The following is a 144,179-nucleotide window of genomic DNA, read 5'->3' as shown; positions in this document are numbered from 1 at the left end:
TGAGTCAAACGCCATAACTGCCAGATTCTTTCAGTGGTGGGCACAGTCAGCAACGGAACCACCCAATGTTTCTTGGGTCTTCTCCTTCGTTTCAAGGGTTGGCTCCGTCTCTCTCCGATGGACAAGGCGAATATGGCTTGTTGGCACCCATCTGATTCCTTCTCCATCTGTGGAGATACAAGCAAACCCTCTCCCCCAAGCAGTTAACCTATCTGGTCCCTTCCATTCACGACTTTCTGGGTCTTTCCACATCACCTGGCAATTATCTAAAGACAGTGGAGCTGCTTGTACTGGGCACTGTGCTTCTGGTGGGTTATAAAACCTGTCTGCCAGAGCCAGTGCATCTTTGTCAAAAATTTAAAAAATAATGGTATAGAGAACTAAATTTAGATGTTCTCTAGGGTTACCCATGGCTTCTTGGTCTCTTGAGGTCACCGTCAAGGGATTGAATCTAGTAATCTCCACACCATCTTTCTCTCTCAACTGCCAAGAGAGAATGTCCCAATTTCCTCCTCCTACTCCCCCCATACACGTCACTTCCCCCTCTTTGTCCCACCCATCAAGTCAGCACAGAACAGCTGGGGAGGGTCAACCTTCAAACAAGTTAATAGAGAACTGTCCACTTGGCAATTAGTCTATCCAAGTGCATTTGCTCAGTTCTAGCCCTTTACAAAGTTAAGTGTTTTCATCAATAACCAGTGAATATGTAACAACAAATACATTACAATTGCATGGTATTGAACACAGCAAAACCAACAGAGTTGAAATTTTAGATTAGATGGCTATTAAAGGTCATGGTATGATTTGGGTCAGTATAGGAAATAGAAAGAATTTAAAGAAAAAGAGTGGTACATTCATTTGTGTCAAAATCAGGGCTGCATGTTTCAAGAAATATTTCCGTGAGATCTAAATGCAGACTATCTTGAGTACATCCCATGCACCCTCGGAAGGCTGCTTTATCTTCCTTCCTGAGTCCAAGTACAACTGAGTATGTTGATTTAAATCTAGGAATGTATGGTTTGGAACTGGTGAACCTAGAGATCACATCTCTTCTAAATCAAATCAGACCAAATCAACAATTCTGCTTTAGAAATCCACTCAGGGCAAGATTCTGTATTAGGCTGTGTGTTCACCCAGCCTGGGAACAAGTGATCTTGGACTTCTAAAACCAGCTAGTCCAACCCCTATATCCTCACAGATGAGGAAACTGAGGTACAGAAAGGTCAATCAGTTTGCTCAAGATCATATAGGTAGGTGTTCAGTGGTGAGATTTTGAATCCAAATCTTTTTACTCCAAAGTTCACATGTTTTGCTTTGTTTTGTTTTATTTTTCTCAACTGTATCACACAGTCTCCTGCAAGTCACTGGCTTTAGTGCCAGAGAAGCCTTAAAAAAACATTTTCTCTGGATGCCCCTAGTCTTCCCAGCTCCCTTTTCCCCTTTCCTGGTCTAACCCAGCTCTCCTTTGTTACCCTCCAGAGCTTTCTTTGGGATCTGGTCTTTCTCAAGCAATAAGTTTTTCTGATTTCTTCCTCTTTCATGGAAGGGTTTTATATGTTAGCTTCTGGAATCCATTTAATTCAACTATGGCTTTTGAATCTGTGTATATGTGCCTTAAAGTCTTTGGATAATGGCCTCTACCACCACCTTTTTAAAAATAATTGAACCAACAGTCACAATAAATCAGTCTTCTTCGAGTATATAAGTCAAATTTCTCCTTTAAGATTTTTTTTCTTGATCTTTCTTGCCTTTTGTTTTAACTATGGGAAAAATGTTAATTTTCTGCACAGGAAATTTTAACAATCTACTTAAACTGAATAGTAAAAATAGTTTCCTAGTGGGAATACATTAAGGAACATTGAAAATAAAAACCGGTTGGTGGCATCAAATATCAGCTGATTGTCCAGCAGATCTTGGATGGAAATGTTCCAGCCAGATGAAGCAATAAGAACATGCCGATAACTTATTACCAGAGTCATCAGGCTGCCAAATGGTCCAAATGACCAGCATTTCCCTTGCAATGCTATTTAATCAGAGGCATGACAGGATAAACAGGAGATTAAGTTAATATTATCCTCCTGCTGCTGTCAACAGACAGATATTATAAATGCTATTTCCTCTTTAGTTATCAACCAGTTTCTTGGAAACACACACACATACACACACATACACACACACACACACACACAACACAAACCTTGATTACTGGGGATTTCTGGTATATAAGACATTTTATTTTCTCATAAGAAATTACGATTGTGGGACTTTAAGGAAAAAAAACTATAAAATACTTCTTTCAATAATTTTTGGGTTTGATTTAAAAAGTTACAAAACAAGAGGTAAGAGTTTCCTGCATGTCCCTTTCCTTCTTCATAGCTTCAAGCTTTGCAGCTGGGTATCTGCATGAAGTGGCCATTTTCAGTATAAAGTAAAAATGATGTTGTTGAAGAAGCATTAAACTTGGGGGTCAAGAAAACTATGTTCAAAACCCAGTCCACATGGGGTATGCTGGTAAATGTTTAACAACTGGCCCTCCAAAAATTCATAATATCCTGCAAAATTCAATCTGCATTAGAAGGAAGGAAAGGGAGAGAATGAATGTTTATATAATGAATGCTGTGAGCCAGGCACTGTTCTGAGCAATTTACAATTTACAAATTTACCAAAAAAAATTATTTAATTTGTTATTTATTTGCACTATTAACATTTTCTCCCATCACTTTCTTAAGTCTAGACTTTAGGCAAAATAATAAATTAGGTCCCAATTTATAGCATTTGCTGACTTTTGAGTGAGTGAGGAAAATTGGACAACTGGCTCTCAAGAGATGATTAGAGATGCTACCAGTTTGGCCCTAAGTGCATCTCTTCTACTAACTAGCTGTGTGGTGTGGAATAAGTCACTCAGGTTTTCTAAACATCAAATTCTCATTTGAAAAGTGAGGAGGTAGTGAAACTGTGAGATAAGGGCAATCCTGAGTCATATGATCTGGTGAAAATCAGACCTTACACTTATTGCTTGTGTGACCTTGGACAATTCTTTTACTTACTCTTGGTCTTGTCAAATGAAAATCAGATAATTTCTAAAATCCCCTCTCATCAAACCCAAATTTTATGGAAAAGTTATGAAGATTGTTAAAACATTTCCCATGCTACTTATCAAACCTACCAATACAAATTAGTATTTCCTCCTACTCCCTCCAGCAAGCAGCAGAATTGAAGTAGCATCTCTGCCTGATACCTGATTATCTTTCAACCATCATGGGCTTTGGCTATTTGTGGGACAAATGTAGAAGAAGTGCCTTAAGACTCTAGAGGGAAGGAACAGTCTCTAGGCAATTCTGGAATCGCTTTGCCTCTGAAGACAGTCAAGAGAGGTCATAAAGTAAAACTTTTGAGTGAATCTGAGCATTACAAGATAAGAAAGAGAGAGCATCCTTGACCCTCAAAGCAGCCTTTCTTCATTCATGTCCACCAGCCAAATGCACCATCAGCTTATGACTGCACCCCTTTTCTGTGGGATGCAAAGCACTCAAGGTGTCCAAGACCAACTATAATTACACAGCCTCAGCTGCTATCTGCCCATCTGTCTGTCTACATTTGTTTTCAGTGTCTTAGGCGCTTGGCTCTAAGTTTATTTTGTGTATTATATTTGGCAAGAGAAGGTGTTTTAATATCCTTAGGTGACTGGTGCTATCTCAATGCCCCTGAGTTCAGTTATTTTGAACAGGATAAAGGATTGCCCCCAGGTTTCTGCATAATCAGAGCATTGAACAGTTCAGGAGTCCCCAGAGGCCATCAGTTTAAATCTCTATTTCTCTTACTCTGAGAAATTGCTCTTTAGAATTACCACATCTGGAACCTTCCCTAACATAACTTCTAACAAAGCCAGAGTTAAAAACAAGTACCACTCCCCCACACGCTTCCCCTTATAACCCCCATTCCAACACAGAACCTGAATTATGGCTGATTTATAAGCCATAACACACATGGTCACATTTTGACTTGTTGTCTTATATCCCTATAGCATTTCTCTGTGCCTTTAACCATCTGCCACACTCCCCATATACAAGTTTGAGACAGAGAGACCCTTAAAGCTATGATGACCTGTAAGTCACTAATCTTGGATTTTTTTTATTAATTTGCAGATTTTCTGTCTATGATATCTACGTGAAAGGGAAGATGAACTCAAAACCAGAACTGGAAATATCTTTAAAACTATTAGACGAGTATAGTATAACTATCTTTCTAGTAGCATCTCGGGGGTTAAAGGGCTTGTTCACCAGAAATCTGGGCACCATGCAATCAGTTGTTTGTATGTGTATATGTGTGGGGGGTACTATGGCACCAAAAATCAAATTTGCAGCTTTGATCTGTATCATTCCACCTTTTTAAGCTTAGACACAAGTAGTAGAATGGCCAGATCTGGGAGTACAAGCCATAGCAACCTTGGGCTGCCAGCCCAGCAAAAAAGTCTTTTTTAAAAATCCACTCCACCTTATCTTCTATCACCCCTTTCTCCCTTCTCTTATCTTTTCCTCTAGTATTTCTTCTGCTCTCTCTTCTATCCTGTCCTTCCCTTTTCTTTTCCCTTTCTCCTACTTCTTATACAGAGTTAGATAAATTTCTATACCCAACTGAGTGATTAAGTTATTCCCTCTTAGAGCCCAAACTGATAAAATCAAGCTTCAGACAATGCTCCTCCCCCTCTTCTTTCCCTCAATTGCCATAGGTCTTTTGCACCTCTTCATGTGAACTAATTATCCCATTATACCTCTTTTTCCAGTACAGACCTTTTTCTACTCCTTAATGTCTTTTTCTTTGATGTCATCACATCAGAATCCATTCACAATTACACCCTCAGTTCATGTGACATACTTCTTTGTCTGCCCCAGTGACAAATAGAGTTCTCAAGAGTTACAGATATTCTTTTCCCATCTAGTGATGTAAACAGTTTAACCTTTAAATAATACATATTTTCCCCAGTTTACCTTTCTATGCTTCTCTTGAGTCCTTGTGTTTATAATTTGAAATTTCTGTTTACTCCTTATTTTTTAATTAGAAATGATTGAAAGTGTCTTACTTCATTGAAGCTCTATCTCCTCCCCCTTAATGATGATGCTGAATTTCTTTTTTTTTTAATTTTTAAAATTAATTTTATAATTATAATTTTTGACTACATATGCATGGGTAAATTTTTTTACAACATTATCCCTTGTAGTCACTTCTGTTCCGAATTTTCCCCTCCTTCCCTCTACCCCCTCCCCTAGATGACAGACAATCTCATACATGTTAAATGTGTTATAGTATATCCTAGGTACAATATATGTGTGCAAACTGAATTTCTTGTTGCACAGTAAGAGTTGGATTCAGAAGATAAAAGTAACCTGGAAAGAAAGACAATAGTGCAAATAGTTTACATTCAATTCCCAGTGTTCCTTCTCTGGGTGTAGCTGATTCTGTCTGATGATGCTGAATTTCAATGGGTAATTAATTATTGGTGGTAACTCCAGGTCTTTTGCTTTCCAGAATATGGTGTTTCAGATCCTCCAATCCTTTATTGTAGAAGCTGCCAGATCCTGGGTAATCCTGACTATTGCTCCTTGATATTTGAATTGTTTTTGTCTGGCAGCTTGCAGTATTTCTTCCTTGAAATTGTAATCCCAGAGTTTCTCAATAATGTTTCTTGAGGTTTTCTTTGTGTGATCTCTTTCCAAAGGTGATCTATGGCTTCTTTCAATGAATATTTCCCTCTCTGTTTCTACAATATTGGGGCAGTTTTCCTTAATGATCTCTTGAAGAATGCTATCTAGGCTCTCTTGTTTGATCATGGTCTTCAGCTAGGCCAATAATTTTTTTATTATAGCTTTTTATTTACAAGATATATGGATGGGTAATTTTACAGCATTGACAATTGCAAAACCTTTTGTTCCAATTTTTCCCCTCCTTTCCCCCACCCCCTCCCCCAGATGGCAGGTTGACTAATACATGTTACATATGTCAAAGTATAAATTAAATACAATATATGTATACATGTCCAAATGGTTAGTTTGCTGTACAAAAGAATCAGACTTTGAAATAGTGTACAATTAGCCTATGAAGGAGATAAAAAATGCAGGTGGACAAAAATAGAGGGAATGGGAATTCTATGTAGTGGTTCATAGTCATCTCCCATAGTTTTTCCACTGGGTGTAGCTAGTTCAGTTCATCACTGCTGTATTGGAACTGATTTGGTTCATCTCATTGTTGGAGAGAGCCTCGTCCATCAGAATTGATCATCATATAGTATTGTTGTTGAAGTATATAATGATCTCCTGGTCCTGCTTATTTCACTCAGCAGCAGTTCATGTAAGTCTCTCCAGTAGGCCAGTAATTTTTACAGTGTCTCCTCTGGATCTATTTTCCAGGTTGGCTGTTTTTCCAATGAGGTATTTTACATTTTTCTTCCATGTTTTCATTCTTTTTAGTTTCTTAGACTGATTTTTGCTATCTCACAGAGTCATTAGTTTCTCTTTGCTTGTTCTAGTTTTTAATGTGATTTTCTTCAATTAGCTTTTATATCTCTTTTTCCATTTATTTCATTCTATTTTTTATGTTGTTTCCTTTAGACAATTTTTTCCTTTCTTTTCCAAGTTGTCTCTCTCATGCATACCTCTCATTTTTTCTCCTACCTCTCTTATTTGCTTTTTAAATTATTTTATAAGAACTTCCAAGAAACCTCTTTGGGCTCAGCAAGGAAGTGTTTATAAATAAGGATGCTAGGATACAATAATCCTGAGCTTTTGAGACTCCACTGGGCCATGGACCTTGAGAATTCCATTAAACTCCTTTCTTCTCTCACTTCCCAGAAACCTACTGGTGGAAGTAGGGGATGATGCCCCTCAGGTGTCGAGGGATATTTTTGTATGTTTGTATGTCTGTTCTTGCTATATTTTTTAACTAAAATATTCATTTGTATAAGTTGATCTATTAAATGGTTAAATGGAGGTCAGAATATTCCCTAAAACTGAAGGAACACAACCAATGGGAGTTTGAGCCAATACCAAAGATATAAACATCATTAAAATCACTTAAAGTTGAGTTAGGTAACATAGTAGATAGCATATTGGGCTTAGAGTCAGGAAGACATGAGTTCACACACTTACTAGCTGGGTGACCCAGGGCAAATCACTTAATCCTGTTTGCCTCAATTCCCTCATCTGTAAAATGAACTGGAGAAGGAAATAGGAAACATTCCAGTGTCTTTCTCAAGAAAACAAGGCTACAAAGAATTAGACATAATTTAAAAATGACTGAACAATAAAAACAAACCTACTTAAGAGAAATAGAGAATGCTGGGGGAGGTTTGATGTATAGTGGATAGAAAGCTGGTCCTGGAATCAGAAAGACCTACATTAAAATCCAGCCTTAAATGTTTATAAGACATGTGACCTTGGGCAAAAACTTAATCTCTTCTTGCCTCAGTTTCCTCATTTATAAAATGGGGATGTCATCTCCCAGGTTGTTCCAAGAATCAAACTAGATAATATTTAAGAAATGCTTCTCATGTAGTCAGTACCATATAGGCGTTAGCTATTACTACTACTATTATTTTTAGTTTATTTTTAGCTATTATTACTACTAGTAGCATTATTCCAGGATCCTAGAATCCTATGAATTCTTTTCCTATTCTGAATCCACATTCCTGTGGTCTTGAGTTTTTGACTTGAGATTTGAGCTTGAGATTTGGCTTCCTCTGAGTTTCTAATTAGGATTATTAAAAACCTATGTGAACAAATTTTACCACTAGATAAAAATGAATAATTTGGAGTTGTGCCTTCAAAGTAGAAAAGTGGAACCCTTTGCATTTTTTTTGCCATCACATATATAAGGGAAAGAGTTAATCAGTATTATTATTTCTGTGTTATAAATGAAGAAATTCAAGGCCACATAGTTTTAGCAACTTGCTAGAGATTACATGCCTAGTAAGTGACTAAACCATAACTTGAACTTTTGATTTCAGATTCATTTCACTATGCTATTTTGCTATTTTTCATTTCAACCTGTTTCTTCAGGCCAATGAGTCAGTCAAGGATAAATGACTATATGTGCCAAGTACTGTACTAAACATGGGATGATTGTAAGGGCACCAACATATGGGTGTTGAGAGGCTATCATTCTGCCTCCCAAATAGCTCTCTATTCCTGATGTTAGACTAGTATGAACATGGAAAGAAAGTTATATTAAAGTCTAATATTACTCTCATCTCTTATCCTTCTCCTTGTGTCTTCAATTTCTATTTACTAGCTCCTTTCTTATGGCCTATAAACATGCTGAAATCTCTAGACACTCCATGAAATTAAAAAATAACAACTTCACTTAACCCTGTTCTCCTCTAAGTTAGCAAATTGTAGCTCTTCTTTGGGTCCAGAAAAAGACTCCTACATTCACTGTCTCAGCTTCTTCACCTCCAAATCATTTCTCAATACTTTGTAGCCTGACTTTTTCCACTTCTACTCTACTGAAACTATTCTCTTAAGGATTATAAATCATATAGTCTCTTCTCATTACTCACTGCTAAAGGATTTTCCACTATTGATCTCTTTCCCTTCCCAGATACTTCATTTTCCCACTTAGCTTAAATGATATTGTGCTCTCCTGATGTTTTTCCTTCTTATCTGATCCTGCTTTTCCTTTTGTCCCATTCTTCTAAACTTGACTCCTTTTCAGAACCATCACCCATCTCTCAAATACTAATGCTGAGTCCCCTAAAGTTCTGTCCTAGGTACTGTTTATGTGTGTGTATGTGTGTGTGTGTGTGTGTGTGTGTGTGTGTGTGTGTGTGTGTAATGAACTAATTTTATTATATTAAATTTTTAAAGTTTTATACAAACAAAATCAATGCAACCAAGATTAGAAGAAAAGCACAAAGCAGAGGATTTTTCCCACAATAGCATTTTTTCATATTCATAATTTTATTTTGTAATTTTCTTCTTTTCTTTTATTTATTCTTTTTTAATTTAATAGAAAATAGAAAGACATAAAAGAAAAATAAAACAAAACAAAACAAAGCAGAACATTGTCATGTGCCCAGCAGAATGTCAGAGAGGATTCAAAATATAACAATGAATTTCCAGTTCAAGAAAGGATATATTATAATAATAAAAGAAATTATATTCATGAGCATCTATCTTTTCTTTACTTCCTTGTAGGTTGTTCTTTTGTTGTCTGCTGTGCACTTTTTTCACTTTGTTCTTTTTTCCCCCTTTTATCCCACCTATCTCCCCCAAGCAGGCTATAGTTAAAACATCGAAAACATTTAATAGCTATACACACATATTCCCCCATATAGATAGATACATATACATTGAGTAACATGCATATATATCTATATATATTTTAACATACACATATTTACCTATATGTAAATATACATCTAAAATGATATTATTATGTTTGACTTATATTGTAAATTTCTCTCTTAATTGAATTTTCACCTTGACTGTGTCTAAGATCAATGACTACTAGCTGTATTTTTTTTCTAATAAATTCAGCTCCTGATCTATGTTGCTGTGTTTATGCACATCTCTTCTTTCCTATCTCTGCTAAGTATTCTACTTTAATTCTGCTTCTTAACTTGCTTTGCTGTTACTAGACTTGCCCCCACCCACAGATCCTTTCTTTATCTTCTCCCCTCTTTGTATCCCCTTTTGCTTCCCCCCCTTAATTCTTTGTAGATTTTGTAGGGTGCTATACCTTTCATAGTATATCTGTAATGTTCTCTATTTTACCTATTCCTGATGTGAGTAGGTTTTTGGAACTATGAATGCTCCTTTTATATTGGCTCTTATATGTTAAATTTTCTGTTAAGTTTCGGTTTGCTTGATAGAAAGTCCTGAAGATCTGCAAGTTCATTGATTGTCTTTTTTTTTTTTTTTCATTGAATGTTATAGATAATTTTGCTGGATATGATATTTTTGGCTGCAGGCCTAGTTCTTTTAATTGCTGGTATATATGATTCCAGGACCTGAGGTCTTTTATTGTGGCTGCTGAAAAGTCCTGTACAATTCTAATTGTGGCTCTAGCATATTTGAATTGTTTTTTGTTGTTTCTTGCAAAATTCTCTCTTTTATCTGGGGTTTTTGAATTTGGCAATAGTATTCCTATGTGTTTTCCACAAAGAATCTCTTTGAAGTAATGATCAGTGGAGTTTTTCAATTTCTACTTTTTCCTCATGGTATATCACTTCAAGACAATTTTTTGGATTATTTCTCGCATTACTGTATCAAAGTTCTTTTTTAGTCACAGCTTTCAGGTAGTGCAATTATTTTGATATTTTCTCTTTTTGATCTATTCTTCAAATATGTTGTTTTTCTAATAAGATGTTTCACATTTTATTCTATTTTTTCATTCTTTATATTCTGTTTTGTTATTTATTGGTCTCTTCTAGCTTCACTGACTTCCCCTTGCCCAATTCTAATTTTCAGTGTTGTTTTCATCTTTAAGAGTCTGTATCTTCTTTTCTAGTTGAATAACTTTTTTTTTTCCATAATCTTGTTTTTCTTGGATGGTTTTTAGTTAGTTTGTTTGTTTTAATTTTTCCTTGATTTAATTTTTAAATTCTTTTTTGAATTCTTCTATAAGTTCTCTTTGGACAGGGAGATATTTCACATTATTCTTTGGAGTAGAAAAAGATCTTTTTATTTCAGTGTCTTCCTCTGAAGATAAACCCTAGTCTTCCCTATTCCCATAGTAAGTTTCTATGGTGAGGTTATTCTTTTCTGATCCATTTTTTTTTTTAATAAGAGGTATTAGTGTAAATACCTGTAATCATGAAGTGGGGAGATGGTGCCTCAAGCTTCTCTTCTCTTCTCTTCCCTCTGACCTGGAACCCCAAATCAAGAGCTCTACCCTTCTGCAAGTTCCTATAGTCAGCAGCATCCCTGGCCCACTAACTGCATTCAAGAATGTGCTGTTTCCACTAAGCAGCACAGTCAGGTCTGAAACTCCTAATCAGCTCCCTCAGTTTTCTGGGACTTAGTTAGACCCCTTGCTCCTCAAGCAGTTCAGGAGGTGAAAGTTTCTGTGGTTCCTCCTGAGGGTACAGCCACACCCAGCTAGCCTCAAGGCTTCCCAAATGGTGTTTCTGCTGAGCTGGCCCAGAGAGATTTGCACTTCACAAGGGTTAATCCCAGCCTGAGGTCTTTCTTGGACTTTCTTGAGCTGTATCAGGAGGACCCCTGTTTTGGCAAAGTCTTCTTGATTTTTTCACCAGTCTATGTTCTCCCTGAGGTGCAAATTTGTTCCATTTGTGGGGGAAATCTAGAAAGTTTGAAATTTATTGATCTACTCTGCCATCTTCCCAGAATCTTCTCCTGGTACTCTTGTCTTTGCTTTACATTTAAATAGATAGTTATAGATAAATTCTGTGGATTTAATTATGATCAATTAATTATTAATAATTGACTATAAATATGGTTAATTATCAATATAGTTATTTAATTATCAACTTAATACAAATAATCTCACAATAGGTGGTTCTATCCTATCTCTTGAACACCAGTGCCAACTGCTGGATATTACCAATATGTCTCATTGACATGTCAAATTTAACACATCCAAAACAAAAATTTCATCTTCCTTCCTCCAAATTTATTTCATAAGTACCAATATTCATCTAATTGCCCAGATTTGTAACTCTAAATTCATGTTAAATTCTTTTCTCTCTCATTTTACCATCTCTAAACCATGACTAAATTTTGTTGATTCTACCTTTGCAGTAGTTCACATATCCATCTCTTCTTTTTCACTCATAACCACTATGCTGGTTTAGGCCTTTATTACCTCTTGCCTAGACTATTGTGTCAACTTCCTGTTCTTCCTTCTTTCAAATCCACCCTTAATATAGTTTATAAAATAATCTTCCTACCACACAAGTCTGTGTTACTTTCTTACTCAAATACCTTTGTTGGTTCCCTTTTGTCTCTAAAATAAAATATATTTAAACAAATTGTTTAAGGGACTTCATAATCCAATTTCAATTTCAACTTCATTTCTTATCATCTCCCTTTACCCACTCTATAAATTCCAGTCAAATTGGACTAATAATTGCTTCCTGAACTCCATACTCCATCTCTTATCTCTATATTTACTTAAACTATTTACCATGCCTGAAAGGCATTTTCTTTTCAGTCAATCTCCTTGAATCCTTTTTTTAACTTCTAAATTCAGTTTAGATGTCTCATCTTAATCCATAAAACTTTTCCTGATTCCCCACAGCTGTCAGTGACTGGTTTCCTCTCTTCAAATTACTTTATAATCATTGATTTATTTGTAGGTTGTGATCTATTATAATTCAATTCATTGCAATTCTGCAAAATTTATCAACCTATTATGTGCATGGCACTGTTTTGAGGGCTGAGAATATAAAAATAAAATGAAATAGTCCCTACCCTGAAAGGCAGGTCTGGTAGTGTGGAGGTCTAGGCACAAAATCTAAACAGAGAAGGAAATGTGAAATACATAGACAAAGTAATTTGCATGGGGAGAGTACTAACCACTATTGGGGAGAAGGAATTGAGGGAGTTATGACAGTAGAAGAAAGAGCAGAAAATAGGAAGCTGGAGTGAAGAAGAGAAGCCCTACTTACTTCACAGACTCATCCAGAGTCAACCTCCATCATATTTTGACAAATCTGGCAAAGTCCTTGGGAAGAAAATAGTCAATAATTGTCCCTGTTCCCAAAATCTCTGGTGTTAAAGGAGCTTGAACTGGAAGAGAAATGTCCTTGACAGCATTCATAACTTAGACTTCCCCTAGATTATCAGAGATATTAAGGGGAATGTATGTACAAAGGAGGTGGGCTGGTCATCATCACACTCACAGCTTGCATTTATATAAAATTTTAAAGTTCTGCAAAGCATGAATGTGTATATATATATATATATATATGCATATATATATACATATATATGTATGTGTATATATATATGCATATATATATATGTATATGTATATATAAGAATCTTATAAACCCTTTCCTTTTCAAATGAGAAGATGATGCTCAGAAAATGGAGTGACTTACTCAGGCCATTCAGTCAGTGAGGAGGCACTTAACCTGAGTAAAAAAAAAAAAAAAAAATGACAGCACTTACCTTCCAGTATACATGTGTGCATAAAAGTATGTATATTTGTATGTGTACATGTAGAGATATACATATGTATATATTCATGTATGTGCACATATAAAAATATAGGTATGCATGTATATGGAAGATCATTTGATCTTCACAACAATACTGGAAGGTAAGCGCTGTCATTTTTTTTTTTTTCATTTTACTCAGGTTAAGTGCCTTTCCCAGCTCACACAGCTAGTAAATGTCTAAAGCAGGTTTTGAATTCATGTCTTCCTAATTTAGATACTGTAGATGTTACACAAGATCACATGAAATTTTAAAAGAACCTAAGAAGAGCTTCTAATACATGGGATAGCTCCTCTGTGGAGGACTTGTGGAATGACACGGACAAGAATCATACAGGAGAAGGTATGATGGGTAGCATCTGTGCTGGTATTGGAAATACATCAACTCATCAAAATAATCAAAGTTAGAATTTTCTACCCCTATTTCTTTCTAGTAGAAACAGAGATATTTATAGCCCAGTATGATCTGGATTAAAAACACATTGACTAACCAATGATTTTGAAGGCAATATGTTGTTTGTTCCCTTTACCTCACATGTGTCAGAGCTCCCTCAACAAGACCATACAGATACAAATTTTGTGTATGTGTTTGTGTGTGTGTGTGTTTTCCAGTCTCATTATAACACTCCTATACTTGTGCTCAGAGATTATTTTTGTAAAAAAAAAATATCCCCTCTTCAGGCCCAACTCACAGACCAGTATAGACCTGTCAGAGAAGCTGGGTGTGTCAACTCCCCAAAGCCCAGAGACAAGGAGGCACCAAAGAGCCTTTTCCTAGTTATGGAAGATTTTACCATTCGTTCCCTGTGAAGAATTCATTCATTCAACAAGTATTCATTGCCATGTACTGTGTGCCCAATACTGTGCTAGATTCTAGGACACAAAGTAGGATATAGAGATACAAATAATAGGGTTGAGGATATTAAATGGCTTTCTCAGGGTCACAGAGAAAGGATTTGAAAACCAGGTCTTCTTGGTTCTGAGGTTAGCTCTTTATTCAAAATACTATACCTCTTCTATAAATAACAATTTACATTTATACAGCACATTAAGGTTGATAGAACATCTTATCTCATTTGATCCTCTTGACTTTGTGGGGTAAGCATTATTTCTATACCCATTTCACCTAAGAGGAAAGGAAGATTTAAGAGATTTGCCCATGGTCACATAGCTAGAAAGTATCTTGAGCAGAACAGTCACTCTACTCACTAAGGATGGCACACTCTACAAAGAGCACAAGAAGCAATTCCTGCTCCCAAGAATCCTACTTTAGAGAAACAAGACATAGAGATTTTAAACATGATGAAATAGGGAGGTATTGAATTTAGTGCCCAAATAGTGACTGGAATGATTGGTGAAGACTTCATGAAAAATGTAGGTCTTGAGTAGGATGGTGAAAGGAAGGTGGGATGTGGATGATAGAAATAAGGAAAAAAAAACCTTAGGGGAAATGAATTCTTCCAATTAACTAAATTATGGTCATCAGAAATAGGATATAACTAAGATATGGCAAGAATCATGGGAATCAGTCTCTTCCTATTAAAGTTCCTCTGTTTTCATCATATTACCATCATTACCAGCAACTTCTCCAAAGTCAGCCAATTGTATAAAATCTGAATTCTGTAGCTGCAACCATGATTATCTGTAGCAGCAACACAGAAGAGATCTTAGAAGATCAAAATAAGACAATAGATTCAGGTCTGCAGGAGACAAACCAAATAAATGTAAAGAAATAGACTGGAGATTTTCAAGCAGACCCCTTTATTGATGATGCTTTGGTATACATTAATTTTGCAGATAAGGATAGAATCAAATGATGTCTAATATCCTGGTTCTGAGAAAGTAAGGTAAACTGAAGAACAATGGATAGAAATTTGAAGAAGGTAAATTTTAGCTCCATTTAAGATAGAACTTTCTAACACTTATAATTGTCCACAAATATAATGCACTACCTTCATGGGGAGAGGGAAGTGGGTTCACCATTAGGGGAGATCATCAGACAATTGCTTCATGATTCACTTGTTAGGGATATTATATAAAGGAATCGCACTTTAAGTAAGAATTGGACACAATGACATCTGAGAGACTTTCTATTTCTGTATGTAATTCAAATAAGTTGTAGGGGGCCTCTGTATGCCAGTATTCAATTTTCCTTATGTCAGTCATAGGTGTGTTAAAGCTTACCTTAGAACAGTTCATAAAAAGGTAATGATGAAGTATCACACAAAAGACAAAGGTACAGTACATCACAAAGCTGGAAGGTGATAGAGGTGGTGTATCACTGAGAGGGAAAAGAAGAGAATGTCAGAAAGCAGAGAAAGGATCTGTGAAGGAAAGAATACCAAACAGCAGGTTCTTTATGATCTTGGCAACATACTCAAGAATATAACAGAAGTCAGAAAAAATAAATTGAGTCCAAAAGAGGATGGAATCACTGGATACCTCAGTTTTCTCATCTGCAAGATGAAGAAAATGAAGTAAATTATCTCTAATGTCCTTTCTATTTCTAAATTTATATTTCTATGGATTATGTACACTTGATGGCCTTTCACAAGGAACTTTTGTTGTTGTTCATTTGTTTTCACGTATTTCTTGATGTAATTATTATTTTAACATCTAATATTTAAAAGTGAAACATCTCTCAATAAACCGTAGCCAGTTATTTGCAAGAGAAGAATTGGGTTGGATTTTCCCAGGATTCTGGATAGGGGATAAAAGCCAGCAAAAAGAGAAATATTCCCTCCAAAATGATCTGTGCCATAGGGCAGCTCACCACAAGGGTCAAATATGTCTGAATCTCAAGAGAGAAGGTGGGAAATGGGAAGAGAAAGGAACATACTCATTCTAAATATAAACATAGGACTTCCACCAGAGGCTCCATTGATGGTTCAGCACAGACAGAAATTATATCAATAAGCTTTTGTTTCTACAATATCACCAAAAAACTATGGTCCCAGATAACTTAGCACAAGCTCCCACATTGCCCACTCCTTGCTCAGGGGAATGAGAATGGGCAGAGAGCATGTTTTTAACTTATTCTCATCTCCTTCCTCATTACTGATCTATTTTGAATAGACTCTGTCTCCAGGATATCACCCAAATAGCCAAGATACAGTAGGTGTTTCCCTCTTGAGGACTACGCATTTTCAGTCTTTTGCCCAAGATAGAAATTTTACTGGGAACAGAGACTGCATTCTGTTCTCATAGCAGATATCACATCTCTCATGTCAGAGAGAATACAAAGAATTTGAAAGTTGGAAGGGACCTCAATTGTCTTCTAATCAAGGAATCCTCATTGTAACACCTGACAAGTTTTTCCTGTTATCAAGCTTAATTTTGCCTCTTGGCTGCATCTACATATTGTTCCTGGTTCTGCCTTTGGTGTCAAATTGAACAAATAACATGTCTTCTTCATAAACTTTGAAATCCCTTCAAATATTGAAGAAAGGTATCACATCCTCTTGAATCTTCTCTTCCACAGCCTCATTCTAAATATAAACATAGGACCTCCACCAAAGGTTCCATTGATGGATCAGCACAGACAAATTACATCAATAGCTTTTGTTTCTCTAAGATCACTAAAAAACTAGATCCCAAATAGCTTGACACAATTTCCTACATTATCCATCCCTTGCTCAGGGGAATGAGAATGAGCAGAAAACTTGTTTTTATCTCCATCATTATTGATCTATTCCCAGTTCTATCAACTGATTCTCATGCTTTTGACATAAGTTTGTTCATCATTCTGGTTAGTCTTTCCTGGACATTCAATGTCTTCTTTAAACTGTAGCATCAGGAACTGACTGTGATACTTTAGGTGAGGCTGGACAAGAGTTGGACACAATGGTACAATGATATCCCTATTCTGGAAAGCCAATTCTCTCTTAAGGAGTCTTATACTGGGGGCAGCTAGATGGCACAGTGGATAGAGCACCAGCCTTGAATTCAGGAGGACTCAAGTTCAAATCTGGTCTCAGACACTTAACACTTTCTAGCTGTGACCCTGGACAAGTCACTTAACCCCAGCCTCAGGGGGGGAAAAAAAAAAAAAGGAGTCATATCATTTTGGTACAGCTAGATGGCACAGTGGATAGAAGGCTAGACTTAGCTTCCTGATATTTATTAGCTGTGTGACTCGAGGCAAGTTACTTAGCTCTGTTTGCCTCAGTTCCTCATCTGTAAAATGAACAGGATAAGGAAATGGCAAATTATGTTAGCATCTTTGCCAAGGAAACCTCAAATGGGGTCACAAAGAGTCAGACACAAGTGAAAAATGACTGAACAACATCCTTCAGCTTTATTGACTACTATGTCCCACTCGGCATTCATATGGAACAGTTTACTCAAACTTTCTCAGACAAACTGCTGTCTTAACGCATCTCCTCATTTTGTACTTCTGAAGCTGATTGTTTTTGTACCATGAGTAAAACACATATCTGCAATGAATTTCCTCTTATTTGTTTCAGTCTAATGCTTTAGATTGTTGAGATGTTTTTTGGATGCTGACTATTTTCCACTGTTAGCTATCCCTTCCAGCTTTATGTCATCTGCAAATCTGATGATTCCAGTATTTATTTTTTTAATCTAAGTCGTTGACAAAAGTGTTAAAAGTTCACAGAGGCAAGCACAGATTTCTGAAGCACTTCATTTGAGAGTTCCTGTCACTCTGACATTGAATCTGAATCTGACCACAAACCAGTTTATAATTCATCACATTGTATTATTAATGACTGCCCATCTCTCTACATCAAAAGGTTTTCTAAAAACCTAGGTGTAAGGGAAGGAGTCAACCTCCTTACCTTAATTAATTTGTCAATCAAACAACAAACATAACTAAAAATTTGTTAATCAAATTACTTATCTTCTAGATCTCTTTATCAAATGTGAATTCCTCTTTAATTGGATCAAGAAGGGATTGAACAAACAAGATAACAAATAAGATAACCATGTCTTGGGGGTCTTTGAATAATCAGAAAATTTCTGCAGTCCTCCAATTCAAAGGGATAGATCAGCCCAGTGGTGAAGAGCTCCATTCAAGCCTCCAAGAAGAAAAACAAAACTGTCTTTCCCCCTCCTCCCCGCCAACTCTCTGTGTCTTTCTCTGCCTCTGTCTCTCGTCTCTGCTTTTTCTTGTCCCCATCCCTTATTTGACTCTGTAATCCAAGGGTAGTTATAAGGTATTTGTTTGGGAGTAGAGAGGCATTTCAAAGGACAGACCAATATTCATCTGCAAAAGGGAGAGGCTCTACCATGGAGAAGAAAGACATATGAAAAAGGACAAGTGCAGAATAAAAGATAAAGAGAGGGGGAAACATGCTGGCTATGGACTCAAGAAAGGAGTTCTAATAACCAGGAGCTAAAAGTTTACTTTTTGTTTACACATATTCTCAAAAGGGTACCTACTATCTTTGTGCCCTAAGTGTAAACCACAATCTTCTACCTTTCTGCTTGGAAGGTGGGGCCATGAATTACAAAATCTCCATTTAAGAATATCTCAGATATTTAATTTCTTAATTTAATCTCAGATCCTTATTTAAGGATATGCATCAGATATCTCATTTCTTATCTTACTGAACTGCTTTGGTATTTCATTGATTTTTAGTACTCCTCCAACAAGCCCTATATCAGGCACACCCTCCTCCCTCCCCTCTTCTTTTTGGTTTCCTTTTGTGTTTTATCTTCTCCCACTAGATAAGAAGTTTTGGAGGGAACAGACTTTCTCTTTGGTAGCTCTAGCAATTAGCACAGTGCTTAGAAGATGTTGATATTACATCATTTTTTCAGTTACGTCATATTCTTTGTGACCCCAATTGGAATTTTCTTTTAAAAATTTTTAATTAAAGCTTTTTATTTTTAAAACACATACGTGGATAATTTTTGATATTCATTCCTACCAAATCTTGTGTTCTAATTTTTCCCTCCCTTCCCCCACTCCATCCTCCAGTAGATAAGTGATCAATATATCTTAAACATGTGCAATTCCTCTATACATAATTCCACAAATACCATGCTGCACAAGAAAAGTCAAATCAAAAAGGAGAAAAAATAAGAAAGAAAACAAAATGCAAGCAAACAACAACAAAAAGAATGAAAATACTATATTGTGGTCCACACTCAGTTTCTACTGTCCTCTCTCTGGATGTAAATGGCTGTCTTCATCACAAGACCATTGGAACTAGTCTGAATCACCTCATTGTTGACGAGAGCCATGTCCATCAGAATTGATCATCATACAATCTTGCTATTGCCATGTATAATGATCTCCTGGTTCTGCTCATTTCACTTAGCATCAGTTCATGTAAGTCTCTCCAGGCCTCTCTAAAATCATTCTGCTGGTCATTTTTTACAGAACAATAATATTCCATAACATTCATATAACATAACTTGTTCAGCCATTCTCCAATTGATGGGCACTCAATTTCCAGTTCCTTGCCACCATAAAAAAAAAAAAAAAAAAAAAAAAAAGCTGCCACGAACATTTTTGCATGTGTGGGTTCCTTTCCTTCCTTTATGATCTCTTTAGGATACAAGCACAATAGCAATACTGCTGGATCAAAGGGTATGCACAGTTTGATAGCCCAGGCATAGTTCCAAATTGCTCTTCTGAATGGTTGAATCAGTTCACAACTCCACCAACAATGTATTAGTGTCCCAGTTTTCCCACATCCCCTCCAACATTTGTCATTAATCTTTTTCTGTCATTTTAGCCAATCTGAGAGGTGCCAATTGGGGATTTTGCAATGATTTGCCATTTCCTTTTCCAGATAATTTGACATTGAGCAAACTGAAGCTAAGTGACTTGCCCAATATCACACAGCTAATGTCTTAAGTCCAAATTTTGAACTCAGTATGATGTTTACCTGATTCCAGGCCCAAGACTTTTTCCATTGCTCCAAAAATGTTTTATGACTATTGTCTATTGTTTATTGACTGTTCTGAACACTGTGGGTATTTGTGGGAGATTTAAGAGAGATGTTTTCTACCAACTACCCTTACTGTACAATTTTTTTAATAAGCTAATTAAAATCTGGATGATATTAAGGATCAGTAGGCCAGTTATGGCTTATAAGTGACAGTACTAAAAAGTCAGCCTCTCAGGGATATCTTCACAACTCCAAGCAGCAGCTGCCTTTATGGATTCATCTGTCAAGATGAGTTCTGGTTAAGGAAGTGCCCTAGAGGAGGTACTACAGAGGTGAACACCATCCATAGAATTCCTTTCATCTACAAATTTGGTAATCTCATCCAAAAAGTGAATTTGAGATTATTCTGACATGATGGTTCTTTTTTTTTTTTTTAATGTCCTTTATTTGAAAAAAAGAAAAACAGAAAAGGAATACAAAACAAAATGAAGCAAATGAAATATATATATATATATATATATATGTATATATATATATATATATATATATATATACATATACATATACATATACATATATATGTAGAAGAAATTATATTCCTGAGTGTCCATTTTTCTTTACTCCTCATTTGTATAATATGATTGCTATTTTTACCTTAACTTCCAAGTTTTCTTTTGAGCTACCTTATTGTTGATATGAAACTTAAATATATATTACACATTTCCCATATTAAAAAATAAATAAACAATTTGTCCATGTTGAGTTCCTTAAAACAGAGCTTTGATATGGGCTCTTATATGTTAAACTTTCTGTAAAGTTTGAATTTGGTTGATAGAAAGTCCTGAAAATCTGCAAGTTTGTTGAAGGTCCATTTGTTCTCATGCAAAATTATAGATAATTTTGTTGAATATGACATTTTTTTGCCATAGGACTATTTCTTTTGATTGTCGGTAAGAATGATTCTGGAACTTGCAATCTTTTATTGTAGCTGCTAATAAGTTTTGTAATTGTAACTTCAGCATATTTGAATTTTTTTTCCCTTGTTCCTTGCAAAATTTTCTCTTTGATCTGGAAGTTTTGAAATTTGGCAATAATATTCCCTGTGTGTTTTCCACAAAGGATCTCTTCAAAGTGGTGATCAGTGGATTATTTTTTCCTATTTCTACTTTATTCTCATGTTCTATCACTCTAGAACAATGTTCTTAGATCATTTCCTGCATTATTGTTTCTCTTTTTGGTCACAACTTTCTAGCAGTTGAGTTATTCTTATATTTTCTCTTCTTAATCTGTTCTCCAGATCTGTTGTTTTTCTTATGTTTCACATTCTGTTCTATTTTTTCATCCTTTGTAATCTGTTTTGTTATTTCTTGATCTCTCCTACCTTCACTTGATCTCTTCCTACCTATTCTCCTACCTTCCTCTTGCCCAATTCTAATTTTCAAAGAATCATTTTCATCTTTGAGACTCTGTACCTTCTTTCCTAATAGGTTAACTTTTTTTTGTATCTTACTTTTCTTGGAGAGTTTAAATTTTTTTTTAATTTTTCCTCAATGTCTTTCATTTGATTTTTAATTTGTTTTTGAGTTCTTATATAAATTCTCTCTGGGAAGGTAGCCACTTTAAGTTACTTTTGGGGGTAGAATCTTTTTTTACTTCAGTGTCCACCTTGAAGATGAATCCCAGTCTTCCCTGTTCCCATAATATGTTTTAATGATGGGGTTTTTCTTCTTTGCTCTGTTCATTTTTTTTTTTTTTAATAAGAGGTATTAGTGTGAGCACCTTTAATTGTAGAGTGGTGGGGATGACACCTCAAGCTTCTCTTCAGCTCTCTACTCTGACCAGGAACCACCAAGAGTCCACCCTCCTGCAAGTGCCCACAACCAGCAGCATGCCTGCCCTACTGCCTCTGCACTCAATGAGTGATGGTTCCTTCTGACTCAGAGTTGCATCTAAGCAGCACAGTTGGGTCTAACATTTCCAATCAGTTGAGGTTCACTTCATTTTCCTGGACTCAAACACAGACTCAACAAATAGTTGGGGAAGTGAAAATCTCTGTGGTTCCTGCTGAGACTCCAGCCATACCCAGCTCATCTGAGGGATCCCCAGTTGATGTTTCTGTGGAGCTATCCTGGAGGTGTTTGCACTTCAAACAGATTAATCCCCAGCCCAAGGTCTTTCTTCAGATCTTCTTGGGGAATATCAGGAAGACCAGTGTTCTGCTCCAAGTCTTCTTGATTTTTCACTAGTCTATGTTTGCCCTGAGGTACAAATTTGTTCTATTTTTAGGGAAAATCTGGAAAGCTTGAAATTTACCAAACTACTCTGCCATCTTCCCAGAATCCTCCCCCTGCATATTGGTTCAAGATATGGTGGCTCTCTACAATCCACACTGCCATTTCTAGATATTCCCCAACACAAACCATCCTTTAAAGAGCCATTCTAAAATTTACCCAAGGATTAAAGTCAAGCTCATTGACCTACAGTTTATAATAACACAGATGTTATTCTTTTTTAAAACAATAAGTCATATTTGTTCTTTTCTAATCTTGTGGCAGCTACTACATTTTACATGATCTTTCTTATCTCTTTAACAGTGGGCCAACAATAATATCTGTTAGTTCTTTCAGGACTCGTAGCATTTAGTACATTTCAGTCTGGTGACTTGAATTCACTAAAAACAACTATGTGATCTCTTAGCTTCACCTTTCTTGTCTTGGATATTTACTTTCTGAAGTGAGGAGATTTGTATCCCCTCGATTCTTGGTGGTGATGAGGTTAGTGGCAATGAGAGAGTTGTTAAAATCCCCTTTTGGCTGGCTGCAGGTTTAAAGTGAAATAATTCACTTATTTTGAATTATTAATTGCAAAAATGAAAATTTATTGTTGGATAGAACCAGTTTGCTAGGAGACTGACTTCTATAGTGGCAAAAGTCCTATTAGGGAAATGGAATCTTGCACTGAGAATGCCTTCTTAGTGGACAGGGTCCTAGCAAATTGCTTAGGCCTCAGCAAGGAATGAGTTTAAGGAAACCTGTTATATGGGCATCTTGGTGGGGGGCTGGGACAGCTTGAGCTGATCAGACCAGGATTTCTCAATTGAATGAGAATTTAAAATTTCAAAAAGATCAATGGGAGTTAATTTGCCCTTGAATAGTATTGCTTCTCTCATCAAGGGAAGATGGGCCCTCTTTCTAGACTCCTTGGAGCCTGGGAGATCCTGATCTCTCAGATCAAAAGAGGGACACAATTTAATTTTAAAGGGAACACAGTTTCAGAGTGATAATTTTAAAGGGAACATAGCTTCAGTAAAGGGAACAGTTTCCCCTCCCACTTCATAAGTACTTTTTATTCTATCCTTTCAAAAACAAAGATAAGTCTCCTTTACAGAAAAAAATTAAGTTCAATAATAACTAATATTTCTACCTTCATTCTGGGGTCAATTATCATCATCCTATTCACTCCATGCATAGGTCCTATCTTTGATACTCCTTAACCTCATAACACAACTAAAAAATAAAAATAAAACCTTTATGTTTTCTTCAGCTGCTTTCACCAATCTTAACTTATTCTGAGTTTTAAATTCCTATCACAATTTTACAGGACCATTCTACACACATATCTATTGTTTGTTACCTACTCTTAATATCCACTACATTTCTTAATTAAATCCAAATTGCTGAATTATCTGTGCATTCATATTTGTCTCTCATGACAAGTAACATTTACATCTTAAATAGAATTCTTTCCTGTTATGAGTTCAGAATATGTTAATGCACAGGATCCTCCTCCAGTCAAAGGTTTCACTCTACAACTTTCAGTCTTAACTTTGAAGCTAAATTTGCCTTCTTACAAGACTTCAAGTTTCTCATATTTGTTGCTTAAGCATCTGGACATTTGTGCTTAGATACTTGAGACTGTAGATTTTCTACTTGCTACTTTTTTGGATTCTGTCTCAAACTTCTGGTTATGTCAATTTCTAGTCTTCATTCTCCATGAAAGTTTCAAGATATACTAGGTTAAAATTCTACTTGCTACTTTTTTGGATTCTGTCTCAAACTTCATGGTTATATCAAGGAACACATGATCATTTTTTTGTTTCAAGATTATGATTTGATAAGAGTATCTCCCAGTATGAAAACTTACTCCATTGACACAGATTAACATCTGTGTCTTAAAGTTTTTGAGAGTTCCCTAGGAATTCTAAGAGGCTAAGTGGCTTCCTTTGATCTCAGTTAGTATATATTTTAGGGCATGAGCCTGAGTCTTCCTGATTTCAAAACTCCAAGTTCACTATTTATTGCAAAATTCTGCCTCTCTAAGCTTTCAGTATATTGTCTGAGTTAAATCAACTCCCTGAATGCATACACTTACTCTTCCCTTCTTCAATAAGAATTAACTTGTGTCTCCATATTTTAATTTATGGTAAAGCCTCATTCATTCAGACTACTTAGGGGAAGGATCAATTTCAATTAGTACTGAAAAATAAAATGTATAAGATCTTGTGTTTTTACTATTTTGATAAGGAAGCGCAATATTTATAAAGCAATATATGGCCCTAAATATTGTCTTTCCAGTGTGTGGATATATGACTATGTTGTTATTATTGTTATTATTTAATTTGGTTGTTGAATAAAGCATGTTAATAGTTATAATTTTTAAAATGAAAAAAAGTTTTGAGCTCCAATTTCTATCCCTCCCTATCCCTATTCCCTCATTCCCTGAGAGGGTCAGCAATTTCTGATGAAAGAAAAAGAAAAAAGAAAGAAAGAAAGAAAGAAAGAAAGAAAGAAAGAAAGAAAGAAAGAAAGAAAGAAAGAAAGAAAGAAAGAAAGAAAGAAAGAAAGAAAGAAAGAAAGAAAGAAAGAAAGAAAGAAAGAAAGAAAGAAAGAAAGAAAGAAAGAAAGAAAGAAAGAAAGAAAGAAAGAAAGAAAGAAAGAAAGAAGAGAAGGAAGAAAGGGGAGGAAGAAAGGGAAGGAAGAAAGGTAGGGAGAGAAGGGAGAAAAAAAGAAAGGGAGGGAGGGAAGGAAGAAAGGATGGAGAGAGGGAAAGAGGAAGAGAAGAAGAGAAGGAAGGAGGGAAGGAGCAAGAGAAGGAGAGAGGAAGAGAGGAAGGAAAACAACTATTCAAATAATACCAATTGTTTCTGTGGAGATGAATAGTATTTTATAGCATGCATCTTTGGGATTACCTTGGATTTTGTATAGCTGAAAATGGCACACTTCATCATATAATATTGCCGTTACTGTGTACAGTGTTGCCTTAGTTCTATTCACTTTACTTTGCATCATGTCTAGTGAGTTTTTCTGAAATCATCCAGCTCATCATTTCTGATAGCACAATAATATTAAATCATAATCATATACCACAGCTTGTTCAACCATTTCTCAATTTATGGACATCTCCTCAATATCCAAGTCTTAATTACCACAAAAAGAACTGTTAAAAATATTTTTATACAAGTAGGCGGTTCTTCTTCTTCCTCCTCCTCTTCCCCCTCCTCCTCCTCCTGCTCCTCTTCCTCCTCTCTCTCCTCTTCCTCCTCCTCCTCTTCTCCCTCCTCCTCCTCCTTTCTCTCCTCCTCCTCCTCATCTCTCCTGAAAATACTTATATGATGGACCTTAAGGACCCTTATAATTTGTAGCTGATACTTTCCATATATAGTACATCTTCTATTAGAAAATGAGTTCGTTGAGGGCAGGGACTGTCTCTGCTTTCCTACTCAGTACCTAGCACTTCATATATATAGTAAGCACCCAACAAATGCTTTCTTAAAATTTATTCATCTAGCCATCCATTCATTCACACACATCCTAAAGTCTCTGAATATAAGTCTCTGAGAGCATTTTGTCCTAAATTTGGAGTCATTTGAAGTACTTTGGCAGAATATTGTTGTACCAATCTTCCAAGTTGCCTTCCCCTTGGAATAAATATAAACCAAGAGGAGCTAGGAACCTTTTAGTTCCCTGTTAAAACTTTTCTCCCTTAGCACACACTATTATAATGTGATAATCAAATCCCTTCTACTTTGTTAAAATATGTAATTTTATTAAAGGACATATGTACATAAAGTAACAAAGTAGACTAAAAAGTATGATCCCAGTGAATTTGCTTCAGTACTAAAATTTTAGGTTGTAAAAGAACTTAAGGATTATTTATGTCAAGAAGGTAAGATAATGATGTTAAAGGTGGTGATAATGGTGATAATGATAACCTCCACAAAGGTTCAATCTACTATTCATGTTGGGAGGGATGAGAATCACAAGCTGAATGAAGAACAATGGGAAGACTGTTACAGTTCATAGTTATATGAAGTTCAGCCAGGAACCATAAAGCACTGATGAATCAGGTTCTTACAATGTCACTCGTTAGGTTACCATTCTGGTACTGTATTGTATTGTATTGTATTGTATTGTATTGTATTGTATTGTCTTTTAGTTCCTTATTAGGGACCAAAGAAATAGATTAGACTTGCATAAAGTTAGACATCAAAACCTGCATGGTAAAGAAGTCAAATTTATATAAAAAATATAAAATTTATATAAAAAAGTAAGAGCTATGACCCAATGGATAAAAGATATAATCTACACCCAAAGGACTATAAATTCATCCATATCCTTTGACCTAACACCACCACCACTAAGCATGAATACAAAAAGAGATTTTCTTAAAAAAGGAAAATGACCTATATGTACAAAAAAATATTCATAGTAACTCTCAGGGCAAAAAAAAAAAAATAATTGGAAATTGAGGGGATTCCTCTCAATTGGAAAATGGCTCAGTGAACTGAGGTATGTGTTTATGGTGGAATATTATTGTTTCATGGGAAATAATGAGCAGGATGCTCTTAGGAAAAATAATCTAAAACTCAAATGAAATGTATTGTATACAAAATAATAGCAATGATCTGGAAAGACAAGCTGTAAATGACCTTTGTATTCTCAGTAGTACAATCATCCATGACTATTCTGAAGGACTTATGATGATAAATCCTACCCAGAGGAGGAAATGATTGTGTCTGAATACAGACTGAGGCATTCTATTTTTCTCTCTCTATCTCTCTTTTTTTTTAAACTTATTTTTTCTTGAAGGATTTTATTTTAATTAGGGTGGTGGATCAATGTTTTCTTTCACAAGGTAACTTTTGTGGAAATGTTTTGTATAATGTCACATGTGGTTTCTTAAGTGTTGTTGGGGATAAAGGAAAGAACCTAGAACTCAAAAAAATTTAAAACAAATGTAAAATTTTTTTGGGTGGTGAATATAAAAGAAATTTTTTTTAAAACCCAGCATGAAAATTAACTTGACATGGAGGGCAGTAGAATGAATTGTGTTCTGGTACCAGGAGATTTAGAATATTCCAATACCTGGAGCAGGTAGATGGCACAGTGAAGAGAGTGGATCCTTCTGGAATCAGGAGGATCTGAGTTCAAATCCATCCTTAGACACTTAATATTTCCAAGCTATGTGACCTTGAGTAAGTCACTTAACTCTAGTTGCCTTACAAAAGAAAAAAAAATTAAAAGAAAAAGAAATCTAATACCCCAATTACAGGAAATACCTCAGTGTAGATGGCACTGACCACAAAAGTAGGCAAATCATATGTATGCATGAAACAAACTGATAATATGAACACTTTCATCATGTGATACTAGTATAGTTTCTTAACATAAAGCTGGAAACAGATCTTATAAGTTATAGAAAAAGCAGTTAGACTTTTGTCAATTATAGTCTCAATTCCAAGAGATTCAACATCATATACAGAATGAATCTGGGCAATCATAAGATACAACACCAGCCCAGATTATATGAAATAAAATGTGAAATTGACAAGACACTGAAATAAGGAGAGGGAAAAGTTGAAGAATTTAAAGTTTTCAAGCATCTTTACCTAATTAAAAATCCAGAAATGTTACCTGAAACCTGGAACCAACATGAATACTACACCCAACTGGGCAACAATGTCCACACCAAGTATGTATACTAGGATATCACCAATATTCCCAGTAAGAAACTCTGCAATAAGATCACAGGATATGCTACTCTACTAATGATGCAGATCCAAAGATTCCCTGTGACAGTATCTCGATCAAATTGCAGGAAGAAGAAAAAGAAAACAGTGATATTCCTGAGGTCTCTGCTTTGGATTAGATCATTGAAGTAGACTGATAACAAAGAAATGTTGAAACTCACGGACTTTGGCAGTTTATCTAGCCTGCTAGTTACCTAGCCCACAGTCAATATGAACTTCAAAACCCCAAAAGGAGATGTTTAAATATTTATTTTGCTCTATTTTCAATAAATGTGAAGATATCCCTCTAAAGCATTAGTGCTAAGATTTCTTGCATCATACTTCTTGCATAGAAATCAGAGAAGAAAGAGAATAGCCAGAAAAGCAATGACTCAAAAAATGATAAGAAATAGCAAATCTAAACCAATTAGCAGAAAAAGCAAAGGAAAATTTAAGACATATAGTATCAAAAAAGACCTAATCTAGAAAACAAAGTCAAAGAGAAATAATCTAAGAATTATAGTACTTCCTAAAATTATAAACAGAAAAAAGTCCAGATGCCAAAATTTAGAAAAGTGTAAGTGATCACTAATCAAAATTCTTAGATTCAATGGGCAAGGTGAAAATAAAAAGAATCTATTGGTCTTCTTTAGAAAGAAATCTAAAATTTAAATCTCATGCTAAGATCATAGCCAAAATCTAGAGCTTTCAAATCAAATATAAATACTTCAAGTAACCAAAAAGAAGACTAAATGCCAAGACTTAGAAGATGTTAGTTTAGATGATAGAATGTAATATTCTCTCTAAAATGTAATGTTTTCTGTTGAGGTTTTCTTGGGAACAGCCTTCATTTCAATTGAGTAATCACCGCATGAGTTAAAGGGGTTAAAGTCCAAATCCTTTATTATCTCTTTCAAAGTCTTCTCATTCACTTGGGGCTCTGCTAGTTTTCTGGAGGCCTTCCAGAGTCTTGGTTTCAGTGGAGAAGTGAAAGAGGAGAGCCTGCCACCAAGGTGGTGTGAGATGGGATGAATCTGTCTGAGTCCAAGGGCTTATACTCCAGCCTTCAGCCTCCAGCCTCCAGCCTTCTGTCTGCTTGTCTCTGAATCTCCCTGGCTGAGGTTTCTAGTCTATAAGCTCCACACTGAGTACAAACCAATCATTATATCACTCGGAAACCATTATTTGTTGTAGGACTAAATCAATGCTAAACTAGATTTAATCATTGTCTCCTCAGTTCCACTTAGTACTTTGTTTCAAGTTCTGGCTGATAACATCTCCTTGTAGGATTAAATCAATCATACTGAACCATGCTAAAGTAGATAACTATTGTCTCTATCAATTCCACTGACTTAGTAACTTGTAAGAATCCTTTATTTCAAGTTCAGAGTTCTGGCCCATAATATTAGGAGACGTTAGATTATATTATAAAAGGTAAGAGAAAATGTGCAAACAAAAATAACTTATACAGCAAAAGTAAGTATAATTCTTAATGGACCTTTACTAGACTAAGTGACTTGCAAATATTCTTGAAAAAAATATCAGAATTTAGTAGATATTTTGAAATGAAACTCTAGGTACCAAGAACACATAAAAATTCACATATTTGTCTGATTGAAAGGAAATATGAAATAAATGACCTCTCTACTGCAATATCTTTAAGGGTGATAAAAAGGTTGAAAGGACAGAGAATCTACAGGTAACTAGTGTTATGTTTCAATCATCTTAGGAGAAGAAAAAAAGTTAAGAGACAGAGCAATGCTGGGGAATAAGCCAGGAAAAAGGAAAAGGAAATTTCTATTATATAATAAAGATAATCAAAATGAAGAATAAAAATAGTCATGGAAGCAAACTTGAGGGAATAGGTAAACCATAAACTTCACTTTTCAGATAAAAGATGATTGAATACAATTCTACACATTTCCTCACAAATTTAAGTATAGAAATATATTAAAATCCAAACAAAAATGGAAAAATGGGGGAATATGAGGGAATACAATATGGATAAGGGAAAAGTAGAAAGCAAAATAAAATCAAATGAAAGGAGGAATATGAAGGGAGGGCTAAAAGGAAAAGATGGAAAGAGTTAAAAACTTGGAAATGAAGGCAGAATAAGGAGGGGGGGAAAATCTCCAAAAGAGAAGAATTAGGTTGTTCCTTAATATCAATTTCCTGCTTTTCTTATTTATAAAGAAGAAGATTGTAGTAAAAAAAAAAAAAAAAAAAAAAAAGACAGGATGGAAGGAAATATATAATTAATAATCAGACCTTTATAATTTCAATGTAAATGGTATGAATTCACCCATAATTAAAGAAGATAGCAGCATGGATTAAAAAACAAAAACAAAATATAATGTTATTTGCAAGAAATAAAGTAGAAATGAAAAAATTCCCATAGAATGAAAATAAGAGACTGGAGCAAAAACTATCATGATTTAGCTAAACTCAAAAAAAGGAGGAATAGCAATCATGATTTCAAATAAGGATATAACAAATTATATGCACATATATATGTATTTGTAGGTATGTATGTATATGTATACATGTCATATACTTTTAAGAAAAATAGATAAGCAGGCAATTAAATTATGTTATAGGCACCACAGATAATGATGCAATAAAATACTTAATATGTAGCTATCTAATGACACAGCTAAAAACTTAAAGGAAAAATTAATCAAACTAGAAACAGAAATAGATAGTAAAACTGTAACAGTGCAGAGCTACAATGTATCTCCTTTCACTCTTAGATGAATCTAACTAAAAAAGGGAGGAGTAAAGAAATTAGAGCTGAATCTCTGCTGATTATTTAGTGGAAATACAAAAAATTTATATACCAGTTATACATGACATTGTTATAATAACTGATTATATGTTGGGATACAAAGATCTCATCAAAAATGGATAAAAGTAGAAATACTAAACCCATCATATGCCAATCACAAAGTATTAATAATTCTATAAAATAAATATTCCTTCAAGAAAGAATTAAAAAGTGATTTGAGTCTAAATAATAAATACCATAAGTCTAAATAATAAATACCACTGAACAAATTATGGAACTAATAGAAAATTTCATGCAAAAATACCAATAATGGGATGATATACCAATATCTAATAAAGGAGTAGGGGGCAGCTAGGTGGCGCAGTGGATAGAGCACCAGCCCTGAATTCAGGAGGGCCCGAGTTCAAATCTGGTCTCAGACACTTAACACTTCCTAGATGTGTGACCCGAGGCAAGTCCCTTAACCCCAGCCTAAAGAAAGAAAAGAAAAGAAAAGAAAAGAGTAGGTAAGTAGTTTCAAGGATGAAATTTATAGCTCTAGACACTTTCATCCTCAAAAGAGAAAAAGAACAAATAAACTAATAGGGGATGCAATTTGAAAATCGAGTAAAAATCAGAAATCCTCAACTAATTAACAAGGTAGAAATTATAAAAATTAAAGAAGAGATTAATAAAATTGAAAGCAAAATACAATTGAATTGGAAAATGAAACTAGGATTCAGTTATTTTTAAATATATATATATATATATATATAATATACACAGCTAACCTGATTTTTTTAAGAGAGAAATCAAATTGGTCACATTGAGAGAAAGAGAAAGAGAAAGAGGGGGAGGGGGAGAGAGAGAGAGGGAGAGAGAGAGAGAGAGAGAGAGAGAGAGAGAGAGAGAGAGAGAGAGAGAGAGAGAGAAGAGAGAGAGAGAGACCTTAAAAGCAATTGGAGAAGATATAATGGAGATTTGTCCAGTTATATGCTAATACAGAAATACAAGACACCCAAATTAGAATAAACAAAAAATTTCTTGAAATATTAGTTTCAATTGTACATTTTTAACCTATATCAGATTGTTCCTATCTTAGGAAGAGAGAGGGAGAAAAATCTGGAACACATGGTTTTGCAAAAGTGAATATTGAAAGCTATCTTTGCATGTATTTGGAAAAATAAAATGTTATTAAAAATAAAAAAAATTAGTTTTGATGTGAAATGATTATGATTATAGAAGCTAACATTTGAATAGCACTTACTATGTGCCAAGTACTCCACTAAACACTTATGTATGCTATCTTATTATATCCTCACAATCATCCTAATTTAAGATATTATTATCCTCATTTTATAAATAATGAAACAGAAGCAGACATACTTGGAGTGCTTTGCTTAGGGTCACACAGCTAATAAATGTTTGAGGCCAGATATGAACTTAGCTCTTTCTTGCATTCTAAGTAGCACTATGCTACTTAGCTCTCTGTCTGTCTCTGTCTCTCTGTCTGTCTGTCTCTGTGTGTGTGTATGTATACATATATGTATTTATATGCATATGTATATTAGTATATGTAATAATTCCATGTAAATCATTCAGTATTCCTGTATATGATCAATAAAACCTTGGAGGAAGATCTGGGAAGAGAAATTACAAAAGGGGAGTGTACCTATCAAGACTGATCCAAGGATTATATAAATCTCATTTTAAACGATAACATATTCTTTGCAAAAATAAAGACAGACAATAATTATTCATGGATAGATCAAACCAATATAACAAAAATAGAAATATTATTTTACTTATTCTACTGTGTGCCAATCAAACTCCCAAAAGAATATTTTATAGAGCTATAGAAAACAATAACAAAATTCATATGGAGGAATAAAAGGTCAAGAATCTCAAGGATAACAATGAACAAAAAATGGTGAGGAAGAATGTTTATCAGTACCAGATTTCAAACTGTATTCCAAAGTAAACATGAGGAGAATTGATCATTGGAACAGATTAGACACACAACATAAAGAAACTAACAAAAACAATAGCATAGTGTTTCATAAACCTCAAAATCCCAAATACTGTGCTATGGACTGACTATTTGATAAAAACTGTTGGGATACTGGATAGCAGTCTATCAGAAATTTGATTTAGACCAATATAATTCACTTTGCTCTAAGATAAACTCCAAATGGATACGTGACCTAGATGTAAATAAAAATTTTTTTTAACAAATTTGAGGATCAAATGAAAGATATATTTGGATATATGGATGGGAAGATTTCATGTTAGAGAAATTCCTACAGGATAAAATGCACAATTTTGATTATATCAAGTTTTAAATGTTTTTGCACAGATTTAATGTTATAAAAATTACAAGAAAAACATGATTGGGGAAAATATTTGCAAAAAGTATTTTTCTGAAAAAGATCTTATATTTAAAATATATAAGAAAATGATTCAAATTTGTAAGACAAAAGTCATTCCTTAACAGTTAATTGGTCAAATCAAAAGATATGAATCAGTAATCTTCTAAGGAAGAAATCAAAGCTATCAACAATTATATTAAAAAGTTCTCCAAAATGTTAATAATTAAAGCATTTTTGATGTTCCATATAGAATTTGCATTCTCTCAATCATACTGGCAAAGATGACAAATGAGAGAGAGGAAATGGGAAAACAAACCCATTAATGTATTGCTGATAGTACTGTGAATTGGTCAATTCATTTTGGACAACAGTTTGAAACTGTACCTGGAAAATTACCAAAGTTTGCATACAGCTATACTGCTTCTAGGCCTTTACCCCAAAGAAATTTTTAAAAGAGGAAAAAGATCTATCTATACAAAAACTTTGAAAGTAATTATTTTCATAATAGTCAAAAATTAAAAATTAAAAGAGTATACTCCTACTGGGGAATGGATAAACAAATTGTGGTATGTGAATGCAATGGAATGTTTTTATGCCATAAAAAACAATGGCATGGACAATTTCAGAGGAAACTTGCAGAATCTTTGTGGACTAATGCAGAGTGTAGTCAATAGAACAAAGGGAAATTTATACAATAACAACATCATAGAGAAAAATCATCTTGAAAGTATTATAACTAACTAACACAATGATAAAAGTCCAAAAGAATGAAGATATGTTCCACACACCTCCTGCCTGTTGATGAATTAAAATTACATAAATAGAAATATGTTGCTAATATGGGAAGTTATTTTCTTTGACTGTGCAATTATTTATGGAGGGTTTTTAAATTTATTTAATGGGAGATAGAAGAGTGATTAATTTCAACACATAATTATAATCACCAATTATTTAAAAGATAGGAAAAAACCCCAAATAGTGACTTAACAGAATAAATCAAAATCATGTAAGAACAGGATGTACGTACATATTATCCCTGTCATCCTGTTTCCTTCTTGAGTTGTCCCACGAGGTTTCAGTTATCCTCAGTTGTTTCAATAAACCCAAATGAGTTTGCATCTCAATACTTTTATTCAAATATAAAAAGCATGTGCTTTATCCACCTGTTCCATAGTCCCCAGAATTTTGAATGTAAAATTAATAATAGGATATCATTTATCTACAATTATTTCTATTCAAACTACATAAAAATATTAATAAAATGAAAGAATAACCTGCTGTTCTAGAACTGGAGAAATTTTATAGACAAAACTAGTATTCATGATTACCTAGATATAGGTACACTGATACACTGATATACAAAATAATTTGAGAATAATATTTTTAACATAAACCTATATGAATAACTCATAAACTCAAATCTATCTGGAATAAAATTTACCAAAGTATAAAACTCTATACTCCTTTTAAAAATCAGGGTTATTACTGCTCTGATAGAGCAGAGTAATTTCATTCTTCATACAGTTTACCTACATTTTAGCAAAGGATTTGATAAACATGCTACTTTTGAGCATGCTGAGACGTATTTATTAGAAGATAATGTTATTAGTTTATATTGACTGACTAGCTGGATTTAACTGAAAAGTTCAATAGTTACCTTGAAAGAATTAGAGTGTCCCAAGGATCTCCTTTGGCTCTCTGCTCCTAATCATTTTTATCAGTGATTTAGATAAAGAGAAGATTATAGTAATATAATAATTGTGTATATAAATATAAGTTTTACATATATAATTATTTTTAGTAATTCTCTAATCAAGGGGCATCACTATGCCCCATCAGTACTTTAGTTGTTGAGATCTCTTTGCAGATAATAAGAATTTGTGTTATAAAAAAGATGAAATTGAAAACTCAGAGAAATATGGGATATTTTTTATTTGCATTAATGTTGATGCATAATAAAGTAAGCAGAAATAATGGAAAGATTATACAAGATTATGAGAATGTAAAAAACAATATTAAGAAGTTTTATGATATTATGAAGACTGGTGAAATCAAAACCAGTCTATTTAGACAGTTCTGTCATTAGATTAATTTGAGTTCTGTTATCAAAGTTTTATTCTTGACCTAACTTATTCCTGTTGAATCTCTAGTCACAGGGTTCTTCTTATCTGAATTGTTTGAAACCTGCTCTCATAGAGTCATAAAAAAGTTGAAATATGCGATACACTTGTACCATAACACTTCTTCCATTTTCTCCTCCATTTGTCCTCACTCAAATGTTTTCCACCATTGTTTTTGACTCTATCTTTGTATTTCTTTCTATCTAAAGTATTTCACTCAAATATGACATTCTACCATATCTACTATGTCATATGATTCTAAGTCACAAGTGGATCAATGAGATGGTAATTTATCTTTTTGTTAAAATTTGTAGTGGTTTTTTCTTTTGTTTATTGCTCATATTAATGTCAAAGACTATGAATATCATTATTTCCTCTTTGTAGGTAATTTCTGCTATAGTCATCTTCTTTAGTCTTTATTATGTATATCAGCTTTATTCCTTTCTTTGGTATATTTTGTCAGTTATATGTGAGCAGTTTTCTTTCTCTTCATTAATTTGTATTACTAGTAGTAATACTAATAGTAGCATCATCAACTAATAGTAGTAGTAGTAATGGTAGTGGTGATAGCAGCAGCACCAGCAGCAACAGCAGTAGTATCTTCATAGTAAAGGTAGTTGTTGACATATGTATAATGCTTTAGATTTTATAATCTCAGACCTTCTTGGGTACGCACTCTACCACTGGCTAGATGGTATACATGATGATATGTCATCAACATTTACTTTTAGAATGTAATATTTTTGCTTTATTTAGCTTAGTATTCCTTGCCGAAATCTCAGTTACCTAATTTATACTGTAGAAAGCTTATCAGATGATCCCAAATCTGGAAGGAACTTTATTCACAATTTAGTCCCTAACTGAATTAGGAATTATCTCTATATATGCCCAAAATGTGAACACAATCTCTCTGATTCTTAGTCTCTAATGGCATGGAATTCCTTACTTACATCAACGCCCTATTCCATTTTCAGGAAAAAGAAATTTATCAAATAAAAAAAGTCAGCTAGAATTTATGTATTGCTAAGTTATGGGGCTACAAAGAAAGTTGAAAAACAATCTGTACTTTTCAAGGAAGTCATGGTCTATGGAAGACAACATATAAACAAGTATATATAAAAATAGAAAGATGGATGGATAGTTGATGGATGGTAGATAGATGTATATATATATATATATATATGTATATATATATATACAAATATGATAAATTGGAGATAAAAGAATTAACATTAAAGAGAATCAAGAAAGATTTTTTGTGGGGGGGAAATGAGACAATCTGAGACTTGAAGCAAGTCAGGAAAACAAGGAGATGAGAGGGGAAGACTTTGAGTCATGGGGGACAAATAGTAGAAATAGAGTCAAGAAATGGAGCCCTTTATACAAAGAATAGCAAGGAATCAGTGTCACTAATTAGAAGAATGAGTCTATGTGTTTGTGTGTGTGTGTGTGTGTGTGTGTGTGTGTGTGTGTGTGTGTGTGCATGGACATATCTATTTGTGGATAAGAGAGAAACAGAGAGAGAAAGGGCAGGAGAGAGAGAGAGGAAAGAATGGAAAAAAGAAAGAAAGGGAAACAGGAAGAGAGAGCAAAGGAGGGAAGAGAGAGAGAGAGAGAGAGAGAGAAAGAAAGAAAGGGGAAGAGACACCAGAGAGATATACAGAGATAGAGAAACAGAGAAAGATAGAGGTAGAAAGGGTGGTAAAAAGGATAGAGGAGAGAAGGTTATAAGATATAAGAAAACTATAAAGGGATCAGGTTAAGAAGGTCTTCATAAGTCAGGGATGTAATATGTTTCCTTATTAGTCCTAATTCTCACCTCTAAGAGCCTCCGTAGAATAATAACCCCCCTACTGTATCATGATCTTCACATATTTAAAGACTGATTTCTTCCTTTTATCTTCATTATAACATCTCATATAGCAAGGGTTTGAGCTACTCCTTTCCCCCTCTCCAACACTACTTTGTTCTGCATACTTTCCTCTGATTTAAGTTGAACTTTATGGCATTCCTAAAACATGGTTACCAAAACTGGACTCACCACTCCAGGTGTGTCTGATGAGGGCAGAGTACTGTAGCAATAGCTCCTATGAGGATCAACTGAAATAAGATATGTAACAGTGAAAGCCTCTTAAATATTTAACCCTATGCTATGTTCCAGTCTCTCTAAATATAACCCCAAATTATATCAGCTCTTTTGGCAAGCATAAAGAACTGCCAATTTTTTTGAGCCCTTTGGTTGCTCTTTTATTCTTTCCCCCTTCCAATAATTTTACTGATACTTATCTTATTTATACTTTATAAATTCTATCCTACCCTGGATAGAATGTAAGCTCTTTGAGGACAAGGACTGTTTTTGCTTTTATCTTTGTATCCCCAACCCCATGACTATAATGCTAGATGAATGTTTGATGGAGATAGTTTTGGTTAATTTGTATTGAGCTTGCATTTTTTACCAATACATCCAGGATGTTTTTAGGATACAGGGTGATTTCTTAAAATTTTATAAGAAAAACATTAGGCTCAACGAAACTATATTTTAATAATTATTTTAATTTAATTTATTTTAATCCATAAAAAATCAAAACACCTTTTCAGTCCCTGTTCTATGTATCCATCGGAGGGAGACTTTTATCCATTCATTCCCATTCCTTGGGTAATGGCAACTTTAACTGATGCCATTTTATAAACAAAGGATTAATTTTTGGGTAACATCAACAGAGGTAAGACCATGAAGCAAGTTAGAACTATGTGCTGGGCACAGCATCAAAAAAATTATTCACTACCAAATAATGGGTGACTATGTTCACATCTTACATATTTCCTCATCAGTTTACTAAGAGGAGAATTTAAAAAGCTCTAGGAATATACTTGTCCAAAGTCACCTAGGCAATGTGAAAAAAACCAACCTCCAAATCCAGGTCTTCTGATTCGAAGTCCTATGCCTTTGTGTATTGCATCATTATATTGCTCTAGACTCTTATTGAAACCAGAAGCTGAGAATCATTTCCTTTTGCTGCCTAAATATCTGTTTCCTCTGTAAGATTTCTGAGGTTCTCTTTCCATGTGCCAGGGTGCAAAAATTACTGAGTTATTTTGAGAGAGCATAAAGGGATTCTAACAGATTCATTTATGAGATTCATTTCTATAAAATTATGAGCTAAATTTGCTGATTTACATATCACAGTTAACAAATATTTTCAAAGCTAGTAAAATATTATAAAGAAATAGCAATGAGTCAGCATTTAATCCCTCCTAACTTAAATCTGAGATCACCCTTGCCAATTTCACTTAAGTCAATATATTTTAAAACACTATGGCTATATAATATTCCTGTTCACTTCACAGCTGTCACTGTGCATAAGCCCAGCAGCTGGAAAAAAAGGCGAGCTTGTCACACCTCAACTTTGAATTTCCTGCCTTTTATTTTTTTGTGTGTGTGTTGCAGCCTTGATGTTGTTTAAACAGCGCTCTGTCTATTTGATTTCCTCCTTCTCTGCACAAAGCCCAAACAATTAAAAAAAAAAAAAAAAAAAAAAAAGCTACTCATCCTTCACAGCTGGTTATAAAAGTGTGTTCTTGAGCGAGAACTGAATCGGCTCACTTATCTGCACACATAAATATGTATTTAGGCATTTTAATTGACTGCTATTTATTCAGTTAAATAGTTTCTGGTACAGAAACCTACAATAGAGGCTAGATGGATGTCCTTTGTCTTTAAAGATGACATTACTGATAGTGATGTCTATATGTGAATGCAGATGGAGCTGAAAGAACTCAGTGTCCCTTCCAAACTCCACATAAGCCTGTCCTGTGCAGTTTTCGTTGTCTAGGACTATTTCTTTGCTTCAGACCTTTGAATCCTATCATTTTAAAACTGTAGAATGAGCGCAGAAGTCAGCTAGCCACACCAATCACCCAAAGTGAGACTTTTCTCTACAACATTGCTGGCAAATGACCATCCAGTCTTTCCTTAAATAATGAGGGACTTATTACTACTGAGGCAGCTAGGTGGTACAGCAGATAAATAAAAGCACTGGATTGGTAAACTAGCCTCAGTTTTCTTATTTGTAAAACAAGGAAACCGATAATATCTATTTTATAGGGTCATTGTGAAGATTAAATGAGATAACACGCAGCAATTTGCAAAGTGCTATATAGCACTTATAAGGGTCAGCTCTCATTATTGTTATGAGTTGTTGATTCCCATTATCAATAGTTCTAACTTAATCCCTTATTTCCCCTCTTTAATTTCCATATATTTTAGTCTTGAGACCTAACTACAATAAATCATATCTTTCTTCCAGATTAAACCCCTTCAAATATTTGAAGGCATCGAAATTATTGTTTCCCTTCTCTTCTCTAAATAAAAGTCTTAGTTCTTATATAATGCTTCATATATGTTCTATTCCAAATTTTTTTATTGCTCCCCTCCAGATTAAGCTCATTTATTAATGTCCCTCTTAAAATGTGGTACCTAGAACTGAACACAAAATCCAATTATAATCAGATTAGCATGGAGTGCAGTAGGACGTCCTTTAATCTAAACATAAGGTTTCTATTAAGATTTACTAAAGTCAATCAATCAATCAATATTTATTAAGTGTTTATTATGAGGAAGAGAGAAAGGATGGAAGGAAGGAAGTATGGAGGGATGGAGGGAAGGAAGGCAGGAGGAAGGCAGGAGGAAGGCAGGAAGGCAGAAAGGCAGGAAAAGTCGATGAGCTCCATTTTTTTTAAATCTGGAAAACAGGGAATGACAAAACCCACTCCACTATAGAGAAAACTACCTAAGACAATGAATATGAATACGAAAAAATAAGGCCATACTCATGATCTCTCTAAGACTTGACGTGTACTGTCTTCTTTGGTCTTCATAAAAATCTAAGAGACAAATACAATTGTGACCCTATTTTACAGATGAAGAAACTGAGACTCAGAGAGTATGGATGATTTGCCCAGGATTATGCAGCTAAGGGTTTAAGGCAGGTTTCGAATCCAGGTCTTTCTGATGCCAAGATCAGCAATCTGCCTGCTATATCACCTATTGCCTATGGTCATCTGTTATCTGATCAACAAATAACCAAGGAAAAGATGGAGCAGTTATATAGTAAGAGTGATATCAGTAAGCTGATATCCCTTCTGCTTGCTAGCTGTACCCCCAAGGTAACTATGAGGAGAGGTAGCTCAAGGAGGACAAACATGGATGGGCAGTAACCTGAATCAAGGCTGGGAATCTTCCAGCATTATATGATGAAATTTCACTGGCTTTGGCTTCAAATGCCCCCTCATACAATCATTGGTGTAATCTTGGATAAATTTATTTGTAACTCTAGATCTGGGCTTCCTCTTTTGTAAAATAAGGAGGTTGGACTTGATGATAGTTTTTTCCAGAGTTAGATCCAGGAGCCCCATATCACTGAGTTCTCCCTCACTCAGGAGAATGCAAGAATAACAAGACTATCAGAAGAAAAACATTTGATCTCTGCCTGAAAAAAAAACTCAATACTCAGAAAAGCTACTGATCAGGGGAGAGGAAAAGAAAGGTGATGGAAAGACAGAAATCAACAATACCTACTTGTTTTCTTTTTTTAATCAAAGCTTTTTATTTTCAAAACATATGCCTAGATAATTTTCAAGATTCACCTTTACAAAAACTTGTGTTCCAAATTTTTTTCCTCCCCTCCCCTCTCATTTAAATAGCAAGTAATCCAACATATATGAAATATGTGCAATTCTTCTATACATATTATCACAAATATTATTCTGCATAAGAAAAATCATAAGAAATAAATGAGAAAGAAAACAAAATGCTAGCAAATAACAACAAAAAAGAATGAACATACTATGTTGTGATCTCCAAAAACAAACAACATATCAACCAACTTAGAGGTAAGAAGATCCTTCCCACCACCAGAATGGTTCATAAATACCACTGGATTGAGCACAAATGGGTGGTCACTGCGTCTATGGAGAGACCCCATGCTGATGAAAATATCAAGCTCTTCTGATATATATGCCAAAGCTGCATTAGCTGTGATTAACATCAGTTCCAAAGCCTGCCACTATTCCTCTGACTACAACCATCAGGTGCCCAATAGTAGCATGGACATGACCCTTTCTGGGGGTCTTGCCAAGCCATTGTAAAGGAACACCCCAGGAAAGGATCAATCACATGTCTGTTGTCTAAGGGTAAGCCGTGTGCAGTGTGAAAGGGTTTGACATTGAGGTGACTGAAGCAGATGAATTGTCCCTTTACAATTGTTCTCTAAGACTTTGGACTATGGCATAGAAATGTTGCAGCCTCCACTGGTGAAGGGAAGCTGCTGTCTCATTGACCCTTACTTTAGGGAGGTCTGCTAACTTGCAGAGGCACCTTGCCAGGCTACAACAAGGAGCATTACAAAGATTGCACTATCTGGCTACAACCAGTGCCCAGTCCAGTATCTTTCCCCCTGCCTTGGTGCCAAATGGAGGGATATGGGGAAAACTGGAACACTAATGCAGTGTTGATGAAGTTGTGAACTGATTCAATCATTCTGGAGAACAATTTGAAACTATAGCCAAAGGACAATATCTACTACTACTACTAGGTCTGTATTCCAAAGAAATCATAAAAGAGAGCAAAGGGCCCATATATGCAAAAATATTTGTAGCAGTTCTTTTTGTGGTAGCAAAAACCTGAAAATTGAGGGGATACTTATCAATTGGGGGGGATAGCTGAACAAGCTATGGTATATGATTGTGATTGAATATTATTATTCTACAAGAAATGATGAGCAAGTCTTTGTAGTGGCAAAGAATTGGAAAATGAGTAGATGTCCAGCAATTGGGGAATGACTGAATAAGTTATGATATATGATTGTGATATAATATTATTGTTCTATAAAAATGATGAACAGGCTGATTTTAGAATGACCTAGAAAGATTTGGATTCACATGAACTGATGCTGAATGAAACAAACAGAACAAACAAAAAAAAGACCATTGTACACAATGACAGCAAAATTGTGCAACAATCACCTGTGACAGACTTGGTTCTTCTCAGTGGTCAGTAATTCAAGGTCATACCAAAAAACTCAGGATGGAAAACATCATCCATATCTAGAGAGAGAACTATAAAATTGAATGTAAATTCAGAACTATGCTCACTTTTTTTCTTTTTTTTTCTGTTTTTTCTCTCTCACGCTTTCCCCTTTTGTTCTGATTTTTTGCTCTCAACATGATAAAGAAATATGTTAAAAAGTATATATATAAACAAAAATGTTTTTATATGTAACTGGGGAAAATAAGAATACTTTTTAAAAGGCAAAGATTTCAGAAAAAAATGGATATACAGGAACTGATGCTGAATGAAGTGAGCAAAACTAGGACAACATTGCACAAAGTAACAGTAACATTGTATCATGATCTACTCTGAAAGATTTAGCTCTTCTCAGCAATATAGTGATCCAAGTCAATCCCAAAGAACTCATGATGGAAAATGATATCCACATCTAGAGAAAGAATCATTTAGTCTGAATTTAGATTGAAGCAGACTATTTCACTTTTTAAAAATTTGTTTATTTTTTATTTCTTGCGATTTTTCACTTTTGTCCTGATTCTTATTTCACAACATGACTAATATAGAAATATCTTTAAAATTATTATACTTGTATAGTCTATATCAGATCGCTTGCTGTCTTAGAGAGTGAAGGGGATGGGAAAAATTTGTACCTCAAAATCTCATAAAGATTGATGTTGAAAATTAAAATAAAATACTATTAAATGGGAAAAAAATTGGCCAGATGATAAATAAAGATATAATTGGCCAAATGGGGGAAAAAAGAATTACAAAAATGACTGCAAAAATTAATTCCTTAAAAATTAGAATTGACCAAGTAGAAACTAATTACTCCACAAGACATCAAAAGAATGAAAAAATAGAAGAATATGCGAGACATTTTGTTCAAAAGTAAAAAATTAAAAAATATTAAGGGAAGATAATTTAAGAATTATCCATCATCAAAGAAAGAGTTTACACATCATTTTTCAAGAAACTGTGAAGGAAACCTACTCTGTTATGCCAGATTTAGAAAGTAAAAAATGAATTGAAAGAATCTACTTATCACCTCCTTAAAGACATTCCAATATGAAAACTCCAAGGAATATTATAGCCAAGTTCCAGAGCTCCCAAGTCAAGGAGAAAATTTTGCAAACATCCAGAAATAGTCACTTTTTTTTTCTTTTTCATAGAGCCACAGTCAAGATCACACACGATTTATCAGTTTCCATATTATGGAATTGGAAGGTCTGAAATATGATATTCTGGAAGACAAAGTTAAGATTACAATGAAGAATCAGCTACCTAGTAAACCTCTAAGTGTAATCCTTTAGAGGAAAATTGATATTCTTTAAATAAAAGAATTTTCAAAGATTCCTGATAAAAAGACCAGAGCTGAAAAAAAATATTTCATTCAAACAGGAGACATAGAAAGGTAAACATGAGAGGGAAATCACAAAAGATTCAATAAGGTTAAGCTGCTTACATGTCTAAATGGCAAGGTGGTATTTTTAGCTCCCAAGAATTTTATCATTATTAGGGAAGTTAGAAGGAATATACATAGAAGAAATAGATGGGATGATGGGATGATTTTTCAAATAATAAAATTAAGAGGTGAGAAAAAGAGACATACTTGGAGAAGGAGAAAGGAGAGATAAAATAGGGGGAAAAATATGTCACATAAAAGAGGCATGAAGAGAAAAACCTTTACAATGGAAAGGAATATTGGAGGTGGTGAAAGAAAGATTGAACCTTACTCTCATTAAAATTGTCTCAAATAGGGAATAATATACACACTCATTTAATTCTAAAAAGAAGTAGGAAGGGAAGGGGATGAAAGAAGGGCTAGTTAATGGAGTGGAAAGTGGATTAAGAAAGGCAGTGGTCAGAAGCAAAACAGATTTTTGAGGAGGAACAGGTTAAAAAAAAAAGGATAAACAGAGGAAAATAGGAAAATGTATGAAGATACATAGTAATCATAACTATAAGTGGGAATGGGATGAACTCACCCATAAAACAGAAGTGACTTGCAAAATGGATTTCTTTTACTATCCTGGAAGGGTCCTCCAGGTACAACCAGAGAAGATCTAAAGAAAAACTGGGTCTGGGTTAATCTGAGTGAAGTGCAAACCTCTCCAGGTTAGCTCCTCAGAAACTTCAAGTGGGGAGCCCTGAGGTTAATTAGGTGTGGCTGGAGACTCAGCACAGAGACAGAAACTTTCACCTCTTGCACTGTTCATGGAGTTGGGTTTAAGTCTGGACAGAATGAGTGAGCCCTGGCTGATTAGGAACAGGAGGCCCAGCTGTGCTGCTGAGACTGTCCTGGGCAAGAAGGAACCAGCACATCTGAGAGTGCAGAAGCAGAGAGGCAGGGACACTGCTGGCTGCAAGCATTTCGCGGATAGTAGAGCTCTTGGTTTGGAAGTCAAGTCAAAAGGGAGAGCTTAAGGCATCATCCCCTACCCCATGATTAAAGGTACTTAACACTAATATTTCTTATTAAAAAAAAAAAAAAAAAACGAATTGGCAAAGAAGAAAGAACCCTATCATAGAAACTTACTATAGGAACAGGGAAAACTGGAATTCATCTTCAGAGGAGAACACTGAAGTAAAAAGAAAAAAAAAATCCTGTTACCTTAAAAAGTCATGTGAAATGTCTCCTTTCCCAGAGAATTTATAGAACTCAAAAAAGAATTTAAAAAATCATATGAGAGGCATTAAGGAAAAACTAAATACAAATAAAAATAACAACTATCCAAGAAAAACAAGAAAATTATGGGAAAAAATTAACCAATTAGAAAAGGAAATACAGGATCTTGAAGATGAAAATAATGCTTTGAAAACAATTGGGCAAGAGGGAATAAAGGGGGGAACATGAATAAAGCAAATAAAGTATACAGCAGAGAACAAAAGAATAATTTCCAAGAAAGTAAAAATGAACCCTTATGAATATAATTTCTTCTTCTACTAATATTATATATATATATATGCATTACATATATACACATATTTTCTTAAACTAGTAATTTGTTATTACATATTTTGAATCCTCCCTGATGCTCAAATTTTTAGCATTGGAATGAATTATTCTTTAATGTTTACTTGTAAATCCTTCAAATTCTGGAGATCTTTTCTTTTAGAGTTGATTAATAGCTTGTTCAATTTCTTTTTCTAAAATAGGACTATTTAAGTAATTTATTTTCTCCTTTTTTAATCTGGGCAACCTATATTTTTGTAAGTATTCATCCATTTCACTTAGATTATCAGATTTATTGGCCTGTAGTTGAATAATATTTGCTCTAATTTTCTCTTCTTTGGTGGAAAGTTTGCTTTTTTATTTTTAATACTAGCAATTTGATTTTCTTCTTTTCTTTTTTTTAAATCATATTAACTGAAAGTTTATCTATTTTATTTTTTCATAAAACCAACTCTTAAAATTCGGAACAGAAGTGAGTACAAGGGATAATATTGTAAAAAAAATTACCCATGCATATGTACTATCAAAAATTATAATTATAAAATTAATTTTAAAAATTAAAAAATAAAATAAAATAAAAAGCTTCGATAAAAAAAGAAAACAACAAAGAAAGTAATGATCAAGGGAATTCCTAGGGTCTATGCTAAAATTCATGAAAGCAAACTGAAATCAACTGAAAAAGTTTACATACTAGCAGATATATGGTAGATTTTATTTTATTTTTAATAGCTTTTAATTTTTTTCCAAATACATTTAAAGATAATTTTCAATATTCACCTTTGTAAAACCTTGAGTTCCAAATTTTTCTCCTTCTCTCCTCCCACCTCCTTCTATAGACAGCAAGCAATAGAATATAGGTTAAACATGTGCAATTCTTCTAGACATATTTCCACATTCATCATGCTGCATAAGAAAAGTCAGATCAAAAGGTGAAAGAAAATAAACATGAGAAAAAAACCCAAGAAAACAACAACAAAAGTGAAAATATTGTGCTTTGATCAAAAAAATAAAAAATAAAGTTAAAACTCTTAGTTTTGTTTATTAGTTCAATATTTTCTTACTTTCAAATTTATTAATCTCCCCTTGTATTTTCTGAACTTTGAATTTGATATTTAAATAGAAGGTTTTAATTTGTCCTTTTTCTAAGTTTTTTAGCTGCATGCCCAATTCACTGACCATGTCTTTTTCTATTTTATTCAAGTAAGCATCTAGAGATTTGAAATTTCCCCTAAAAACTGCTTTGGCTGCATCTCATAAATTTTGATATGTTGTCTCATTTTTGTCATTCTCTTGGATGAAATTATCAATTCTTTCTATGATTTGTTGTTTCATCCTGTCATAAATTAGATTATTTAACTATATAAACTATTGGAAAAAATAGAGAAAGAAGGATTCCTACCAAATTCCTTTTATGACACAGACATGGTGCTGACACCTAAATCAGGCAGGGTGAAAAAAAATAAAAAAAATTATAGACCATTTTCCCTAATGAATATTGATGTAAAAAGCTTAAATAAAATATTAGCAAAGAAGTTACAGAAAGTCATCCCCAGTATAATACATTATGACTGAATAGGATTTATATCAGGAATGTAGGGCTGATTCAATAGTAAGAGAACTATTAGCATAATCAACTATGTTAAGATTAGATAATTTAGTTTCCAATTAATTTTTGTTCTGTTTTTCCTTGGCTCTTTACTATATGTAATTTTTATTGTATCATGATCTGAAAAAGATGTATTTACTATTTCTGCCTTTCTGCATTTGATTTTGAGGTTTTATGCCCTAATACATAGTCAGTTTTTGAGTAGGTTCCATGTATTACCTAGAAAAAAGTATATTTCTTTCTGAACTCATTCAGTTTTCTCCAAAGGTCTATCATAACTAACTTTTCTAAAATTCTCTTTATCTCCATAATTTCTTTCTTATTTATTTTGTGGGTTGATTTATCTAGTTTGGATAGAGCAAGGTTGAGATCCCCTACTAGTATAGTTTTGCTGCCTATTTCTTAACTTCTCTAGGAATTTAGATGTTATATAATTTGGTGCATATATGTTTAGTATTGCTATTAGTTCATTATCTATGGTACCTTTTAGCAAGATATAGTTTCCTTCCTTATCTCTTTTAATTAGTTCTATTTTTGGTTTTGCTTTATCTGGGATAGGAATCCCTACCCCTGCTTTTTTTTTTTTTTTTTTTTTTTTTTAACTTCAACTGAATCATATTAGATTCTGCTTCAGCCTTTTACCTTTACTCTAAATATACCACCCTGTTTTAAATGTGTTTCTTGTAAACAACATATTGTAGGATTCTGGCTTTTAATCCAGTCTGCTATCTGTTTTTGTTTAATGGGAGAGTTCATCCCATTCACATTGACAATTAAAATCACTAATTCTGTATTTCCTACTATCTTATTTTCCTCAAGGTATACTTTTCTCTTTCCTTTCTCTCCTTCCCTCCTCACCAGTGTTTTGCTTCTGTCCTAGTTTCCTTCTCCCCTTTCTTACTTCTTTCCCCTTCTACTTCTGTTGTCCCTTCTATTAGCTTCCCCTTTTCCTTTTCCTTTTCCCCTTCTACTTCTTTATAGAATGAGACAAGTTTCTATATCAAACTAAATATGTCTGATATTCTCCTTTTTTTAGTAAAATCCAATGAAAGATAATATTTTGCTGGATAATTGATCGTTGGCTGCAGTCCACTATAAATGTTAGAAAAAGAACAAATTAAAAACTCCCGATTAAGTACCAAATTTGAAATTCTGAAAATAAAAATTAAAAATTCTGAATATAATGGGAGAGATTAATAAAATTGAAAGTTAGAAATTTTTGTTTATACAATAACAATTTTAATATTAATAGTATTAAATAATTAATAAATATATAATTTTTGTGGAAAAAAAACAACAAAATATATAAACCTTTAGTTAATTTGATTTCAAAAAGAAAAGAAGAAAATCAAATTGTTAGTATCAAAAAAGAGTGAACTTTTTTCCAATGAAGAGGAAATTAGAGCAAAAATTAGGAACTATTTTGCCCAACTGTATGCCAATAAATCTGATAATCTAAGTGAAATGGAGGAATACTTACAAAATTATAGATTTCCCAGATTAATAGAGGAGGAAATAAATTACTTAAATAGTCCTATTTTAGAAAAAAAATGAACAAGCTATCAATCTACTCCCTAAAAAAATCTTTAGGGCCAGATGGATTTACATGTGAATTTTGCCAAACATTTAAAGAACAATTAATTGCAATATTATGCAAACTATTTGGAAAGATAGGGAAAGGAAGAGTCCTACCAAATTCCTTTGATAACACCGATTTGGTGCTGACATCTAAACCAGGTAGGGTGAAAACAAAGAAAGAAAATTGTAGACTAATTTCCTTAATGATTATTGATGCAAAAATCTCAAATAAAACATTAGCAAAGAGATTTTGGCAAAGTATGACCAGAATAATATACCATGGCCAAGTAAGATTTATACCAAGAATACAGGTTGGTTCACTATTAGGAAAACTATTGCCATAATTGACCATATCAATAACAAAACTAATAGAAATTATATGATTATCTCTTGTTTTTCTTTTTCTTTTTTAATTTGAAATACATACATACATATATACATAAAAACATACATAATTTGTTCATGTTTAAACAATTTGTCCATGTTAAACTTTTAAAAACTGATCTTTCATATTGGCTCTTAGGTGTTAAATTTTCTGTTAAGTTCTGGCTTGGTTGATAGAAAGTCTTGAAAATCTGCAAGTTTGTTGAATGTCCATTTTTTCTCATTCAGGATTGTAGATAATTTCGCCAGATATGTTATTTTTGGCCACAGGCCTAGTTCTTTTGATTGTCAGTAAATATGATTCTAGGACCTGCAGTCTTTTATTGTAGCCTTGTACAATTGTAGTCTTTTCCAAGTCTATTTGTACCTTTGGCATATTTGAATTGTTTTTTTCCTGTTTCTTGCAAAATTTTCTCTTTGGCCTAGGGGTAGCAAATTTGGCAATACTATTCCTGTATGTTTTCCACAAAGGATCAGTGGATTTTTTTTTCTTTTTCTACTTTACCCTCATGTTCTATCACTCCAGAACAATTTTCTTATATTATTTTCTGCATTTTTGTGTTAGGATTCTCTTTTTGGTCAGAACTTTCTGGCAGTCCAATTAGTCTTATATTTTCTCTTCTTGATCTGTTCTCCAGTTATGTAATTTTTCTTATGTTTCACATTCTGTTCTAGTTTCTCATTGTTTATAATCTGTTTTGTTATTTCTAGGTCTTTCCTAGCTTCACTGGTGTCCTCTTGCCCAATTCTAATTTTTCAAAGCATTATTTTCATCTTTGAAACTCTGTACCTCTTTTACTAGTTGATTAACTTTTTTTTTCAGAAGTTTCTTGTTTTTCTTGAATGGTTTTTATTTTTTTCTTTTGTTTGTCCTCAATGTCTCTCATTTGATTTTTGAATTATTTTTTGAGTTCTATAAATTTTTTCTGGGCAGGGAGTCATTTCATTTTACTCTTTGGGGTAGAGGCGTTTTTGTTGTTGTTGTTGTTGTTTGTTTGTTTTGTTTTGTTTTGTTTTTACTAAAGTATCCTCATCTTAAGATGAATACCAGTCTTCCCTGGAAGGAAATAATACATTTTAAAAGTGGGGTTCTTTCTTCTTTACCAGCTAATTTTTTAAAATAAGAGGTATTAGTGTAAACACCTCCAATAATGGAGTTCTCAGATCAGTAAAGAAAGAAAGCATTTGTGGCCAAAGAAGAACTGGAGTTCATTATTGAACATAAAATAGAAAATTGTGATTATATTAAGTTAAAAAGTTTTTGTACAAACAAAACCAATGCAGAAAAGATTAGAAGGGAAGCAATAAACTGAGGGGGAGGGAATTGTATTTAAGGTTTGTGATAAAGGTCTTATTTCTAAAATATATAAAGAATTGACTCAAATTTATAAGAATTCAAGCCATTCTGCAACTGATAAATGGTCAAAGGATATGAACAATTTTCAGATGAAGAAATTAAAACCATTTCTAGTCACATGAAAAGATGCATTAAATCACTATTGATCAAACAAATGCAAATTAAGAAAACTAGGAGGTACCATTATACACCTCTCAGGTTGGCTAAGATGACAGGAAAAGATAATGACAAAGGTTGGAAAGGATGTGAACTCATCCAACCATTCTGGTGAGCAATTTGGAACTATGCCCAATGAGCTATCAAATGTGTATACCCTTTGATCAAGCAGTATTTCTGCTGGACTTATATCGCAAAGAAATCTTAAAAGAGGGAAAGGAACTCACATGTACAAAAATGTTTATGGCAGCTCATTTTGTAGTGGCAAGAAAGTGGAAACTGAGTGGATACTCATCAGTTGGAGAATGGATGAATAAGTTATGCTATATGAGTTATGGAATATTATTTTTCTATAAGATATGATCAGCAGGATGATTTCAGAAAGGTCTTTTTCTTTTTTATTAAAGCTTTTTATTTTTAAATCACATGCATAGATAATTTTTCAACATTGTCCTTTGTAAAACCTTGTGTTCCAAATTTTCCTCTCTTTCCCCCATTCCTCCCCAGATGGCAAGTAATCCAATATGTTAAATGTGTTAAAAATATATGTTAACTCCAATATATACATATTTATACAATTATTTTGCTGCATAAGAAAAATTAGATCAAAAAGGGAAAAAAATGAGGAAGAAAACAAAATGCAAGCAAACAACAACAAAAGAATGAAAATGCTATTTTGTGGTCCATACTCAGTTCCCACAGTACTTTCTCTGGGTGTAGATGGCTCTCTTCATCACAAGATCATTGGAACTGGCCTGAATCATCTCATTGTTGGAAAGAGTCACAACTATCATATAATCTTGTTGATGCCATGTATAATGATCTCCTGGTTCTACTCACTTAACTTAGCATCAGTTCATGTAAGTCTCTCTAAAATCATCCTTCTGATCATTTCTTATAGAACAATAATATTCCATAACATTCATATATCATAACTTATTCAGCCATTCTCCAACTGATGGGCATCCAATCAGTTTCCAGTTTCTTTCCATGACAAAAAGGATTGCCACAAACATTTTTGTACATGTGGGTCCCTTTCCCACCTTTAAGATCTCTTTGGGATATAAGCCCAGTAGAAATACTGCTAGATCAAAGGATATATATAGTTTGATAACTTTTTGACCATAGTTTCAAATTGCTTTCCAGAATGGCTGCATCTGTTCACAACTCCACCAACATTGTATTAGTGTCCCAGTTTTCCTATATGCTCTCCAAAAGTCCTGTCATCTTAGCCAATCTGAGAGGTATGTCATAGTATCTCAGAATTGTCTTAATTTGCATTTCTGATCAATAGTGATTTAGAGCACCTTTTCATATGACTGAAATGATTTTAATTTCTTCATCTGAAAATTGTTTGAATCTGATTTTTCTTGTACAGCATGCTATTTGTGTAAATATGCATAGAACAGTTCCATATGTTTAACATATATTGAATTACTTGCCATCTGGGGAGGGGGTAAAGGGAAGGGAGGGAGAAAAAATTTGGAACATAAGGTTATGCAAGGATAAATATTGAAAATTACCTATGCATATGTTTTGAAAATAAAAAGCTTTAATAAAAAAGAAATATTAGCTTTAGTAATAAGAGAAGAAAAAGAGGAGGTAATAAGGAAACCAAATTATCAATTTTTATAGATGATATGATGGTATACTTAGAGAATTCTAGAGAATTAACCAAAAAAAAACTACTAGAAACAATTCACAACTTTAGCAAAGTTGTAGGATACAAAATAAATCCACAGAAATCATTAGCATTTTTACATTACCAAAAATACTCCAGCAGCAAGTGATAAAAAGAGATATTCCATTTAAAATTTTAAAAGGAAATGACAAATCACTCTAATATCATTACCAAGAAAATCCCAAATGCAGTCACAAAAGAACCAGACATTACTGAAATACCTGGACATAACCAAATGCAAACTACTCAGAAGACCATTATAAATAGTAATAGTGAATAAAATCCTTAGTCAAACAAAGCAGAAAACAGAAATTGTAGAAGTTCTACGGATGTGAATATACCAAAGTATACACAAGACTCTCCTGGGAATTAAGATATTAGTTACAACTGGAGGAGAGAGAACTTAGTAACGTAGAGGAAGTCCACACATACCATTCTCTAAAATTACATGAAGCTGAGGTCAAGAAGATAGGCCCAAAGTGCATAGCACTTTGTCAGCTAATCATCAAGCATGTATTAAGCATCTATCATGTTCCAGGCACTAAGAATATGTAAAAAAGGGGGAAAAACATAGTCCCTGCTTTCAAGGAGTACACAGTCTAATGAAACAGCCAATATGAGAACTACATGCAAGATATATATATATATATATATATATATATATATATATATATATATATATATATATATATATATATATATATATATATAGCATAAATTGGAGATAATTAATAAGGGTGATAGAATTAAGAGGAATCAAGAAAGGCTTTTTAAAGACAGTGGAATTTTATCTGGGAATTATACTAAACTAGGAGATAAAGATGATGAGGGAGAGAATGCCAGGCTTAGTGGACAATAAGTAAAAATGCTGAAAGTGAAGATAGAATAACTTGCATGGGAAACAACATGGAGGGCAAATTTTGTGAATTGCATAGTACATGGAGAGGATTTAAAGTATAAGAAATTTGGAAAAGTAGTCAAGGGCCAGGTTACAAAGGGTTTTGAACATCAGAGGATTTGTTTACATATATATATATATATATATATATATATGTATGTATATATACATGTATGTATGTATGTGTATATATGTATATATGTACATATAACAAATGTTATTTTATATATAATTTTTATGTATTTAAAAGCTATCTAAGAATTAGTATTATTTATGAGGAACTTCTCCATTCCCCCTGGAGATCTAGAATATTCCTTCCACCACCTTTATCCCTTCTGCTCTTATCCCAGAGTACTAAAACTACCCTGGTCTAGTGAATTTTTCCTCCACCTATGAAAGAGCAGTGGAGCAATAATATAGGCTTGCAAAGACACCATCATTGATCCCATTTTCAAGAAGAGAGATAAGAAAGTATATCAATGCCTGCTATGATGCTTCTGCTCAACATTTCTGACATTCAGAATGTATCCTCTTGGACATGTTACTGAATAACTGAATCAATGGTGCACTCCCCCCAATTTATAGAATTTTGACCCCATTACAGTAAATTGAGCTTGAACTTCCCCACTCATAATACAAGGATAATCAGGACCTTTTCAAAATATTCCTTTAAAAATACTTTCTTTACCACCAACCAGCAAACCTTTATGGAGCACCCACAGTGTGCATAAGACTCAAAAAATCTCATAAACTAAATACATTGCCTCTCCACCAACATATTTTGCCAAAAATTGAAGATCACATTGTTGATTTTAATTGATTATTTAATATTTATCAATTGTTAACTAGGTACGAGACATTACATTTGCTGTTATGGAATAATATAGCAATGAGTAAGGTAATATATTGGTCCTGAAATATTTTGCAATCTTATGCGGGAAAGAAAAAATATACAAAAAAGAATAACCAACAAATACTGGACATAAGAGCTAAGTGCTAAAGGAGTGCCACAGGCAATGAGGACCTTAGAGATAATCTCATAGAAGCAAAGAATGTTAACACTACTCTGATTACACCATATCTCAACAATTCAGCATTGTTATTATGTGGAATTTGTATCATTTATATGGGTTCAATCTCAGGGCATCTCTCAAAAAGTCTCTTTCTTTGGCTTATATTCCTACTCAAGGTTTCCTCTGGGAATATCAGAATAAAGTTCATGTCTAGGTCTATAAAAACAACCAAACAAAAACAAAAATAGTAAATGGACTCTTGGTTCCCATGAAAGCATTCAGGTTAACATTACTCTGAATACATGGGTGTGCTAGAGATAGCTCAAACAGGTTCCTGACAACTAATTATTAAATTTTCACTGTGAAGATTTATATCCAGGAAATCAGAATCTGATTTGTTGTTTTGTTCTTTATACTTTAAATGACAGAAAAATGTTAATGTGCATATTAAACTTAGACATGTTCCTCCCTAGAATCAGTTTTTAAACATTTACCAGATCACTCCTATATACAGGGCAGTTGTATTTCACCTATAGATCCACGATCTGGCCAACAAATAATCAATACAACTCTCTTCTGTCTTGTGAGCTTCCCTTTCCCCAAGAACCTCTGGGATTATCATATTTACTACTTTAAGGAATAAGCTATATTAAAGGGAAAACACTTGCATTTGATGGAGACTTAATCCCTTTATCTTTGTATGAATTCTACCTAGAAAAAAAATCCAGTCTTAAATCTATTATCCTACATAATACCCCAGAGAACTATATGGTTTGCACCAGTCCTATTGTATTACTATGTGGTAAAAGTCATACCCTTAAAAGGGAAAAGAGTTAGATTTTGGAGGAAGTCAATCCCATTCTCCAGACCTGCAGAGTTTACATAACTCATAACAGAAATAGAGAGCAAAGCCAAGAGACATTACTATATCTCCACATACTCCTTGGCTCTAGGCCCAACTTGGTCTTAGAACTCTTGCACTTGGCCAAGACCCTTGTTGTACAGAAACACTTTCTCCTCTTTCCAGGAAGATGTACCCAGGATGTTGGAATTAAAGAAGAGACTCATTCATCTCCATGTGATGTTTCCCCATCCACAGGAAACTTGGTTTGAGAATTTTTGCTTCCTTCCCACTGCTTCTCCACTTCTGCCATCTTTTGATCCAAAATATTCCCTTTTTATAGACTATATGGTTTTCTTTCTGGTAACTCCCTTGCTACTTTGACACTGCTTCACTATTATTGTCATCTTTGTGCCAAAGAATCCCCTGGAAAAGACTAATTCAGAAAAGCTGGCTTTCCCCCAAACCCAAGTTTGCTTCTGTTTTCTATCTCTCCTTTATCAATGCCTTCTTCTTTTCTATCTCTCTTTTTTCATCTCTAAATTATTTTCAGATATGACAACTTCCATTTAAAAGCCAAGTCCAAGAGTGAAGCTAAACTTTACATCTGCTATCATTCAATTCAGTATTTCCAAAATTCATGGTTAATTGATCATCCTAAGCATAGTTTATTTTTATAACATTTAAATGTTTTACTTTAACATTTTTCTTTTTAAATTACAAATTTCTCTTTCTCTCCCTGTCCCTCTTCTAACCATTAAGAAGACAAGCAATATGATATCAATTATATGTGAAGTCATGCAAAACATATTTCCATATTAGCCATATTTTCAAACAAAGTGAGAAAATTACACTTTAATTTGCACTCAAGAGTTCATTAGTTCTCTCTCTCTCTCTGGAGGTAGATAGCATTTTTTTCTTAATGAGTCCTTTGGAATTGCCTTGGATCATTGTATTGATCAAAGGAGCCAAATCTGTCACAACTGAGCATCATTACAACATTGTTTATTGTGCACAATGATCTCCTTGTTCTTTTCATTTCGCTCTGTATCACCATATATGTCTTGCCATGTGTTTCTTTTGAAACCACCCCCTCATCATTTCTTATAGCATAAAAGTACATCATCACAATTATATACCACAACTTATTCAGCCATTCCCTAATTAATGAGCATTCCCTTGATTTCCAATTATTTGCCACTACAAAAAAGCATCTATAAATATTTTGTACATATATTTTTCCTTTGATTTCATTGGGATACAGACCTAGTAGTGGTATTGATGGGTCAAAGAATATGCACACTTTTTGTAGCCCTTTGGATATAGTTCAAAATTTTTCTCCAGAAGATTGAACAAGTTCACTATTCTACTAATAATTCATTTGTGTACATATTTCCCCTCACCACCTTCAGCATTTGCCATATAGTGTGAGATGGTACCTCAGAGTTATTTTAATTTGCATTTCTCTATGAGTAGTGATTAAGAACATTTTTTCATATGACTATACATAGATTTGTTTTCTTCTCCTGCAAACTGGCCTTTATATCCTTTGACCACTTGTCAATTAGGGTATAGCTTTTATTTTTATAAATTTAACTCAGTTCTATATTCAGTATATATTTGAGAAATTAAACCTTGATCAGAGAAATTTGCCATTAAAATGTTTTGTCTATGCTATCTTTTATTATAATATAATTTTCCTGATTGTTTCTTTTAATTAGATGTATTTTTCCTTTTACTTTGTGAGATCACAATTGCTACCCCTGCTTTTTTTTACTTTAGCCTAAAATATTAGATTCTGCTCCAGCCTTTCTATTAATTCTGAGTGTCTTTCTGTTTCAAATATGCCTTTTATAAGTAACATATTGTTGAATTCTGTTTTCTAATTCATTCTGCTATTTGCTTCAGTTTTGAGTGAGCTTATGCCCTTCATATTCAATTATGATTAGTAACTGTCTATTTCTCTTCACAAATTAGCTAGATAGTTCAGTGGATAGAGCACTGAGCCTGGAGTTAGAATGACCTGGATTCAAATGTGATCTCAAGCACTTATGAACTGTGTGTCCCTGGGGAAATCATGTAATCCCATTTGCCTCAATTTTCTCATATGTAAAATGAACTGGAAAGGGAAATGTCAAATTACTCCTGTATCTTTACTAAGAAAATTCCAAATGGGGCTGTAATGGGTTGGACATAATTGAAAATTGGCTAAACATTCTCCAATTGATAAATGATCAAAGGATATGAATAGACAATTTTCAGATGATGAAACTGAAACTATTGCCGCTCATATGAAAGAGTGTTCCAAATCACTGTTGATCAGAGAAATGCAAATTAAGACAACTCTGAGATACCACTACACACCTGTCAGATTGGCTGGATGACAGGAAAAAAATAATGATGAATGTTGGAAGGGATGTGGGAAAACTGGAACACTGATGCATTGTTGGTGGAGTTGTGAAAGAATCCAACCATTCTGGAGAGCAATCTGGAATTATGCCCAAAAAGTGCATACCCTTTGATCCAGCAGTGCTACTACTGGGTTTATATCCCAAAGAGATTTTAAAGAAGGGAAAGGGACCTGTAAGTGACAAAATGTTTGTGGCAGCCCTTTTTGTAGTGGCTAGAAACTAGAAAATGAATGCATGCCCATCAATTGGAGAATGGTTGGGTAAATTATGGTATATGAATGTTATGGAATATTATTGCTCTGTAAGAAATGACCAGCAGGAGGAATACAGAGAGGCTTGAAGGGACTTACATGAACTGATGCTGAGTGAATGAGCAGAATCTGGAGATAATTTATATACTTCAACAACAATACTATATGAGGATGTATTCTGATGGAAGTGGATATCTTTGACAAAGAGAAGATCTAATTCAGTTCAATTGATCAATGATGGACAGAATCAGCTACACTCAGAGAAAGAAGACTGGAAAATGAGTGTAAACTGTTTACATTTTTATTTTTCTCCTCAGGTTATTTTTATCTTCTGAATCCAATTCTTCCTGTGCAACAAGAAATTCAGTTCTGCACACATATATTGTGTTAGGATATACTATAACATTTTCAACATATATAAGACTGCCTGTCATCTAGGAGAAGCAGTGGAGGGAAGGAAGGAAAAATCAGAACAGAAGTGAGTGCAAGGGATAATGTTGTAAAAAATTACCCATGCATATGTACTGTCAAAAAAAGTTATAATTATAAAATAAAATAAAAAAGAAAATTGGCTAAACAGCAACAAATTTCCCTTCATTCCATTTTCTTCAGTTTCTGTCCATCCTCAAAAAATTTTGTATCTAACCATTGTTTTTCTCTTAAAATTCACTTTCCCTTTTATCATCCCCACTTTCCCTTATTTTCTTTCCCTCCTATTTCACTATTAGGTGAATTACATTTCTATATAGTACTAAATATGCATATATAGTCTTCCCTCTTTGAACCAATTTTGATGAGAGTGAGATTCAAGAATTTCCTACCATCCTCTACTTATTTCCCCTTCTTGTAAAAGCTCTTCCTTCTGCATATCTTTTATGTGAGAAAAATTTCTCCACTGTAACTCTTTCTACTTCTTCTAGAGGATTCCTCTTTTTACCCTCTTAATTTCATAATTTTATAATTATAACATAATTATATATTATGTTAACATATATATAATTATAATTAATATATAATTATAATTTTATAATATTTCAACATAATTGACTTCTACCCGTGTCCTCTATTCATGTAAACTCCTGTTAACTGTCCTAATAAAGTTCTTATGTGTTACATGTATCTACTTCCTAAATAGGAATGTAAATAGCTTAACTTTATTGAGTTCTTTATAGTTACTCTTTCATGTTTATCTTTTTATGCTTCCCTTGGTTCTTGTAGTTGAATATCAACTTTATTCAGCTCTGGCATTTTCATCAAGAATGCTTAAAACTCCTCTATTTTATTAAATAACCATTTGTTCGATGGAAGAATTATGCTCACCTTAGCTGGGTAGGTGATTTTTAGCAGTAATTTTAACTTCTTTGTCATCCAGAATATCATATTCCAAGCCTTTCAGTTCCGTAATGTGAAACCTGCTAAATCTTTTGTGATCTTGACTGTGGCTCCATGATACTTGGATTGTTTCTGTTGCTTTGTTGTATGTTCTCTGGGAGCTCAGGAATTGTACTATACTGTTCCTGTGAATTTTCATTATGAGATATCTTTCAGAACATGATCAGATTTTTTTGATTCCTATTTGAACTTTTGGATCTAAGATATTAGGACAGTTTTCCTTGACAATTTCTGGAAATAAGGTGCCGAGGTTCTTTCTTTGACTATGGTTTTCAGGTAGTCCATAATTTAAAAATTTTCTTCCATTAATCTATTTTTAAGCTAGTTGTTTTTTCATTAAGATATTTAACATTTTCTTCTAAATTTTTCATTTATTTAATTTATATTTATTTTTTTGAAATCTCATTAGTTCACCTGTCCAATTCTAATTTTTAAGGAATTATTTTCATCAGTGAGCTTTTGTACCTCCTTTTTTCATTTGGCCAATTTTGCTTTTTAAGGAGTGTTTTTCTTTAATGGATTTTTATTCCTCTTTTACTATTTGGCCAATTTTGCTTCTTAAGATGTATGTCAAGCTGTTAATTCTCTCTTCATAATCTTCTGGTATCACTCTCATTTCTTTTTCCAATTTTTCTTTTACTACTAATTACTTTCTTTTCCCAATCTTCTGGCATCACTCTCATTTCTTTTTCCAATTTTTCCTTTATTACTCATTACTTTATTTAATTCATTCAAGAATTCATGTTGAATTTGGGCCCAATTAGAAGTTTTATCTGAAGATGGGTTTTTTTTTAATAGATGTTTTCAGTGTTGTCATCTTCTAAATGTATATCTTAATATTCCCTGCCATCATAGTAACTTTTTATGGCCAAATTATTTTTTTTTGTTGTTGTTTTTTTCTTGGCTTTACATTAAAGTTGGGTTCTGTTCACCTGGGATTGGGAAGGCACTGTTCCAAGCTTTAACCTTTTTCATGCTATTGTTTTCAGAGCTAGTTCTGGGGTGCTTCCAAGTTTTGGTGCTTCCAAGGTGGTATGATTGGAACAGACCTCTACCCTTGTGTCACAAACTTCTGCTAACTCCTTACATTTTCCTAGGCCAGAAAAATTTTCACTCTGATTTTCTTGGCTCAGCTACTTATTTTAAAGTTTTTTGGTAGGGTTTATTGGGAGAGTTCAGCTGGGTGGCTGTCCTTAATCCATTATCTTGGTTCTGCTCACTTAATGTAGTATATAAAAAAAAAAAAAAAAAAAAAAAAAAAAACAGGGTCATCACAAAGTATCTCAAATATCAGCAGAAGTGTTTGTTCTATATAAAAATTTATTTTCAAGCTTTCCAATTTTGACATTGCTACAACTGGTCACATTCCTAACTATTAATTGAGACTCATAAGTGAAGTGAGTTCTTCATGATTACACATTAATTAGTGCAATAATAAAGTTTTCTTCATTTAATTCATTAATTCAAGTCAATGTTAGCTTGAGAGAGATTCTAGCATTGTAGAAGAGATAATGGATTTGAGACAAGAGGCCTGGATTCAAATCTTGTCTAATATATTTAACTAATCCAATACTAAGAAAAGCCCCATAACTTTTCAAAATCTCAGTTTCCTTGTCTATTAAGTGGGGGTGGAAACACACTATTAATTAAAAGGAATTATTGTAAAAAAAAGGGGAGAGAGGTTTTGCAGCTCTTAAATAACCACAGAAATATGAGTTCATATTATTATTAAATGTTTATCATGGACTATAAATTATACTATGTGTTGATGGAGACATAAAAATCTTCCCCATTCTCAACAATATTTTAATATAGTAGAGAGTATGATGTTCCATTCAATTCAATACCATTTTAAAGCTTTTATTATATATAAAGGAGAGGCATCACATTGAATGGTAGATAGAGAATTGATCTCAGGGTCAGGAAGACATGAATTCAACTCTTGCTTCTGGCAGATACTAGATGCATGACCTGGGACTATCCACTTAATCTCTCTGAGGATGAAAAACAAAAATATATAGAGAACTATCCTAGGTACTGAATGAGTTTTATCTTTTCCCTCCATCCCAAATCACCTTTAAGAATTGAAGATAAAGTAAAAACTGGTCCATTGAACTCACTTGGTTTAAACCAGAATTCATTTCTCTTTTAGTCTCAATGTCCTCATGCTTCTACAATTTAACCCAATCATCAATTTATTACATATCTAGTATGTATCAGGCACTGTGCTACATTCTGGGGTTAAAAATATGAAAAAAAAAGAATATATACTTCCTACCCTTAGAGAGCTTATATTCTAATGGGAGAAGACAACAAGCAAAAGGAAGCTAATGGGGGAGGGGAAAGAATGTGGTTAAAGGATATAGAAATGTTTCACTCCCCTATTTAGAAACTGTCACATTCTTCTGTCTAACCATAACTTATTGTTTGATCCTCTCTCTACCTCATTCCTTTTAAATCCATTCTTCATGTTCATTGAGACCTACAATCTTTCATTTGTCATTATTTGCTTAGGTCATTAGTTCTGACTTCATTTTTTTTGCCTTTCCACTTCTAGCCTTTCTGATAGGCTTCCATCAAGCTCAAGGGAAAAATGTAGCTTGAGCCAGGTGAATCAGGTCTAGGAGAAACCACATCTTGATGAGAAGTGCAGCAATGCTAGGCTTATACCAATTCATAATAACACTGCAAGTCAGACAATTGAGAAATTTGCTGACAAAACCTTAATCTTGAACCTTATAATAATCTGCCACCACCAGCAGATCTCACTATTACTCTTCCTAGATTCTTTCTCCTATGATTAGCATATTCCCACCATCTCCCACTCTTTCCATTATACTGGATCCTTTTGTTCCTGTGAAAAAAGAAAAAAAACAATACTCTCTAAACTTAGGTATCTTGGGAAGGTCCAGGCTAGCTCCTCTGAAGGGCTCAGAATAAGTCCTTCTCAGGATAAGCAAAAGTCTGGGCGCCAAATATGTCAAATTCTGATCATCTCTCAGTTGTAATCCTTCTCTGGGAGGAGGTTTCTTTTCTCTGTGAATCTTTTTCTCTGTCCTCTTCACTTGCGAATCCACAGGACGTCTTCTCCTTGATCCAATCCAGAACTGACTTTCCAGACTCTAACTTCTTCTTTTATCCTCCCAGAGAATGGGCGAGGACTAACTCAGGGGCTTGTGGGAAAAATACTTCAACCAATGAACTTGCTCCTCTTAAACATGTAAGCTCCTCCCCAGAAATTCAAAGGGGTAAAACTCCCCTTAAAGGCAAAAACCAAAAGGTGTGGACTAGAGAATTGTTAAGTACCGATTTAGCACTTAGTAAGAACCTAACAGTATCTGTTTCCAGATTCTCAGGCATCCAATTCAATCCTAACAACATCCCATTCAAGATCTATCTTTTCCTTCCATCTCTTGGTAGAAAATAACTGCTGGAAAGTCAGTTCAATAATTAATAGACTTCTTTTCATCTTAAATTTTTTTCCTGTCTTATTTCCATCTTCTGGAACGCAATGAAACCTGGCTCCTTTTTGATGACATTGCATCCCTAACTACCCTTCTTATCACTGATTGTATTTTCACTTCTATCTACAACTTACTGGTCATAGCAGGGGAATCAGAATATTCCTTGTCATTTCTAAAATTTTCTTCCATCATCATTCAGCAACATCTTGATAGTTATCACACAATCCAATACTTCATTCCTAGGCCATTCTCCCTTCTTGCTCAACAAATTAAGTGACTGGCTTACAGTCTTGTTTTTTACCTCAGCTTCTTTCCTCATTCTAGGGAACTTTAACAAATATGTTGACATTCCCTCAAATGGTCTAATTTTCCAGTTTCTTAATGTACTCAAGTACCATGACCTATTCTATATTAAGGAGTAGGCCCAAGAAGTCATGTATTCATTCTTTTCCAGGCTATTTTCTGGCTCTTCTGGAACTTTCTCTGTACTTTCTCAGAAACCATTTCACCCTGGAAGCTCACTTCACCCTTGGACTTCATATACTGCAAGTATCCTCCACTCTGCATCTTCCTGATAATCTGGCTTCTCTCAGATCCTCCATTTTAAGAAAAAAGTCAAAGCCAGATATGTCTTTCATTTCTCCCCATGATGCACTCCTAACTCACCTGGACATTTTCTACAATGCCCTTTCATCAAGTACCTTCATTTTTTTCCTCTCCTCTAATTTTAAACCCCCTTTTGTGTGTTTCTTTCTTTTCTAGAAGATGATTTCCTTGAGAAAGAGTGGAGACTTTTTTCTGTTTGCATTTGTATTCTCAGAATTTAGCACAATGCCTAGTATAGGCTAAGCACTTGATAAATGCTTGTTGTCTTGACTTGACTTGATGTTGCCACTCCCCCTCAGCTAAACAAAGAGATAATCATATCCATGGGACCTTGCCATCATTTACTAGTATCCTACTTCCATCTTGAAAAACTCTAAAATTCACTAATTTGATCTTAATCTTTTATCTTTTCATTTCCCTCTGTGTCTGTCTCTTCCCAAAATCCCTCTTTGACCTCACCATGACCTCCACTCATCACATTCCCCAATAGCATCGTGGGCCACAATCCCAGCCCTAGCTACATTTTCCTCCATTTTCAATCTTGACCTTTGACCAATTCAACTCCATATTATCCTTTTACCCTTGTATCTCTTATTCCATTGTCCTGTTGCCAATAATATCTTGCCAAAAAATAATCAGCCCAGTTCCCTAGCCTGTCAAGATCCATTTGAATCCAATATGTTAGCTCTCTTTATATTTATGTCATCTGCGAATTTGATGAATGTACCATACTAGAGAATTCCTGAATAGAAAGAAGAACTAAATTGGGAATTTGGGAAACCAATCAAATGTCTGGCATGAAGATATGATGCAGTAGGAATCGGGCCATTCAGCTAGCCAAGCATCTGCTTGAACACTCTCTACCAAAGACAGGAGCTAATATCTCATTTCACTTTGATGATAACTTTATCCTTCAAAAGGTAAAACAACCAACAAGGAGAGATTCTCTTCTAGATCCATTTCTCATCAATAGGAAGGAACCAATTGCTGAGATAAAAGTCATGAGACTATTTTGAAAAAATGGCCACTCACTCCTAGACTCTGTGATACATAGATAAAGGAACATTTGGACTAGTTTAAATTGTACCCTAAATTTTTAGGAAAACTCATTTTAAGTGTTCAGAAAAATAATATATAAGATTGTACGAACTAAAATTCTATAGGAAATATATAGAAAATAGAATGATGAGTTCATAAGAATGAAAATACAAGTATAGCTAGTTCCATTTAGGAGTAAGAGGAGCAGTTATCTGAGAAACCTGATCTCAATCAATAAGTATTTAAGTGCCTACATTAAATACCAAGCACTGGACTGGATACTGGAGGCGTAAGTATAAAGAAGAAAATAGTCTCTAATAACAAGAAACATATGTTCTAACAGAAAAGACAGCAAATATGTGTAAAAACCATTCAGAATAGATATCAATTCCAAATATGAATACACATTCCAAATAAATATGAGATTTTATAAAGTAGTTAAAAAACAAAGGAGTGTGGTAGGAAGGCCAATAGCAGTTGGGGTGGGAGATCAGTTATGACTATACAAAAGACTCTGCTTTAGGACTGGTGTCCTAAAGAAAGAGAAAGACTCGAGGTGAAAATGAGGAAAGAGTACATTCCAGGCATCAGACTAATGTAAAGGCAGAGAAATGGGAAAAGTATCAAGCAAAGAGGAAAAGAGTGAAAGTTACTTTGGTTATATCATAGTACATGAAGTGGAATAATATAAAATAAGACCAAAAATATAGATTGGGAAAAAGATGTGATGGATTTTAAAAGCTAAAGAAGAAAATTAAATTTGACCCTAGTGGCATTAGAATTGATTGAGTAGAAGAGTTATATAGTAAGATCTGCATTTATGGTCATATTTTATTTTTTTAAGATGCTGCATTTATGGTCACTATTTTATTTTAATAACTGGAGGAAGAGAGAAAGAGAGGGAGAGGGAAAAGGGGAAGGAGAGGGAAAAAGAGAAGGAGATGGAAAGGAGGAGACGAGGGACAGAGAGAAAGAGACAGAGAAAGAGAGAGAAAGAGAGAGATAGAAAGAGAGAGAGAGAGAGAGAGAGAGAGAGAGAGAGAGAGAGAGAGAGAGAGAGAGAGAGAGTGGGAGGGGGAAAGGGAGAGGGGGGAAAGGGAGGAGAAAGAAAGGAGAGACAGAGAACTGATGTAGTTATCCAACGAAAGCATATAGAAGACGGAAAAATGCCTAGGAAAGAGACTTGATGGACACTCGATGTTAGGAAACATGATGTGGTTAATGATTAATTTCCTCATTTTTAAAATGACTAGAGGAACAATGACAAACCACTTCAATATTTATGCCAACCAAACCCCAAATAAGGTCACAAAAGTGTTAGATACAACTGAACACACACACACACACACACACACACACACACACACACACACACACATTTGTTTAATGAGTCAGTAAAGGAGATTTTATTTTTAAGCTTTTTATTTTCAAAATATATGCATAGTTTTCAACATTCACCTTAGCAAAGCCTGGTGTTCCAAATTTTTTCTCCTTTCCTTCCCCCAATCCCTTCCTTTAGACACCAAGTAATACAATATATGTTAAACATATGCAGTTCTTCTATTTATATTTCCACAATCATCATGCTGCACAAGAAAAATCAGATCAAAAAGGGGAAAATTTTTGAAAAAAGAAAACTAAAAGCAAACAGCAACAAAAAAAGGTGAAAAAAAACTATGTTGTAATTCATACTCAGTCCCCAGTACAGATAGCTCTTTCCATCACAAGTTCATTGGAACTGGCTGTTGAAAAAAAGCCACATCCAACAGAATTGATCATCATATAATCTTCTTGTTGCTGTTTACAATGTTTTCTTGCTTCTACTCACTTCAGTTAGCATAAGTTCATATAAGTCTCTCCAGGTCTTTCTGAAATCAGCCTGCTGATTGTTTCTTATAGAACAATGATATTCCAAAACAATGATATAACATGACGTATTCAGCCATTCTCCAATTAATGGACATCCACTCAGTTTTCAGTGTCTTGCCACTACAAAAAGCACTGCTATAAACATTTTTGCCCATATGGCTCCTTTTTTCCCTTTTTTTATGATCTATTTGGGATACAGGCTCAGTAGAGACACTGCTGAATCAAAGGGTATACACAGTTTGATAGTCCTTTGGGTATAGTTCCACACTGCTCTCCAGAATGGTTGGATAAGTTCACAATTGTAAAGGAAACTTTGTAAGAATGATCATATATATTCTTTCAGTAGTGTCTCCCAGTTGATTCTCAATTGTCCATCTCTTTCCCATTGTATACATTGTATCCCATACCTAGTATGCATACTAGGGTATCCTATACCTGTTCACCTCTGCTTCATAGAATCTCTAGTTTTCTTTGAAGATCTGCTCAAGTACACTTTGTCCAGGAAGTCTTTCCCTCCAGGTGCTAGTAATAAAAGTTATTAACACATTGTATTGATTGGGTTAAAATATATTCTGGCTCTAGTACAAAGTCATGGTTTGCTGAATCATTCTGAGCCATTGACTCAGAGGCAGCTTAAGTGGATTAATAAGAAACAGTTGGAGTAGACACAGCCCCTTGCAGGCTTTCACTAGAAAAGACAGAGGAGGCTCAGCTAGAGAGGTTTCTCAAAAAAAAAAAAAAAAAAAAAAAAAAAAAAGATGATAACCTTGAGTAGAAGCAAGCTACTCTGGGAAACAAATAAGACCTGACGAATTCATTTCAGTGTGTCAAATATTTATTGACTATTTGAAATCTACACAAAATTGAGGAAAACACAGATTCTGCTCTCACAGAGGTTACATTATAGTAGAAGGAAATAAGAAGCTTTTTGATGTTGTGGAGAGACTACACAGCTTAGGAGAGAGTGAACTGGTCCAGGAGTTCTGGATTAAATCCTATCTCTTAACCTTATGGCTTTGGGGAATATTCTGTAAGTCATATCATTTCTCTGAATCTCACTTTTCTCTTTAGTAAAATCATAAGGTTTGATTTGACCAGAAGTTTTCAAAGCATGTCATGATGGTACCCTTTCAGGGGATTTGTGTGGTCAAAATTATTTTCAGAATAATACTAATACCTTTAAATTTCCAATATGGTAAATATCAATAATGTAATTCACACAACAGTGTGGGGTTTTCAATAATTTTTTTAAAAATGCAAATAAGGAAATGATTCATATTACAAAAATATTTATAGCATCTATTTCCATGATGGCCAGTAATTGGAAATTGAGGTGCTATCTATCAATTAGAGAGTGACTGAACAAGTTGTGGTGTATTAATATTGTAGTGAGCTGTCGTCTCTAGAAGCTGCCGGATCGCTCTCTGGGAAGAGATCTGCTGTGTCTACTCAAATCTTTAAGACAGATTCTTCTTCCTGTAGTGAATCGTTGTCTCCAGGCAGTTGTTGTTAACTCTTGTCCTTAGAAGTGACTTCCCTTCCTGCAGAGAGCCCCGTCAGGCCTGATGTAATGCAGAGAGTCTTCTTCTTTCTCTGAGAGTCCTCTCTTTTATTCTCCCAGAGAATGGGCGTGGGATAATGCAAGAGCTTCTGGGAAGAACCACCCCAGCCAATGAGCTTGCCCCTTCTATCAAGTCAACCTGAGTTCTCACCTTGTAATTGTCCAGAAAACCTGAATTCTCACCTTGTCACCATCCAGACAACCTCAGTTCTCACTTAGTAATCCTAACATCTCCCCCTTTCTTTTGATTTAGAACATAGGACAGTCATGACCTTGAAACATAAATCCATCAATATGGGAAGTATTACAGATAATTACATAAATGACCTTGAAACATAAATCCATCAATATGGGAAGTATTACAGATAATTACATAAATTACATAAGCACATAGTAACATAGTAACGTAACACATGCTAGAAGTATATAACATAATCATAAATTGAAAATTTATAAATGTCCATAAGTCCATTGTCCATTAGTCTCATCTTGTGTGAGGAAGTCCAATGATTCCTGCTGGTTTTTAAAGTTCTTTAACAGTCTTCTTATTATCCATGCTCTTTCAATACCAGATGTTTCTTAGATCTTCTCCTTTATTTTGAGGTCTTTCTCTTTTTCTGTCTCTCTCTGATGGACAAGGCGAATATGACTCGTTGGCACCCATCTGATTCCTTCTCCTGCTGAAGAAATACAAGCAAACCCTCTCTCCCAGGCAGTTAACCTATCTAATTTCCTTCTATTTACCACTTTCTAAATCTCTTCTCATCATCTGACAATTACATTGGAGTTGTTTGCACTGGGCACAGCCCTGTTGGTTTAAAAGGCCTGTATTCTCCCCAAGTGTAATCCATTTTTGCAATCTGATTGCCTTTTGACTGACTTATCAGGTAATCCCTTTCTGCCATGTGATTGCTTCTCTGCTGATTGATTAAATCAGAGTCCTGGCCTTCTAAAGGCTCTTTAGGTGTAACATCAGCTGCCATCATGCCCCAAGTCTTTTTTGCCTGGGGCCCTGGATCTGGGCCCCTCATCCCATTTCCCTGAATTATTCTACACTCTGATGCCCAATGGAGTCCTCTGTTGCATTTTGGACATGGGGTTTTAGGTCTTCTCTCACCCTGTCTTCTCACTGTATCTCCATACCTACACTGAGCTCTTAGATGTCCAATTTTTCCACATTGAAAACATCGCCGAGTTTCTCTAGAAGTCCCTTGCCAGGAGGGACCCTGTCTTTCCACATTCATCATTGTCCGGGTGTAAAAAGCATTTGTTCCCACTGTAGCACAGCGTCTTATGATCTCCTCTAAAGGAGCATCTTTGTCTAATCCCCATATAATTCTTTTGCAAATCTCGTTGGCATTTTCCTTAGCCAGATGTCTGGTCATTATTTCTGTAGCTGAATTTTCTCCAATAGTTCTTTTGACAGCAGTTTGCAAACGTCCCACAAAATCTGCAAAAGGTTCATTGGGACCTTGCTGTATTTTAGTGAAAGCCTCTCCACGATCTTTCTGTCCAGGAAGGACACCCCAAGCTTTTATTGCAGCCTTAGCAATTTGTTCATATATTGTCATGGTATAATCAGTCTGTTCTGAATTCTCTCCATACCGACCTTCACCAGCCAAGGGCTCAAAAGTGAATTGTGTGTTAACTCCTATTTCCAAATTGCATCTGACTTGAATTTTACATAATTCATGAAATTCCGAAAGCCATAATAAATTTTCTCCAGGTTCCAGGCATATCCTTGCTATGGATTTCCAATCATTCGGGGTTAGGACTTCATAAGACAAACCATCTAGTAACATTTTAACATAAGCTGATGTAGCCCCATAAAGGGTACAACCTTTTTTCAAATCCTTAATTTTATTCAAATCTAAAGGTGCATATCTTCTCCTTTTTTTACCTACAGAGTCAGTATTTTCAATCACAGGATATGCATGTATAAAATCACTTATATCCTGTCCTTCTCTCTTAGCTTTAACCAATGCTTTTTCTAATCTTGTCATAGGCTTAGGCTTCTTCACAGGCAATTCTGTTTGTGTTTCTGCCTCTTCCTCTCCTCCTTCTTGCTCCACCCCTGAAGGGTTAATTGAGGGAGGAGATGGGAGGTGCTCCTGTTGCTGTTGCTCAGAATTGTACTTAACTTCATTGTTATCTGATTCATCCTTTTCACTTAGTTTAGTTGACACCTCCCCATTTTGCTCCTTCATCTCTTCCTTTAGAATAACATTTTTTAAAGCCATTTGGATTAAATTGTAGGTATGAATTGTGTCTTTGGAAACTGAGTTTGGTCTGGAACCAAAGGGCAAAATGTCACAAAGGCAATTGTAGTGTTCACCTAATTGCTCTCCTACTAATTTCCACTCATCTGGATCCAATTCTTTTTCCAGAGAAAAAGAAGGACATATGACCTTCACAGTTCTTAAAAGTTCAGTAATCTCCTCTAAAATTATAATTAAGCCTTGGCTTTTCATAACCTTGATGATGCTCTCTAAACATTTTCCTTGAACAGAAGGTGTTTGCCCCATTTCACTATAAGAGATTCCTGGTTTAGCTGTTAACAAGTTAAGTTCCTTATTTATCTATTAGCACACTCACTTAATCTTTAACAAAGTTTCCTCTTTACTCACGGTTCTGGGTCAGAGAGACTGAGATCTGGATGGGAGGCTTTTCTACTGGAATCAGGACTGTGTCTGTCCCTGTTCGGGTGCCAAATTGTGAAGGTCTGGTTTAGCTCCTCTTGTCAGGATAAGCAAAAGTCCTTGCCCCACGTTGGGCGCCAAATGTAGTGAGCTGTCGTCTCTAGAAGCTGCCGGATCGCTCTCTGGGAAGAGATCTGCTGTGTCTACTCAAATCTTTAAGACAGATTCTTCTTCCTGTAGTGAATCGTTGTCTCCAGGCAGTTGTTGTTAACTCTTGTCCTTAGAAGTGACTTCCCTTCCTGCAGAGAGCCCCGTCAGGCCTGATGTAATGCAGAGAGTCTTCTTCTTTCTCTGAGAGTCCTCTCTTTTATTCTCCCAGAGAATGGGCGTGGGATAATGCAAGAGCTTCTGGGAAGAACCACCCCAGCCAATGAGCTTGCCCCTTCTATCAAGTCAACCTGAGTTCTCACCTTGTAATTGTCCAGAAAACCTGAATTCTCACCTTGTCACCATCCAGACAACCTCAGTTCTCACTTAGTAATCCTAACAAATATAATGTAGGATTATCATGCTATAAGAAATAATGTAGGGAAAGGTTTAAGAGAAACCTGTGAAGAATTTCATGAACTGATGCAAAGTGAAGTGAGCAAAACGAGAACAATTTTTGTAATAATATTGTAAAGACAAATTTGAAAGTATTAGAAATTGATCAACACAATGACCAGAAGATTCATGAGAAAACATGCTACCTTACCTCCTTACAGAGAGGTGTTGGACTTTGAGAGCAAATTGAAACATCATAACCTTTTTCTTCTTCCTCCTCCTCCCCCTCCTCTTCTAATGTGGGATTTTGTTTTGTTCAATTATATATACTTGTAATAGGCTTTGTTTCCTTGCATTCTCAATAGATGTGGGAAGGAAGAAGGAAGGAAAATAATTTGGGACTAAAAATAAAACTTAATTTAATTTAAAAATGAGTGTAGAAGGATTTGAGGTAAAAAAAAAATTGAGAACCCCTAGATTAAAGGATCACTAATATTCTTTCTAGATCTAAGTCCTATTATTTTCTAAACAATAAAGTAATTATTATATAAAGTGAGATATTCTAAGCATCATTTTAAAAAAAGAATGAAGAAAGGAAAGAAGCAAGGGAAGAAACATTTATATAGTGCCTATTATTTGTTAGGGACTGTGCTGTTTTAATATTTATAAATATTATCTCATTTGATTCTTACAACAACTTTGCAAGGTGAATGCTATTATTGGGATCACACAGTAAAGAAGTTTGGATTGAGGTTGGGTTTGAACTTAGATCTATCCTGACTTAATGTCCTATTCACTGCATACCTAGCTTTTCCAAATAAGTAAATAAGGAATTCAGGGAAACATGGAAAGATGTGTGCCACTTGGTATGAAATGAAATAAAAATAATTAGATGAATACTGCATAAAATAAATATAATAATATAAATGAAAAGATCATTAATAGGAAATCAGCTTCATTACTCACTGCAGAGAGCTAGAAGATTCCAAGGCAGAATACTGTAAATATTGTCAGATTCTGTCACTATATTGGTTAATTTTGTTTAGCTGTTTTTCCTTGTTGTTACAAGGAGTATTAAATTTTATGATAGAAGGATTTATTCCAGAAATAACTGTAAGAAACACCATAAGGCATTAATAAAACATATTTTTAAAGTGTTATTATTATTTGTATTCTCTTACTCTCCACACTCCTCCCAACTGTAAGTTCCCTTGTAAAAATTTCATAAATTTCCTCTAAAATACAAGAAAGTTGATTTCTTGTCATCAAAGGACAAAGATTGGAATGAGGTGTAGACATTTTGATCTTCTAGATACCTAAAATTTGGGGTCCCTGTAAAATGAGTGGTTATAGTTTGAGACCTGCAGGGTGATCAGTGAACAGACATTTAGTCTGAATAGTGGGGAGAAAAATTAATAACAAAGGTCACACTCTTTCCCAAACCTTTTTAACACAAGTCTTTGATCCCATGTGGAAAAAGCATCTGATGGGATAATCTTCGTTATTTTGGGGAGTTCTTATCTGAACAGTTCTTGTCCAACTCTGTGTAGTTCTGTTTTTTATCCATGGAACTGAAGAAAGGTTACAATAGGATGGGACAGAAATTTGGACATTTCAGTCTGGGAAAAATTTCCCCCATAAACCTGACTTGTTACATCTGTCCTGCTGGCAGCCACAGGCTCCACCAATTGTCCAAATAGATCCAAGCCTCTTGCCAGAGATTTGGTCAGAAGAAAAGTTGGCTCCCTAGGATCTCTCATCCTGTCAGAAATAAGCATTCCAACCTTGACAGCCCTAGGGATCTGTGTGGATTGTGGCTGGCCACATCTGCCAAGAACAGAGTGGATGATCTCAGCAGGTGTATAAAGAAGAAATATAATAAGTGCTTAATAAATGCTTGTTGACTAGACAACTGGAAAGACACTGAAATCAGATCCTTCACACTCTACAATATTGTCTACTCAAAAGCATGTTTTTCCCTGGGTCTCTGCCATGAAAGCTATTCTTTTCTGTGAGGAGATGGTATGTCAGGGTTGCAGACATATATTCAGATAAATTGATAAATGTTTCAGTTTGTATCTAGACAATGGGCATCACGGAGGACCAGCCTAATCAGAATCTGCCTCCGCCAATCAACAAGAATTTATAAAATTGTCTTTAAATTAAATTAGTATGTGGCAGACACTGGACTAGGCTGTAGGGATACAGACAAATAAGAAAATCTCTGATTTCAAAAAACTTATGTTTTATAGTAGAAGCCAACATGTTAACAATAGATATTTATAAATAACATACAAGGCAAAGTAGCAGAGAATACTAAAATCTTGGGGGTGAGAATCAGGGAAGATTTCATATATAAAGACCACTCGACCTGAGCCTTGAAGGAAGATTGGGGTGAGGAGAAAATGAAGTCAGAGAGATGCAAAAGAGAGGTGGAATGTTGTATATTAGGAAGAGAAAGAAAGCCAGTTTGGCTAGACCATAATGTACATGAAGGGGGGTAGTGTATAATCAAGATAAAAAACAGATTAATTGTAATAGGCTTTGAATGGTTAACAGAAGAGTTTGTAATTGGAACCCAATGGAGTTAATGGAGCAGGAATGTGCTTTAGGAAAACCATTTTAAAGCTATGTGGAAGATGAATTGAAGAATGAAAAAAAACTTGAGTCAGGGAAACCAGTTAGAAGGCTGTGGTAATAATCCAGGTAAGAAATGATAAAGACAGGGATTGAGGTAATAAACATGTAAGCAGAAAGAAGAGAGTAGATATCAAAGACTCTGGAGGAAAAATAAATTAAACTTGCAGTTAACTCAATTTGTGAGATGAAGGAGATGAAGAATTGAGTTTGATTCCAAAGGTGTCTCCTTATTAGTGGTATATATATAATATAGATATATAGGTATTATATTATTATATAATATTAAGTATTAGTACCATCAACAATAATAGGAAAGCTAGGAAAAGAAGTGAATTTGGGAGATGGAGATTATGATGAGGTTGTTGGAGACATCTTGAGTTTGTGATATCTATAGGACAAGTTTGAAATAGCCAGTAAGCAGTTGAAAAAGCTTTCTATTAAAAGATGAAAGGAAAGGATTGTATTTGTAGGGGGTCTTTTTTTGGTTAGGAGTGATGGGGAAGAGGGAAAGGAAGAGATTATGGCCCTTAGCTCTTGCATCCGCTGTGTCTGTCAGGCAATCCTGCTAGCCTGAGAGGGTTTCCAGAGCTACTTTTCTGTAGGGAGAGAGAGCAGCACTGAACTCTTTACTTTGGCAGATACTTGGCTGAGGTTGGTTAATGACATTCACATGGCTCACACTTCCCTGGGAGAGAGGAGTCAGATTCTCCTCCTCCTGCTCCCTCCCACCCCACCCCATTCCAAAGCTCACGAGACCAGCATCCAAGCTACTGCTTGAATACACTGCATCAGTAAATGGGAAAGGGGTCTTTATAATTCACACTTCCCTTCTTTTACTTAAGGACCCTTTAAGGAACTGGTGTCCAGACCAGAGACTAGCTTGGATCTGTAGGTGGGGAAGCAATCTGTGGAACTTGGTAACATTTTCTCTCTGTTTATTCTTTATGTTCTAATGGAATTCTGTGGTCCAGACTGGGTTTCAGACTCTCTGCACTTAGAGTCAGCTAAAGTACAACGGGGGGAGAGAGAGAAAGTAGTGGGAAAAATTAGATTCTTGATTTGTGTCCAGATGGTACTGGACGAAAATAGACTCAGAGATTCTCACTGCAAACTTGCCTCTGGTATGAAGCTTCCCCCCCGCCACCCCCCCTCCCAGTCCCCATCCCCACCCCTTTCCTTTAAGGTCCTCTTGGTAGGAAAGGGAATGTGGAAGAGAAAATACTGGGAAAGAGGATTTTTCTTTTTCCCAGCCATATGTGAAAATATGTGTACAGGTTTAAGTTTTGAACTTCCATAGAATGCCAGCCAGTGGTGTATGAACTTGACTGTGAGGCTAGTGGACAAATCTCCTTCTAACCACCTTGGACTGAGTCCTCTCCCTGTTGGCTTTCCCAGAGTCAATGTGCTCTGCAGGTGGCACCCTCGACAAGTGTTAAACAGGCTGGGGGAGTCATAGCAACTGCTGGGTGGGTAGCCAGCAGTACAAATCACTCCTTCTGACAGCTTTGGGATGGTCATGGGGGCTACTCATGGTTCAAAGGACCCAAATCCAAAGAGATTGAAAACAGTAAAGATTGTCAAGAACCTGATTATAGAAACTCTGCCTGTAGAGAGCAGTGATCTTTCAGAAATATGCACTTCCCAAAAGCTTAGAGAGTTTAAGCCAACTGCCTTGGATTTCCTGGTGCCTGAGGCAAAAAGAGGCCTAATTGTGTACCACACTGATACCCTGTCTATGATCATTTTTTCCCTCCAAACCAACAGCCCAAGCAATGCATAGGTTCTTATGTTGCAAGGATTATCCAATGATTTATTATTATTATTATTATTAATATTATTATTATTCTCATTTTATAGATGAAGGACAAACCCATAGAGATTAAGTGACATGTCCAAGGTCAACAGAAAGCAAAGTGTAAGAGGCAGCATCTTACCCCACATCCAAGTTTGCTATACCATACGTCCTTTCCTCCCCCCCCAAAAAAAAAAACAATTTACAGCAGATATCAAAGCCTGTTAATGATCTCTGTTCTAAAGAAGGACATTTTAATGTCTTCATCCAAATCAGATAATATATGTGAAATGCTTTGTCAACCTCGAAGTTGACAAAGGTCAGTTACTGTTCTTGTTTTTAATATGTATTTATTAAATCTTTGCCATTTTTTGATAACTCCTCTTCTTGACTGATGATACTCCACTGTTTCTTAGATGTTCCACTCAATATACTAAGATGGGACTTGCATTCATTCCCAAGCATGATTTAAGTTAAACTTGACTGAATAGACAGTACTAATATTAAAAGAAAAAAAGGGAATCATCTCAGCTCTCAGATGTGAAAGAACCCTTGGAGGCCATTTTATCTACCCCACAACTAAACAAGAATCATCTTTTTTCCATTTGCATAATAATGTGTATAATCAATAAATTTATATAGAAAAAACTTTTTGTCCTTTGTTTCTTCCCTCCCTCTAGAGATGGCTACCATTAGACTAAAATATGCACAGGTATAGATTTAGATACATACATACATGTATATGTGTATACATGCATATATTATAGGCATATATGTGTGTATATGTGTACACATACACGCATGTATATGTGTATATACCTATAAGAGCATATGCTTATTTACATACAAATGTGTACACATGTATGCATGTATATATGTATGCATGTAAATATTCATATACATACCTGTACACATCTAGTATGTACCTGTTTGTAGACAAATGCACATGTGTGTATGTGTTGTGTACATATGTGTAGCTATTTGTGTACATATGGTCACATATATGTATATATGGGTATGCATATATGTGTGCATGTTATGTGTGTATATGTGTATAAATATCCATATATACACATACCTATTTGAGTCTAATGGTAGATAATTGGGGCTGTGTGTATATATAAACACACACACACACATATATATATATATGCATATGTTTATATGTATGTATGTATGTATGTGATAAATGTCCATTCAGTTCTGAAAAGAAGTCACTACCTGCTGAGACAATTCATTGATCTCCTGAAAACTAATTATTGGGAAATGTTTCCTTGCATAAATCCCAAATCTCTATAACTTTACAAAATCATGGAACTTCTGCTTTGAAAAAGACCTTAGAGGCCATTGAGTCTAACCCTAACTTGATGACTATCACCACTATGATGTGTCTACCAAGCTAGATAGACTTTGCTTGAAGTCTTTTGGACTTCTGGAAGGCAACCTAGCCCACTCTGAGATGCCTTTAATTGTTAGGAAGTTATCACCAACATAAAGATAATGCCTTAAAGAAAGAGAGAGAGGGAGAGAGAGGGGGAGTGAGAGAGAGAGAGAGAGAGAGAGAGAGAGAGAGAGAGAGAGAGAGAGAGAGAGAGAGAGAGAGAGAGAGAGAAAGAAAGAAAGAAAGAAAGAAAGGAAGGAAGAAAGAAAGAAAGAAAGAAAGAAAGAAAGAAAGAAAGAAGAAAGAAAGAAAGAAAGAAAGAAAGAAAGAAAGAAAGAAAGAAAGAAAGAAAGGAGACAAGGAGGCAGAGAGGGAGGGAGGGAGGGAGGGAGGGAGGAAGGAAGGAAGGAAGGAAGGAAGGAAGGAAGGAAGGAAGGAAGGAAGGAAGGAAGGAAGGAAGGAAGGAAGGAAGGAAGGAAGGAAGACAAATTTCTCATTAAAAAAAAAAAAAAACAGCTTACCTAGAATATAGATCCAGAAGAAATTATATAAAAATTATTGGACTACCTGAAAATCATAAAAAATATTTTGACAGCATCTTTTATGAAATTATCAAAGAAAATTACCCTGATAAATTAAAACCAAAAGATAAATAGTGTAAAAGACTGAAACTCTTAAAAGGTGCGCTCAAATCAGACAATAGAGCACTTAAGGCTAAATACCTATTCAACAATGACTCTATTAGAATATGTTTGGAAAAATGTCTCTTCTCACCATCAGTGCTTAATCAATGTTTGGTGTATACAGATAATTTTAGGCAAGGATTAGAGGGTGGGGTGAAAAAAGCCAGACTTCACTTGGCTGCAGGATGAGGAGGAGAGTAGTTGGTGACTTTGGACTGGAGAATCCAGGAGCTTTGTGCCAGTCATCTGTCTCCTTCACTTCTCTCTTTAAAGACCAAGGACTTTTCCTTATCCTGACTCTGGCTGTTCCTGAGCCTCCAGGGAGTTAACCCAGACTTTACAAAATAGAAATTAAAAGAATCCACTAATAGCCACCTGAAAGAGAATCCAAAATGAAAACTCCCAAGATTATCATAGCCAAATTCTAAAGCTCATAGAACAATTAGAAGCAGCCAAAAAAAATTAAATATCATGGAGTTACAATTAGAGATTACAAGGAATTTGGGTCCTAGGAGACTTGGAATATGATATGCTAGAAGGCAAAGTAATTAGGATTACAACCAATTACTATTCAACAGAACTGAATACAATCTTTCAGAGGGAAAATGGATATTCAACAAAATAGAGGACTTTCAAGTGTTGCTAATTAAAAGATCAGAGCTCAATAAAAAAAAATTACCTCTAAAACCAAGACTTTTTTGCTGAAAGAAGGAGGAAGGAAATTGAGTGGGGGTAAATGATCAAACATAAAATAGGCATAATTAATGGAGGGGAACATGTGAGGAGGTGGCAGACAAAACATATCTTACTCTCATCAAAATTGACTCAAAGAGGAAATAACATACACACTCAGTTGGAAATAAAATACAAATGGATGAGGATAATAAAACAGGGAGAGAGGACTGATAAAAGGGATAGTATATTGGGGAAGGTATTGATTAAAAGTAAAACATTTGTGAAGTGGAAAAGTAAGATAGAGAAAGAGAAATAGAGAGAGGGAAAGAGACAGAGAAGGAGAGATGGGAGAGAGAAAGAAAGAGAAAAAGAGAAAGGGAGAGAGAAAGAGAGACAGAGAAAGAAGAGAAGAGAAAAGAAGAGAAGAGAAACAAGAAAAATAGTTCTTTTTCTTTTATTCAAGTCTTCTTGTACATGAAATGTTTTACATATTTGCAAATGTATAATCTATATCCGATTGCTTACCATCTCAGGGGGGAGAGAGGGGAGTGAGGAATAGAATTTGAAATTCAAAACTTTAAAATGTTAAAAATTGGAGGGGAAAGTATTTTTTGAGAATGTACAGGAACAATAGTAGGAAAAAATTGGAAGATTATTATGACTTTCCAACTTCCTTAGAATTATAAACAACAGACCTGTATGTAATGGCATAAAAAGAAAAGAGAGAGAGAGAGAGAGAGAGAGAGAGAGAGAGAGAGAGAGAGAGAGAGAGAGAGAGAGAGAGAGGCAGAGATTAATAAAGATAACTTTTTAGTTTAGCACTCAGAAGCTGAAAGATCATTTGTATCTACCAAAGCCAAGAGACCCAAGTCTCCTGACTCCCATTGTGTCTACTACTGCACTGTTCTAACATTTGGCCAGAAGTATTTTGGCTACCATTTCCCAAATAAAAAGAGGGTAAATGGACATATGGCTCCTAGGCATCGGTATGCACTCTGACAACAATAGCAGAAATACCTCCTTTAAGATGAAGAAAGATGGTAGGGGGAAAAAAAAAACAATTATATTCACATAAAAGACTGCCAAGGCCGCCATTATAACAAAGGGATAGATTACATAGATAGATGAGAGACATAAATGAACATATACAGTTGGATAAATATAATAATAAATATATAATAAAATATAGCATTATATAAATTGTATTATGTTATCTATACAACATTGTATGAACAATATATAATAATTTTATGATGATAAATATATAATTAGTTAGATAAATAAATAGGAAAAAGAACAAATAAATATGGAAGAAGATAGATTAAGAGAGGTAGATGAATAAATAAATAAATAGATAAATGAATGGATAAATATGGAAGTAGAAAAATGTATAGATAGAAGAATAAATATATAAGTAGATGTACAAAAATAATGAATACATAAAGAAATAAATCAATAAAAATTAATGTATAAATAAAGGTAGATAAATGAATTAAATATGTAAGTAAATAAGTTAAGTATATAGATAAGTAAATATAGATTAATATGGATGATGAGTAAAATAAAGAAATTAAAAGATAAACAAAAGACATTTGTAATATATTGGAAAAGGAACCTGCTACATTCTGGCTTATTGTTTGACATCTCATGTATTCAGACCTAGGATTCTTGACCATCTGGGAAAAATCTAGTCTGTAGCAATTCTTCTGAGTCTCTATGGGACCATTATCCCTCAAATAAACCCCAAGATAAAGGGAAATTTCAATGGAAATAAAACTTTATGAGAATTTAGAGTGAAGTGAAGGCTTTTCATCACTTTTCTATTACCATAATTGATTGAATTAACTACTAGACAGATACTATCTGTTCAAAGCAACTTACAGAATTTTAAATCTGGCATGCACCTGTGCATAAGAGGTGGTAGAGTAGGAGATGAGAAGGAATGGGGGAGAGAGGAACTCAAGAAAAAGTTTGAGGACAAGAAGCAAACTGAAAATCTTTGATGGGGAATATGGGAACATATCAGTCTTCAAGAAGTCTTGCTGACTTAGTGAAGCATAAGAAAGCTATGATCTGAGATTTCAGAAACAATAGCCCTGGGACCATGCCAAGAATGAGATAATGGATGAATGAGCAAATGCTTGCCAAGGAGTAACCCTGATTTATTTCTTTGGATCTCGTGATGTGTACATTGCTTAGTAAACAGGTGGCTACTTAATTCCCAAATGGCAATTTGGAAGGAGAAAATTTCTAAAAAGAAAAGCCCCACCTTTCTCAGCTCAGGATTCCCTAAAGTAATGCATGGGGCTTGGCAAAGGAATTATACTCATCCAAAAGGAATGATTTGAAAGGAAACGCTTTATAGTTGTGCCATATTTAGCACAATATGTGTTCCCTGAACACCATGTGTAAATTGAATGTTTGCAAATTAAATCACATTTCCAGTGCATTAAGGGAGCTCACTGTTTCAGAGAATCCTTCAATGGTTCCTTATAGGATATAAATAAATATGCTCTCAATGATTTATAAATTTGGATTTCTGTATGTAAAACTTTTATTAGAAAACCTAATGAAAACCCCAAGTCTATTTGAGGGAAATTTCATGCTGATATTTAAGTCATGCTCCCCATTAAAATAGGCATACCAATACCTCTTGGCTTCCTACCATCCTAATTTGGTATTCACAGATTTGAAGGTTGTATCTCCTACAGATCAACTACTTTTAGGTTTCACAGTCTGTGAGTCTGTACTTCAAAAACTTTAGCTCAGAAATCCCCACTGATGAGCTCACCTTTTATTCCCAGAAAATGGACATATTTAACTCAAAACAAAGGTTTCAACTAAGATGAAATTGTAAAAATAGCAAATATAAAACATTCTTTCACATAAACCAGGGCATATACTTCAATAAATATATGCTACATTCACACAAGCAGAGTAAATTGGTAGGTAGGTATACAGGTAGGGAATTAATAAAGCCAAGGCAACTCAGAGTTCTCTTACTTCGGGGCACTGACATAATTTTCCTACTCTTGCTGCCAGTGCTATGGAAACATTCTGTGCTAGAAAAGATTTCTGCAGAAAAGTGGAAGATTGGAGAGAAGAGGGCAAGGCACATAGCTGGCTTTAAAATAGAGCTCAACCTTATATTGTAGGCTACCTCCCTCCTTCCAGTCCCTTACAGACAAAAATTACAAGTGACAAAAAGAAATCAACTCTATCTGGGGTTGAAGCCAAGATGGCAGAGTCAAGCCAGGAAGCTGCTTGAGTTCTCCCAGTTTCCCTTGAAAACCAAGTCTTTGAACAGTCTGACAGAATGAAATCACACTCCAGTTCAAAATAGATTGGAAAAACTTCAAGAAAGGTCAGTCTTACTGGGGTAAAAAGGGTGTTCAGCCCAGCTCAGACAGACTCTGAGAAAGCTGGTGAGAGGGTCTTAATTACAGCAATTCATCAAGTGAGATCCTTGGTCCTAGCTCAGTAGAGGAACAGATCAATGGGGCAGCCTTCAGTCCCAGCTCAGAAGGTAAACTGGGAAACAAGGATGTTTCTTTAAAAGAAAGCAGGCAAAGTTATTTCCTGCAAACACAGGGGGCCCCCATGTTCAAAGCCCAGCTCAGAGCTACACAAGAAGCTTGGAACAGTGCTCCCTTTTCCTCAGGAACAGAGCTCAATTATAAAAGTTAAAAAAAAAAAAAGAGGAAATACCAAAAGAAAAAGAAAAGAAAATGAGCAAGAAGATGAGTAAGAAAAGAAAAGAACCTTGCCCACAGAAAGATACTATGATAACAGGGAAGATCAAAACACCAACTCAGACAAGGACAAATATCCACAGAGAAAATCTCAAAGACTGATATGAATTGGTCTCAAGTCCAAAAAGCTTTCTTGGAAATGCTCATCAAAGAATTTTAAAAGCAAATAAGAGAAGTAAGAGAAAAATAAGAAAAGAAATGAGAGGTATGCAAGAGAGAGTTAACAGCTTGTAAAAGGAAGGCAGTTCCTTAAAAAAAAAAAAAGTACAATTGGTCAAATGCAAAAGAAATCCATTGACTAAAAAGATACCTTCAAAAGTAGAATTAACCAAATGGAAAAAGAGATGCAAAAGCTAACTGAAGAAAGTCACACATTAAAAACTACAATAGGGCAAAAGGAAGCTAAGGATACTATGTGTAAGGGCCCTTTAAATGGGCTGCGCCACAGCGCATCATTGAGGCCCGGAAGTAACTGTTTGCAACTGTTCTCTATTTCTCCCTGTAGTTTTAAATCCATTCATCTTATAGGACTGAAAGCCAGAGAGGGCTCTAGAAATTGTTTAGTCTGAAACTAGCATAATCTCAGTTGAAAGGACTTCAATGACTACCTAGTCCAACTTATACCTGAATGGAAACTTATTATAATAAGTAAAAAAGTAGTCATCAGGCATTTGGTTGAAGATCTCCAGTGAAAAAGAACTTATTACCTCCACTAGACTTTTGGAGAATTTTAACAGTTAAGAACAGTTGGGTTGGATGTGATTTTTTGTTTTGTTCTCTGTTTCCTTCTCCCATTTTATAGATGAAGAAATGGTTCCTGCCACCTAAGCCCCATATTGCCAAAGAATGCACAATAATGGCACTTACTATTTCTACTTCTTCATCAATTCACTCCCTTGCATCACCAGCTCCTGAACCCTAAAACTGGCTTTTGTAACTTTTCCAGGTAAGAAAGTTGGAGAGAGGAAATCCAGAGTTCATCATAAATCTGGCCTAACTTTAAACTGAAATTTGTTAACATCTGTAATGCACAAAAAAACTAAACAATATTTACTGGTCTGTCTTTATGTGAGACATTTGGCCAGCAGTCTTGTTTCCTATGAGCCCAATATTGAGGGGAGGGAGAAAATTGGAGGAAGAGAAAGGGGAAAGAGATCTCTTTAGTGCATTTCTACAGACTGCTTTCAAGACAATGAATTCCAAAAGTAAATGGCCTTTCAATGATCTGACAGCAGAGAGACTCCAGAAACCAGCTCTCTCTGAGCCAACAAGCAAAATTTCACTGCAATAAAATCTGTTGCCATCCAATCAAAGCTCAAGCTTACGAGCAGCTCAATGGTACCAATTAGTACTCCAGTTCAGCTAAGTTAAACATATTTTGTGGACAGACTCAGACTCACACTATATGTGCTATGAAAAAAAGGAGTCAAAATTGACATATTTGTGGAGATTGTTGTGATTATGATTTTTGGGAAATGTGCCACTTGAATTGCAGTTAAAAGCCAATATTCACTTGCTATTTAAATGAAAGTTTTCCTTATTTGAAATTTTCTTACTAATAGAAGTAAAGATGCAGATTCTTATTTTGACTACTGGCATGCCTAATAATTAATCAAGCCCATGCCTTTATTTCCAACTATAGAATTTTATTCTATGACAGTGAAAAAAGGTGTAATTCTTACTGGACATTGTCTTCAGCCTAGGGTGCGAGTACATAGGAGGTTGCATGCTTTTTCCTCAGATGGGGCAAGAAGGGTGCATCAAAAATTGTTATTACACTTCACTTCATAGTTCTATACAGCATAAACAACTCTCAGATTCCATTTTATTTTTAATAGTATTTTCTTTTTTCAAATACACATTAAGAGAGTTTTCAAAATATATTTTTGTAAAACTTTACATTTAAAATTTTTCCTCCCTCTCTCCCTCACTCCCACTCCAGGACAGCAAAAAGTCTGATACAGGTTAAATATATGTAATCCTTGTAAACGTTTTTCCATATGTGTCATGTTGTGCAAGAAAATCCAGACCAAAAGGGAAAAATGAATAAAAAAGCAAACAAACAAAAAGGTGAAAATATTATGCTTTTGGTTTCCATAGTTCTCTCTCAGGATGTGATAGGCATTTTCCATCTCAAGTCTATTGGAATTGCCTTGAATTGCTACATTGTTGAGAAGAGTCAAATCCATCACAGTTGATCATCACATAATCTTGTTACTGTGAACTATGTTCTTCACTAAGCATCAGTTCATGTGGCTCTTTCCATGATTTTCTGAAAAATCAGATTCCATTTTCTAAGGCCTATCTTCTCTCCTACACTTCCCAAAGCTTTGGGCTGATTTTTCTTGGAAAAGTCTTTATCCTAGCAGTTCCATTATCCTTTTTGTCAAAAGTGCCTTCTTTATAGAAATAATCCCAGATTGAAGAATTTCCAGTTATATCTCTAACTTTTCTTATGATTGGGTCAATGACTTCATTGGTGTTGTGGATTCCAGTGAAGAAATACCTTCCACCAATTTAGATCAACGTCTGATCTTCAGTTTGTAGATTTAGAGTCAACTAAGACACTGAATGATTCAGTAATTTCCCAGGATCACACAGTTGATTTGTTTCAAAGGTAAGACTTGAAGCCAGGTCTCCCTGAATCAGAGGCCAGACATCCACTACTTCAGACTGTAAGGACTTTTGACTCTGCACTCATCTACAAAACCTTCTTCCAGTTCTCAAAGTAACCTACTATGTGCCAGTCATTGTGTTACACACACAAAAAGTAGTCCTTGATTCCAAAGAGCCTACATTCATCTAAGGGATGCAGCCTATAGACAAGTAAATATAATACAAGAAAATTGAGAAAAGCAGAAGCATTGACTAGCAGGGTGGTCAGGAAAGGAATTGGCACCTGAGTAGAGCTTTGAAAAAAACACAAAGACCGAGAGAAATGAGACCTTGGGGAGTGTATTCTGGGCATGGGGACAACTTGTAAGAATGAATATAAGCAGGAGATGGAGGAATTTAGAAATACAGTTTGGCTTAAACATAAAGTTTGTGAAGGGGAGAATATGAAACTAAACTGGATAGATATGTAGGAGTCATATTGTAGAAGGCCTAAAATAATGTGTTAAGGCATTTGGTTATTCTAGAGTCATTTGGGAGACACTGTATAATCTTGTAAATCCTCACTACACTGAGAGAATAGAAATACTAACTTAAATTTATACAGCCCATTAAAAATTTTAAAGTTTTCCCCAAAAATATTCTCATAAGATAAATAATATAAGGATAATATCTCACCTGGGCTATAACTCTAATTTGAAATAATTCTTGAGTGTTATAGCCCCAAAAGGCAAACTACTACTTTGGATTTCTAGGAATGATACTGTTAGATTGTACTCTAACTGTAGCCACTAGTATGCTTTCCATTTAACAATATCCCACTAGACTCAATTAGTTCTTTAAAAAGGCTTTAGTGTGCACATCCTTTAATTCAGCAGTATTTCTACTGGGCTTATATACCAAAGAGATCCTAAAGAAGGGAAAGGGACCCACACATGCAAAAAATGTTTGTGGCAGCCCTTTTTATAGTGGCCAGAAACAGGAAACTGAGTGGATGCCCATTAATTGGAGAATGGCTGAATAAGTTGTGGTATGTGAATGTTATGGAATATTATTGCTCTGTTAGAAACTATCAGCAGGATAATTTCAGAGAGACTTGGAGAGACTTACATGAACTGATGCTAAGTGAAATGATCATAACCAGGAGATCATTGTACACAGCAACAACAAGATTATATGAAGATAAATTCTGATAGGCATGGCTCTTTTCAACAATGAGATGACTGAGACCAGTTTTAATGATCTTATGATAAAGAGAGCCATCTACACCCAGAGAGTGGACTATGGAAGCTGAGTGTGGATCACAACATAGCATTTTCACGCTTTTTGTTGTTGTTTGCTAGCATTTTGTTTTCTTTCTCATTTCTTTCCTTTTTGATTTGATTTTTCTTGTGCAGCAAGATAGTTGAAAAAATATATATGTGTATATTGGATTTAACATATATTTTACTATGTTTAACATATATTGGATTACTTGCTATCTAGGGGAAAGATAGGGGAAAAGATGGGGAAATGGGAACACAAGGTTTTGCAAGAATTAATGTTGAAAAATTATCCATGCATATCTTTTGAAAATTAAAAAGCTCTAATAAAAATAACAATTTAAAAAAAAACTTCAGTAAGATAACAGTATAAACAATAGCTATAAAACAATCTCCCCAGCAATCTGAGATTCATTCTTCAAAAAATAAACATATAGTATTATGACAATGAATCATAAGTGTGTAGCAATGGCAACTCACAAATCCTTGTACTATGGAGCATGGAAATCCTTTCCTCCATTGTAGTCTCTTCACGCTGAGTTTGTCAATCTCATTGCTAAGTGGTAGATTCCTTGAGGACAGGGACTATGTCTTATTCATTTTTTTAATCCTCTATCATGTTAAGAGCCTACCTGCTTAGCCATCCTTGGCAATATAATTACACTGACTACCCTTCCTTTATCATACAATTATTCTTTCCCCACGCTCTACGATATAGCCAAATTGACTTTTCTCTGATCTTGGAACATGGTACTTAATCTACTATCTCTAGATCCTTTGCACTGACCACCCCTCAAGTCTGCAATAGTCTCCCCTCTTACTTCTGCCTAATAGAATCTGTATCTCTATTTCTTCAAGATAGAGGCCAACTACCATTTTCATTATTAAAACTTTCCTTATCCCCTCTTCTCACTTATTAGTCCCATATCCCAAAATTGCTTTGCATTTTGTGCTATTCCCTTTATATTTATTCTCTATATACATATAGATGTACATGTCATTTCTTTCAATTGAAAGTAAGTGCTCTGAAAGAAGCAATTATTTAATCCTTTATATTTATATTCCCAGAGCCTCACACAGTAGTTGATATCCAATAAGTTCTTAATATGTATATTGTTTGACTCAAGTTACCTTCTAGCTATTTGGAATGGGGGCAATAATTCATTCTTTCCAGATACAATTTCATTCAGATGGTAAGCTTCAATAAATCATCAAAAGGCAACTTTTTGTTGTTAATAGAATTAGGCTCCCTTGATTCAAACTTGACTTGTTCCTTGACATGGGGAAGAACCTGCATTAGTCCATAGATCTAACCTAAAACCTGGACTATAGAAGGCTTCATGTACTTCCAGACCTCAAGGGAACAGAAATGAAAGCATGGAGACTCCAGTTTTTGATCAAACTAAACCAGAAGTCACAGGCAAGATGTAAAGAAATAGGTGTCCAAGGAATTTCTTTCTCAGTAGTCTCTTCTCTCTTCTAGAATATAGGCTGATGATTCTTTTGTGTCATGGTTTCCCTTTGGTGTTAGAAATCAAGGGCACCTCCTCAAAATGCTGTTTTTAAATTCATAAAATATGTAGGAATTGGAAGTAAACAAAGTATATTAAAATGTAGTCATCAAAAAGTTCATAAAATGAATTTACCAATGAGTATAACCAGACCATTGTACATGGGAAGAGCAAGATACACAATGATCAATTTTGATAGACATGACTCTTATTTTTTAATGATTTATTATTTATTTTATTGAAGCTTTTTATTTTCAAAACATATGCAAGAATAAATTTTCAGCACTGACCCTTGAAAAATCTTATGTTCCAATTTTTCCCCTCTTCCCCGATCCCCTTCCCTAGATAGCAAGTAATCCAATATATTTAAACATGGTAAAAACATATATAAATCCAATTTAAGCATACATATTTATATAATTATCTTGCTGCACAAGAAAATTCAAATCAAAAAGGAAAAAAATAAGAAAGAAAATAAAATCCAAGCAAACAAAAACAAAAGAAATGAAAATTCTATGTTGTGATCCACACTTAGTTCTTACAGTACTCTCTATGTGTGTAAATGGCTCTCTTCATCACAAGATCATTGAAACTGGCCTGAAACATCTCATTGTTGAGAAGAGCCATGTCCATCAGAATTGATCATTGTATAATATTGTTATTGCCATGTACAATGATCTTCTGGTTCTGCTCATTTCATTTAGCATCAGTACATGTACGTCTTTCCAGGCCTCTCTAAAACCATCCTGCTGATAATTTCTTAGAGAATTATAATATTCCATTATATTCATATACCATAACTTATTCAGCCATCAGTGGATGGGCATCCACTCAGTTTCCAGTTTATGGCCATTACAAAAAGGACTACCACAAACATTTTTAGACATATGGATCCCTTTCCCTCTTTTATGGTTTCTTTGGAACACAAGCCCAGAAGAAACACTGCTAGATCAAAGGGAAGACACAGTTTGATAATCCTTTGGGCATAATTCCAAATTGCTCTCCAGAATGGATCCATTCACAATCCTACCAATAGGTATTAGTGTCCCAATTTTCCCATATTTGCTCCAACATTCATTATTATCTTTTCCTGTCATCTTAACCAATATGAGAGATGTGTAGTGGTATCTCAGATTTGTCTTAATTTGCATTTCTCTGATCAATATTGATTTAGAGCACCTTTTCATATGACTGCAAATGATTTTAATTTTTTCATCTGAAAATTGTCTGTTCATATCCTTTGACCATTTAAAAATTGGAAAATAGATTGAATTCTATAAATTTGAGTCAATTCTCTATATATTTTAGAAATGAGGCTTTTATCAAAATCTTGGAATGTAAAATGTTTTCCCAGTTTATTGCTTCTCTTCTAATCTTGTCTGCATTAGTTTTGTTTGTACAAAAACTTTTTAAATTAATATAATCAGATTTATCTATTTTGTGTTCATTAATGAGCTTCAATTCTTCTTTGATCACAAATTCTTTCCCTCTCCACAGATCTGAGAGATACACTATCCTATGTTCTTCTACTTTGCTTATTTAATATCACTCTATGTCTAAATCATGAACTCATTTCAATTTTATCTTGGTATAGGGTAGTAGTTATGGGTCAATGCCTAGTTTCTGACATAATGGTTTCCAATTTTTCCAGAAGTTTTTGTCATATAGTGAGTTCTTATCCCAAAAGCTGGGGTCTTTCAGTTCATCAGACACTCGATTACTATAGTCATTGACTATTTTGGCCTGTGAACCTAACCTGTTCCACTGATCGACTACTTTGTTTCTTAGCCAGTACCAAGTGGTTTTGATGACAACTGCTTTATAATATAGTTTTGTCTGCCACAGTTAGGTCACATTAACTGGCATTTTTTTTATTAATTCCCTTGAAATTCTTGACCTTTTGTTCTTCCAGATGAACTTTGTATTAATTTTTTTCTAGAACTACAAAATAATTTCTTGGAAGTTTGATTGGTATGGCACTAAATAAGTAAATTAATTTGGGTAGTATTGTTATTTTATGATATTTTTTGGCCTACACATTGAGCACTTGATATTTTCCAGTTGATTAGATATAACTCTATTTGTGTGGAAAGTGTTTTGTAGTTGTGTTAGTATAATTCCTGACTTTGCCTTGGCAGGTAAAACTTCCAAATATTTTATATTATCGACAGTTATTTTAAATGGAATTTCTTTTCGTGTCTATTGCTGCTGGATTTTGTTGGTAATATATAAAGATGCTGATGATTTATGTGGATATATATTTTGTACAACTTTCCTAAAATTATAAATTATTTCTAGTAGTTTTTTAGTTGATTCTCTTGAGTTCTCTAAGTATACCATCATATCCTCTACAAAGAGTAAAAACTTGTTTTTCTCATTACCTATTCTAATTCCTTTTTTTTTTTTGGCTGAGGTAATTGGGGTTAAGCAACTTGCCCAGAGTCAGACAGCTAGGAAGTGTTAAGTGACAGAGATGAGATTTGAACTCAGGTGCTCCTGACTTCAGGGCTGGTGCTCTAGCCATTATGCCACCTAACTGCTCTAATTCCTTTAATCTTTTTTTATTTTCTTATTGCCAAAGCTAATACCATACTGAATAGTAATGGTGATAGTGGGCAACTTTGTTTCACATCTAATCTTATTGGGAATGGTTCTAGTTTGTCCCCATTACATATGATGTTTGTTGATGGTTTTAAATAAATGCTGCTTATCATTTTAAGAAAAGCTCCATTTATTCCTATACTCTCTAGTAGTTTTAATAGGAATGGGTATTGGATTTTATCAAATGCTTTTTCTACATCTATTGTGATAATCATATGATTGACATAATCATATGTTAGCTATTGATATAATCAATCATGCTAATAGTTTTCCTAATATTGAACCAGCGCTGCATTCTGGTATAAACCCTATGTGGTTGTAATGTATTATCCTGGGGATGACTTTTCTGCAATCCCTTTGCTAATAAGATTTAAGATTTTTTGTGTAAATATTCATTAGGGAAATTGGTCTATAATTTTCTTTCTCTATTTTCACCTTACCTGATTTCGATATCAGCACCATATCTGTGTCATAAAAGGAATTTGCTAGGACTCCTTTCCCTATTTTCTCAAATAGTTTGCATAGTATTGGAACTTTAAATATTTGGTAAAATTCACATGTAAATCCATCTGGCACTGGAGATTTTTTTAGGGAGTTGATTAATAGCTTGTTTTATTTCTTTTTCTAAAATGGGGCTATTTAACAAACAAAACTAATGCAAACAAGATTAGAAGGGAAGTAACAAATTGGGAAAACATTTTTACAGTTAAAGGCTCTGATAAAGGCCTCATCTCCAAAATATACAGAGAATTGACTTTAATTTATAAGAAATCAAGCCATTCTCCAGTTGATAAATGGTCAAAGGGTATGAACAGACAATTTTCAGATGATGAAATTAAAACTATTTCCACTCATATGAAAGAGTGTTCCAAATCACTATTGATCAGAGAAATGCAAATTAAGACAACTCTGAGATATCATTACACACCTGTCAGATTGGCTAAGATGACAGGAACAAATAATGATGAATGTTGGAGGGGATGTGGGAAAACTGGGACACTAATACATTGTTGGTGGAGTTGTGAAAGAATCCAACCATTCTGGAGAGCAATCTGGAATTATGCCCAAAAAGTTATCAAAATGTGCATACCCTTTGACCCAGCCATACTACTACTGGGCTTATATCCCAAGGAAATACTAAAGAAGGGAAAGGGACCTGTATGTGCCAAAATGTTTGTGGCAGCCCTTTTCATAGTGGCTAGAAACTGGAAAATGAATGGATGTCCATCAATTGGAGAATGGTTGGGTAAATTATGGTATATGAATGTTATGGAATATTATTGTTCTGTAAGAAATGACCAACAGGAGGAATACAGAGAGGCTTGGAGAGACTTACATAAACTGATGCTAAGTGAAACGAGCAGAACCAAAAGATCATTATACACTTCAACAATGATACTGTATGAGGATGTATTCTGATGGAAGTGGATATCTTCAACATAGAGAAGAGCTAATTCAATTCCAATTGATCAATGATGGACAGAATCAGCTACATCCAGAAAAGGAACACTGGGAAATGAATATAAACTGTGAGCACTGTTTTGTTTTGTTTTATTTTTCTTCCCAGATTTTTAGCTTCTGAATACAATTCTTCCTTTGCAACAACAACAACAACAAACTTGGGTTCTGCACATATATATTGTACCTAGGATATACTATAAAATATTTAATATGTATGGGAATGCCTGCCATCTAGGGGAGGGGGTGGAGGGAAGGAGGGGAAAAATTTGGGACAGAAGGGAGTACAACGGATAATGTTGTAAAAAAAATTACCTATAAATATGTACTGTCAAAGAAAATGTTATATTTATAAAAATTAATTTAAAAAAATTTTTAAATAAATAAATAAATAAATGGGGCTATTTAAACAATTAATTTCCTCTTGTATTAATCTGGGCAATCTATATTTTTATAGCTATCCCTCCATTTCACTTTGATTATCAAATTTATTGATATATATAGTTGGGCAAAATAACTAGTAATTATTGCTCTAATTTCCTTTTTGTTGGTGGAAAGTTCTCCCTTTTCATTTTTGAGAAAACAATTTGATTTTTTTTTCTTTTTCTCATCAAATTTACTAACAGTTTATCTATTTTGTTGGTTTTTTCATAAAACCAACTCTTAATTTTATTTATTAATTCAATTCTTTTCTTGCTTTCAATGTTATTAATTTCCCCTTGTAGTTTTAGAATTTCAAATTTGGTATTTAAATGAGGATTTTTAATTTGTTCTTTTTCTAGCTTTTTTTTTTTGTTGTTGTTGTTGCAAACCAAATTGAATGATCTTCTTTTTCTCTATTTTATGCAAGCAAGTATCTAGAAATATAAAATTTCCCCCAATAACCACTTTGGCTGCATCCCACAAATTTTGGTATGTTGTCTTATCATTGTCATTCTCTTGGATGAAGTTATTGATTGTGTCTATGATTTGTTGTTTCACCCACTCATTCTTTAGGTTAGATTATTGATTTTTCAATTAATTTTTGGCCTATTTTCCCCTGGCCTTTTATTGCATGTAATTTTTATTTCATCATGATCTGGAAAATGGATTTACTATTTCTGCCTTTCTGCAGAAAGATTTTAAGATCGTTATGCCCCAATATATGATCATTTTTTATACAGGTTCCATGAACCACCAAGAAAAAGTATCCCTTTCTGTCTCCATTCAATTTTCTCCCAAGATCTATCATACCTAACTTTTCTAAAATTCTATTTATCTCCTTAACTTCTTTCTTATTTATTTTGTGGTTAGATTTATCTAGTTCTGAGAGAGCAAGGTTGAGATCCCCCATTATTATAGTTTGGGTGTCTATTATTTCTTGCAATTCTCTTAACTTTTTCTCTAGGAATTTGGATGCTATATCATTTGGTTCATATAAGTTTAGTATTTATATTACTTCATTATCTATGATGTTCTTTAAGAAGTTATAATTCCCTTACTTATCTCTTTTAGTTAGATTTCTTTTTGCTTTTGCTTGACCTGATATCACTTGCTTTTTTATTTCCTCTGAAGCATAGTAGATTCTGCTCCAGCCTTTTACCTCAACTCTGTATGCATCACTCTGCTTTAAATGTGTTTTCTGTAAATAATATAGTGTAAGATTTTGGCTTTTAATTCAGTTTTAATTTTAATTTTATTTTTAATTTAAATAAATTAAATTTAATTAATTAAAAAATAAATAAAATTAATTTAAATTCACTTCTTTTTTATGGGACAGTTCATCCCCTTCACATTCATAGTTAAAATAACTGATTCTATATTTCCCTCAATTTACTTCAAATTATGCTTCTTTCTTTCCTTTCCCTTCTTCCCTCCTCCCTAGTATTTTGCTTCTGAACACCACCTCCCTCAAACAGCCCTCCCCCTTTAGAGCCTCTCTCCCTTTCTTATATCTTTCCCCTACTAGTTCTGTTTTCCCTTGTATTAGCCTATCCCTTTTCTTTCCCCTTCCCCCTCCCACCTCCTATAAGGTGAGAGAAGTTTCTCTGTGGAACCTAATGTCTAATATTCACTCTTTGAGTCAAATCTGATGAGAGTACAATTCACACAATGTTCATCCCCCTCCCTTTTTCCTCTCAATTATAATAGGTTTTCTTTGCCTCTTCATGAGATGTAATTTCCTTCATTTAACCTTCATTTTCTTCTTTTTCCAGTAGAATCCAATTTCTTTTTTATATTATCACAGTAAAATCAAATTATGCCTACACTAAGTTTATCCATAACATAAATATAGTTCTCAAGAGATCTTTCCTTTTTACCTTTTTATGCTTCTCTCGGGTTCTGTATTTGGATATCAATTTTTTTGTTCAGTTCTGGTCTTTTCATCATAAATAAATGAAATTTACCTGTATCATTGAATATGCATTTTCTTCCCTGAAAGATAATGTTCAGTTTAGCAGGGTAATTTATTCTTGCCTGCATTCCAAATCCCTTTCAGAATATCATATTCCAGACCCTTCAATGCTTTAAGGTGGAAGCTGCTAGATCCTGGACAATCTTGATTGTTGCTCCTTGAGATTTTAATTGTTTCTTTCTTGCTACTTGCAATATTTTTCCTTGGTCTGATAATTCTAAAATTTAGCTACAACATTCCTTGGAGTTTTCATTTTTGGGTCTCTTTCAGTAGGTGATCAGTGAATTCTTTCAATGGCTATTTTAACTTCTGATTTTAGGACATTGGTAAAGTTTTCATTGATGATTTCCTGAAAGATAATGTCTAGGCTCATTATAGGTTTCAGAAAGTCCAATAATCCTTAGATTATCTCTCCCAGATCTGTTTTTGCAGGTCAGTTGTTTTTATAATAAGATATTTTACATTTTCTTCTATTTTTTTTCTTTTTGTTTGATTGATTCTCTTGATGTCTCATTGAATCATTTATTTCCATTTGTTCAGTTATAATTTTTAGTGAATTATTTTCTTCAATTACCTTTTTTTGATCCTTTTGTATTTGGCCAATTGAATTTTTAAATGAGTTGTTTTGTTCTGTGGATTTTTTTTTTCCATTTCACAAATTATATTTTTTTCAAAGAGTTGTTTTCTTTTTGTATTTTGTAAAATCTATTTTGTATGAAGTTTTCTTCAGATAATTTCTGTGTTTCCTTTTCAAAACTCTCTTGCAGTTTTCATTTTCTTCCCCCATTTTTCTTTTAACTCTCTTTTAAGATCCTTTTTGAATTCTTCCAAGAGGGCCTTGTGAGAAGGAGACCAATTTGTATCACCCTTTGTGGATTCATCTGGAGATGATCTACTTTTAATGTACTCAGGGTCTGAAATCTGTTCTTCTCTTTCTCTATAAAAACTACCTGTGGTCAGAGTTCTTTTTGTTTTTTTGCTCATTTTTTAAAAAGGTTGAGGTTTGCTTTTAGGGCAAAATGGAGATTGTCCAAACTTCTTCTACAGACAACAATGTCTGCATTCAGTATGCATTGACTAACTTCTAGTGCTGGGTGGGCAGGGTCAGGTGTGATATTCTGGGGTTTAGGGGCTCACTATTTGCCTTTTGTGTTGGATGTCTTACAACTAATCTGCTGATCTACTGGCTTGCAATCAGGACAGAGTAGCCAATCTGCTGTAAATTTCTCCTGTTAATTCCTGGGATGTCACACAGCTTTGGGTCTCTGCATTACCAGTGCTCAGGTGCCTGTGGCTGCCTGCACTGGGTCTACCTCCTTCCATGCCTGATTGAAATAGACTTTTCTAAAGATTTTCCAAATTATCTTCTGCTGGAAACTTGTTACACTCCAAATATTTGTGGATTCTGTCATTTCAAAATCAGTTCAGAGACTTGATTTGCTGTTAATTTGAGGAACATGGAAAGGGCTCAGAAAAAGATGTTTCTCCTCTCCACCATCCTGGCTCCTTGTCTTGACATGGCTCTTTTCAACAATGAGATGATTCATGCCAATTCCAATGATCTTATGATGAAGAGAACTATCTGCACCCAGAGAGAGGACTGTGGGGACTGAGTGTGGATCACAACATAGGAATTTCATTCTTTTTGTTGTTTGTTTGTTTATATTTTGTTTCTTTCTAATTTTTTTCCTTTCTGATCTGATTTTTCTTGTGTAGCATGATAAATGTGGCAATATGTAGAGAAGAATTGCATATGTTTAACATATATTGGATTACTTACTGTCTAGGGGAGGTGGTAGGGGAAAGTAAGGGAAAAAAATTGGAACATAAGGTTTTGCAAGGAGTAATGTTGAAAATTATGAATATGTTTTGAAAATAAAAAGCTTTAATAATAAAAAGCTATATATATATATATATTATATACACACACACACACACACACACACATATATGTATATATGTGTGTGTGTGTGTGTGTGTGTGTGTGTGTGTGTATTAAATATATAAAAATGAGTTCCTCTGGTTAAGAACCCTTCTCCCAGAGTATGGAACAGTGGGGAATAGCAGTAACGTTTATCTTTTCTGAAGGATATTCTCTGTCCCTGAGAATCTATAAGAGTTACAAGAGCAATAAATCAGGAAATATTAAGAACCTACTATGTGTCTCAGATTTCCATAAAAGTAGGGAAGTAGAATTAAATTCATCAAAGGAAATGCCAGAGAGTCTCTTACTCATTGTCTTTTACATCTTCCCCACCCCATCCCAGGATGCATATATCTAAAGGAATGTCATATATCAAATAATTTTTTTAAAAAATTGAAATACTGCTTGTATTTTTAGTCTTTCTAATGTTATTTTATTCCTGAGAGTATTTCTCTCAATATTTTAATCTATTTATGAAACTGAATTGAATTTGTAGCCCTAAGCCTCTTCAACCCAAAGAAAAAGTACAACTTAGATGGAAAAGAGAGATCAGGAAATTGTGGATTTTGCTATAGTTTTTCCAGGCTAATAAACCCACCTGTGAAGTACTGATCTCCTAAATGAAAAAGCATTGCAATTTCCCAGAATTATCCAGCTGCTATTTATTAAGGCTTTCATGTTTGTGCTGTTAAACTAATTTGTACAGTTAAAAAGAGGTGGGTTGTGACAGCTTATTTTTGAAAATTCCCATACTATTACAGTGTTTAAAATCCTCTTTATTATTATTGAGAAGAAATGTGATGTTGTGCAAAAAAATGACAAGCCTGGATTTGTGGAAACAAGAGTCCTGGATTTCAGTCTTGGTTCCAGCATTCATTAGTTGAGTAATAGTGATCTCTCAGTCTCAGTTTCCTCATTAACAAAATGAGGCACTTTATGTCTCATCTACATCAGTTCATCTATCTGGGGGGAGGTAAGGATTCAGATAGATGATAAGTTGGGACCAGAAATAGAAAGAAGAGAGAGGGCTGGATTCCCTTTAATAAAATCTGCTGGAGCTGGATTTGGTGGTACATACCTGAAATCCCTGATGTTGGGGAGACTGAGTCTTGAGTTCTGGAGGGCTAAATTACAGAAGGGTTAAAATTAATTGGTTGTCTATACTAAGTGTAGCACCAATAAGAAGAGGGTGCCACCAGGCTAGTTAAAGAGGTACAAATCTGTCAAGGTGAGAAACAGTACATCAAAGTTTCTATGCTTATCAGCAGTAAGATTGGATCACTAGTGGCTGCTCTATTTCCAGTCTAGGTAAGACAGGGAGGAGGGGAAGGAAGGAAAGGAGGAAGGAAGGGAGAGAGAAAGGAAGGAAGGAAGGAAGGAAGGAAGGAAGGAAGGAAGGAAGGAAGGAAGGAAGGAAGGAAGGAAGGAAGGAAGGAAGGAAGGAAGGAAGGAAGGAAGGAAGAGAGGGAGGGAGAAAAGGAAGGAAGGAAGGAAGGAAGGAAGGAAGGAAGGAAGGAAGGAAGGAAGAGAGGGAGGGAGAAAAGGAAGGAAGGAAGGAAGGAAGGAAGGAAGGAAGGAAGGAAGGAAGGAAGGAAGGAAGGAAGGAAGGAAGGAAGGAAGGAAGGAAGGAAGGAAGAAAGGAAGGAAGGAAGGGAGGAAAGAAGGAAGAGAAATGGAGAGGAGAGGGAGGGAAGAGAGAGAGAGAGAGAGAGAGAGAGAGAGAGAGAGAGAGAGAGAGAGAGAGAGAGAGAGAGAGAGAATACATTGATATTTGTATGACCCCAACTTCTTCCTGAAACAAAGAATCATCTTTTTAACACACATTCTTTTAATAATGCCGTTATACTATGAGTCATGGAATACTATAGCAGCAGATTAACTAAAACTAAGGCTCATCTATCAGTCAATAGTCAGGGGCATGGAAAGTATTAGTAAGCTGTAATATATTATAAAAGAATTGCCTGGGAAAAGTAATTTAAAGATGCCATCAGAAAAAAATCATTACAGAGGAAAAAAGGTGAGGGATAGTCATATAGTGATAGCTGAGGTGGTATTCACATAATATCAATGGAATTCCAAGAAAATCCCTAGGACACGTGTGGGCACCTTTGTTCCATTAATAAGAAGACATAGATAAGAGTCATAGAACATGTGGCAGGAATATGTATTATTGAGGGAACGAATACTCATAGCACTGTAACTAACTATTGCAGTATAAACTACCTACTTCACAGGATTCTTGAGAAAATCTTGTCTTTTAAACCCTACAAAGTACAATATCAGCAGGATTACTCCAGGACTTTTTGCCAGTTAGAAATTCTAGTTTTGCTCACTTGTGGTCCTCTCCTTTTTAAAGCTTGAAATCTTTCTATTTCATTGAATTTTTCCCCTTAAAGTAGTATGTTTAATTTTGCCAGTGATTCTTGGTTGTAGTTCTAGATCCTTTGCCTTGAAGAACTTTAAATGCTAAAAAGAGAAGTTGGTATTTGCTCCTAGGGACCTGCTAAGGAAATTACTGGTCAGACCCACATTTTAAGAAAATCACTTGGGTAGATAAATGAATAATGAATTGAAGTGGGGAGATACTTGAGAAAGAGAAAGTTATTACAAGCCTATTAGAGAGATATCCAGGATGGAAGATCAGACTGGGTTTTGACCTTGTGAATAATTTTAAAAGGCACATTCAAGAAATGTTGTGAAAATAAGAATAACAAGATTTGGCAACAGATTGCCAAGTAAGGAGATGAGTTTGACACCAAGATTAAGAATTTGGGTAACTGGGATACTGGTGCTATCCTTGACTGTAGCAAGAAATTTTGGAAGAGGGTAAAGTTTAGAGGCAAAGATACTAAGTTCTGTTTTGGACAGCTCAAGATATCAATGGGACATCCAATCTGAGATATCCAAGAAGCATTTGTTTATATGGTTTTAGAGTTCAGGAAAGAAAATAAAGCTGGATATGTAGTTCTGGAAGCATCTGCATAGAGATGACATCTCTATGCAGAGATAACAATTGAACCAAGGGTCAAGTAAAATAGTATACAAGGAAAAGAAGGCCCAGAACAAAGCCTTAGGAACACCCAAGCTTAGTAAATGTGACATGGGAAAAGATTCATTGAAAAAGACTGATCATTACAAGCAACACTATTTTTTAAAGGGAGAGGAGATTTTCAAAGTATCTGAATGAAACAATTGGGTAAATAATGAACTGTGTGATTGCTCAAGAAAGGTAATCAAACAGGAATAAATAGCTATTGACCAATTTACTTATTTTGTCATCTCTACAAAATATGATAATGATCAATGTATGTATCAAGGATGCTAGTGAATAAAATATTAAAAGAGGACAGGCAGACTTTCACAAATGACTTCCTTTAGCATATTGCATTTTCATTTCTTTATAGTCAAACAACAAACTAAAAGACAAAGAGCATACAAAATACCATTATGCTGAATGTTTGATTGTTATTATGGAAAGCTGCATTTTCTTTTCAACAATTGATTCATTCTGGGGCTTTTTTTTTTCACTTTAATTTTTAAATATAGTCCTTCCTGATTACCTTCTTTTATAAGCAAAACTTTATAATATTTTTAGTGAGAAAAAAAATCAATCCAATAAAACCAACCAACCTAGCCTTGATAAACAATAGGTGTGGCATTTCACCTCCACTTCTTCTTCAATGAAGGGAAGAAGATTAATTTCCTTAAGTCTTCTTTGAAATCAAATGTGTTCATTCTATTCATTCAAACTTCAGGTTTTTGGAAATGTTGTTATTGTTCTTTCTATTTGTTATATTTTCCTAAATTTTACTTAATTCACTCTTTTTCAATTTATGTTTTCCCAGATTTCTCTATAATTTTCATATTTGTGAGTTCTTATGGTACTATGATATTCTTTTATATATCTCAAACCTATTTAGCTCCTCCCAAACAATAGACATCTACTTTATTTTCAGTGTTTTCCTACCACAACAAGTGTTGCTATGACTATTTTCTTGTGTATGGGATCTTTCATGTTTGTCTTCATTGGAATATATACCTAATTTGTGAAAGATATGAATATTTTAGGTACTTTAATAATTCCAAATTAATAATATATAATTTCAAATTATTTTCCAGATGGTCATTTTTTTTCAAAGCATTTGACTGTGTAGAGAAAAATACCACTTAAAGCCACAGCAAGAAGTTTTCCATAGATGTGCAACTGTTAAAAAAATTATTTGATAGACACAAAGATCTTTGGTCCTGAGTGTCACATGAGGCACTGATACAAATTCACTAAGATGGTCTCATCTTGTCTCATGGAAGATGGCATGATATAGTGGATAGGACATTGGAACTAGAGTTAGGAAGATTCTTCCCACCTTAGACATTTACTCTCTGATCTAGGGAAACTCATTTAATTTCTAGGGCATGTCTCTACATTTCTAAAATTGAAATGGAGAAGAGAAAAATGGACCCAATGACCTCTGTTTTCCAGTTTTAAGACAATAATTACATGAAGTTCTGTTCAGGTTCCCTATGAGACCTTCTAGATACTTTTGTCTTCAGATAATATTAAGCAGATTGCATTAAGTCCTTGGATGCTATGATGTCTCCTCAGTAGGATTCAAAAGCACTCAGAAGAGATTGATCTGACAATTTTTTCCATGAAAAAAAAAATCCCACAAATGAATAAAGAAAGACTATGGCACCTGGAAACTGGGAGGGCATTGTTTTAGTCCATCATGACCAAATATTTCAGATAGATAATGAATCTGGATAAAACCAAAAAGGAAGAGCAAATTCATTCAAATTTAGAAATTTATTTCCCAAATTTTAATGGTGAAGGCAATGCAGGGGTTAAATGTCAGTGGTTATAGAACATATTGAACTCAGTTATCTCTAACATTTTTTCTTTTTTTTAAATTTTCATGTAAAATACAGTAGAATCTTCCCCCCATCATCCAGATACTGTATCACTTGATATTACAATGTAAAAATATAGCAAAAGTTGGGGTCAAGGGACCCAAAGAATTTAAGCCTAACAGCTTCTTAAAACCTGACTTAGAAGTAGAATATGGGCTGTGTGTGTCACTTCATCTTCTTTCCTAAATGCTGATCCCTGAGGATTGAATGTAAGATTTGAATAAGACAAAAACTGGACTAATTTAGGCCTACCTGCATTGGGTGAATTGAGGAGTTAAGGTGGAGATCCCTAAGAGGATCTCCTATGTCTAGTCATCTGAAATCCATCCCACCATTAAAGATTTGTTTCTTTGAATTAAGAATTTCTTTTTCTATACTCATATTCCTAAATAATCTTACAACAGGGCAAGACAACACATAAAAACTCAAATACTTTAGTATTCATTACTTTCTCATAGAATCTGGAAACTGAGAGGCAAAAAAGCTAGGCTCCAAGCCTCTTATTTAATAGATGAGCAAAAAGACCCATAGAAATAACTTAATCAATTAAAAAATCCCAAATATTTTATCAAAATTGATGAAGTGATTTAAACAGCTGTTAAACTGAACATGAGAAAGTTTCTTGATTCAATGCTTTTCCCATTAAACCTCATTCAGCTTCTTTTTTCCCTCATGCTAAGAGGAGTCTATGAAATCTGGGACAAGAGGAAATACTAAACCTTGGAGACAGTGAAAGTGATCTGCATCTTCTTTAAAATTTCACCTTGAGCATTAATGTGTGGGAGTGAGTCAGGAGTCTACTGGCAAATGTTTAACATTTGAAAGGGGGGGAAGTACCCATGACGCATTTTTAAATTTAATAACATTCTTAACACTTTTCAGTTTATTTTCTTAAGTCTAGATAATCAACAAAACAATATATTCAAGCCCTAAATTATAGCATTTGCTCATTTTCAAGGTGTAAATGCTCACACCTAAAATTTAATAATCAGATCTCTTGAGACTGTTCAAGTTGGCTCTTGTACCTCTCTGGAGGGAGTTTAGTCCTGAAAGAAACATAAGCATAAGTTTTTGTGTGTTTTTCAGCCCTTCCAACTTTGGACACCAAAGATTAGTGGGCCAAACAAGAAGACTCATCTGAGTTCCATCCCTGCCCTTTACTAGCTATAGGACCTTGGGCAAGTTTTTAACTTTGAGGGCCTTAGTTTTATTGTTTGTAAAAAGAGGGTTTGGAATAAATGGTCTGTAAGATTCTTTTTAGATTTATGGGCATAAATTAAGGTGTTATCGTTATGGGCCAGAACTCTGAACTTGAAACAAGGGATTCTTACAAGGTGCTAAGTCAGTGGAATTGATAGAGATAATGGTTCAGTATGATTAATTTAATTTTACAACAAATAATGGTTTCCTAGTGATATAATGATTGGTTTATACTCATTGAAGAGCATATAAGATAAGAGCCTTAGCCAGGATTCATTTGGAGAGATTTGGGGGGCAGAGAAGACAGGTGGGAGCTCAAACTCTTGGAACCAAAGAGAGAGATAGGCCTCTAAGAAAGCTAATCAGGCCCCAGGAAAGGAGACAAGATTTTGAGAGACAATAAAGGATTTGGACTTTAACACCTGGCTGTATGTGGTGATTACTGACTGAAACAAAGGCTACTCCCAAAGACCCCCAAGAAAACCAAACAAGAGAACATTACATGTTATCATGATTATTCTCATACATATGACAGTGACAACTGTGGCCCCAATACTTAAAGAGCAGATATTTTACATTTCACCACTTTCAGAGTCCTCTAGTGCCTTTAAGAGAATTTAAGGGTGTCTAGGCCCTCTACCATGGGCTGCAGCTCATGATTAGATGGTTAGAATTCCCTGTACCCCAATTCCATTTAACCACTTAACAGTGAGATTAACTTTTCCAAAGGTATCACAAATACACCTTTTAGTATGTGAGAGAGTGCTGTCCCCTCTTCCCTGTTTCACCTCATACTGACTGACCCCAATGAGGTTTAATTATGTATCTACTGGAAATTACCATCTATACCTAAAAACTGAGAAGGACAAGCATTTCATGAAGCTATGGACCTAAAAGGAAGGGCAGGGAAAGACTATCCTTCCCCCTACTGATTCAACACAACTGGTGCTGTGGATTAACATGGCCTTTACTTTTTCTGGAAGTAGCAAAGGAAAGAAGGAAAAGGAGAAAAATAGCAAGGGTCCCAGTTTTTAAAGATACATCATGTTGTGGTTATGACACCAATGTAAAGAGGCTGTTTTGCCCACCATATAGTTGGAGATGGCAGGATATCTTGTTCCAGATGCAAGATGTTTCCATGTTTTTAGATATCTGAGCTCCCATTGCACTTGGATAAAGAAATAGAGGATGAGAAATGATAACAAGCCCTGAATGCTATGTTTAATATGACGGATCATAGAGTTAGAGCAGGAAAAGACCTCAGAGACTATTTGGTCCAACCTCTCCATTTTACAGATGGGAACATTGAGCCCTAGAGAAGTTATGTAATTTGCTCAAGCTCCTAAAGGTGTCTCATGTCTGACACAAATTTGAACCCAGGTCCCTTACTGTGTGATTTTGGACAAATCATTTAATCATGTTTGCCTCAGTTTCCTTATCTATAAAATGAGGTAGAGAAAGAAATGGCAAAATACTTCATTATCTTTGTCAAAAAAACCCCAAATGGGGTCATGAAAAGTAAGACACGACTGAAAATAAATGACTGAATAATAATAAAGCTCTGATTCTAAGGCCATGGATCTTTCTACTCTACCATACAAAGTAGGTGCTGTATTCATGTCCCTTCAATTCTTTTAAAAAAATTTCCCTTGACTCTTTCTGCTGGCTTCATACCATTCATTTTGCAAGTGTTCTTCCAGTTCCTTCCCATGGGCTGGGTATGGCTAAAAACAGATGCTTCCATAAGCCTCCCATAATCTAACAGATGAACTCTTTTAGCAGTATTAATATTAATAGTTTTATGATGTATTTACATGTCATACTTTTATATTTGCAAAGTGCTTGACCATTATTTTTATTACAGTTTTTTATTATCCATTTAAAATAGCTATTTGAAACAATTAACATGGATATTTTCCTTCTGACCTTTGGAGACTTTGGGCTGCATCCATTTTTAGTGGTTTCTCTTCTAAGGACTTTTGAGGATCTAAGGGAATATTAACCACCTTTTTAGGCAATTAGGAATCTGCAAATTTCCCAGGGGCAAAAGAATTTGCATGTGTGTGGGGGTTGGTAGGGAAGAAGAAAAAAGAGGGAGACAGGCAGAGATTCTGCCAGAATTTGCCACTCTGAGGAAGAATAATAATAATTCAAAGCACCCAAACTCTACAAAATGTATCTCAAAGCTAGTGGCCACTATTTCCTCTGCCAGACACACCAGGCAGCCAGAGAGTTCCCAATGTTTACTGTGCCCCAGTATTTGAGAAATGTGTAGAATAAACTGAAATTGTATAACCATTCCATCTAAAGCTGAAACTAATATCTACATTATAAAAAAAAAGTGCTGAAAAGGATATCAAAGCCTATAAAAATGTTAACAGAGACAGTGTGTTTCCAATTTTGCTTTTTTTGGAATGGAAATGCCCCCATAAAAAAGCATGATCTGTGTACTCCTCTCCTTTGTCACAGAATCTACAAACACTGCCCTAGATAACTTGAGCAAACCTCATTTTCTTCCAACTCCAACTCATCTGGATATTCCCCCAACACACGTACAGAGAGTTTGAAAGATTGCTAAAAGTACCCTTGGAACAATGTAACATTGCGCATTGTTCTTGTATGCTGGCTTGTTTCATCTATTAATGCAATTCTGAATTCCATTAATGATAATGCTACATGTGCTCATTTCAGCCCACTTATCCATTCAACCCACCTCCACAGTGCCCAGTTGTTGTTTATAGAATATAGAGCTGGTAACATTACAACTTATCACTACAACAGAGAGGCAGGGTGGTAGTGACCCAGAGATAAATAAGTCCAGGAATGGATTCCAAGCTCATCCTTGACACTTATCACCTGAGTGACCTTGGGCTGACCATGGTAATTTCTCTGAACCTCAGTTTATTGATCCATAAAATAGGGATGAGAAGCATTATTGTGTAGCAGGTAGAAAACCAGCCTCAGGGTCAAGAAAACTTGAGTTCAAGTATCACCTCTCATATATACTGATTGTGTAACCCTGGGAAATCACTAACTTGAATATCCCAGACAACTGACTCATATTACAAATTATTTAACAGTTTCCAATCAGCATGAGAAGTTTCCTTGTAGGAAGTTTCCTAAACTCATGGAATCAGAGACAAAGACAGAGATGGAGATATGGAAAAAAGAAAGAAAAAGACAGATGAAAGAGAGAAAGAGAATAAAGATAGTAATATCTTTATGTATCTGCCTCTATTATTAAAATCAAATAAGATGTTTTATGTAAAATGTTTTATAAATGTTAAAGCCCTATATAAATATCAGTTATTATTTCTGTCTACCACACTATACTCAATGATCAGGTAATGGTTTCTTTTCCAGCACAATAGTTAATTCAACAAAATTCCATTTCAACAAAAGAATTGTGATAACTTCTTGAAATAAGTTCCTGGGATTTGGATTATGATATTTAGTGGTGAAGGTGAACTCTGAGCCTCCTTACCCCCATTCCAGATCATAGTACCACTGTACTGAAGACACATTGAATCAATGAGTAAGGAGCAGAAAGGATCTCATAAAATTATCTAATCTAACTCTTTCATTTAACAACAGGAAGCTGAGTCCAGGAGAGGTAAAAAATGACTTGCCTAGGATCCCTCAGCAGCAGAGATCACATATGAACCCATATTCTGACTCCTTTTTTCATTATACCATGAGGAAGAATTTTTTGAAATTTGATGTTTTTCTTTTTCTTTTAGGTCTCATGTCATCTCATATAATCATAGATTTAGGGCTACAAGGGGACTTTAGAAATTAGACAGTCCATCTCCCTCATTTATGGATGAGACCCCAAAATGTAAAGTGTCTTGCTCAAGATCACACACGTCACAAGAAACAAAACTAATTTTTAAAGCTAGGATCTCTGACTCCAAACCTGTTACCTTTCTCCTTCCTTTCTCTCCTTTGTGCCTGCTAAGTTCCCCCAGTTTTCTTGAGGATAATCTGGCAATATCTAGCAAAAGCAGGACCTTATCAAGAATCTTATGGTGGAAATTCCTTTAATGTATCAGATAGACCATATAGCTTCTGAGCTCCACTCCCACCCCACCCCCAATTCTCAGATTTTGTGAGCTTAATAAATGCAATGGGAAGATTGTTTAACTTGAATTAGGAGACCTAGACCTGGATTCCATCTCAGATCAGAGTTGTGGGACCATGGGCAAGTCATTTAATGTATTAGAGCATTCCTTTTATCTGTAAAATGAGGAAATAATTTTTGTTCTAATCTATCTCAGAAACCATTAGGAGGCAAAGTGTTTTGCCAACATGTAAGAGCCATAAAAATGTAAGTTATGATTGCTCATGTCCAGGTTTAGCATGGAAATTCTGCAGAAGCCACAGAGGTCCTGAGGACCCAGAGTACTAGCCCTATTGGTCTGTTCTGAACCTCCTCCTATTGTTGTTGGCATCCTAGAGAAGATCTGGGTTTTGCCCACACAAAAGAAGGAGGAACACACAGTGATGAAATCAAATTCAGCACCATTGTGATGCCCTGTTTAATCTTTAACCACTGCTGGTATATCACACACTGGAGCTTCCCAGGAAAGCATTATTTTTTTCTCTCACCACAGTCTGTTTTTCTTTTCTTTTCTTTTTTTTTTTAAATGAACTTGTTGCTCCAAGTGACTTGATGTCTGGCTCTGAGTACAGTGCTTGAGGGCAGATGGCAAAATTAAAATGTGTTTCTGGATTCAGAGGCTAAAGAGTTGTTGCGGTGTCCTAACCAGGGTGGCCTCTCCAGTAAAATTGTGAAGTAGACAAATTTGCCTTCCACGTCTCCAGGCTGGGCCCCTCTCACACCATTCCTGGCAATTCTCTTCTTACAGCTTCCAAGGCACCCATCAAGAGGCCCATTCCTACAGAGCTTTGTGTTCACTTAGCTGTCAACTAATACTTTAAGGAGACATGATTTCATTGGGGTGGGGACTCCCTCTGTCTGCTCCCCACCCCTTCCAGGAAGCCTGTTCCTCAGGGCAATATAAATGTCCTAAGGAATGGACCTCACCTGGGTGAAACAGTGGTCTAAGCCCCATTCTATGATGCTGATGTCAAAGGCAAGAAGGAGTTTGAATTGGGAGGCTCTCTCATGAGATTTCTCTATAACCCGCTCTGTCCCTAGGGCACAGGTGGCCACCTTTTTACTGATCTAGATTATGACTTAGTAGAACCCTTGAGTTGATTCAGATACCTCACCCATCTACAACTTTATGAATTACTATAGTTAAAAAAAATCCTTTCCCTTGGGGCCAACTTTCTGGGTCAATCCAATTCAATTGAACATTCATTTGTTAGGAGTCCCTTCAGTGCCAATCACTGTGCTAGGTGCTGAGATGAGAAGACAAAAATGAAGCAATCTCTTCCCTTAAGGAATTTATATTCTATCTGACAAAATACATACAGGAGTAAATTACTCTCCTAGTTCTGCATGCTTCATTTTGTATGAGTTCATATAAGACTTCCCAGATTTTAATAAAACTATCCTGCTTGTTTTAGTATTCCAACACAATCATATACCACAACTTGTTCAGCCCCAACCCAACTGATGGGCATCCCTCAGTTTCCAATTCTTTATTACCACAAAAAAGCTGCTATAAATATTTTTATGCATGGGCCCTTTACCATTTTCTTTCATTGCATTAGAGCATAACCCTAGTAGTAGTAATGTTAGGTCAAATTATATGCACAGTTTTATAGTCCTTTGGGCATTGTCCCAAATTGCTCTCCAGAATGGTTGGACTAGTTGACAGCTATACCAATAGAGTTGTGTGACTATTTTTCCATATCCCCTTCAGCTTTCATCATTTTCCTTATTTGTCATTTTAACCAATATAATGGATTATAGTTGTTTTAATATGAATTTCCCTAATTATGATTATCTTGAATATTTTCATGATTATTGATAGCTTTGATTTCTTCCTCAGAAACCTTCCCATTCTTATCCTTTGAACATCTATCAATTAAGGATTTACTCTCATTTTTGTAAATTTGACTTAGTTCCCCATATATTTGAGAAATGAGACTTTTATCAATGAAACTTCCTATAACACCCCCTCCAAGTTTCTTGCTTTTCTTATGACTTTGGCTGCATTTGGTTTTATTTGTGCAGAAATATACTAATTTTAAGTAGTCAAAATTATCTGCTTTACTCCCTATGGTCCTTTCTATCTTTTATTTAATCATGAATGTGCCCTTAATTTCCTTATTATATCACTCTTTATGTCTAAATCATGTATTCACTTCAAACTTAGCAGTACAAGGTGTGAAATATTGACTTGTACTTAATTTAAATCAGGTTATTTTCTAGTTTTTCCAGCAATTTTTGTTAAGTAGTGAATTTTTACCCTAATAGCTGTTTATCAAACACAATATTACTATATTTATTTGCTTCTATAAAATATATACTTACTGTATTCCATTGATCAACTACTTTTTTTCTTATCAAATAGCAATTGTTTGATGATTACTTTGTAATAGTTTTAAGATATGATACTGCTAATCCCATTTCCCTTATACTCAAATCTTTATTCTCTGACTCCTGTTTTCATTATATCAAGAGAAATAGTTCTTTGATCTTTGGTGATTTTATTTTCCTAAATCTTTAGCCTTCATAATATCTCATAGGATCATAGATTTAAAGTTGGAAGGGAACCTTAGAGATCATACATTACATCTCCCTCATTTTAGAGATTATAGAAAAACTATGGGCTTGGCTCACCCATGAGCAATTCATATTTCTCCGATTGTTTAAATCTGTCTTTATTTATGTGGAATGTTCTATAATTGTGTTCATATAGTTCCTATGTATCTTGGCAGATAATATTTTATACTTTCTGGAGTGATTTCCAATGAATTTCTCTTTCTAACTATTTCTGCAAGGGTTTTATTGGCAGTATATAAAAATGCTGATATGTGGGTTTATTTTAAATCCTGCAATTTTGCTAATATCAATTGTTTTGTCCAAGCATACATCATAACATTTGCAAAAAGTGATAGCTGTATTTCTTCATTGCTTTTATTTATTCTTTCAATTTCTACTTTTTTTTTCCTTTGGTCTAATTGCTGCTCCTAGCATGTCTAGTACAATATTGGACAATAATCATGATAATATGGATAGCTTTGCACAAGTCAATATTTCACACCTTATACTAAGTTTAAAGTGAATATATGATTTAGACATAAAGAATGATATAATAAGCAAATTAAGGGCACATTCATGATTAAATAAAAGATAGAAAGGACCATAGGGAGTAAAGCAGATAATCATCCCTGATCTTTTTCAAAAGACTTCTAGTTTACCTCATTACAAATAATGTTTGGTATTAGTTTTAGATAATTATTATTTACTATTTTAAGAAAAATTCCATTTATTCCTATGCTTCCTAGTGTCATTAATAGTAATGACCATTGTATTTTGTCAAAAGCTTTTTTCTATGTCTATTGATTTAATTCTATGATTTTAGTGTTTTTGTTACTGATATAGTCAATTGTGCCAATGGATTTCTAAATATTGAATGAGCCCTGAATTCCTGGAATAAATCCAGGTTGGTCATAATATATGATCTTTGTGATAATTTGCTGTAATTTTCTTCAAAGTTTATTTATATTTTAGATCAATATTCATTAAGGGGATTGGTCTTCAGTTTTCTTTCTCTGTTTTCACTTTCTGGTTTAGGTAACAGTACTGATTTGCATCAGAGAAAGAATTTGTAGGACCCCTTTACCTAATTTTTTTCTCAAATAGTTAAAATAGCATTAGAATTAATTGTTCTTATTTATTTGATAGAATCTGTTTGCAAATTTATAGGGTTCTAAAGTTTTTATTTGTTTTATTTTTACCCTCAGGAAGTTCATTTTTGATTTGTTCAATTTCTTTTTTTAAAGATAGGATTATATAAGTATTTGATGTCCTCTTTTGTTAATCTAGGCAAATTACATTTTTGTATATATTTATCCATTTTATTTAGATTGTTACTTTTATTGGCATATAGTTGGATTAATAGCTCCTAGCAATTGTTTTAATTTTCATCCTCATTGCTTGTGTGCCCTTTTCATTTCTGATGCTAGTAATTTGAATTTCTTCTTTCTGTTTAAAATCAGAATAGCCAGTGTTTTGTTTATGTGATTTCCTCCCCATAAAACATGCCCCTAGTTTTATTTATTAGTTCAATACTTGTTTTTCTTTCAATTACATTAATTTCTCCTTTGACTTTTAAGATTTTTTGATGATTAATGAAATATTTTTAATTTATTATTTTTCTAGTTTTTTTAAAGTTGGTTACCCAATTTGTTTATCTACTCTTTTTCTTTTTATTGATATAAATATTTAGAGCTATAAATGTTTCCCCAAATACTGCTTTGGCTACATCTCCAAAATTTTGGTCCATTACCAGATTATTATCATAAATAATCTTTGAGGAAATTATAGTTTGTTTCTATAATTTGTTCTTTGACCCTCTAATTCATTAGAATTAGATTGTTTAGTTTCTAATTAATCTATTTAGTATCTAATTAATCTATCAATCTATCTATGTCTCAAAATTACCTTTTCAATATATTTTTTATGGAATTATGGTATGAAAAGGGTATATTTAATATTTCTACTTTTTTGTATTTGTTTGTGATGTCCTATACATGTTCAATTTTGTGAAGTTGCTCTGCACAAATGAGAAATAGATATACTATTTCTATTTTCATTCAATATTCATCAAAATTTATCATACCTAACTTTTCTCAAATTCTATTTATCTTTTTAAATTCTTTACTGTTTGTTTATAATTAGATTTACCTGGATTTGAGATGATAAAGTGAGATACTATATACTTATAAAATATATATATGTATATATATATTTATAAAAATGTGCTGCTAATTTTAAAAAAGTGGCCAACATTTAAATTTCCTGCAATGTTTAACTTTTCCTTCAAGAATTTGGTTGCTATGCCATTTGGCAATATTCAGAATTTATATTAAATCATTGTCTCCTGTATCTTTTAGCAAAATGTAGTTTCTCTAATTATTTCTCTTAATTAGATCCATTTTTGCTTTTGCCGGCAATCATTTTTACTAACCTTGCTTTTTAAAATTTCAGCTGAAGTATAATAGATTCTATGGCAGTACCTTCTTTTAATTCCATGTGTATATTTCTGTTTCAAGTATGCCTCTTATAAACAACACATTGTTGGGTTTTGGTTGCTAATCCATTCTGCTCTCAGCTTCTGTTTTATGGGTGACTTCATCCCATTCATATTCACAATTATGCTGTATATTTTTCTCTATTCTGTTTTCTTCTCGTTATCCTTCTCTTTCTCCTCTTCAAAAGTCTGTTTTGTTTCTTCCTTAATATGCCCTTCTTCATATCCTCCCTTTCTTTTAGCTCCCTTCCCTTTCTACTTTCTTGTTGGTTAAAGTGAATATCTATACCCCAGTCTGTGTGTACCTATGCAGCTCTATTAGAAGATGATTGTCCCTATTCTTTCTCTCCCTTCCCCATTCTCCTGGTGCAACTCTTCTTTTTTTACCCTTCCATTCTCCATTTGAGATGATCCCTACATAATAGTTTTTGTACATATATATATACACATATATATATATATATATATATATATATATATATATATATATATATATATATATATATATATATATATATATGTATATTCCTTTTATGGGAAGTGGTGAGTAATAATCAACAAGATTGAGAAGATGTGGATAGGTACAGAATGTACTCACATCTGTGAGATCACAGCTGCATTGAAGTATTGATATATTTATTGATACTTCCGCAAAAGTGCACTCAAATGCCTTGCATGGAGGTAATCCATGAAATTCTTGAAGTTTATGCCAGAAAAGTACTATTTCTGGCAGGTCCTACCAAGATCACTCCCCATATTTTCTTTATGAATGATTAACTTAATATGCAAAGGGACTTCCTCCTTCCTCAAATTCTCTTAACTTTCTATGGGAACCAATATAGTACTCAGGCTATCCATTTCTCATGCCTTGCCCTCACTATAAGACATGCATCCCTCCTTTTCGTATCATCATTTCCTAAGTGTTATCTTCTATGCTGCTTTGTGAGCACAAGTCAATGTTTTAACATATTTATGTACATATTTGCTGCTCCATTGGCCTTGTGCCAACCTGCAATAGTGATTCTTCAAAGACCATAGTGTTTCATGACTTATAGCCATATAGCTTTGTCAGAAAAATACTGTATTAAAAAGATGGAGATTTGTGCTGGAAGAAGCTTGAGAAGACACAAATGCTACATAATGTTCCAAATACTATCCATTCTATGTTCCTCCTATTACTGACTAATACAATTCATCTCATTACCCCTTTTACAATGCCTATCCAGAAAAAAAAAAGATGTACTGAATGATGAATGAACTGCCTACCAATCACTGAATGTAATAGTTTGGGTAATAAGCATTAATCATCAATATGTGTTTTTTTTCCCCAGGAATTGGAATGTTCTGGATCTCACTTAAAGAATATCTTTGCAATTCTTGTAAGTGAACTAATAAGTATAACATCATTTACAAACACAACTAGAGAACCTCACAACCTATACTGAGTTCCTGCTCCATTTGCACTCTCTGAAGAGCATCTTCCATGAAAAGAGTGACCATCTTTGGTAAAAATGCATTGATCTATTCTTGAATGATACATTTGTCCTTTCATTGAAAAAAGCAACCTTGATAAGCCAAAAAGTAACAGCATCTGATATTTACTTAAAAAAAGAATTCACAAAATATTGTCATTTCATGTTTATTTTAGCAAAGTTGCAGAATACAAAATAAATCCACATAAATCCTCAGCATTTTTATACATTACCAACACAATCCAACAGCAAGAGATACAAAGAGAAATTCCATTCAAAATAACGGTCGATAGTATAAAATATTTGGGAATATATCTACCAAAGGAGAGTCAGGAATTATATGAGCAAAATTACAAAACACTTTCCACAAAAATAAAGTCAGATTTAAATAATTGGAAAGACATTCAGTGCTCTTGGATAGGCCAAGCAAATATAATTAAGATGACAATACTCCCTAAACTAATCTATTTATTTAGTGCTATACCAATCAGACTTCCAAGAAACTATTTTAATAACCTAGAAAAAATAACAATAGAATTCATATGGAACAACAAAAGATCGAGAATTTCAAGGGAAGTAATGAAAAAAAATTAAGTGAAGGTGGTCTAGCTGTACCTGATCTAGAACTGTATTATAAAGCAACAGTCACCAAAACCATTTGGTATTGGCTAAGAAAGACTAGTTGATCCATGGAATAGGTTAGGTTCACAGGGCAAGATAGTGAATAAAATCTAGTGTTTGATAAACCCAAAGATCCCAAATTTTGGGATAAGAATTCATTATTTGACAAAAACTGCTGGGAACAATGGAAATTAGTATGGCAGAAACTAGGCATGGACCCACATTTAACACCACATACTAAGATAAGATCAAAATGGGTCCATGATTTAGGCATAAAGAACGAAATCATAAATAAATTGGAGGAACATGGGATGGTTTACTTCTCAGACTTGTGGAGGAGGAAGGAGTTTGTGTCCAAGGGAGAACTAGAAACCATTATTGATCACAAAAAAAAAAAAATTTTTGATTACACCAAATTAAAAAGTTTCTGCACGAACAAAACTAATGCAAACAAGATTAGAAGGGAAGTAACAAATTGGGAAAACATTTTTACAGTTAAAGGCTCTGATAAAGGCCTCATCTCCAAAATATACAGAGAATTGACTTTAATTTATAAGAAATCAAGCCATTCTCCAATTGATAAATGGTCAACGGGTATGAATAGACAATTTTCAGATGATGAAATTAAAACTATTTCCACTCATATGAAAGAGTGTTCCAAATCACTATTGATCAGAGAAATGCAAATTAAGACAACTCTGAGATATCCTTACACACCTGTCAGATTGGCTAAGATGACAGGAACAAATAATGATGAATGTTGGAGGGGCTGTGGGAAAACTGGGACACTGATGCATTGTTGGTGGAGTTGTGAAAGAATCCAACCATTCTGGAGAGCAATCTGGAATTATGCCCAAAAAGTTATCAAAATGTGTATACCCTTTGACCCAGCAGTGCTACTCCTGGGCTCATATCCCAAGGAAATACTAAAGAAGGGAAAGGGACCTGTATGTGCCAAAATGTTTGTGGCAGCCCTTTTCATAGTGGCTAGAAGCTGGAAGATGAATGGATGTCCATCAATTGGAGAATGGTTGGATAAATTATGGTATATGAATGTTATGGAATATTATTGTTCTGTAAGAAATGACCAACAGGAGGAATACAGAGAGGCTTGGAGAGACTTACATCAACTGATGCTAAGTGAAACGAGCAGAACCAGAAGATCATTATACACTTCAACAATGATACTGTATGAGGATGCATTCTGATGGAAGTGGATATCTTCAACATAGAGAAGAGCTAATCCAATTCCAATTGATCAATGATGGACAGAATCAGCTACATCCAGAAAAGGAACACTGGGAAATGAGTGTAAACTGTTATTTTTACCTTCTGAATGCAATTCTTCCTGTGCAACAAGAATTTCGGTATATCTATTGTATCTAGAATATATTGTAATATATTTAACATGTATAAGACTGCCTGCCATCTGGGGGAGGGGGTTGGGGGAGGAAGGGAAAAAATCTGAACAGAAGTAAGTGCAAGGGATAATGTTGTAAAAAATTACCCATGCATATGTACTGTCAAAAAAAAGTTATAATTATAAAATAAAATAAAAAAAACAAAACAACAACAACAACCAAAAAAAAAAAAGAATTCACAAAATATTGTCAAATGCATTATCTCATTTCATGTTCTCAAGAAATTTCAGTAAGATAGGGTGCTCAAAGTGAATTGTTATTTAACATATTGTTAGCCATGTGACAAAGACCAATCCAAAATGATCTTCATTCCTGTGTGGTCCCTTCATTCATGGGGATAGAGAGGTAGAAAATGGATGCTAAGAATCAGGTTTGTTTAATTTTGTTTTTACTTCCTTCACAATTCACCTGGGTAATTGGTATTCTAAGTATGAGCCTCATCCAATGACCAACAACTGGATATACTCAATTAAATGAATGACATTAATTTCTATATGCTTATTATGAACAATAAAAAGATAGGATAGTTGATAAATAATTCAAATCTTGAATTAGATACTAACTATATGACCTTAAGAAAGACTCATAATCTTTTTAAGCCTGTTTATTTATCTATAAAATGGGGTAATAATAGCGCTAATATCATAGGATTGTTATGAGGAACAAATGATATAATATATGCATTTTAAATACAAACCTTTAAGTCTTATATAAATCTTATATATTATCATCATAATTATTGCTATTGTTCTTAGCAGAAGACAGAAGAATGTTGCAACTAAGATGCTCAGATTCTCCTTGGAAAAACAAATATAGTAGATGGTAAAGTAGGTTTTATCATACATCAAAAAGCAACAAGCAATGTCATTTGGGGGGGGCTATTTAGTTCTCTTTCATTGCTGTCCTCATGATTCATATTTGTCAAAAGACTAACAACAAAATGAAAATATCTCCCAACATGATTCATAAAGAAATGTGTAAAATAATGAATGTATGGATAATAATTTGGAACTATGCCCACAGAGCTATTAAACTGTGCATACCCTTTGATCCAGCAGGTTCTCTACTGGACCTGCATCTCAAAGAGATTACAAAGGAGGGAAAAGGACCCACATGGGCAAAAATGTTTATAGCAGCCCTTTTCGTAGTGGCAAGGAACTGGAAACTGAATGGATACCCATCAGTTGGGGAATGGCTGAATGAATCATTGTATATGAATGTTATGGAACATTATTATTCTATTATCAGCAGGATAATTTCAGAAATCCTGAAGACACTGGCATGAAGTGATACTAAGTGAAGTAAGTAGAGCCGAGAGAATATTGTACAAAGCAACTAAAAGATTATGCAATGACCAATTCTGATGGACATGGATCTTTTCAACAATGAGGTGATTCAGCCCAATTCCAATGAACTTGTGATGGAGAGAGGCATCTGCACTCAGAGAGAGAACTGTGGGAACTGAGTGTGGATCACAACATAGTATTTTCACTTGTTATTGTTTGTTTGCTTTTTTGTTTTTTGTTTTTGATCTGATTTTTCTTGTGCAGCATTATAATTGTGAAAATATATAGAAGAATTGTATATGTTTAACATATATTGGATTGTTTGCTTTTAAGGAAGATGGTAGGGGGAAGGGAAGGAAAAAATTGGAATACAGATTTTGCAAGGTGAGTGTTAAAAACTGTCTTTGCATATATTTTGAAAAAAAGCTATTATGTTTGAAAGAATGTACATATACAACCAGAAAAATAAAACAATTAAAAATGAAAATAATTTAATCTCATACATTAACTTATATTGAAGAAGATAAAAAGATAGAGAAATTCTTTGAAGAATTCAATGATTTTTGAATCATTCTAAACTTTAATAATCAGCAATACAGAGGATTTCATTTTTGGAAAAAGGATCAAGAACAAGAAATTATAAAGGCCAAAGATGTTTAGTTCAACAGATGTTTCACATAAATATATATCATGAATGCAATCTCCAAGAAGGAAATTGGGAGGTACTAGACATGTTGAGCACCAAACAATATTATAAAAATTGTAACTTATTATATTTTATTATTATTAATATCAAAAATTAAAAACTGAAAGGATAAAGTCTCCAGACATCCACTATAAAACTTTTAGTTTAACCAATGCAAACTCACTGTCATAATGAAGAGATCAAATGTCTAAAAACTGTGTCAGTTAACCACCACTTAATTTGCTTTCCAAATAAAGATATGTGGCAGCCAAGGTCAGATCAGGTTTAGAATAATAACACATTTTTAAAATCTTAAAAAAAATTGGTCAAAGATTATGTCCAAAATTGCATCATAAAATATAGAAAAGTAGTGGAGGATAAAATCAGTTTAAAGAAAGCTTGGCAAGAGACCCAACTAAACAAAATCATCTAGAGCTCATTAAAAGTTAAAACTAGAAGGAACAGAGAAAACAAACAGATAAAGTATGTAAAGATGTGTAAAAGTTTCTTTTTTATGAAAAACCCTTTTCTCCATACAGAATAATGAAGCCACAAATTCTAGGCTCAAATTCTAGTATCAGTCCATGACCAGAAAAGAGGTAGAAAAAATGCTTTAAAAGTACAAAGATGGAAGATAGTGAGTAGACAGGACATTGCCAGAACTCTCCCCAGCTTCACTCAGAATCAATGCTAATCGAGCCTCTGAATGGATTTTGGAGTGACAGACATCACAAACATTTGGAGTATAATAATTTTCTAGCATAAGACATCTTGGAAGGATTTCAGGAAAGGTCTGTCTCACTGGGGAGGGGAAAATGTGGCCCCTGAAGGCACCACATGGGGAGGCCCAGTGTGGTGGGGACTAGGATGGGGAATCTAGCAGCCCTAACCTACTCTGTCTTGATTCAGAAAGCCAATGGATCAGCAGACTAGCTATGAGACCTCCAACACAACAAGAGAAAGCAAATTGTGAGCCCGTGAACCTCAACATAACAGGAAGACTTGTCCAAGCCTACCCATGTAGTGGGGAAGGTTATAGTATCACCAGACCCAGACCAACCCAGTCAGTAAGAGGTTCTTGTCCCCCCTGCAATAGAGCTTGAGACAATCTCTTCTGTGCCCTAGAAGCAGAGCTCAACTTTTTAAAATGATCAAAAAAGCAAAAAGAGCTCTGACTATAGAAAGCTACTCTGGAGACAGGGAAGATCAGAACACAATTCCAGGAGAGGACAGCAAAGGGAAAAATGCCTTTAAATGAAGTATCAAGGGAGGATATGAACTGGTGTCCAGCTCAAAATGCTCTCTTGGAAGAGTTCAAAAAGATCTTAAGAGAAATAGAAAAAAATGTGAAAAAGAAATTAGTATTATGCAGAAGTATGAAAGTTTGGGGAAAAGAGCCAACAGCTTAAAAAAGGAAGCACAGAATTTGATTGAAGAAAACACTCCTTAAAAATAAATTTGGTGAGGCAGTTAAATGGTGCAGTGGATAGAATAATGGTTCTGAATTCAAGAGGACCTGAATTCAAATTCAGCCTCAGACACTTAACACTTCCTAGTTGTGTGACCCTGGGCAAGTCACTTAATACTGATTCTCGAAAGAAAGAAAGAAAGAAAGAAAGAAAGAAAGAAAGAAAGAAAGAAAGAAAGAAAGAAAGAAAGAAAGAAAGAAAGAAAGAAAGAAAGAAAGAAAGAAAGAAAGAAAAAGAAAGAAAGAAAGAAACAACTTAAAAATAGAATTGGTGAGATGGAGAAAAAATGTATTGAAAAAATACAAAGATGGGGAAAGAATCTGTACTAGACAAAGTATATTTGCAGAAAATTTGCATTTATAGTGATATAATTGTGAGAGCACCAAAGAAATAATTCCCAAGGTATTTGAAGAAAAGACACCAAAGGTATGAAAGAGAAATCCTGGAATTTATTTTAAAAAGCAATCCAGATAACACATAATCAATATATAATTTTATAAGAATGATTAATTGTATTCTTAACTGTGGTGTTAGTTTGAAATAGGGTTTTGTGAGCAATGTTCTTATAATAGACTTATTCATTACTATCATTCATTTGACAGAAAGACAATTTATCCCAGTGTGTTTACTATTGTTTTACTATTGACTATCCAAGCATTTGATTGGATAGAGCAAATCAGAGCCTTGAAAAGTTTCTCTCTAACAAGATATCTCCCCTGCCTAAGTCAAGATAATGCAAAATTCTTTGAAAATTTTGACAGTTGTACCAATAATTGTTGAATGATTTTTAACAGGAATAGCCTAAAACTATGACAAATGATAAGTATAGAAATATAGTACAGGCAACTCAGATATTAAGTTGAAAAGTGATGCCCTTAAATATATGGCATTATAATGAATATAATGTTTCCTATAATATATATACTTCATATGTGTATATGTGTGTATGTGTGTAAAGTAGGGTTGTCACAATATTCTTGTATGTTAGTAACACTGTTCTGATACCATCAAGTCTTGAAACCCTGCCAAACTTCCTAGACAAGATCCATTACTACTTAAAAGAGCTTGATCTAATCATCCACAAATGTATTTATCTGTTTGCCTGCCTATCTATTTGTACATGTATCTATCTATCTATCCAGCTATCTATATTTGTATACATATGAAGAGTCTTAGGATTTCTGGGCAAATAAAGAAACAATGATTAACTAGATGGACACCAAGGTCTCTTTCAACTCTTAATTTTGTGATGTATAGATAAATGATAGATAGATGGATAGATAGATAAGCAGATAGAAACTAGATAGATAGATAGATAGATAGATAGATAGATAGATAGATAGATAGATAGATATAAACAGATCCAGCTAGGTAGGTAAATGTATATAAGAGAGAGAAGAGAAGAGAGAGAGAGGGGGGGGGGCAGAAGAAAATGTGGAATGATAATAATCTTGCTTCTGCCACATATTAGATGCATAATCCTACACATATTACTAAATTTCTCAGCAGCCTAGTCCACCCTTTAAAACTCTAAATTTCTTTCTTTCTTTTTTTGTTTGCTAAGACAATTGGGGTTAAGTGACTTGCCCATGATCTCATAGCTAGGAAGTATTGTGTCTGAGACCAGATTTGAACTCAGGTCCTCCTGACTTCAGGCCTGATGCTCTACCCACTATGCCACTTAGCTGCCCCAAGAACCTAACTTTAAGTGATCTTCAATGGTTAAAAAATTTTCCTCAGTGAGACTTACTACTGAAAACTGGTAAATAGAGATAGGGATAGGGATAGATAGAGATAAAGATATAGTGATATAGAAATAAATGGATGAAAAAGGTATTTAATGGTCAAAGAATATGAACAGACAATTTCTACTAGCCATTTCTAGTCATATGAAAAATGCTCTAAAACACTATCCATTAGAGAAATGCAAATTAAACAACTTTGAGGTACTACTCTGTTCCCCTCAGATTAGTTAATTTGACAAGATGATAAACGTTGAAGGGGAAGTGGGAAAACTGGGACATTAATGCATTGTTGGTGGAATTGTGAACTGATCCAACCATTCTGAAGAACAATATGGAAGCATGCCCAATGGAGTATAAAAATATGAATAATCTTTGATATAGTAGTTCTCTACTAGTTCTATATCCCAAAGAGATCATAAAAGAGGGGAAAGGACCCACAAATGCAAAAATTGTAGCAGCCCTTTTTGTAGTGGCAAGAATCTAGAAATTCAGTGGATGCCCCTCAGTTGGGGAATGGCTGAAAAAGTTACAGTATATGAATGTAATGGAATATTACTGTTCGGTAAAAAATGGTGAGCAGGCCGATTTCAGAAAAGCCTGGAAAGACTTACATGAACTGAAACTAAGTGAGATAAGTATTGTGTACAGTAACAACAGGATTATGTGATGACCAATTGTGATGGACTTGGTTCTTTTCAACAATGAGATGATTCAAAGCAGTTCCAATATTCTTGTGATGAAAAAAATTCCATCTACATCCAGAGAGAGAATTATGGAAACTGAATGTGAATCAAAACATAGTATTTTCACCTTTTTGTTGTTGTTTGTTTGCTTGGTTTTTTTTTCCTTTCTTGTATTTTTCCTTTTTGATCTTTTTTTTTTTTTTTTGTGCAGCATGAGGAACATAGAAATAAATTTAGAAGGATTGCACATGTTTAACCTATATCAGTGTTTACTATCTTGGGGAGAGGGGAGGAGAAGGAGAAAAATTTGGAATGCAAGGTCTTACAAAGGTGAATGCTAAAACTATCTTTGCATGTTTTTAGAAAAATAAAATATTATAAAAAGGAAAAATTAAAAAAATAGCATTTAAGCGTTTACTATGTACCAAACACTATGCTAAAACCCAGGGGAGGTAAAACAAAAAAACAAACAAACAAAAAAAAAACCCATTCCAAACCTGTTCTAAAGTAGCTTACATTCCAGCGAGGAGGGATAACACACACACACACACACACACACACACACACACACACACACACACAAACTTTCAGCTGTAGAGCAAATGGAGATTCCCAATGGACCTCAGGTCCACTCAAATCTCAAGATCCACAGATAAAGCTAGTAAGGATTTAGATACAAATTTAATGAGATGGTTTGGTACCTCGGACAGATACTGCAAATGAACAAAGATATGGGTCCAGCTCTAAACAGTAGGAGAAGAGACTGAATTGCCTTTAGGAAATTGTAAACTTGCTTTAAATGATTTCAAACTTTCACTGAAACAAAGATTCATCTTTAAAATAGTGTTCTACCACTATAACTTGATGTCTAGGAGCCATACATAATCTCAGAAAAATTAAAATAAAAAAATCACGCACAGGACAATGGAGAGTCTATTGGTGGGTATGAGCATGCATAAACATGCTCACAAACAAACAAAAAAGTACAAAGGAGAATTGGAGTAAAGATTGCCATCAAAGAAATGCAGCAAGAGGAGAAAAAGATGAGCTAAGCCCAAGGTGAGTGTTAGGAATAATGGAGGAACTATCTATGGCTGGTGATGTCCATGGAAAATAGGTATGACTCCCCACAAATGGGTGGACCTCTAGTGGCAAGTAGAGGGGAGAATGCGGGAGAAAAAAATTACACTGTAAGAGATGGGAAAAGAACAGGAAAGTAATAAGCGTATATTAAATATCTACTATGTTTCAGGCACTTTGGAGTTGATACTGAATGATTGAAACCACATAAATGAGTTCACAAATCCATTTGAATACTCTTATCAATGAGGACATTGAATAGAAGCTCTGGTTGAGTGTTTTCCCTAAAATCACTCTTTAATAAGTAAACAGAATCAAAGCTAGAATATAGTCAGATTTGAAACTGACAGAATCAAAGCTAGAACATAGATTCAAAAATGCCTCTTAATCCTTTAAGTGAATAGACGTTAAAGCTATTTGCATTTTTATAGGGATCTTGCCTACTAGACCTAATTCAAGCTGAAAGATTTATCCACGATTCAGATCAGGAGGTGGCCCCAAATCCTTCCTACCTTGCAAGATTCATTTCCTGCCCCACTCATTCTAAGTTGACAATGAGATAACTAGAATTCCTATTTCAACTGGGAAAAGTCTTTGATCAAACTTCAGGATAATATTTTTTTGCTATAAGGTCAAGGATGTTCATTTGAAAAAAAAAAAGGGGGGGGATAAAAAGGAAAAACTATTAGATAAATACATTGTTCTGAGGTAACCAAGTATTCACACACCTCCTGTCACCTTCCAGGACTTGATTCTTCCCTGGTACTGACTGGTGGGAGAGCAGCTACAAAGTCTAGGATGTCTTCAGTAGAGCTGCAGGCAGCACCCATCATCCACCTGCACACCCCTGAAGCTAGAGAAGCCATTGGCAGGAAAGATGCCTTCCCCCTACTGTACTTCCTTCTTAATTAAAAAAACATTTTGAAAGTAAAATTATACTGTGGTAAGAATAAACAGCAAAACAATAGCTGTGATTAATCTGTCAGAGACTTGTATAATGTGATGCTAATAGGAAGAAATAAATTCCTGCTGAATATCAAAGTCATCCTTTCAAATGGAGAACTTTTAAAATTAGAATGTCTGTGAATGAATATACATCAGAAAAACCTTAGCTAGAATGTGGCATCTTCTGAAGAGAAAAGAGAGGATGGTCTGAGGACATCACAGCCTCTGGGAATTGTACAATGGCAAAGTATAAGTTCTCTACCTTCTTTTGAATGGTAGACTCCCTTGGCGAACATGGGCCTACCAATAGAGTCATGCTACAGAAGATCTAGTACTTAACTGGATTCTAACCAGCATTTAAGCCAACTTCCTCATTTTACAAATGAAGAAACTGAGTCCCAGAGACAGAGAGTGACTTTTCTCATATCTAATCCTTAGTGTTTGTGCTGGCACTAGGATCCAGAACTTCAGGACTAATGATTAGCCTAAGGCAAATAGGGTTTTGTCCCAAGGTATTGAAATAGGGATGAGAAAGATCTCCACAATGGAAAAGGCAAACTTCATCCCTATAGCAAAGGAATTTCCAATGTCATTTCATTTTAGAAATTATTTTGGTGTCCTTTATCAATTTGGTGCCACAAGAAGTTTAAATGTCACAGTTACAATCTCATCCATGTCCTGAGCTTGGCTTTCTCTCTAATTCCCCTGGGGATGAAAATCAAGCTCCTTTCTATGGTGATAGGTGTGTGCCTTGTCACTATTGGACCTCCATGTCCACCCATTCCTTATCTTTACCATGCTGTTTTTCCTCAACTGAAAGAATTTCTAGTTACTCTTTTTCTCATTTCATCTCAAATTCTTTCTATTATTCCATACTATTGTACATTTTATATAAATTCATTGAATTTTAGGTTATTTCATTTCATTTAAATCTTCCATGTGAACATCTGAAACACACCCATGGTCTCAACCAGAATGTTGCCTAAATTGAGAAAATGTAGTAGAAAAGAATGAATTGTTATGATCAGTAAAATGGCATAGTGGGAAGAATATCAGGCTAAAAAAAAATAAGTACCTTAAATCATAGAACTTTAGATTTGAAAGAATCCTTAAAACTCATTATGTTCAATCCCATTCTGCAAGCATGAATCAATCCCTTCTGAAGCTTTTCAGTCAATCAAGAAAAAAGTGATCCAGATTCTTCTTGAAAACTTCTGGAAATGAGGAATTCTGTAATCCAAACCAAGTCAAGTCAAGACAATAAACAAGCATTTATTAAGTGCCTATTACGTGCCTTCATTCTTCTCTTTGCTATTTTCTCCCCTCTTTTCCTGCTGTTGCTGTTGTTCCATGTACCATACAGGACCCAAGAGACCATTCCTGGGAGGAGCTAAACTACTGGGCTCTATACCTCCTGGTACCATGCATCCTCCTTTTCACTCCAGTTATTTGCTTGCCCTTTCTCTAAGCATGAGAGAATACTCTCCTCCCTCTTTCTCTTCTTTTTCTGAGTGCTGCAATCAAATTATATGACTCTTATCTCAACAATTTAATATATTAGGTAATTCCTTTATTGTTCCATATATCATCTTTATGACTTCCAAATCACACTTCTCTGATCATCAATCTCCTCTATGTATTTTTACCAACGTGAATTATAATTCACGTTCTTTGAAGATGGAGATTATATTTAATTTTGGATTTATATCCCCTTAGCACATAAGTCATCATCATAAAAGCTTTTCATTCATTCATATGATGCATATTATGCATCTGACACGATGTTGAGTGGCAAAGACACAAAGACAAAAGTAAAATCAGCCCTGTATTCAAAAAACTTATATTCTATTAGAATAGATAAATATGAATTTCTGTTATAAGTATATTTCAAAATAGCTATAAGGAACTATTGAAGGGAAAACACTGATAGCTGGGGAGTTCAATAAAGTCCTTACTTAGAAGGGAAAGTTTGAACTGAATTTTGAAAAAAAGCAATGATTCTGAGAGATGGAGTTTAGGAGGGAGCAAATTCTAGGCCCAAAGGAAAACTAACAAAAATACATGAAGACAGCAAGGGGAAAGAATTGTGGATGGAACACAGAGTCAAGTAATGTGATTCTACACAAGGGCAGTATATGTACACAGACCAGAGAGGTTATTAATTCTATAATCAATGACACCATAAAGCAAGGATTCTTAACTTACAATCCATGAATTTGGTTTTTTTAATTTTTAATAATTTCATTTTGGTATAATTGATTTTCTTTGTAAATCTATCGATTTTATTTTATATATTTTTAAACATTATTCTGAGAAGAGACTCATGGGCTTTGCTAGATTGTCAAAGGATTTTATAATACAAAAAAAGTTATGAATTGCTGCCTTAAAGGATGAGGATCTTAGTAAGTCCTCTCAGAAAGCCAAGGTGGCAGCTGTAAACCTGTTGGGTAAGAGAATATTGATCCTCTGGATCTACTGTGCCACCAAATTGCTATGCATGTGTGTATATTCAGTCATGTCAGTCATGTCTGACCTTTTCGGGGTTTTCTGGGCAAAGATCCTGGAATGGTTTGCCATTTTCCTCTCCAGCTAATTTTATAGATGAGGAAACTGAGGCAAATAGGCTTAAATGATTTGTCTCTGGAGGGGATGTGGGAAAACTGGGACACTGATGCATTGTTGGTGGAGTTGTGAAAGAATCCAGCCATTCTGGAGAGCAATTTGGAACTATGCCCAAAAAGTTATCAAACTGTGCATACCCTTTGATCCAGCATTGTTGCTACTGGGCTTATATCCCAAAGAAATACTAAAGAGCAGAAAGGGACCTGTATGTGCCAAAGTGTTTGTGGCAGCCCTTTTTGTAGTGGCTAAAAACTGGAAAATGAATGGATGCCCATCAATTGGAGAATGGTTGGGTAAATTATGGTATATGAATGTTATGGAATATTATTGCTCTATAAGAAATGACCAGCAGGAGGAATACAGAGAGGCTTGGAGAGACTTACATCAACTGTTGCTGAGTGAAATGAGCAGAACCAGAAGATCACTATACACTTCAACAACGATACTGTATGAAGACGTATTCTGATGGAAGTGGAAATCTTCAATATAGAGAAGATCTAATTCAGTTCCAGTTGATCAATGAAGGACAGAAACAGCTACACCCAGAGAAGGAACACTGGGAAATGAGTGTAAAATGTTTGCACTATTGTCTTTCTACCCAGGTTACTTATACCTTCGGAATCCAATTCTTACTGTGCAATAAGAAATTTGGTTTTACACACATATATTGTATCTAGGTTATACTGTAACACATGTAAAATGTATGGGATTGCCTGTCATCTAGGGAAGGGAGTAAAGGCAGGGAGGGAAAAATTTGGAAAAATGTACTGTAAAAAAATATAATTATAAAATTAATTTTAAAAAATTATTTGTCTAGGGTCATACAGCTAGTAAATGTCTGAGGCTAGATTTGAACTCAGGAATGTGAATCTTTCTAACTCCAAGACTAGCACTATATACTATGGCACCATGTAGCTGCCCCTGAAATGTACAGTTATTGGCATATTGTCTCACCAATTAGAATGTCATTTACTTGAAGGCAAGGTTTCTATATTTTCCTTTTTTTTTTTTTTTTTTTTTTTTTTGGTTTGCCTAGCAACACAAAATTTGGCATACTTAGTGCTTAATAAATACTTTTTGACCAACTGAATAATGTAAAAGAGAGTTATCATTTCCTGGTATATAGAATTTGGAGTCCTTAGAAAGTCACTTAAACTATGTCATCTTGGAAAAGTCATTTAACTCCAAGAAGCCTGAGTTTGCTCATCTATAAAATGATGGGGTAGAAGATGGGCCAGATAATCTCTAAAGCTTCTTAGATCTTTAAATATTATAACTGTCATGAGCTGTATATAAATATGTGAAAGCTGCATTCATTTGGATTATCTATATGTGTAACATTTATTTAATGTGGAATCTACTTTTCATGCAATGCCATAGTAGGTACATAGACTGTCAGCACCAGAAAGGACCCAAAGGATCAACCAGTGAAATGTCCCTATTTTACGGAAGAGAAATCCAAGCTGCAATGTAGTAAAATGACTTGTCAAAGATCACCAGTAGATGGAAAAAATTGTAACTAGAACTAAGTCTTCTTCCTGAATATTCAGTGTTCTTTCAATTAGAAAGCAATTTAATAGCCTGAGTGAATTTAGTAACTGTCCTCTGGGAAAGCAAATTGCTAGCATGATTGGGAATCAGAATGGTTGCCCCATAATAATTGCTATACTAGCTCTGGTGGATGTTCAAAAATGTTGATTGCAGACTGAATTTAATTGAGCAGTTTGGACTAGTCTGAGGAAGAATCCTCATCAGAGCTGATATTTGGAGTTGAGAGCATGGGTCAGCTTCCCAGGGGAAACAATGTGTGAATTAACTAAGGCAGCCTGGTGTAGTCTATTAGACACTGCATTTTGTAATCAGTTCAAATCCTATCTCAGATATTTATTATCTGTGTGACCCAAGAAAAATCACTTGATCTCTCTGTGCCTCACATTTTGTGTGTGTGGAATGCTGGACTCAATGACCTCTAATTCCTTTCTATTTCTAAATCTGCAACCTTGCAATCCTTCCCAATCTTTGGTCTAAGTCGTTCTTTCTCATAACCTCTGTTCTGGTATACTATAAATTATGTCCTGGTAGAATATAAGTTCCTTGAGAGTCAGACACTATTTATTTTGCCTCTCCAGGACCCAGCATGGAACAATTCACATAAACGGTACTCAATAAAATTTTGCTGATTTGAATTTGTCTGAATTTCCGATGACTTCTTCAGAGTCTTCTGGAGAAATTTTGCTTCACTGTGCTTGGGGACTATGATTGGTATTAGAAAGAAAATGTTCTCTTTTATGAAAATCCAATCAATCATAACATTTATTAAACACCTACTATGTGCCAAGCACAGTGCTAAGCACTGGGGATACAAAAAAAAGCAAAAAAAAAAATCCTTCCTCCCCTTAAGCTTGTTGTCTTATGGGGGAGACAACAAGCAAACAACTATATACAAAGCAAGTTAAATACAGGATAATAGGAAATAATTAAGAGAGTAAAAGCCCCAGAATTAAGAAGAGTTGGGAAGGTTGGGAAAGGGAAAAATCTTCCACTTTTACAAAAATCTGGAAAGCTATTTCGTGCTTCACGCATGCATAGTGAATAGATCACATTTTTTCATCTTTGCTGGCAGATCACCACCAAACCTCCTGTTTTAAATAGCTTGTGCACTTTGTTCTGGCCTTCTGGAATGAAGAACTAGGCAGAAGCTTAGTGCTAAGGGGAAGTGTTGCTGTTGACAGGGACCTAACCGGCTCCAGGCTTCTGAATCTTTCAGAAATAACAACAATTACTGTGCGTTCTACATTTCCCCCTGCGAGTCAGCAAATGCTTCAGCTGTTGGTTATTTTGATACCCTTAGATAAAAGCTCTTTCAAGAAAATCTCCTACAGAAAAATACTCTTGGTGTGTTTGCACTATCCTTTTTTGCCCTGACTTTCTGAAGACATTGGACAGTTATGGATGCTGTTCACTGGGTCGTTGGTCAAGGGTGGAGAGACATTTCTGAAAATGCCCCCAACAGGGGGACATTTCCTTTTTATTCTTCATGGAAGACTGGAAAGGAAAGGGGACTGGGCAGGTCCAGCTCAAAGATAAAAATCAAAGAATGTTAGAATTCAAAGGGATCTTAGGGTCATCCAGTCTAACCCTCTGCCAGATGCATGAATATGTCTTAAAACCTCCCTGTTAAAGGGTCACTCAGCTTCTGATTGAATACTTCCAGAGACAGGGAGTTAACTACTTCAGAGGGTATTTGCACCCATCTTTATTTGTTAGAAGTTTCTTTCCTACAACAAGGGATATAGTAAAGCTCAAATGAGATAATACATGAGATAAATCAATTTGAAAAGCCAGTCAGTTAATAAATATTTAAAATACCTTTTATGTGCCAGACACTGTGCTAAGTGCTATATAAATGTTGGTAGAAGTGGGAGAGTTAGGAGGAAGTAGTAGTCATAGTAGTAGTAGTGGTAGTGGTAGTGGTAGTTATAGTAATAGGAGTGGGAGTAGTAGGAATAGGAGTAGGAGTAGCAGTGGTAGTAGTAGTAGTGGTGGTGGTGGTGGTAGTAGTGGTAGTAATAGGAGTAAGAATGGTAGGAGTAGAAAGAAGAGTAGTAGTGGTAGTAGTGGTAGTAGTAGTAGTGATGGTGGTGGTGGTGGTGGTGGTGGTGGTGGTGGTGGTAGTAGTGGTAGTAATAGGAGTAGGAGTGGTAGGAGTAGAAAGAAGAGTAGTAGTGGTAGTAGTGGTAGTAGTAGTAGTGATGGTGGTAGTGGTGGTGGTGGTGGTAGTGGTAGTTGTAGCAATAGGAGTGGGAGTAGTAGGAGTAGGAGTAGTAGTGGTAGTAGTAATAGTAGTGGTGGTGGTGGTGGTGGTAGTGGTAGTTGTAGCAATAGGAGTGGGAGTAGTAGGAGTAGGAGTAGTAGTGGTAGTAGTAGTAGTGGTGGTGGTGGTGGTGGTAGTAGTAGTGGTAGTAATAGGAGTAGGAGTAGTAGGAGTAGAAAGAAGAGTAGTAGTGGTAGTAGTGGTAGTAGTAGTAGTGATGGTGGTGGTGGTGGTGGTAGTAGTGGTAGTTGTAGCAATAGGAGTGGGAGTAGTAGGAGTAGGAGTAGTAGTGGTAGTAGTAGTAGTGGTGGTGGTGGTGGTAGTGGTAGTAGTGGTAGTTGTAGCAATAGGAGTGGGAGTAGTAGGAGTAGGAGTAGGAGTAGTAGTGGTAGTAGTAGTAGTGATGGTGGTGGTGGTGGTAGTGGTAGTTGTAGCAATAGGAGTGGGAGTAGTAGGAGTAGGAGTAGTAGTAGTAGTAGTAGTAGTGGTGGTGGTGGTGGTGGTAGTAGTAGTAGTAGTGGTAATAGGAGTAGGAGTAGTAGGAGTAGAAAGAAGAGTAGTAGTGGTAGTAGTGGTAGTAGTAGTAGTGATGGTGGTGGTGGTGGTGGTGGTGGTGGTGGTGGTGGTAGTGGTAGTAATAGGAGTAGGAGTAGTAGAAGTAGAAATAAGAGTAGTAGTGGTAGTAGTAGTAGTGATGGTGGTGGTGGTGGTGGTGGTGGTGGTAGTGGTAGTTGTAGTAATAGGAGTGGGAGTAGTAGGAATAGGAGTAGGAGTAGTAGTGGTAGTAGTAGTAGTGGTGGTAGTGGTGGTGGTGGTAGTGGTAGTAATAGGAGTAGGAGTAGTAGGAGTAGAAATAAGAGTAGTAGTGGTAGTAGTGGTAGTAGTAGTAGTGATGGTGGTGGTGGTGGTGGTAGTGGTAGTTGTAGTAATAGGAGTGGGAGAGGTGGAAGTAATATAGTAGTGGTGGGAATAGTAGTAGGAATGGGAGTAGGAGTATTAATAGTAGTAGTAATAGTAGTAGTAATGGCGGCAGCAGCAGCAGTAGTAGCAGTATCAGCAGTAGTTATAATAGAATAGCAAAAGCAGCAGTAGTATTAGCAGTAGTAGTAAGAGTAGCAACAGCAGCTGCAATAGTAGAAGTATTAGCAGTAGTTATAGTAGCAATAGCAAAAGCAGTAGTAGTAGTAGTAGCAGCAGCAGTAATAATAGTAGCAATTGTTGTAATAATAGTAGCAGCAGCAGCAGCAATTGTAGTAGTTATGGTAGTAGTAGCAGCGGCAGCAGTAGCAGTAGTGACAATAGTAGTAGTAGTAAATAGTAACAGCAGTAGTAGCAGGCAGCAGTAGTAGCAATAGTAATAGTTTTGTTTTTTTTTACTGAAGTTTACATTAGTGTGTGTATGTGTATTAATGAGTATGTGTGCACGCGTGTGTGTGTAGAGAGACAGACAAATAGGAGAAAGAGACAGAGACAGAGAAGGAAAGAGAGAGATTTTGCTCTATTTCAGTCACAAGTCCTATCATATCAAGTCTCACAGATCCCTTAGAAGTTGTATTTGTCTGTTTGAATTAAACTTTCAAATCCACTTAATTTATTCCCAATTTTCTCCCCATTTTATATAGTTATTTGGGGCCATGAGCTCTATTTACACATTTGCTCCAATTACACTCAAACATTTCTGGTCACTATCTCTACTGTAATCCTCTATGTGACATACCTAATATCATCTCCCCATGTTCCATCCCCATTTTCAGTTGAAAGCCCCTTTGATTAGATTGTTATTGTTCAATAGTTTTAATGGTGTCCAACTCTTCATGACTCCATTTAGGGTTTTCTCAGCAAAGATACTGGGAGTGGTTTACCATTTCCTGCTCAGCTCATTTTCCAAATGAGGAAATTGAATCCAATAGTATGAATGAATAACTTGTCCAGGATCATATAGCAAATAAATGCCTAAGGCCAGATTTGAATTTAAGAAGATAAGTCTTCCTGACTCCAAGGCTGGCATTCTATCCACTGCACCACCAATTAATTATATTAATTTTCCCAGCTACGGCTGACTGATCTCAAATTGTCTGGAAACAAATCCCATGGATTAATTGGGTGACAATGACTTCATTAGTCATTAGCAGTTATTAATTTCATTCAATCAAGTATTCCAAAGATCATATTTGAAAGAGAACTTAAAAGCCATTAAATATCATCTGTCCTTGACAAAAGTCTCCTCTCTAACATATGACACCAGTTGTTTTGAAGACCTTCAGTCTTCAAGAGAATCTACAAGCTGCCATTGCAGGTTGTTCTACTTTGGAAAAATTCTAATTGTTAGGAGGGCTTTCAGTACACCAAAACTAAATTGCCTCTATGCAAATGCTATTCATTGTTCCTGGCTTTGCCTTCTGGAACCAAGCAGAAAAAATCTTTTTCTACATTTTAAACATGTAGAGATATTTCTTATCGACCCCAAATCTTCTCTTCACTAGTCTAGGAGTTCTTAGTTTCTGGCAAAGTGGATAGAACACTAGCCTCTGGTTCTCTTGACCAGAGTTCAAATCCAGTCTCAGACACTTTATACTTATTAGTTATGGACTCTGAGCAAGTCATAAATCCTGTTTGTCTCAGTTTCTCTCTGTAAAAATGAGCTGGAGAAGGAAATGGCAAACCATTTCAATAATTTAGCCAAAAAAATTCCAAATGGAGCCAAGAAGAGTTGGACATGACTGAACAACAACTGCACTATTGATAGAACTTTGAATTGCTTCATTCTAGAAAGAAGCTTTAACTACGCCACTCAAAAGTACTAAAATATTCATATCCTTTGACTTTGCCCTAGCACTGATCAAGTTGTAAACCCTCCCCATAAAAAAAATCAAAGAAAGAAGAAAGAGATTTACATGTTTAAAAAACTAATATTTGACCTTTTCGTGCTAATCAAAATCTGGAAACTAAGAGAATTGCTTCCTTTGCGGGGATGGCTAAACAATTATAATATGGGAATGTAATGGAATATTATTGTACCATAAGAAATGATGAAATGAAGTGTTTCAGAGGAAAGCTAGAAAACTTCTATGAACTGATGCAAAACAAAGTGAGCAAAACTGGGAGGATTATTTTTACAATGATAAAAATTCTATAAAGAAATATAACTTCAAAAAACTTTAGGATTCCTATAAATGCAGTGATAAATCCTGATTCCAAAAGAATGAAGATGAAATACCTCATTCACTTTTTGGTAGAGAGGTAATGAACTTGAGATCCAGAAAGACATATACTTTTGAACAAGGCCAGTGGAAACATTTCTTTTGACAGACAAGGAAGTTCTGTGTGTTTTGAAGGCTTTTTAAAAAATGTGCTCAGTGAAGAGGATAGGAAAAGAGACATTAAATTTTGTTCCAAAAAGAAAAACTGTAACAATGAAGAGTATTTATGTAAGATATATCACATTTATTTCAATTTAATTTATTGTTATGCAATGGTACATAGTAATTTCATTGCATTGTTTTAATAGGTCAAGACTGCTATTTATATGACTATTATTGAGAATGGAGAATATTAATTTAAAAAACAATGTGTTAAGTAGATACCATCTGTATTTTAAAATCATGTTATTGTTAAGACATATGCTGTATAATAAAATTTTAGAAAGAATATGAACAAATCTAATAAGTTCCACATGTTAGTTTATAGGCTAGCTTATTTTGTTATTTGTGTTTTCCTTGGTGGCTGTATTTATATACCTTTCTTGTGTTTCTAGTGCATGGAATGTTTGCAAAGTAAATAATCTACTCGTATCTATGGCTTTATTGTTTTGTTTTTGCTTTTGCTTTTAGTAGGACTGTCTCAAATATTCCTCTCTTACTGAACCTTTCTCTTTTTTAATTGATGGTTAGGCTCAGATTTGCAAGGTATGTCATCTTGGATTGTTATCTAAAGCTCCTTGTTTCTTCTGAACACATTAGTCCATTCCTTTCTCTGATTTCTGGTAGATATAGAATAGTTTGGTGTTATTTTAATAGACTTCCCTTTATAATTGAAGATCTTTTTTCCTTGGTGACTTGCAGAATTTGTTGTTTATTGAATTATTTCTATTTAAACATTATATATCTTGGAGTTTGTGGCAGAGATTATTGGTAGTTTTTTTTTTTGTGTCTTTTTGTTTTTCCCTTCTGGAATTGATCACTGGATTCTTTGATTGGCATTTCCTTTCTATAATGAGAAATCCTATGTTTTCTTGTAATTTCCATGTATCATTTCTTACACTATAATGTTCATGGTTTGTTTTTTGTTTTGTTTTGTTTTTTACTTGCCACATTGCTCTTGGCAACCTATAATCCTTAGATTGTCTCTATGCATTTGAAACAATAGGAGATGACCAAATATCTCATAAAATTACATTTCTTGTTGTCTTTGAATCCACCACAATCTTTTATTTTCTTCTCTAAAAAGAATTGATGCTATCCTTCCATCTATTTGCAACTTCTTTTCTTCTGGTTTTATTTATAGAAAAAATGTCAATATTGATGTAATTCACTTCCTCTACCAATATAGCAACTCACTGATGAATAAACAGGGATCTCACGTTTAGATTGCCAGCAGATGTATTAAATTTATAGATATTCTAAAAACTATGATGGGTATCACCTTATGCCCCCTTTCTCTCCTTCTACCACCATTATTACAGAGGCAGAGAAGAAGTAAAGAGGGAACAAAAATATATTAAGTGCCTTCTATATACTGCTGTTATTTAGTTGTTTCAGTCATTTCCAACTCTTCTAGGTGCTGAGCACTGAGCTAAGTGATTTGCAAATATTAGCTTATTTGCTCCTCACAGGCTCAATAACCCTATAAGGTTGATGTTATTATCATCTCTGCTTTATAGTTGAGGAAACTGAAGCCGACAGAGTTTAAGTGATTTGCTTAGCATAGATTGTTCTTTAGTGGTTTTCGGTTGTGTCCGATTCTCCATGACCCCATTTGGGGTTTTCTTGGCAAAGTTACTAAAGTGGTTTGCTATTCCTTCTTCAGTTTATTTTACAGATGAGGAAATTGAGATGTGCCCATAGTTATATAGCTAGTAACTGTCTGAGACCAGGCTTGAATTCACAAAACTTAGTCATCCTGACTCTAGGCTCAGTGTTTTATCTACTGTGCTACCTCACTGCCTAGGATCACACAGCTAATAAATGTCTGAGATAGAATTTGAACTCAAGTCTTTTTAACTCCTCTTTTCTTTCATTTGCCAGGACTTTCTATCCTCCATTATCTTTTGAAGTCTATCCAAGTTCATGGACATTTCCATGACACTATATCTCTTTCTCATTGTCTGCCCTCCCCTTTTACTTTTGCCTTCATTCTGTCACCATAGCAAGATCTTTTCTAAAATCTTGCACTTTATCTCCTATACCACCTAGCATCCCCATGCTTCAGTGACTCTGTCCAAATACCTACATCTATCCCACCCAACAAGTAGAAAATACTGGCTTTTTCCAGGCAAGGAAAGGAAAAGAAGAGAGAAATAGAAGAATAAAACAAGCTAAAACAAAAAAAAAAAAAATTAAGGCCAAAAAAGCTGACACACTGTGCCTGAGTAAAAACCCAGCTGGGACTTGTCTCACATCCTGGGGTTACTCAGAGAAGAAACCACTATCCTCCAGGATTATCGTCATTGCCCAAATGCCCAGATCACTATCTCATGAGAAGCAGTAGAAGCTGGCAATGTCTGACACATAAAGGAAAGGAAGATAGCAGTAGAGGGGATTCTATTGAAATGAAAATCTTCTGCCTTGCAACAGGAGGTCTGGCCCTAGAATAGATAACTCTGGGACTAAAATGGTTGATTCAATATACCTGCCCAGCCTTGTTAATAAAAAAAAATGAGAGAGAGAGAGAGAGAGAGAGAGAGAGAGAGAGAGAGAGAGAGAGAGAGAGAGAGAGAGAGAGAGAGAGAGAGAGAGGAGAAACTGAAAAATGGATTTTTCCCAGTTGGTTGTGATAAGCCTTAGGGAAAAGGAACAGGAAACCCAACTGGAATTGGTCCAGTTATTTGAAGGTTACTCATGGCAGAGACCATGACTGGAAACTCCATATTTTCTATACAAAATGGCTGCAACTAAACCACAGGGGTCTATGACACTAATGTAAGAGAAATCGGGAGGAGGGGGCGGAAAATGAATAACAAAATTAAAAAGCTAAAACACCAATGATATCATGAGGAAAAGCTTTATTAACTGCCAGGATCACAACTATCAATCAGCCAGAAGATATTAAAAACAGAAGGAAAGATGAGTAAAACCACAAAGAAATGAAAGTATGATTAGCAAATATTGCAACATGGAGGAAAGTTAACCAATAGTACTTGATGAAAAGGAGCATCCTCTTGATATTGTGGAAAAAAACAAGAAAATTCAAAATGGCTTAGAAAACACTCATAAAATAAGTTATGAATGAATTTAGATTTTTTAAAAAATAGACATCTCAATACAGAAAGTGGTATTCTCAGTGCAGAATTTAAAATTATAATTAACAAGTTAGAAAATTGAATCTATGATAGAATCTCTCAAAGAAATAAGATAAAAAATTATATTTTAATAGAAAAATACCAAAAGAAAGGAAATTTTGACAGAAGAGAAACAAAAGGAAGCAGAATATGCAATATCAAATGTCAAGAATCCATAACCTGTGTAGAAAAAAGTCAATATGGCTGTCCTTGAAAAATCGAAGTTGAGAGAGAAATTGAAGATCATAGGTCACCCAGAAAAAAACATGACAAATCAAAAAGCCTGTATACTATAATGTAGGAGAAGTTCAGAATACAGTCAGAAAGCATGGATCAAGGGATACCACAAATTAAGCTCCATGTTTCAATGTCCATAATATATAATAATCAAATTTAACAATTTCAAAGACACCAATTTTTGTAAACTATAGCAGAAAGATCTTCAAATATGATAAAAAGAATTATTTTTGAAGTTAGGACAAATCAGAGAAGGGATTAGAAAAATTTATTCCAAAAAACAATAAAGCCCAAATCACAAACCAAAACAGCATATACTATAAACCAAACAAGAAGAAGGAAGCATTAAAGCATATTTGAAAAACAACAAAATAGAGGTAAGTGAATTATTTCAACTACAAACTTTCCCAAACAGAACAAGAAATATATATAAGTATAATTATCAAGATAGAATTAAGTCTTGAAACTATATAAATATATATTAAAATATATACAAAATAGGTTACAGGGGATGGAAGAAGAAAGATTGACCTGTGAGATAAAAGAACAAAGAATCATTGCGAGATACACAAGACATAAAGGACTAGAGCTTTCAGAAGAACAAAGATGGTTGCTGAAGTAATGAACAATGAACTAATTTTCTGATTCTCCCACATTGTCTTTTTGGAATAGGGAATAAGATAGAGGAAACTTCATAATTGGAGAAAATCAAAGTGGTAATTTACTGGGTGTGTGTCCTAAAGAGATTTTTTTAGAAGAGTGAAAAGAATTCATATGTGCAAAAATGATTGTAACAGGTATTTTTGTAATGGCAAGAAATTAGAAACTGATTGAATGCTAATCAATTGGGGGAGGACTGAAAAAATTATACTATATGAATATAATGGAATATTATTGATCTATAAGAAATGATGAGCAGACTGATTTCAGAAAAGCCTGGAAAGATTTACATGAACTGATATTGAGTGAAGTAAGCAGAACCAAGAGAACATTGTACATAGTAACAGCAAAATCATATGATAATTAATTATGATACACTTAGCTTTTCTCAGCAATGTGATGATCCAAGACAATTGCAATAGATTTGGGATGGAAATGTCATCTGCATTCTGAAAGAGATTGAATGTGGATCAAAGAATACTATTTTGTCTTTTTTTGTTTACTATTTCTTTCTTGTAACTTTTTTTCCATTTGTTCAGATTTTTCTTTCACGACATTATAAATATCAAAATATGATTAAAATGATTGTATGTATACAATCTATATCAGATTGGTTGCTGTCTTGGAGAGGAGAGAAGGGAAGGGAGAAGAGAAGAAAATAATTGAAGTTTAAAATCTTACAAAAAGATTAATATTGAAAACTATCTTTACATGTAAATGGAAAAATAAAATATTATTAAAAAGTAAATGGATTGTGTACTCATTCAAGTTCATGGTTAGATTTTATGAGACACTGATTTCTACAGTTTTGGTAATACAGACTGCCAAGGTTAGGGGGAGTAGAGAGTCTTGCCCCAGAGAAAAGGGGTGTAGCTCAATTAAAGAGATTTGGGTGGGGGGGAATTCTGTCATTAAATATGTTAGCTAGTCACTTTAGTTTTTGTGGCATCCAAAAATTTGATAAGTGTATCATCCAAGTATTTTATAAACATTATATATAGTTCAGGTCAAGCTAAGATTCTAGTGTTTTTCTCCTGGAGATGTTCCTCCAGCTGGTATCAAGATATTCCTATATGTGGTCATTCAACTAGCTACAAATTTACCTTGCTTTCATCTCAAAATGCTTTGTTAAATTCTTTGCTGAAGTCCACCAAAAAATACATACAATATGTGTGTATTCCACACATATGCAGAATCATCTTTTTTTATCACTGCAAGAACTTTGTCAAAAAAAGAAAATGAAGCTAGACAGTTCTTGTTAGAAGCTCTTTGTAATTTCTGTTTCCTCTTCTACATATTCTAAGCATCCCTTTAATAACAGAGTTCTCTAGAATTCTACCAGGAATCTGAGCCATGCTTGCTGGCCTATAGTTTTTTGAGTCTTTCATCTTCTTTCTTTAAAATCAGGCTAGTATATACCCTATCATCATATACTATGAGCAAAGTATTTTGTTAGGTACTGAGTGAAGGAGATATGATTTCATCCAATTTCAGCATTTATTAAATGTACTGTTACTAACAAAATAACCAAGAGAAATGCATAGGCCCTGGGTACCAGAGGCAGTAGATTTACTCTAGAGTGCTGGGCCTGGCATCAGGAAAACCTGAGTTCAAATCTAACATAACCCTGTGCAAGTCACTTATTCTCTATTTGCTTCAGTTTCCTTAAATGCAAAATGGTGAGAATAATAGCACTTATCTTGCATAGTTGTTGTAAGGATCAAATGAGATAATATTTGTAAGAACACTTAGTACAATGCCTGGCATGTCATATAGCCCCTATGCACTATATAAATATTTGTTCCATTTTCTTCCCTTGAGGATGGAAGATGCTACAGAAAAGGATAACCAACTCTGTCTCAAAATGGGTAGGATTAAGTGAGTTGAGTAGACCTCCCTTCTTCTCTTGGAGTATCTGTGCCCTATACCTTTAACTGGATTTGGGTATTCTGCCCCAGGAGTCTCAAATGGTAAAGATATGCTTTATTTGAATTGCTATCACCAATCCACATGCACTACTATTTAAATCTATGTTTCTCTTAATCAAAAAACAAAGTTGTGCTAATCGACTCACATGGGACAGGATATGTGAAAGCCTATGGATAATTTTTCTATAGTGATGCCATCAGTCCTGGCTCTAATCTGTCCCCCTGTCTGCATCTTAATTATCCTGAAGGTCAGTCTTGCAATGAATGAACTACCATATTGTTATATCCTGCAAACCCTTTCTTTGGCTTTGAAGTCCTACCCTCCAGCTCTTCCCCTCTCCATTTCTGTATTCAATGGCCCAAGAAGGAGCAATAAATATCTTTCATAAAATCATAGAGTTGGAATTAGGCTGAAATCCCACATTGGTCATTGACAATTTTTTTTGTCAACACATATATGTGTTTTCTCCCCCATTAAAATCTAAACTCCTCAAAGGCAGGAACTGTATGTCTTCAGTACCTGGTACAATGCCTGATACAAAGTATAACCTTATATAAAGTATAACAAGTTATGTTAACTTGTATTTGCTTTGGTTTTCCCTCTCTGTAAAATAAGATATTATCTACTTCACAAGATTACTGTGATTACAGAATGCTTGGCTAGCCTTAAAGCAGCCTATCTCTAAATGTTAGCTAGTATTATTAGTAACAGATATTGAGCCTCTTTTACCCAAGTTGTTGTGGCTGGCCACTAATCTCTTCCTTTCTTCCAGTGACACATAATATAACACCAAGCTGCCCCTGCAACCTCTCAAATATCTTGTATTTTCTATATGAGTTCCACTTCATTTATGATATTCTGTTTAGCAATATCAAAAAGAGTGAGAGAACCTGGTTTTGAATTGTGTCTGCTGGTAAATTTTTAAAAACCATCCAAGTGGAGTTAGGAGGGAATGTATGCAGAACACACATTTAAGTTTAATTTGCAGTATTAATATTTTCTCCATCACTTCCTTATGTCTAGACAATCAGCAAAACAATCATTCCAGTCTTGATTTGTTTCATTTGCTGATTTCTGAAGGGTAAATGCTCATATAGAAGTTAATGAAATATCTGTCTTCTTGGTTTGAATCCCCAGGCTGTTGTCTACAACCTTTATGACTGAGTCCCCTAGGTGATCTGGACCTCATTTTCCTTATCTGTACAATGTGGTGTTTAGATAATATGTAGCAAAGATCCCTGTATAATTCTGAATCCCCTGAGTTTATGTTCTTGGACTTCTATACTGGGCTCCATCAATATCTTCCTCTAATATCTGGTCATGACAGGAGGGGGAATCCTCAGTTCTTTAAAGGCTATTGCCTAAGGAATATAAAGGCTCTTGTGGGTTTTATCAAGCTAAAAAGACCCCAAATAGGAAGCTGGCAATAGATTGTGCTTGTCACTCAAAGAAAGGGCTCACAAAATTTATAAGGTTCATCATCTGAAGAGTATCCAACAAATAATGGTTTTCTTTTAATTTATAAAAATTAGAGTAAGAGGAAAACAATTCACAAAGACTATCTGTTAAGATATGAAAGGACTGTGATATGATTTATTAGAAAGATTATCACCCAGATAAAAACCACAGATCCTTCAAATATTGGAATACTTCTACTATAATTTGCAAATAGAACAAATAAATAACTTATTTGTTAAGTTTCTGCTTTGTGCTAGGCACTGTTCTAGGTACTGAAGAAATTTAGTCCCTGTCTTCAAGGAGTTTAGATTCTAATGGGGAAGGAAAAAAATATATATATATATATCTATACATATATCCTTCCCTATAATCCTTTCAGTTATTATCCCAGTCTTACAAATGAGAAAACTGAAGTTCAGCTACCGCAAGTTTCATATTATTTCATAGATTTAAATCTGGAAGGGACCTCAGGGAACTCTAGTCAGACCCTTTTGTCTTACAGATAAGAAAACAGTCTCAGAGAGTTTAAATGAATTGTCCAACATTACCCAGGTAGTAAGTAACAGGTTGGGATCAGGACCAGTTCTCTTTCTCTCAATCTAGCCCATAGTCATATAAGTAGAAAGCAATAGAACTAAGTAGGTCTTCTATGACTCCCAAGAAATCCACATGCAGCAGGGGATTGTGCTACATTCAGTATTTAATTCCCTCCTTTTCCCCTTTCCTATCTAGCACATGAAAAAAACTAAAACACTATAGTATGTTCATGACTTCCAACAGGATGTACTGTAGTTTGTTAATCAGTAAGTATACATTAAGCATCTGTTATATGCCAGGAACTATGCTAAGACCTAGGGATACAAAGAAAGGCAAAAAGATGATTCCTGCACTTAAGGAACTCACAATCCAATGGGAGAGACAAGTAATCAGATATATATATATATATATATATATATATATATATATATATATATATATATATATATATATATATATATATATATATAGTCAAAATATATATGTATGTAAGTATACATATATATAGTGTTGTATATACATATATGTGTATATAGGATAAATGAGAAATAATGAAAAAGGGGGAGCACTGGATTAAGAGTCACTGGGAAAATTTTCCTGCAAGAAGTGGGATTTTAGTAGGGAATAAAATAAAGCCAGGAGAGCCAGGGGGTCAAGATTAAGAGGTAGAGTATTCTAGGTAGAGAAAATGCCTAGAGTTGAGAGACAGAATGTCTTAAAGGAGCAGCTATTGGCCAGTGTCACTGAAGAGAGAAATACATAGCTGGGAGTAAGGTGTGAGAAGACTGGAAATGTAGGAGAGGGGCTAAATTGTAAAGGGCTTTGAATGTCAAACAGGATTTTGTATTTGATCCTAGAGACAATAGGAAGCCTCTGGTTTAAATCCTGACGCTAACATTTAGTTGCATCACCTTAGGCATGGTCTTTGAATTTTTTAAATCTAGAACTTGTATTATATAACTCTCAGAGTTGTTGTGAGCAATAACTGAGGAAACCTTAAAGTACAGCATATGTGTGAATTATTATGATCATGATAATTAAATGAAAATGAAGATACTATAGTCATCTGCCTCAATCTCCATTAACATTTTCATCATGTACATCCACATGGTTTAATAAAAGGGATAATGGATTTGTATTTGTATTTGTACCAGAGTGTCATATAATAGGGTAAGGAACCTTATCAGAGCTTCTTAAACTTTTTCCATTCATGACCCTTTGTGCACAATAAATTTATTTGTGAACCTAAATGTGTAAATTAGATATCCAAATTAAACATTTATTGATAGTAAATCATAATTTCACAACCCCCACATTAAATTACAAAACCACATAGGAGGTCAAGAATTACAGTTTAAGAAACTGTCTTAGATCATTTTACCTCCATGAGACTCATTTTCCTCATTTGAATTTCACTGGCAGAAATTCCTTCTTCCTTTATAAAACAGTACCTTCTCTGGAGCTGATGGTCTTAAGTGAATTCCCCTAAATACTGAGAGGTTAATGATTGGCTCAGGATCATACAACCAGTAAGGTCAAAGAGAGAACTTTTACTTCTGAGACTGGCTTTCTCTATGCATTATGTCATACTCTCTCCAATTGTAACCTTGTATTAATAATGCTTGCACTATTGTTTCCTCAAAGGATTGTAGAAAGGATTAAATGAAATAATATTACCCAATAAGCAATTTATTTATTCACTAATATGCATCACAAAGAGTACTGGATTTGAAGTTAAAAGACCTAACTTCAAATGCCCACTCTGTACCTTTTACTACCTCTGGGTCTTTTGGCAAATCACTTGATCTCTCTAGTTTGTGATTTCATTATCTGTAAGGTGAGCAAGTCAGAATAGATGACTTTCAAAGCCCCAGCTCTGAGTCTAGGATTCTAAGGGATACTACAGTCATACTAAGTAAATGGAAAGACTGGTTTTAGTTCTTTTAATATAAGAATTTTGGGAGGAAATTAATGTCTTAATCTTCCCAGCTGTGCAATGGAACAATCAGGGTAGAAAGTAATTTAAAAGATAATTTTATTTTTAGAGATTACAAAAATGAGATTCACAACAGTTAAATGCCTTGCCCATAATCACAAGGCAGAAAATAGAAGAACTAAGATGTAGATTCAGGGCCCCAAACTCTGACCTAATCAATTTCTGTCCAATAATTCTACCTCCTTTCAAGGCTAATGTCAAATACTCTCTTACAAGAAGCCTCTAATACTTCCCCCAATTGTTATCTCCTTTCTAAAATTAATTTGTATTTATTTTAGATCATTTTATCTATAGATATGTTTCCTCCTATAGAATGTAAGGGCTTTTACTCATTCATTCAAAAATAATTTATTAAACCCTCATCATGTCCCTACAGCAATGGAATCTTTTTTTTTCTTTATTCCTGAGTACTAGACACTGGGAATACAAATACACAAACAAAATAGACTTTTCCCTAATGAATGTTGTGGAAAGGGGGGAGGGGAGAGCGACATATACCAAGTAAATGAAAGTATTTCCCAAGGAGGCAAAGGTAGAGAAATAAAAACAGACTTCCCACAGGAAGTCACAATTTATCTGAGTTCAGAAGGAAGTTGGGAGGTGTGCTAAGCAGAAGTGATGAGAAAAAGTATTACATGGCATCAGTTATAGCTTGGGCAAACACATAGGGATGGGAAATGGAATGTTATTTAATAAAGGAATATAACATGAGGCTAGAACAAAAATCCCATACTCTTGAGGGTAGGAACTGTTATGCCTTTGTTATCTTCTAGTCTCTAGTACATCATAGCTGCTTAAATTAATAATAACTAACATTTATTATGTGCCTGGCACTGGGCTAAGTGCTTCACAATTATTATCTTATTTGATCCTCACCACAGTCCTGGGAGGTAAGTGCTAATATTGTTATCCATATTTTACAGATGAGGAAACTGAAGCAAATAGTTATGTGACTTGTCCAGGGTCACAAAGCTAATAAGTATCTGAGGCTATCTATCTACTCTACCACCTGACAATGCTTAGCATCAAGGATACAAAGAAAAACAGAAAATAATTGCTACCCTAAAAGCACTCTGAGGCTCCTGAACTGACTCTAATACAAGGCTCTTGCTACTGAACACAACACTGCTTTGCTTTTTTTTTTTTTTTTTTTTTTTTATCCCCAGTTTCCAGGAGTTAAAAAGACTGAGATAAATTCTGAATCCTCCTTCAGGCTTTGGTTACTACCTCAATGCTTTCCTTGTTTCATCAACATTGCCAGCTGGCAGGAGAGGCTCCTGGATTCAGCTCTCACGGGTGGGCAGGTTAGGCTAGGTCTGGTCATCTTTGACTAAATCCTGAAAAATACTAGTGAAAGAAGGTGGAGTCACGGAGATGTCCTTTTACGTCAAACTTCAAAGTTTCCCAGCTTCAGTCTGCCAAAGCAAACACTTTCCCTTTCTGTTCAGTACCTGATGCTTCAGTACCAGGCTGTGGCAAGTAAAAAGTCTTGACAGAGAACGCCAGAGATCAAGCTAAGGTGTCTCCATCACCTATGAGCACCTGGAATGGGGGTAGGGGTGGGGGTGGGATGATATTTGATTAAAATCAGAGCATCTTTTTTTTTACTTCAACAAGGTTATAGAGAGTGATCCTCTTGCCCCATCCACTGAACAATCTCACAGTCTAACAGTCTGTGAAGCCAAGATAGAATAGGATTTTGCAAAAATTAGAAAAAAAAATACAGAGGCCCCGCGGTGAGTGGAGGGGAAGACTGAGGGGGAGGGGTTGATAACTCTGATGCTTTAGTAGTTCACACTGGTGAAAACCTGGCACAGCAGTGGGTGATGTGCCAGCAGGCTCCTGGCATCGTCTTTGGCACTTGGCTGGGCCACGTGGGGCTTTGTTGAGCCCGGACAACCAACTAAGCCCCCTCCAACTTGGCTTTCAAAAGGGCATAAATTGAGGGTTTAACCAAGGACGCTTCACACACAAAGAGACCGGAGAAATCTGGCAAGAGCGAGGAGAACAGGTCAAAAAGAGAGGTTTATTGGGTTACTGGGCTGTGGGGCACCGTCTGAGGGGTGTGTGTGTGTGCGCGCGCGCGCCGAGAGGGGGTGTCACTCGAGTTGGAGGCAGAGAACCTCGTCGCTCCACCTTGGCATCGGCCGTGTAAATGGACCGTGGCCATCCCTTAGTCTCGCCTTGGCCCGCTATCCTGATGTTTCTCCCAAACTCAGGGTCTCTCTTCCACAGGTTTTATGGTCCCGGCTAGCCCCTTCCCCCGCGTTTGGGACCCCCGCTTAGCTGGGACGCCTCTCAGGGGTCCGCACCTCAGGTTCTCTCTCTCTCTCCTGGGGATCAGCTCCGCCGGGTCAAGGAAGAAGAGCGCTTAATCCGCGGAAATCAGAGAGGGGTGCGGAGAGGTACAAGCCCACCCTCCAGGTTCCTGTGGCCGAGGGCTAGTA

At 34.8% G+C, this 144,179-nt stretch overlaps 1 long non-coding RNA gene across 1 annotated transcript; it reads left to right on the top strand.

Moving 5' to 3' along the window:
- Positions 1–58,745: 58,745 nt before the first annotated feature.
- On the top strand, positions 58,746–112,416 carry LOC141541424 (uncharacterized). Its single transcript, XR_012481793.1, has 3 exons — positions 58,746–58,825; positions 82,334–82,477; positions 111,908–112,416. It is a non-coding gene; the product is annotated as an uncharacterized LOC141541424 (long non-coding RNA).
- Positions 112,417–144,179: the final 31,763 nt, after the last annotated feature.

This window comes from Sminthopsis crassicaudata, chromosome 4 (genome assembly GCF_048593235.1).
Source record: "Sminthopsis crassicaudata isolate SCR6 chromosome 4, ASM4859323v1, whole genome shotgun sequence".
Lineage (NCBI taxonomy): Eukaryota > Metazoa > Chordata > Mammalia > Dasyuromorphia > Dasyuridae > Sminthopsis > Sminthopsis crassicaudata.
The sequence above is the reverse complement of the archived record's forward strand: the minus strand, read 5'-3'. Positions and strand labels throughout refer to the sequence as shown.